The sequence below is a fragment of the Xenia sp. Carnegie-2017 genome, unplaced genomic scaffold (genome assembly GCF_021976095.1).
Source record: "Xenia sp. Carnegie-2017 unplaced genomic scaffold, XeniaSp_v1 HiC_scaffold_14, whole genome shotgun sequence".
Lineage (NCBI taxonomy): Eukaryota > Metazoa > Cnidaria > Anthozoa > Malacalcyonacea > Xeniidae > Xenia > Xenia sp. Carnegie-2017.
The window spans coordinates 6,248,509-6,387,250 of NW_025813447.1; the positions used below are offsets into that span (position 1 = coordinate 6,248,509).

Below are 138,742 nucleotides of genomic sequence, written 5' to 3' on the forward strand. Positions count from 1 at the left end.
CCAGTTGACAGTTATCAAAATGAAATGGTTGTTGCTCTTAAATTTTGCAAGTAAACTATCCCTGGCATGGTTATTATTTATGCAAAAGCTCGAAATTCCATTCGACAAACACATTTTGTCCGCTCAGTCTTTCATTTTTTTCAAACTTTTTTCCAACCGACGGTTTATGCTGCTAGTAGACATTTACCAATTTGCACTTGAAAATAGACTTTCATCTAGCAAATGATGCGTTCAGTGCCATTTCTTAGTCCATATGGCAAACTCATAACTATTGCACAGCAATGTTTCAATTACCTGATTGCTCTGCGCATTTTAATTTTGGTTGATGTTGAATACAATTGGAGAGCTTTAGCAAGGAAAATGAGTAACACTACAAGTACGAATTTCGGCCGTACAATCGTATTGCTCGGCGTAAATTTTGCTTTAGCTGTAGACAACTGCAAGCGACTTTTTCATGCAGTTACGGCTCTACGTAGTCTGTTAATAATAATGTCGATAAATCGGTTCCAACTCTTTACAGAAGGATATTCTGATTTTTTTACATTTTATAAATGAAAAAATGTTTGTAGTTGTTTACAGTTTGTTTTCACGTTGTTTAGTGTTGCATGTATACATGAAAGTTAAGCAGGTCATATTTTCCTTTTGAATGTTCATCTGGCTCAAAGCATGTATTGAAGTTAATCTTGGACGGCCTAAAATTAAATTTCAAACAGTTAAGTTGAAAAATGAAAAAAATACCGACTTTCTTTGCCTTTCATGACTTCCTAGTCGCGACTACAAGTTTTGCACACAACAAATAACGAAATATTGTACTCAGATTGATGATGGTTACAAGTTTTTGTTGTTGAAACAAAGTTTTTGCACCAAAACGACGTTTGACTGTGTAAGGGATGGCACGAGGAAGTTTTTCATCGTTATCGGTTTGTCAAAATGTTGGTTTAGTTGTAAACAACAAAACGAGCTACACGACTGTATGATGTATTTTTAGTATTTTGCAGTTTGTTTCCACTTCACTTTGCGTACACGAAATATGTGAAAGGTGTTATAGGGAGTTTTTTCGTTTTAAATGTACATCTGCGCTCAAAAGCTCATATTCATAATTGCATGGTATAATCTGTTGAGAACAATGAATTTCAAAGTAGCTTAACCATTGAGTTCTATAATAACTGGAGCGGCTATCTCAAGCGCGGCCTTAGATATCGCATGTTGTAAAAAACATGGCGGATTTCGTCCGTTGCCGCTGAGATTTACCGAAATTGACCGCTTTTCCGAAAATTTCACAATTTCCCACTCCTCCTGAGGAAAGAGTGAGGAAAATGTATGTGTGTATTTGGGATTTGGCAAGCAATTTTTGATGAAAATCAAGGTAAAAACCTTAAATTCATAACAGCGAGTCAACTGTGGTTGTCAGTTATCTGCTCCTACGAGGATGCATTTATAACTATCGACGAAAGACCTATATGTCGGCTACACATGTATGAATGCAGATGTGCGTCGTTTTCTTACCAGCGTCAAATTTGTTTGATCGATTAAACTCTTTAGTCTATACAAAAAAGTATATCATAGTTCATCTCCACGGTTCACGAGAGAGAAGTCAGCTTATTTGTTATCATTGCTATTTTGCTTCTTTTCATGCAATGGGCAATGGCTTTTTTCGCCACAATTGTAGGATTTTTACTTGTTTCTTTAAAAAAGTACATATTATATCTCTGGATATTTACGGATTTTCTGTAATTGAGTTTCATATGAAATTTCAAAAAGACTCAAGTCTGCATAGGTTTAGTAAATAAAAACAAACAATATTGTGTAGAAATTACTTTAAGTAACCTTTTTGTGATGTTCTGAAGTGCAACTGCATCAAATACTTGTGAAGTTGTAGCACATTTTGATTTTGTTGTATTGATATATGAATTGGGCAAAATGCAAATAATCATCAAAACACTTATGCTTCCAATGGTGTTTATAATTCATTTGTAGTTTTAATACTTCTACCTTTCTTTTCACTTTGTTTTGTTTTTCCTATATTTGCAATATAAGTGCACTATAATTTGAATGATTAACACAGTCTTCACCTCAATAATAAATTTCATAAGCAGTTGGTAGTGCATTTTGTTCTCTGAGTATCCACATCTGGTGTTTTGTTCATACAAGAATGATGAAGTGCAAGTAGATATGTCATAGCAAGGCAATAAAACCAAATGAATTACATTCCTATAGTGTACTTTTATGCTAGAAGCTTAAAAGCTTTTTAGAAATTAGAAAGTTATTGGATTATATTACCTCTATATCATCAATCTCATGATAAGAAATAAGAAGCAAAAAATTTGTAGAAAAGCTTTGAAAAGTGAAAAACTTTTCTTTGCCTTTCTGATGACGGTCACAAGTTTTTGTTGTCACAGCAATGTTTTCGCGCAAAAATGACGTGCATTACACTAGTGGTTGTACTCGTATTCTTGCTAAACCTCAATTGTCTTTTGTAGTTTGCTGTTCATAGTTGGTTAAATGTCCATAACTATTTTGAGATTGTATTTTCTAGACATCAAAGAGAAACATCCCAATGTTGTTTGTGCGAGGTGATGGTGTGATCTTGGTATCGCCACCTGTCAGGGTTGGCTTGTAAGGAAAAGGATATGGAAAGTGGAATCGTAACTACCGACGTTGTGTGTTTGTAACATTCCATTCGTGTTATAAATACTGTGATTGAATTATAATTGAATGTGTTGTTCTAGATTGTTGAATGCGTTTTCATTTTGTGAATGTGATGACATGAAGGTTCAAAGGTTGATTTGCGTAAGCATTTCAGATCCCTTTATAAGTCAAAACTACGTGCAAAAAATTTTTTCTTGTGTCTGACATCCATTGTATGAAATCTTATGTAGTTCAGGGAATTAATTAGAGCGCCCTCGATGATTTAAATCAGTCGTAACTTGAATAATTTCGTGTTGTGCTCTTCCACATCACGTAAAAAGTGAATTGAAGGAGATGAGCGGAAGGTCTTTGAATGAATATAGCTTTTGTTCCATGCATATGCTGCACTCATCCTGATTGATCTCGACAGAACTTGTCTCTTAACTATATTCATTCCATACTCATACGCTGGCATTTCGCCTGACAATCCACACGTCTGCTCAGTCAAAAACCCAGAAGTCGATGAATCGTAACCACTCTCTTCTATAAAAATTTTCAATTTAAGATATTAAGTAATTTTGACTTCCAGAACATACTTCGCAATTCTTGGCTATTTACTTCGTTATTTTCAATACTTCAAATGAAAAAAGCAATTTGCATTAGTATTTACTAAAAATTTAACTGCTCTAAGCCAATCAGAATTTAGAAATTTTTACATGTGTTTAATTAGTGTAGGTAATAGCATGGTTTCGAGTGCAATTTGGGAAAAGCATGCACGAGTGAGTTTTTCAAAGACTATCAATATACATGAAAAAATTTCTCAATTCTGTTGATTTTTAACTTCAGCGTGCGTACATTTCATCCGGCGAGTATAACCATCGATCGACCGGCTCGTATTTTTCAATCCGTCTGATATTTCTTTCAACACCATAGCTTCCGCACACGCAGCTAGAACAAGGTATCTACTTTTAGCAGTGTTATTATTTTCATCCAGAAACACTTTGCAAACGGTGAACTGTAAACTCCTTCGCTAAAGAAAATCTACTTAAAACTTACCAAAGCCGTTGTAATTGCTTTGTTTACAATAATTTAACTTTCCCGCTTTTGAAATGTTTTATTTTGATTGGCTCTTAGATCATTTCTTTGTTTGATAACCAATCACGAGCACATTTTTCATTGCACTGTATTTCCTTTTTTGCACTGTGTTTCCTATTTTTGCACTGGTGTTTACGATAAATTGCAATGCTCTAAACCAATCAGGATTGATAAATTTTTCATGTATATTATTAAGGTTTAAAAATGTACGTAGAAAAATTCTGCACTCTGATTGGCTTAAAGCAGGGGTCTCCAAACTTTACAGCCAGAGGGCCACATGAACTTTCATTCAGCATGTTGAGGGCCGACGAACCGTATACCGCTGATCAAAGAGCGAATATTTTAATAAAATGAAGTACATAACACAAGCTTCATTAGTTAAGAAAATATTTACTCAAAATTTAAACTTTAAAGGTTTAATTTCAACCAAGAGTAGTATCATAACAAAATCACAATTATTCTGTTCAGTTTTCTCAATGTGAGGGGTGAAATTGGTTTTTTCATGACAAAATTGTAAAAAAGTCTAGCTTTAAGTTTGAGGTTCCAAGCATTAGAAGAGCCCTGACATGTTTGTTCTATAACTGTTTTTCATATACTTCATTTAAGAAAAAGATTTTTACACAGGTATGTGGTGCCAAACATAGATAGCAGTCCTGCAGTAAAATGCCTCAATTTTGATAGTTCTCTTTCGGTTCTCTTTCTTTAAATTCTTCCTCAGCAAGTCATTTGTTTGTTGAAGTTTGGACAAAATTGACGTTGGGACAAAAAGCCACTCTTGCTAGTTGACTTGCGTGATAACGTGAACTTTCTGCACAAAGTTTGTTTTGTTTAATAACATTATTATTTTTCTTAAGTGTCTCTGCGGGCCGGATTGAGAGGCCCAACGGGCCGCATCTGGCCCGCGGGCCGTAGTTTGGAGACCCCTGGCTTAAAGCAATGGAATTTTTCGTAAATACTATTGCACTTTCTTTTTAAAAGTGCTCCTGATTGTTTAGTGAAGTAATCATAGGAGCAAATCAAATAAAACATTTCACAGGCGGGAAAGTTATTGTAAGCAAAAGCAATGACAACGGCTGGCGTAAGTTTTAAGTAGATATTCTTTTCGCGACCGAGTCTACAGTTCACTGTTTGCAAGACATTTCCCGATATGCATCTCATTTTACTTAGTTTTCTCACCATAAACTTGTTTGTTTACTAAGAATTTCTAGACTAAACTTGCCACTATATATTAGTGCAACGTTAAGATATTTATACGTAGACTATATGATTAAAATAACTAAACATGCTTTGAGCAAAAATCGTTCGCTCATTAATATAAACAATGTCAACAACAGCAAATGAACAATATCCAGGAAAACTACAGCAGCCCTTTTCTTTATGAATACTGGTATCATTCAACTATCACCTCATACCTGGAAATCTCGAGCTCGTAATCAAAATTTAAAGAGCTAAAAAATAGTCCTCATCGCCGTTTTTTGATTATTCTAACCATATTAGGTTAGTAATAATGCCTTTAACAAGTGACATTTTGATCCTCAACATGTACTCAGCTTGAAATGACCGTAAAACATAGTACGAACGTAATTCATGGTGTTTGACGTATTTGGCTGACTAAAAAAAAACTCGTTTTGAAGTAAGATGAACAAAACCATGCGAATTAATGAAGGGAATACATGGTCAATGGAGCTTAATGAAGTATTGTGATTTCTATTAGTTTTAAAAGCTTTTGAAATCCGTGTTGTTAATTGGCCGTTTTTATGATAATATAACTAGGGACGTGACACTCTGTATAGTTGGAAGAGAGAAGGCCAGTTCGTATGTCCACAGTCTGCTTTATTAATCTCTGTTGATCTGCAATGTTCCCTTCAACGGATGATGCATAACTGAACATTTGAAATACCCTCTCGACGAGCAATCGAAGGAACAAACTGGCTAAATGAAATTGCAAAAGGGTGTTCAATACTGAAGCAGCATCGTGAGCCTTAATGAACGTTTCAAAATCTTCATAATGTGATCCGGGTATTCATCAGAGTTTGAAAATCTCACTCAACTCCTTTTTTTGCTGACTAAAACATGTACATAAGGAAATAATTTCAGCAGCAGGAAACTATCTAACCGAACTATTTCATGAAGTCATTGTCAAATAATTTTCATGTCTTTAACTGCAAAGGAAAAATCATGGAAATTTCTTGCTGAGCCCGCGGTGTGTTCGAATGAAAATTCATAATTAAGCCTCACTAGACAATGCGGATACTCTTTTTACATATTTTTTAAGTTTATGTTTCAGTTGCTGGAAATCGACAGTCGCTAGTAAGACAAAACCTTGCTTCTAGCTTCAGTTTTACACTTGCAGAGAACAGACGCAAAATATTTTTGTTGAAAATTGCTTCCTAATAAGTTTTGGTAGATAATTAACTTTGACACGTCTTCCGAAATTCGATTTCAAAAGGATTCGCCTATTGTAAAACTTCTCGCAATATTTTGAGCAATTTTTGATGCGTATGGGATTATCGTGCTATTTATTTAGCAAACTCGAATTAGTTTCTTTCATTCACATCGAACTTGTGTTCAGTTGGTGTTGTCGACGATAGGGGGTCATTTAGGTCATAGTTTAAGGCCTGTGTTTATACAAAGACCACAACTGAGCACAATTCTTGCGTCGAACCTGTTTCCCGATGACATTTTCCTTATGCTTCTTCATCAACCTATCATCTACGCCGTCGTCGTAAACTAGTTTTCTATTTTGACAACATTAACGTATTCAAACAACATTCGGACACTTGCGAGGAATCAGATTCGACTGGTCACAATCATTGGCAGTACAGTTTTTCACGCGATGAATTGTCACAATTATGCATAATGTATGCGTCAAATCGTAGGAGGCATTAAGAGCATATCGCAACCCCAGGGGAAATGGTCGGATTTAGAGCTTGTGAGTGATTCGCGAAAGACCAGGTCCCTCTTTCGCCGGTCCAGTGCTGTTGTAAATTATTTGGTAACAACGTAATGAAAAAATGTTTTTCAAGATTCAAGCGTAGACTATTGTCATAGAGAACAGAAATTCTATAAAGGTAACTCAACTATAGCGTTAAACGCCAATTAAAATATTTGTCAAAACTCTCCTACAAATTTTGCTGTAATTGTAGAAGCGTATGTGTACAATATTTTCGCCTGCACGCTCCAGCACTTGACGATAATTTTTGCTTTATGAATAAAAAGTTTGAAAAGAATAATGTCAGTGGCGTCTGCTTTCAATGACTATGTGATGTAGGGCGCAGAAATTCGAACGTTTCGTAGACATTTATCCCGCTGCTTTTTAACATGTTCTGTCTGTTATTTTCTGACAGGTTTGGGGGGAGATATTTCAGTACAATTTCTATGCATGTGGATGTTTTGCTGTATTTATGAACGTGTTGTTAATTTATATTTCGGACTGTCAAAAATTTTAGAAAGAAAAGGTCGCCGCAAGCCGAATCAAACATTAAGTTGTTCGCCGCATAGATAAACTGCTTTACGCAAAATGCTATTTTGTTGTAGGAAAAGTCGCTCGTTATAATATTTGTTGCGCCAAAAATGTGAAGCGTCAAGCGAAATAGATATACAACTAGAATTTTTCACCTCTGCCATTTTAGTGAAGCAGGGGTGTTTGTTTGAATGAGAGAATTAGGCTACAAAGCGGATGTGAATTGCATGTTTGCCCATTGGGCATACCTCGCTGTGTCTACGTCAAATGAGGATATCGACTGGAAGGCTTTGATTAAACTTTTAACGCCACATAGCTCGCCTTCTGTTGAATTCTTGTGAAAGCCCAGACCTGCATAAGAGATAAAGTTGCTCTTTTTACGTCACTCTTGACGAAGGAACAAGAATTGAAACAAACATTGACAATAGATGATGCCAGATGGGAAAAAACCTAAATGAATCCGCATAACTTATTGTTTCAGCTTTCCGAAGAATGTTGACGACGTAAAATGGCGCACGCCGAGGAAAGAGCGTGGAATCGAACGGAAAGAAAGCTTAAACAAGCAGAAAAAGAAAAAAATTCCTACAATGGGAAAAGTGATGGTAATTAGCTGTCTTTTCAAATTATGATAATATTTTTTTACAATTTCACAGTTTGTTGCGTCGAAATATTATTTAGATACACATTACAAATGAGTTTTACTATAATCTGTTTTTTGGGATAAGCCCGCATACCGTATCAGCTCATACATAGTTAACAACATAGCATAGCAACAACATGTTCTGCATAAACACAATAAGATTAATTCACTGAGACAAGAAATGCACCACATGCTGAGCACAATTTTTTGTCCTTGTGAATATTTTTGATTAAACACACATAGCTAAATTAACTCATAGTCGGTGAGTGCACACGTTTTTTATGCCCGAATCGAGAAGGATTGCAAACAAACGAATGATTGTAGGGAACTAATTTATTTTCAATCCTTCTTAACGAGTGCCGATTGTAAAATCGCACAAACGAACGAACTATGGAGTGATCTTTTTACTATACGAAGTTTTGAAGTGTAGATTATACAGAAATTTGTCGCTTAAGTGATACACACATTTCAAACTTTTCAAAATAATTATATAGTTTGCATCAAAAACAATAATGGCAGCTACAAGCTTTTCCTGGATGACAAAATAATTTTTCCATCATTTTTTCTTAGCAATACGAAAGGTAACTCCTTTCTTGCGAAAGAACAAGGTTCTTATACTCCTTTTTCTTTTTACAAAAATAATAAACTTGTTCAAATACTCATCAATTTGCCTGACAGAAATATTTTCAATGCTTCGTGATTCATGTTTCGACGATAAAAATTATTGAAGAAGTAAAAAGTAGAATGTCCTGCTAGGGTTTTGGCAAATCATTTGACAATAGCTATTGATAAATGCAATCAAAAAAATTTTTTTTCCTTTAATCTTATTGCTGTCAACCATTGGCGTGAAAGGTCAACATGCAATTTTTGACCAATGACAAACACCGTATGTTCATCTTGAATGCAGTTACAATATTAATAAAGAAATTTGTACAACCAATCAAACCCCCCGGAATTTTAGGCATATGGTGTTTATTTCACTATTTTATTGTTCGCATAAAATTCAATACTTGTATGTATGATGAAATTTCATACTGATGTTATGGCAACATCTGAGTCGCTAAAGTGATTCCTTACTGCGACCACAGTTGTCAGTATTTCTCTATTTGTATGGTCATAACTGCAATTATTGCAACGAGAGCAGTAAGAGTAAGCCGGTATCTGGTTGGTTTTATACACCACATAAACCATCTGGTTTGACAGCGCTGTTGCAAAAACGTCGCTTGTGTGTGCTGATTACGGAGATAGGGTTTATCTTGAAGAGCTATAGTCACAATTTTTTCATAATCAGATGTTTCCGGTGCCCATCGTCGCCATATTATCGATGGACAGGAGCTCATGATAAACGCCAATCGATCCGAATTGAATGAAAATTGGGAAAGGTAGATATCCCGCTTTCGTAATGTATTTAATTCACGAACTGCCTTTTGCTCATATGATTCAGTTAAAATGCCTGCATTTTCGTTTTAATTGATATCTTTAAAGACCATCAAATACAGAAATTGACGAATCGAAGTCCACTCCAGGAAATGCTGGATATAAGACTCAGCCAATAAAAGACTATACAAACACAGTACATGGTGGCAAGCTCTTTGAAGGAGAGGAAGATGCCAATTTTGATCCAGAAGTAAAGACATCCAGTTGGTCATCAACTCCTCCTGCACGGAAAAATTCTTCCAGTAGTGTGAAATGTGATGAGTGGTCGCATTTAACTTTTAAAAAAACAGCGTCAGAAAAGAACGAATGCGGTGGTGACAAAGAATCAAGCTCCTTGGATCAACATAAGGTCTGCATTAATGAAGGCAGTAATGATTTGCAAGTAATAAAATTATATGTTGTTTTAGGGAACTGCTTCCTTCGTTGATTCCCACTACTGCTAAGCTTTTTTGGATGTAAACACGGTCAATATTTATTTTACGATGCTTTTTACCAAGCCAGAAGTTATTCCGAAAAAACTTGTCCCTTTGAGTGTCAAAAAAAATTTTTGAAAATTTTCTATTGAATTGCATTCTTCAGATCGCTGGGGACTGGCGTAAGACAGCTTCAAGTCGTGGGGCAAACAAACCCAAAAGCCAACTGAAGCCTTCTGATTCTTGGATACGGGAGCAACCCCAACTTCCAGAAGAACCAATTCTTAAAGAGCCTGCATGGTTGGATCTTGTTCGCAAAAGAAGATGGAGGTATGGCAGAGATCACTACCTCACGTGAAGTGTTGCATAAAGTACTGAAATGTTTGTCATTTCTCCTCATCAATTTCTAGGTCTACGGTAAAAGCAAGATTTCCCCAAACAGAAAGAGAGAGAATCCAATTTGAGCGAAGACTGGACACCAGCAAAAGAGGTCTAAAGTTCAACCCACGTGGTGAACCTACTAGCATTACTGGTCCCACCATGGATGATGAACTCTCTTTGTATCTCCTACAGCAGCGCAGGCGCATTGAGTCCGATGTAGTGGACTCTGGCGTCCCGTCTGCCAGTAGGAGCAGCATGTCCTCACCTGCTGCTAGCTCTGTGTCCTCTTTCAGTGATTCTTATTTTCTTGACGATGATTACCATGACAACGATCCTAAAAACCGCGAGCTTGCAGCAGAGCAAGGAATTCTGAATCTTTCCCGTCCTCCCATGAAAGGACCAGCAAAGGAACTTCACAAAAATCTGGCTATGGAAAGATCAAGACAATCCACAATGCAATGGCGTTTCTCAGCTGACCCCTACGAAGCACCGCTTTGGACTCACCTACCCAAACCCACCGATGTTGAAGCACTTAACGATATGGATGTCGGTTTGGAAGCCAAATTCTGGAGTTCAAAGAAGAAATTTCAAACTGGACAATTCAATCCACCCGCAGTTCTTTCAAAGCCACGCTCTCGGTCTTTCTCGAGCGGGGATGGAGACCTGGAGAAAAGATCTCATGCGAACAGTTTGACCTCTGAAGAAATAATCCCGTTCGCATCTCGCTCTAATTTTTCTGACATGAAACAGAAACTTGCATCGGGTGAGCTTCTGACATCGACACCAATTACGGGAAAACCAGTCAAATTGGATGACTGTAATTCGCCAAATTTACATACGAAATTCCCTCATTTGGAAGAAATTGAGCCAAAGGAAAACAAGAACTCAAGTTGTATCAAGAATTCAAGTTATATATCGGCAGAAGAGATGGCAATAATGGAAGAGAGCAAAAATCCATCACCGAGGATATGTTTACGGAAAAAGTTAAAACCCCACCAAGACACGTTGAGCGTCCGAAAATGACCCGAACACGCAGCGATGCTGAACTTTTTGATTTGCTGAGATCAAGAAAACAAGAGGCAGACCAGTCAATTGTGGAAGCATCAAAGGAAATCTCAGATCTTGCCACCAATATTTCGAACACGTTTGGAGTAGAGAAAAAGGATGACACGCTTTTTGCAAAAAATGACGGCATATCTCGAGGGTCTCCGAATAAAGAAACGCATGTTGAAGATAAGGCAAAGAGTAGGCAAAATCACAATAACGAGGAAAGCGATTCCACGAATAAGAATGAAAAAGAGCGTGTAAGGTAAATAAAAAATTAACTTATTGAGACTCTTATGAAATCAAATAGTAACAAATGAATAAATTTTAAAGTAAGGAAAGCTACATGGTCTGGTTTGAATAGTTTTCAGGTTGCAAAATTGTCAGGAATAGGGCAGTTTTTATGTGTGATCAAAGAGTCCTGCAATACTCTCTGAAAGAGATACTTTTAGCTTTGACATGTTTGAAGAAATTCCCATTTTATCAAATGGGAATTCTTAAAACATGCCAAAGCTAAAAGTAATTTTGCCTTGTTCACATAAAAGTATTCGAATGTCCAAAACTCAGAAACTAAATTTCCGATAAAATTTACAAAGATTTATTTTCATCTCGCTAATTATTAGTATGTATCGATGTATCTTATCCCCAAATAATCTTATCTGTGCAATTTTCTGTAACAGCAGTTGATGTGTAGTTTTTGGGACGAGGAGTTATGCAGGTTCTTGGTGCCTGGTGCCAGTAAAATGAATGGTTGCTTTTTATGTTTGATATCCAAATCTTAACCCTCAATCAAGCTTCGTCCTTTTCGAAAATGTTGTTTATTTTCAAAATGTTTTCTGATTTCAAGAATTTCTCATTTTTTTAGGAACACCTCGCCGGAATTTTTAGTCACTCTCAAGGACTATAGAGTTTCACAAGGCAAAGACGTGAGCCTAGAAGTTGTTGTCAGCGGTGAACCACGACCAAACGTACAGTGGTTTATGGAAAATCGTCTTTTGACCAGTAAGAACAATCGTCACGTGATAGTCAGTAAAGGAAGTGTTTTCAGATTGGACATCAAAAACATTCAAGTTGAAGATGAAGGACTGTACGAATGTGTTGCAGCGAATACCGCTGGCTCGACAAAATGTGATTGCGAAGTCATTGTTGATGGTTAGTCGGATTAATTTTTAAACGCTTTTATTTCTGAAATAGGATAAGTTGTGTAGTCAGACCGTTTACTAAGCATGCTACACATGCCATGCAGATTTTTTTGTTCCCTTTGTATAAACAATAGGTTTCTAAAGACGTGAATAAGGATAATGTTCTGGAATTTAAATAGCCTTGTGGCCACGCCAATGGCGACAATGTAAAGCCAACTATTGACCTGGAACCCAATGTACTAGATATCTGACTCTGCTACTAAATATCTTGAAATGTGGCAAAACTGACGATATTTTTCCCTATTATCTACGTTCCTTCAGTTCATATACAGTTGCAAAGTTGATAGTCTAGATTTCATTTTTGCCACCTTTCAAGATGGCGTTCTTGCGTACATTGACATAGTAGTTAAACATCTAGGGAATCCTTGTGTCAAGCAGACTCTCAACGTTTGCACTCGTTTGCAAACGCTAAAAATTAATTTAATTTGCCCTATTTTATCGGGAAAAACTGTTAATCTCTTTCACGCAGCATGAAAATGAAAATTTTTGATACTGTCAAACACATCGCAATGTCTACGTGAACAATCATGATAAAAAATTTCATGATGCGTTATTTCATACTATCAGGAAAATTACAGGAGTTACATTTGAGAGTAGTTAGCTAATTCAAGACGTCTTTGTCGTGGTGCTGGCATTTTTCTTACGTAGATATTTCATCTAATTCGCAAACAAGAGCAACTAGCAATAGCAATTAAAGCGTTTCTTATCAGGCTCACATTTCCTGATTGCATTTTTTTTTCAGATTGAATTAATAAAGGTATTTTTGTCAAAGAAGTTAGCAGATATGCTGGATGTTTCTCAGACAAGACGGCTCTTACCAGGACATTTTTAGGATAATTTTTATGATAATTGGCATTTGATTATTTCAGTTTTTTAAATTACATAGCTAGTAGCTAACAACGCATGGACAAATGATCCCTTGCGGGAGACTTTTTTAGCTCGCAAGTTTATATTGATAAGGTTATCAAAATAGCATTGCTTGAATTGACTTATTTTCTGTGCATTGTTCTAGCGAATACCTACTTCAAGACTTGCTTTCCAAATTGTCACTCATAGCATATTTTAATGAAGATTATGTAAAACCTGGTTACGTATAGGTGACATATCATAAGTGTGATTTTATTAGTGGGATTTTAAGTCTGATTGCTGAATTGAAAAATGAATTGTATTGAAATGACGCTGTTTCATTCTTTTATCTTGTACACTTTTTTATTTGGCCAGCTAGGACAACACATGTTCTAAAGAGTTAGCTAACAGTCAATGATTGAAGTAAATTTCATCTAGTCTTGGTTAGAAGGTTACCTTTTGACTTCTACGTTTGGTTTTAATTTTATCTTGTCTTGTTTGAATGTTCAACAATAACACTTTTCCTTTGGAGATGAAACTTGCAACCCTTCTGTTACACTGTTGCATAAGATATAAATTTCATAAATTCATGTGCTTTGTTTTGAAAAGGGTAAAAGTAACAAATTTATGTCATGTACTAACTATTGGCGATAACTATAAAATATCGATATTTTTGAGATAGTAAACCTCTGATTACAAGCTAGCCATTGGCATATATAATTTCGTGGAAAATATTCAATTGAAACATTTATTTAGAAAGGGACTATGTGTACATATAGGGTGTATATGAAGACCATGCTCATTTTTTTGTGTCAGTGACAGTCGACATTTGTCAAAACATTTTATAAATCAAATATATGATGTTTGTCTATTTTTATAGTGACGTGCTTAGTTGGAACTCTTTGAAAGCAAGATTGCTAGCTTTGTAGAAATTTATGCGGGAGATTTGACTTGTGAGTTTTATCTGTAATAACAAGATATAACATAAAGCTGATATCTATCGGGGAAACTGTATTAGTATGGAATGCATTCCCATATATTTATGACGTTATACAAATTAATTTATTCTGACTTGCTTGTCAGATTATATCTGTTTCATATTCACAGCCTTCGTAAAAACGTATACAACATATTTATTGTGCGATTTTTACATCTCCCAAACTTTCCTTCTCGGGCTACCAAATGAACGAAAGTCCGATCTTGAAAATGCGTTTTTTCTTGTCACCTTGCGAGATTGCACAAATCACACGTGACTTGCATGAGATTCTTGAACCAATCAAAATCTTTTTTGGGTCGGTGCTGAAGGCAGGTAAACTGAAACAGGATTGACATATATATTGCCACATTTCAGATTGCGTTGCCGTATGCAGCCAAACACTGTTCTCGAGTATCTCGCCTATTACGAGTAACGCCTGACAGGCGTTTTGTGTTCATAGAAAATTCACATAGTTGAGTGATCGTTGTAAGTTGTAACAGACGCAAGCTGTTAAGACTACCTTGCTGAATTCACAGGCAGTGGGTATTGATGACTTGTTGTGTCATTCACAAATTTGTTTCTCAAGTGTCATATTGAATGGATGTGTGTCTTATCGCCAATCACTAAGACTATTAATTGTGGAGTACCACCCCCAAGGTACAGTTCTTGGTCCAATCTCGGTCTAGTAATGGTGAATGATTTTTTCGTTGATTGGAAAGACAGGTGGAAGTATGGTGACGATACTAAGGCTAGTGAGACAGTAGCACTTTGACTGAATGGCATTTTAAAACTTCTAGATCATAAAATCGTTCGTTGGACGACACAAAACCATACGAAACTTTATTTGTCTAAGTGTAAAGAATTAAATTTCATTTTTCAAACAAAAGACTTTGCACCATTGCTTATAGAATCGTCCTCAGTAGCAGTGATCTTTTCAATGAAACGTTTGGTTCTTACTATCAAAATGACTTAAGCTCACGGTTACAATGTTATTTTGTTTAATCAATAGATAAAAAATAACGGTCAGCTATCGAATTATCATAACTGCAGAAAAAACAACATAACGTTTTCTTTCTTTAAGTGTTCCAACAACATCAATTCCATCATCCAACCTTCACTGCCTGACATGAATCAATCTACAAAGTATTCTGATATAGCTATATTCATACATGCAAGCTCAACTTCATTAATTTTTATTGAAGTTAGCTGATATTACCAATTATTACGTATCAATACATGAATATATGCAGTATCTTTAACACTACGAGTTTTGATCATTCCAGTCGCTTGCCTTTCAGCTTTGCGTTTGGAGTAGATAGTATTAAAAAATGGCCAAAAGATCCAATTTTCCATGCATGATTGGATTGGATCAAACAATTTTAGCCAGTTTGCATAAGACAATGAAGAATTCTCGAATCTCTTGTTTCAATGTTCACAAGTTGGGTTACATAACAGGACACCCTAAAACCTTAATATTAGAACAATTGAATAAATCACGAATCATCGAGGATGACCAAGTTTCTGAGTGAGTGTGAGTCCAGCAACTTGTTGAATCTTAACCAGTGTCTTACGCGTCGGCTTATATATCTGGGGCTCAGCTCACTCATCCCAAAAATTTAAATTACCGGTTTTGTCGAGTAAAACTCAATTAGCAACTTGTCTCGCAAGAAAGAGATTTTTAAAAGAATTTGATTTTGAAAAAGGAAATACGAAAGTTGTTACTGACAAAGCTAACACTCGATGTTTCTACGCATTTTGCATAATAATTATTGAAACCAGATTCCAAGGCACGACTCTAAACATTTGACGACATGACATTTTCGTACAGTGACGAATTCTTACTCGTTTATTTTTTCTTTGATGACAGACTTCATGTTTGACTGTATCATGCCTTAAATCGTCCTTAGTCTTTCAAAAAATATTATAAAGAAAATCGTCATGGATTAAACTTCTTGGTGTCAGAATGCCACCCTATCTAACTAGAAAAAACTGATGTCGCCCATCGCGAAACGTCTACGAAAAATGAAGAATGCTCATTGATTGACAATGAACAAAGGTAGATCCAACTACTGAAACCATATTTGTTTTCTCAACGTTCCCACTATTCTTAAATCATCATCGGGAATGAAATGTTTCGAAAATATACACGATTTCAATGTTCGGGGGTTTCGGGGTAAGGTGGCCGGTACGGGTCACCAGAAAAATAATCTAAAAAACATAACAAAGACTAAGAAAACATCACTCAATATCATACTACACATTTCAAAATACTCACTACACATTTCAAAATACTCACTACACATTTTAAAATACTCACTACACATTTCAAAATACTCACTACACATTCGTCCCAGTCTTACCCTGGTCTGGCCTGCCAACGGTCCTAATTAGTTTCCATATACGAAATTGACGTGACATCATAAAGTAAGCATTTTAACAGGGGGGGATCTAGGATTTTTAAACATCAGTCATGGAACACGGGAGGCGCTCCGCACCTGGGGTGGTCGGAGGCATTCTCCCCTGGGAAATTTTGAATTTCTGAGCCTTGGAAATGCCATTTTCAGCGTTTTAGAGCAATACAAAATGTATTTTGTGGGCATCGTTTTTACGTAAAAACAACACATTTTGCTTACGTTTTTTTCAAAAAAAAATGAAGTGAACAATACTTAAATGTTTTGCCAAATATTTAGGCTCATTATCATGCCAAATATATGTCTCATTAGCATGTCTAGGAACATAAATTTATTTTACAATAATGCTATTCCAACTAAGATATTGTCTTTAAAAATTTCTACCAAGTTGTCAGGCATAGACCCCCCTAGAGACCCCCATTCAAACCTCTATGTAATAAGCTAAGTTAGAAATTTGGTACTACAAGGGACAGTTCATAGATGCAGAAAAGCTCAGACTTCAAACCATGTAAGTTTATTGTAACCCTTTACCCATCTCCACATACAGTGCCAGCAAATTCACCTTTTTAGAAAAAAAACTCAAAATTTTTTTCTGTCAAAGATTAAGCAAAAATTAGCAGAGTGAAAATATGCAATTAAGGACAGCTTAATGTCATTAATGTTTATTAGGCATTTCACTACACTATTATCTTCTGTAAGTATATGCAAGGTGTGATATATGCAATCACTAGTAGCATTGTATTTGCCTATACAAACAGAATGTAACCATCATGTCTTTAATCATATAATTACATGAATGTTAAAATTGGTTCATGTGTCATGCTTACTGGATATGATAAATATCTTTTCATATGATCAAAGCTCGTTTAAATGTAAACCTGAAATAAGTTAGTTTAGAAATTATAATGATCATCAGAAAAATTACATAGTGATCATAAAAAAATACTTTGCTGTTTTGCCAAATTTCAAGGTTTATCTGCATACATAGGAAGACATTTTTACTTTATAGAAAATGCTTTCATACATCAATAGCCCTTTGGAATTTATGGCAAACAATCTGGTATGAGCCGTAGATGAACACACCATGACATCTCTACATGAGGTGTTCAGTTAGAAAAGGGGACAATATGTGACATGGGACAACATTTCATGTATGTGAAATACTCAGTTTAATACCATTCCAGTCAAATTGTCAAAATAAAAAGCTTCATGGATCAGAAAAGACTCAAAATCAAAGGTTATAGTAAACAGCTTCTCATGTAATCAATGTTAGTTTTCTCAAATCTTAAACAATGTGTAGTATAACTGTCCAATGATTGAATGACCAATGATCATAAACTGAAAAGCCCCAAACATTTGTTTATGATAAAGTAAATAATAGTATGGCGCCTTATGGCTACAGACTTTTTGTCCATTGAAATATATTTGCAGGAATGTCGAGATTATTCCAGATCGTCCACTGATCTGGCTATTGACCAATGGAATTGCTTGAATAAGCGTTCTTGAACTCCGTTATCGGTCGAACCAGTCGAGCCACCCCGCTTATCAGTCAGCCAGTAAATATAATTCTAGATATGTTTTTATCTACTGATCTGTTTACTAAGGTGGTATTTGTATAAGTTTTCATACATAAAACAGAATTTTGATGATGAAATCCAAACGATTACAGAACGAAAATTTTATGATAAAAAAAATTGTAATCATTAAATTTGATAAATAATTTTTGAACTATAAACATCAGTCGCGTGACTGATTTGACATACCCTAGATCCGCCCTGCATATTAAATATATAATTCCGCATTTCACAAGACAGACAAATTAAGACATTGGGATAATAGCATGAAAATATTGGCTGAACTCTAATTAGAAATTCTTCCAGGGTTTTGCTGGACTTGGTCGGGCAACAACATTGGTAGACGATCTACATATCGCGTGCAAATGTATTTGCAGTGGCTTTCGACACACGCCCGTACTTTAATAGCAAAAATTTGAGTATATGAATTTGCATTCGCTAGGTCGCGTACGTACTTGTGTGATGCGTTACAAAACTAACAAGGAAACCAAAGAAGAAATTTGCACATAGCGCTATAATTTGTTGCGCAAGAAACGCCAAAGAAAATGAAAAGTTTGGTGATTTCGAGTAAAAGCAATAAATTTAGAACTTCAATACTAATGACTGTCGAATATCACCAATACAAATACACTTACATGCAATCTGTAGATTTGCCACTCATGTTGTGTTTAACCAAGACCAAGAAATCCCTGGAAGAAATATTACTCATAGTTCATGTACGCGTATCGCATATTTTGATGCTATTGTGACGATATGTTTGTCTATGTGCCGAATTCCACATAGACAACATATCGCCACAATAGCATCAAAATATCCTTAGGCGTACTGAACTATTAGTAATATCGGAAGCGTATATTTATATTAGCTTTCTGACATCACGTCAATTTCGTATATGGAAACTAATTAGGACCGTTGGCAGGCCAGACCAGGGTAAGACTGGGACGAATGTGTAGTGAGTATTTTGAAATGTGTAGCGAGTATTTTGAAATGTGTAGTGAGTATTTTGAGATGTTTAGTGAGTATTTTGAAATGTGTAGTATGATTTTGAGTGATGTTTTCTTATTATTTGTTATGTTTTTTAAATTATTTTTCTGGTGACTCGTACCGGCCACCGTATCGGGGTTGTCTATTTTGTATTTTAATTATATCTCTATTATGTAAATGTTTCAGTGGTTGAGCCAGCACACGCGTGATATTTTCTTCTCGTGTTTCTCGCGTGGCTAAGCTATTGCGAAAGAAAACGCGAGTGGCGAAGATTTGTGTTTTACTTCTAACAACGTCGTAAGCGTTTCGTTTAATTGGGTGGTTTTTTACCGTTTTAACCGTGATCTAACTTTTTCATCTCGCTGAAATTTGACCTCATTCCTAAAAATATCTGTAAGTTGGTATCCTAGCCACATTTTTATTATGTTGCTCAAAGTCATGTAAGAATAGCAAGCGAAGTGTACTGATATATTATCAAAGCCAAGCGTCATAGCTCGGGAATATATTAAATTTTACCTCGTCTATCGGTAAGTGAAGTTTCTCTTACTGCGAGTGTTGTAGAGCAGTTTGTTGTGTAATATTCGCTTCTTGGCATATAAAAAAACAACACGGTGTTGTTTCCTAGCCCGGTAATATTGCAATTATTTTGTAAATATATGATTCACTTATTTCTATATGTTTTGACGGAATTTGTTGATTGTTATGCATCTCAAGATACTATCTCTCGTCGACTAAGTTGAATAATTTTCTGCATTTGTATCAAATTTGTTTAGGGAATCTGCTGCAATTCAAATTTTCTCCAAATGTTAGAATTAATTATGCGACATCCGAGCCTCATTAGAGCTCCGTCGGATGTAAATAATCCCACAAGAAATCTGTTCTTTTGTTGGTCAAAATGTTAGCGCATTTTTCTAGTTTTGTTAGCTCATTGATAATCGATTTTAGAGCGAGATCTGATAATTTCTACAAAATTGTTTAAGTCCAATGGAGTCTTGCGCGGATGTTTTCTCTTGGATTGTGTCACTTCCGACTGTTATTGTCACCAAAATGGTGTATTCTTAGTCGCTTATTGTGAATAAAAGTTGAATAATTTGAATTTCGCTGGGACGTCTCATCTCACTGCCTTTCTTTTGCAAAGGCGTATTGTTTAATTACCCATTTCGCCTAAATTCCTTTGTTTACCAAACAGATTTTGGATAATTTGACAAGATAGATATTAAGTTATCTGTGGCGAGATCATGGATTATAAATCGTGTTCTCGTGGATATCTTACGGGCCAGTACAACTTTAAGATAGTGTAACGGCCCTATGAAGTGCGTATATCGACATTTTGAATGTAGTCGCTGAAATACGACTGTCTTGTATTATCATTCGCGGCTTTCGTGTCAGTTTACATGTTGCGTTTTGTACTCATAAAAATTTTTCATACAATAAAAATGTTCGCTATTTTGTTGCTTTGATAATTCGTTTACTTTAACAATAACTAATGTGGCGAAGGGGAAACGCTTATTGCTCAATGCAATTTGTTTGCATTTTTGATGTGCTTTGTATCAGTAACAATGCAAACGATTTCGGACACCATTAGCATGAGCTGATGACGGCAATATGTTGTTTACCTTTCTTTTTTAAAATATTACAGAGGAAAAAACTGCTCTCCTTATGATGTTGCAGGTAGCAACCTATCCATATTTTGCCTTAATGTTACGTACAATATAAATACATCTCCTTTGAGTGCAGTCGTAATTATGTGCGTGTTCTTGTTCGAGAACCGAAAAACTGTGGGTTTCCATCTTTTATGTAAACGCTACCTGACAAACGAGCTGACAAACGAGGTAAGACTGAGGAATTCTCCAGAACGTGAAAATAAGGGTTTTTTTTGCGACGAAATGGAACATTCAAAAATGTTGAAACGCGGAATGTGGAAGTGCGGAATTCTAAAAACACAATGAAAATTTTGTCTTCAAAACAGTAATCTTGTGTTGGTAACCTTTTCCGCGAAGTAATTTATGTATAAACAAGTTGTGCTTGAGCTTGACAATCATCGTATAGAAAAAAAGAGTCTTTTATCAAATGCTCTCTCTCGTCTTTATAAAGTGATGCTAAATGTACGGGACTCATTTGCATGGCACTTAAACTATTTCATGTATTTAATTGTATATACAGTTAAAAAAAAACGTGTTTCAAAGCCTTTAATGTTAGCGAACTCACTCATTTCCGAATCATTCACTTCCTCGATTTCACATTCCGCCTTTCAATGAAAGCCAGTGTGCTTTCACTGTGGTTGCAAAGAGTGGTAGAAATGGTCGAAATTTTTTGGCAGTCTGTAGGTCCCTTTGAATAAGAAGACGTCTTGCTAAACACTTTGAAGAATGTTAGATTTTGACGTGTGGTTAATTAATGCGATAAACGTTCGTCAATTAAAGTTCTTTCTGCGGAAGAAAAGGTGTCGTCTGCTGGCCAGTTTAGTGTATTCCATGCTTTTAAAGTTAAAAATGCCACCTGAATATTGTCAAATAAGTTCGACTAAAACGACATATTAGAATGCCATGCCCTATAATAGTTTTTAAAATGGACATGAGTAATTTGTGAATTGTGATGAACTCGAATTATGTCAGCGCAAAGTATTGGAAATTCGATCCAAGAATATACTTGTATGCACGCTTTCATCATTCATTCGCAACTGCAATTCTTCTAATACGTAACGATTGATGTCGTACATGAGATGAACCTTTCTCTCAACTCGGCTTTCATGAAAGATGTAATTATCTATTAATTACAAAAATCCGAATTCTTCGTACGGAGTATGCAGAAATCATGCAAGCTCTTTCCACAACGCACCTCGGCTTCTTCAAAAATGCAATATTTTCCCAAATAAAAATCGACGATATTGCATTTGAAAGAAACATAGCCAATTGAAACCAAATTCTCTTTTGACAACCACTTGATAATAGTTCATCGATCTTTTTTCTTTTTTTGTAGCTGGAGTTATGGATGTGGAAAGGTTGCGTTTAGAAAGAGAGGAAAATAGACGACAGAGACGGGAGCGTATTCGAAAAATATTAGATGATGACACTACTGGAAGTTCACGTTGCAGAGACGAAACCAAAACTTTAACGACACTATCCACGTCAACTGTAAGATCGAGAAGAGCTCGTGAGGATCATACGGCAACGCACTCTGCGAGTTCTGAGAGAACGCGTGAGTATAGATTCTTGTCTCTAAAGCATAGTGAACTATTCTGTTTTTTCGTTCTGAAATTATTTCATTTTCCAATCACGATCAGTTCCATTTCGTTTTCCGTCTCACGGAAATTGGAGAACCGGTTTCATGCTTTATGGCTTGATGCCAAATGTTTCTAAGATCTGTAATTTCAATTCGTGCACACTGCACAGAAATGTTTTATCCGATATGCGTCAGCTTGATGTTATTGGCGTACAGTAAATTGCTTTGAGCACAACGGAAAAACACGACACTCGTTTACGAGCTCATACAGACTGATGTTATTTGAGAGCTTAATTTCAGCCTACTTATAGGGTGAACTTTCTTTACAGAAAGAAAACATGGTGAAAACATTGAACTTAATTCCACCCTATTTAATTGTTTAATCTTTTTTAAATTACAATAATTTTTGATGTATATTATACAAGAAACAAATTTTTATTTATCAAAACAAATAATAGATGCGAAGCAAAAAATGCCGCGCCAAAAAGAAACAGTTTATTTCATATATGCGATGGATTTAAAAGAAAATCTTGTGTAAAACCAAGTGGTGGTTTGACAGCAATTTCAGACAAAATATTTGTTCAAAATGACTAACCATCTATTCAATACAACAGAGCAACCTAATCGAGTCATTTCCTAAGAGCAAACAGTCCAAAACTAGACAAACTCAAAGTCAAACACCAGGACATTAATGTGTCATATACAACAAAAGGGCATTCAAAGAGAATCCAGCTCAGCTACAATTGTTCGTCTTGTAAAGTTGCTTCGTTTGTTGCCTTCTGTTTTTTCTGTATCGTGGAAAGTCAAGTATTAGAATAAACAAACTATACAGTAAATTAGTAATAACGCAGGACTTGTGTTGTTTGAGTAAGTCTTATGCCGATTTTATTGCCATAAATACAATAACATTAGGTCTAGTTATAGAGATGTTGATAAAGATATTTCTAGAAAGACTCTAGAAAAAAAGCTTTGAAAGGGGAAAAAAGGACCAAAAGTTTAGAGTTTTATTAAGGACTCTCACAAGATTCTCTTTGATTGCTCAATTATTTTTAACCTAGATGAACTTTAGGTGCGATTAATACCATTTCATATATAGCTGATAAAATCTGGCAAGAAGTATTACAAATACCGTTGGATTTGGCACGCTAAAGCGCTTTTGCTGCCGTGTCAAACTACATTTAAATAGTACAAATTTCTACACTGAATACACATATACACAACCACTGACGACACAAGCCCTTGGGATACGCTCAAAATTAATGATAATTTTAGCGGACATTGTCATTTTTTAAATTTGTTTCCTACTGTGTCCGTTAAAATTTTTACTGGACACTTCAAGGTTTACTCTATGCAATTATAAGAAATTATGAAACCATGAAATTTCATTTCACAAACACTTTAAGGTCACACCAACAGTCGTCGAGACGAGCAAACGGATGGGTCTTCTCCGCGACCCACTAGAGCTAGCCGTCTTAGAGATAACGCAATATCATCTAATACTTCCACCCGACACTTGACGAGCACTGCCGATGATGCCACCATGAGGTCTGTTACAAGAAGGCGTAGGGATGAAGACAGCACTACAACGGCTGAGAAAAACCAGTTTCGATCAGATAGAACTACTCGCACCAGGCACACTGCAACGGATAGGAGCCCTCTACGAACTGAAAGAGCTACACGCTCCTTCAACCAGGAAAGTAGCCCCGAAACTGGTAACATGTTGGACAGCGCCCGCTTAAGACGAGAAGCAAGAAGACGAAGAAATAAGGAACATAGTGATAATCAAAATTTTGGCGTCGGTGTTTTGGAAAACGCCATGAGTCTGCTAAGACCAACAAATACGAAGATAGTACGAAGGATAGCATTGATCTAGAACAAATTGATAAATCTGCAGCATCAGAAGGAAAGAGACGAAAAAATGTAACACGAGATCATGAAGAGAATTTTGTGGAGTCTGAAAGTGTTAGACAAGATTTCTTATTGGAGGATAACGAAAGTAACGCAACGAAATTTGCTCAACTCGAAGATTCAGATCAAATTTCAGCAGCCGAGGGAAGAAAAAGAAGAAGGAGGAATCGGGAATTTGATGAGAGTGATGTCGCTTCTCTTAAAGTGCAAGAGCAATCTGAAAACAAATTCAAAGAGGAGGAGAGTGTTGAAGTTGTCAGACAACCAAAGGAACTCGAATCATTACTTGTGAACGAAGTCGAAAGTGATGATCACTCTAATAAAGCTAGTGAATGCAATGGAAATTTGGAAGAAAATGGAATGGTGCTATCTAATGATCATGTAGATGGTACTGCGTTATCGAAGACAAGCCAAGTGTACGGTATTCGGGACAGAAAGATGGAAGTGTCAGATGAGGGTGCCAATGGTATTGTGGAAAGTAAGGCAATTCGTAACTATGATCTGCATTCATCTGAGAAAGTTGCACCTTTGGATGATGGAAGTGAGGAATCGGTGCAAGACATTGCTCTTCAAAGGGCATCTGAAATTCAGGTTAAGAAAACTGTTAGTGAAGATATAAGTGTTGTAGATGATGATCTTCATGGTGTCATTGGTGTAACTGAGATCAATGATACTGCAACTGCATCTGAAGTGGAAACGATCGAAACTTCTTTTATTGCAAGTGGAAACACGAAAGGAAATGATTTGAAACAAGAAATGAGTCAAGAAGTGGAAATAGATAATAGTGATGAAAGTCTTCATCATAATAAAGTAGTCGATGAGACTTCAGCTGATGCAAGTAATGTTGTGAATGCGGAAACAGCCAAAGTCGTGACGAGTACGTCAGGTAATGTTTGTGAAACAAATGATTCCGACTCTAAGGATCACAATGATGTGAACAAAAACGAAAATAAAGCTGGTGTATTTAATGATGAGGCAAACGTGAGAAAAGAGAAGTCAAAGTTAAATGAAGATGAAGAAAGGTTTTGTAAGGAAGTGGCCACCACTGATACCGTAGAAATGAAAGATCGCATCGATGGGCAAGTGCCGAGACCTGATAACGAATCAACAAAAACCGATAAAGGGTTAGAAAACACTTCTGATAACCGGAGGAGAAATGTTCGAGACGGCAAAGAAGTTGATGGTGATGAATCCTGGAAGAAAAATGTTCGAAAAACGCGAGGCGCTTTCGATATAAACAGAACCGCGGAATTGACTGCTCTAGGTAAAGTGGGGAAGATTAGGAACAAGATGAAGAACTGCGAAGCGCGTGATGTTGAGTCTGCCGAACAATGGAAAAAGCAAATTAAAACGGGGCGAAAACACAAATCGTTCGATGAAGAAACAGAGAAGGAACTACGTGAGCTGTCGCGTAGACGAGACCTGCGAAACATTGTGCAATCATGCGAGGAGAAGGACAAAGAAAGCGCTGAAGCCTGGAAACGAGTGGTATGAAATTTTTTGTTTTACATTCCTTAAAATAATACACGATCTTAGAGTTAATGCTGATGTTAATGCATTAAGCATGAATACCCGTGATTAGGTCACTAAGATTTGGGAACATAACTTAGTAAATAACTCACAAAAACGTCGGACAAATAATTTTTGCTATACCTCCATACATGAAAGTAGTTTTTCCGTTTATTTTTTGTGTTATTCTTTTAATCCATCTCCTCATCTATTCCGCCTTTCTCTTGCGATTTCATTCAGGTGAAAAAAGATTCGAGGAAACACAAGTCGCTGGATGAAGAAACTGAGAATGAATTGAAGGAAGTCTCCAAAGCAAGCTTGCTTCGAAATCGCATCAAAGAATGCGAAGAAAAGGACATCGAGAGCGCTAGTGCTTGGGCGAAAAAGGTGATGAAATGAATTGCATTATAGAAGTGATGACGATAACAAATAGCTCAACTATCTTTAATGAAAAACGTAGAGTTTTTGTGGCACTTTAGTTAAAATTTATCAGATAACAATCCTTAAAGCATGATCTTCATTTGCATTTTGAGCTTCGTACATTTTTGTCACAAGTGCTTGACGTATCTAAATTCTGCTTCTTCCATTCGTACACTAAAACATCTTACTGATATGTGCCACGAAAAAGTTATTAAGGTATGCTTGATGTTGTTTACAAGCAAACGTAGCGTCGTTTGTGTATGTTGTTCATTAAAGTGATATTAGGCTTTACCATTAATGCTAATGCGAAAGTTAATGGAAATGAAAACGAAGCATTTCCGTTATCAGGGCAGTGAAATTCAGACACACTACAAAATAAATGATTGACAAAAATTACGGATATAAAATTTGTTAGACTTCCTGAGCTGAAAACACTTTCTTTGCGGAGTTTTTGTGGGCTAGTCTTTGTGCTTATTCCTACTGTCTTATGTTTTCGTTCAGGTGAAAAAAGGCGCCAGGAAACACAAGTCGCTGGATGAAGAAACTGAGAATGAACTGAAGGAAGTCTCCAAAGCAAGCTTGCTTCGAGATCGCATCAAAGAATGCGAAGAAAAGGATAAAGAGAGCGCCAGTGCGTGGACGAAAGAGGTGAAGAAATGTTCCAAGCCCTTGGACCCCGATAACGAAACGGAAATCTCCGAAGAGTTAAAAGAAATTTCCGAGAGTAGTCGACTGAAGGATATAATATCATCGTGTGCCGAGCGTGACGAGAAGCGGAACGAGTCGTGGAAGACTGCCAAAGAAAGAGGGAAGTCTCTTGATGAAGAAAGTGAACTAGTTGAGTTGTCTGGCTTGAGTGATGTCAAGAATAAGATCATACAAGAGGTATAATTTCGCATTTTAGGGTCCGAGATCTCCCACTTTGACAATCCCTTTCTCTCAAGTTTGAACGCTACACATGCACAATAACCAAGAAACGTCATCATTTTATTTCTAGCGAGAGTAATTTTACAGGCAGAAACCCACCGGGCAATTTGTTAACACGCGCACTATTTTTGTCAACTTTTAATTTTGCTACCTTTTTGATTTGCGTTGCGTGAAATTTCGCGACAGTCGGAATTATTTTACCGTTAGTACTCACTCAGGGCATCCCTTCCCAGTACTCAGTCAGGATGCAAGGCTTTCGCTCGAGTCTCGCAAGCTATATGATTTTAGTAATTAGCTGTGAATTTTGAAAATGTGAATGCCAAGAAAACAGCTATAGTATTTGCAAAGTATTTTGGCTTTGCCGAATTAGGTCATTTCTATAATAGTATCTTTTTGAACAGTGCGAGGAGAGAGACAGGCAAAGTGCCCATGCAGCGATAAAGAAGGTTGCGTCGGATAGCAAGAAAAAAATAAACACAACTGACGAAGAGTTGAAAGAACAGGCAAAATCCTTAGATGCCAACATTCACACCACTGCGGAGAATGAGCAAGTTGAAACGAGCTCAAAAAATCTGATTAAAGGCGAAGAATCAACTAAGATCGATTTGACCTATGAAGAGGTATGTTGTGTTTTATTTCTTATTCAATAATCTTTGTCATTGGTTGATTGCAGTGCAGTTTATCTTTAATTATCGAAAGCCATCGAGTAATATTGTAAAACTCAAAGATAACGATGATATTTCTGTCTAGAAAGAAGATGCGAGTGAAAAAACCTCTTCTACACAAGATTATGGCTATAAAAGGACGTATCAACACGTGAAAGATTCTGGCAATAAAGTTGAGACTGTTTGGGTTGAAGATAGTGCATCACAATCAAAAAAAGATACTATCGCAACCAACAATGCTGAAACCAACTACGATTGTGAGAATTCGAGAAAAGAGGATTCTTCTAAAGCACGTATATGGAACAAGAATGACGGTAAATTGAAAAATGAAATAACGCCGCCAACGAAGAGGGATTCTGGAAGAATATCGCTCGATAAACGAGCTCATAGTAAGACAACATCACCTACCAAGTCATTAAAAGGTGGAACCGCTTCCATCACGGATGATAAGAATGAGGCAAATGGCGGCAGTGGTGGTCACGTATCACCTGTAAAAAACAAGAAGAAGATAAGAAGTGATGTCGGAGGAGTGTCTCCAACTAAAGGACTTTCTGGACGAATCTCTCCCGAAAAACACGAGTCGTCTTCTGGGAAGGGTCGATTGTCGCCTACCAAAGAAAAAACGGCAAAATCGAAACTCGATAATATTCGTGCGAATTTAATGGAAGGTGGAAAGAGTAAACCGAAAAACAAGCGAGAAAGTCCGAACAACATTAAGAAAGCTGGTAATATCAAAGATAAAATAGCCGCTTGTAAAGAACGAGACAAAGCCGCGCCGAGGACAATCACCTTTTCTGCGCCTTCAAAACCCAAGGTTCAGGATGAGCCCAAGAACGCCACGGAAAAGAAGCGGGCACGTTTGAGGAAAGCGGGTCTAATGCACCCGTCGATAGTATTAACGATCAATATATGCCTGCTGAGGAAGAAGCGATAAGTGTTGACATAAAGGGTGCTCTGTCTTTCTGGAATGATCCTAGTAATGAGGAAGCGCAAAAGGATAGCGAAAGTTCATCTAAAGATGCTGAGAGACCACCGCCTGTGTTTTTGATTAATGTTAGACAAGGTAAGACGTGTGCTTTCATCGCTCAGTCGGAAAGGAGTGAGCACTTTTTCGAGCATAGTTTTTAAATTACGGCATTTTGTCGTATTTCTCTACTTAGCTACTTTTTTATGGTTTGGCTTATATCAATTAAAACATATAGTACTATCTTAAATGGTCGACATTGGGTTTTGATATAAAAGCCCTCTAAATACACGTAATCTTCATTTTTGACTACAGGTTGGAAAAAGAGGAACTGCAAACTGAATGTGTCCGAGTTTATCAAGGAACTATTGAGTTCCAACTGCCAGCAACGAAAACTTGAAGAGATAAAAGATGTAAAATCGGATACGAAGAAGTATTTGACTGGTGGAATGCAAGCTCTAGACAAAGTTGCCACTGACGCACTTGATGACGTAGATGATTTAAGAACAAAGCAAGTTTCCGCTGATGTCGAGTTCAAAAACAGGAAAAACGCGCGGAAAGACGACAAAAACAAAAGTGATGGAAAGTAAGATTTTTAAGACTTTTGTTAGCTGTTTTCACCGTTCAATATTGACATCAATTACAATTAAAGTCTTCTATCATTTACAATTAAAGTAATTACAATTAAAGACATCAATTACAATTAAAGTCTTCAAACGACTGTTTGTCAAAGAATAACACCTCGTAAATAGCAAATCAAATTTTTACTATCAAGTATAATTGGAATAAATTACAGTTGAACTACATGAATTTTATTAAATTAAAATAAGTTTAGGTCTGTGATTTGAAAGGTGATAGAAAGGTGATTACGCCCATGATAGAATGAAAAGTGCCTTATCTCTTGTCATAGCTGACCGGTGACGTTTAATTTATCCAAACTAAATGCATTAAATTACCTTTTGTGTTCCTTATTTAACCAACGACAATTTAATCCAACTTTTTTCCTTCTCTAGACCATCGTCTGAGTTATCTTTTGATGATGTCGTTAACCCTGAAAACATAAAGCAGTAAGTTTTTTTACACCGTCAATTACTATACCCACGAATAAATAAGAAGCCATCATGTATGTGTTGAATGATCGTCTAGACTTGGTGGGTTTTCGAAATTCCGACGTCAAGTTCGACCTGCGAACAGGCGTGCAGCAAAATCGAATCCTGTCAAAAAACTTCAGCAACGAGACGACGTGATTACCGGAACGGAGGTAAGCTCTGAAATTCAAGTAAGCGTGAAAATAGCCAACTGAACTTTGTTCATTATTGTTCTTAGAATTTTCATGACGTAGAGGAGGAAAGTGAAGAAGAGGAGTTAAAGCCAACTGCCATTGGAAGACTTGGACGAGCTATAGAGCCTGGAGACAAACGTAAGCATTATAATTTTGACTAAACAAATAAAGCAAAAGCCGGTTTCCATTTAGTTTTGTGGTTTCAAATTTTTTCGTTCAATTTATTCATTAAGGAAACGACAATTCTCACGTTTATACGAGTTGTCTGCATTAATTTGAAAGCGGAATTGATTTAGCGAAAACTAGTGGGAAATATATATACGACTAGTATTTTCATTCAATTTTATTTATGTGTTCTCAGAGTCGAAACATATCAACAATTATGCAGACGATACTCTCGCTGGCCTAGCTGCCACAGAAGACGCATCAAAGATAACTCTTAAAAAGACGAGCAAGTCGAAGACTGGGGTGAGCAAAGAGAAGAGTGAATATGATGGTACCGCTCCTGTGATGCTGTTACAAATTAAAGGTATAGGTATTCGTCGCGCATTTTGGGAGAAAACTCTCTGATTGGCTGTGTTTCGCGTTTTTAATTTGTACCCATTTGTCTAAACGTGATTTTTCATCTGCTTTTGATGTAGGCTAGAAAAAATGAGAAGGATTGTTACAAATAGATCAACTATCTTTCTTTTTTATTGTTTATATCTGCTTAGAATTGTGCCAAAATTTGGCGTTTTTCGTGTCTTGTCTTAGGTCACCGTAACATGCAGACGCGTCTAGTTGAGCCAAGCGTTTCGTCATTGAATTCTGCGGATTCATTTGTGCTCGTTACACCGAAGTCTATTCATGTTTGGAATGGCAAAGACTCTAATGTGATGAAAAAGTCAAAGGTAATTGTTTTAATATTTGGCATGTTTTGCTTTTGATGATGTGGACTGTCAAGTAGACAGTATCTTTGATGGATCCATGCAGCCACGAGATTGATTCAATTTTTTTCAAACAGGCCTCAGAAATTTCCAACAGAATTCTTCAGTACAAGCTATTGAACTGTAACGCCACCGTTGTGACCACGATCAAAGACGGCTCGGTCAACATTGACACTGGACTCACGAGGTCATTCTGGAATACGCTCGGTGGGAGGAAAACTGTTAAAGGTATCGCAAACAAAGAAGGCATTTTACTATATGATAGACCTAAGAATATCGATGTTTTTTTTGGGGAGCTCATATTCTGATTCACCTAGATCCGCCATGCAAACAAAGGACTTTAAAGAAATTTCACACATATCATGTATATAGGAATATTTGCCCTTTAAATTATCGGTCTTTCCTACGTCCTGTACTATAGTTTATGAAAATTCGTGTTCAGCATTGGTATGCTACTTTTGACATATGCTATAGGTTGAAGTGTTTAAAGATTCAAGTCTCGGCTTCAGATAACTCACAGCGTACACTGACAGGGCTCGTGATGCTCCTTGAACTCCTTAAAAGACCATTGACTCGAAATCTTGCTGTTAAGTGGACTTGTAAACCCCTTAGAAATAGGAAACATGCCTAAGGCTCCTTGAAAAGTACTCGAATTTTCACTCTGTGTTGTATTTTCCATGCATGCGTGCATGGAATTCCTGCATGCGTCTTTTGTTCTCTCTTATAATAATTATCCGACACCCCGTACAGCGCAAGCTAAATACTACTGCAGAAATATCGTCTAATAAATTTAAATTGTAGTTCTTGAAAATCGACAATTTTGAGCTTGAAATGTCTTTGAACTGGGAAAAATATGGGAAAAGCAGTGCTGACCCTTTTAATATACCGGACTAAATTACATTTTACTCGTATTTCAGAATCTTATTATCCCTACTTTCTCTACTTTATGAATGTTAAACCTCATTCAGGTAGTAAAGAAATCCCCAAAGATAACGAGTATGAGAAGGCGGTTGTTGCATGTAACGTCGTGTATGCTGTTGATACCACAACTGAACCGGCTACTTTGAAGAAGATTTCAGAACTCTCCGGTAGATCACCGAAAATCGCCATGCTCGATTCAAATCAGGTATTTTCTCCTCCAGTGTTACCAGAGTATTTTTGTTTTCGTATTAGGTATGGCATGGTAACAATACGATTTATCATTGCGTATCTTTATAATTCATAAAATCGCCAATTCTCAGAAAAAAATTGTGCTATTTGTTTTTAGGCATTTGTTTTTGACTTTGGAACTGAAGTGTACGCTTGGTTGGGTCGTACGTGCGAGAAGACAAGTAGATCTCAGGCTGTAGAATTAGCATTAGATATTTACAAATCAACTTTCGAGGTGCAGAACTCACTTAATCCAATTACTCCAAACATGATAAAAGATGACAACAAGCCTCGATATCTGAAGAGGCCTTCTTGGGCACTGTTTGGCAGAATGACGGAGCGTGCCGAAACGATATTGTTCGAGCAAAAGTTTCACGATTGGCCTGATGTCGTTATGAAAGTGAAATTGGACAAAGAGAAAGATTTGCTAAATACAAATTTGAGCAAGGGATATGCGAAGAGGATGGCACAGATTGAGGTAAAGGGAAACCTTTTAATTAAGCGGTCATCCCGGATTTCTCATGCGCCCCCTTATGGCAGGTTGACCATTTAATACATGTCTTGTAGAAAATCATCAAATTCAATGTAACATTAAGTGTAACTATGTCTTTGAAATCAACAGCGATATATTTCAATACATACACAATGCAAATAGCCAATTAAAACCATATTTTTTTTGTATTGTTCCCTGGTGTACCAAATTGCAACAGGCTAACCGGGCTCAAGATTTTTTCTCATTCTGAAACATGCGTAAGAATATCTGGATCGAATAAACTGTACATTTCTTTTAGCAATCTGAATACGAAGCTGTTGAGCTAATTCCCTGTGATGGTCACCAAATGGCCGAAGAACCTCCTCCAGTCTCTCTAATTTTAGACGGTAAAGATGTTATATTGAAGGCATATACTTCCAGCATTTCCCTGTAGACGTGTTTTTTTCTTGTTTTAAAGGCGTCAATGTTGGACGGGGTCGTGGGAGCTATGATGAGTTAGAAAGGCGAGGGGTAAAAGTCACCACAAACTCCGTAACCGTGTATCACAGTTCAGAGAAAGAATCCAGGCAACTCGAGGAAAGAGAATGGGGGCATTTTTACTCCTCTGAGAGTAAGAAATATGTATTTCCCATCTTTCATCCATTACTTGTGTCACAACTATAAGCTATCTAAGTACATATATTCACACAAGCAGATATACATTCGCTTCAGGCTAGTGCTAAAGAGTGTCAGTGTGTTTTTTTTTGAAAAGCTCATGCGAAAAAAGAACCTTAACATAGAATTTTTGTTTGACAAAATTTTTGAATTGTGGTCTTGTCAAAGATTTCATCGGCATGTTTTATTGTGTTCTGTGAGAATAGCATTTGGAGGAATGTGGCTCTTAGTTGCATGAGAGTTTATGTATAGAATATATCTATGAATAGTATCATATGCTGGGATTCAAGGTATTCGCGCTTCCTGCTAGTGCCTGGAGCAATCTACAAACCGTGGTCAAAAGAATTTGTATGCGGCCTTCAGAAAAGTATAAATGTAAATTTCATTTATGTAATATTTTAAATTATTTACCGGCCACAATTTGGGGCAATTTGGTTTTGAATGAATAAGAATATAGAGTGAGCGTAGCTAGGTCGCACTACGACTCAAGACCGCGCAGGGCAAACTCCAATTTTTTTTCGCTATCAGAAAAAAACAATAAATACGCATCCTTTGTATAGTCATTATTGTAAAAGATGACATACGACTATAAACCGGTGCTAATGTTACAAAACTACACACGTTATTAATTGTTTATTTTATTTCTTCGTAATTACAGGTTACGTAATAAGATGGAGTTTTTCGGTCAAGGCTTCTGGCATCCGTTCGCTGAAAGGCGGTCAATCAAAACGGGATACAAAGGGACGAGATCAGATTGCGTATTTCTTTTGGCATGGTCGTGACTGTTCCACCAGCGGTAAAGGAACCTCGGCTTTGACCACCGTAGAATTGGATTCGGATAAAAGTCCGCAGGTAAGGCAAAAGGCATCTATTTTCATGACTTATTTGCTGTAGTGAAAAATCGTCAAAGTTTATTGCCTAGTCTGTGTACATGTTTTGCTGTTCACATATTTAGCTATGTACACATGTTATTAAACTTTCGCGAAACTCTTAATTGTCATGCATAAAAGTAATTTCCCAGTTGTCATGCTGCTCATAGCTGCCCATGTTTAATCATAGCTCGTTACCGTTTCGAAATATTTTTTTCGTTTTTTCAGTTAACCATTCAGTCGCCGGATGTTTTTGCCAATTAAAATACTTTTCATTTGCCGATTGTTGCTTATGTGGCTCCTGTTGTGATAGCCGGAAAGGCACATTGTTATTGAATATTGGTGAGCCTGGCATAACGCATAACCCTGAGCGTCTCATTGTGAGACTCTCTACACTATCAGAGAGTGCTCAGAATACGCTTGCGCACTGAGCGTATTATTTAACGCTTATAACAATGTGCCCTCCTTGCTATTTCCGTGGTGCAATGGTGTATTTGTAGCTCAGTGGGTGTAACGGTGTAACCCTTCAAAGTTCTTCGTCTTTCGTTAGTTCCTTTTCCTCCATCTTGTTTTATTCGTTTATAGATTATGGTCGACGAAGGTCACGAATCTGCGTGTTTTCTAAACATGTTTGATGGCCAGATGATTGTTCATCACGGAAAGTAAGAAGCAAGCGATCTTTTTCCATTTTTCTACTAATTAAGTGTGTCCAATGTGTGATTGCGCATGGACATTATCCTATTTTGTTAAACCTACTTTAAGAAAGCAACAAACAACAGAAGCGTAATCTCAAAGTAAATCTTGGTTGTAGCAAACTGTTATTTATACAGACCATCTTTAGCCGTTGAACTCATTAAACAGAGTTTTACGTTATACTTGTAATGATTCGTCAAATTAATAAAGAGGCATCTGATTGTTTTGTTTTTTAGGTGCGATGAGGCAAAAACATTTGGTAAGTGCATAATCTATCGCATTGTAGGACTTTGTAGCCAATAGCGGTTTAAATATTGTCTTCTTTTTCTTCTTCCTCTTCTTCTTCTTCTTCAGGGAACGACAATGTTTTCATGTATTGCGTACACAACGAAGATGAGCGAGAAATATGTCTGTCGCAAGTGGAAGCGAGGTACGGAGCTTGTTATTTTAAAATATAACCGATGAAGCAAACAAGTTTACTCTTGACCTTTGTGATCAGTGCTGTCCTTTCTCTGTGTATTATCTTTACGTTTTACGCGATCCTTGCCTGGACTTTTGAAAATTAGAGATTTTTTCCATATGTCATCCCAGATCTTTCTATCAGTTGCGTATCGCGCTGTTTGTACAAATGAGTTAAGGAACTTTGCTTAGAGGATGGCGATATGAAAATTTTTTAGGTCTTCCAATTTGAGATCGCGTTCGTCTTTTGTAATCGTCGTCGTTGACAAGACCATTGGAGTTTGCATTTGGCATGGCGCAAAGTCTACTGAACACAAAAAGGGAGGTGCATTAAGAGGAGCAAAAAGGCTTGTCACGTGGTATTCTGAATTGTTTCTCTAAATTAGACAACGTTTTAGTTTTAAGCGGATTGTGAAATTGATCGAGTTTTGTGGTCGTTTTAGCTATTCCTCCTAATTGAAAATATTTTGCTCTTACGAGAGTCAATTGATTCACACAAATTGTTCTATGAGAAATTTCGAACAAAAAGTGAACCACATACCAATGATCGGCAAATTCTCGTCTTTACTATCACTGCTTCTATAATCATAGGTTTCAGCACCTCTTCAACATGGAGAAAGTAGACATAGTAGAGTTGGATGAAGGTCGTGAAGGAAAGTGGTTTTGGGAAGCTTTGGATGGCGAATGTGATTACGGTTCATTAATCGACGGTATGGGTTGTTTTTTTGTTTCCAATTGCTTTTGAATCTTTTACGCTCACCTGGAGGGTATTTGAATTCATATCCTGTTGCTCTTGTATTGACATTAGTAGTCGGAAAATGAACATATTCTTTTAAATATAGAAAAATGTCAGATGTATATAACACATTACTTAAATTGTCTGGGACTATTTAACCCAAAGATATTTTACCCAACACAGAATTGAACGCACAAAGCCATTAATTTGCTAATCTATTTCTTTTCTTTTTAGTAAAAGAGAAATGTGATCAACCTATGAGACTGTTTGCCTTCTTCAGCACAGAAGGACCGTTCATCGCGCGAGAGATCCTGAACCCTACACGTGGTGATAACTTGTCAGCTTTTCCGTTCACGCAAGCCGTTCTTTACGAGGCGTCCCAACCTGGTAAGGGAAATACATCAGAATAAAAGACGTTAAATTTCGAAATTGTATGAAAGACACTTCTTTAAATTCCATCAGCAGAGTCAACTATCTTATGACGAGCTTTTCTTTGTCAAATTTTTGGGCATACAGAAAATTTTTTGTTCATGTTCAATTTACATTGTACAAATTGTGAAGTAGCGGGTATTACAAATACAGCTAAAAATACAAGTGCAAATTGCACTCAAATATTTTCTGCTTTATTGGCAAGTTTTCGCAGGCTAGACATTTTTGAGTTAAAGCTACTATGGCTTCATGGGAAAAGTTTTTTCTGAATTGATTTCAGCTTTGTTCTTCATCGACACCGTCCGTGCAATGTACCTGTGGCAAGGTTGGTGGCGTGTTGACGAGGAGGAACCCGACTTTGCGACTACAACGGGGTCAGCGGAATTTAGGTGGCATCGAGACAGAAAATTGGCCATGCAGAGTATACAGTCGTATGCTGATAGTAAGCGTGTGTTGATAGTAGATGTTAACGCTTGATTTTTTTCAACTTTTCATCCTTTAACTTTTTCATTCGCCAAAATTAAACTTCGGTAATTTGCTCATCAAAGTCTTTACGATTGAATTTCAATTTCAAATCTAACGCTTGTTGACTTGCGGGTAGATTGCGCTTTCTGAACTTTGCAAATAATGTTTAGATTTAGCAATTTTATTTGATAAAGAGTAGTCACCATAGTTTCATATGTTTTTAGGTGTTGGTCGTCAGATGTCGAAAGCTTATGCCGTGAACGCTGGCCTAGAGCCCATAGAATTTCGCATCCTCTTCCCATTCTGGGAAGACCAATGGGAGGCTATGAAAAGAAATTTGGAGGTAAATCAATTGATATGATTTGGCACGTAAGATTATCCCTTGAACATCAATTAAATATTTACTATTTGTGGTGAAGGTTACTAAGCAACTTGACACCATTTGGGGTCTTACTCAATTGTCTGACTAACGATGACGTAATTGATAACACAGTTATCAATTAGTTAAACATATTTATCAACACAGTTAAACATATTTATCAACACAGTTAAACATATTTTGCGCACGCTGCAACACGGAATAGGTCATCGAGGAAAGATTAAACTGTTTTAAAATGTGCAGTATTTGTTGTAATAGGGGTAATTAGGGGTAAAAAGTTTTCGTTTTTTTGTGTTCTAAAATTAAAAGAGATTATGCCAGAGGACGTTGAAGGCTCTGAAATTCATCATTCATATGAGTTTGTCTTGACATGATAAGATATGAAACTTAATAATTTCATAACACATAAATGGAACATGAAAGAACGTATTTTTGTTTGGTCTTTAGTCAAACAATCACATGACTTAATGTGTTTTGGATGTGTTGAAATGCTGACAGAATGTCTGTTTTTATCAACGTTACCTTTCATGTCGTTGTTACAGTCTAAAAGAAATACATATAGTTTCATTATATTATTCCTTATGGAAATGATAACATATTTCTGAGGAACTGAATAAGTTAAACATATTTTGTTTTTCAATGTATTGCCAGAAGATCTTCGGGCGAGTATGTCTCCAAGACACCGTTGATATAGTAACTAAACGCTATCTTCAGATTCCTAGTTTTGGTTGTTATAACGTGTTTCTATAAAGGAGTTATGCGTAGTGGCTCGAGTATCTCCAAACTATCATTGCAAGTTGTTCATCTTTACTTTAGTCGAAAAAAATCGATGGAAAGAAAGAATTGCTGACGGAGCTTCTGTCCAAGTTGTCAAGGTGTTCTTGCGTTTTCTAGTGTTGTGTTTTCAAAAGAAGTAATGGGTATTATTTTGATATTCACCAGGAAATGTTATTTCTTTGCGTTACTTAGAGACCGTTATAGCTTGGCGGAACTTCGCGCTCGACCTCTGCCCGAGGGTGTAGATCCATTGAAGATTGAAATGTATTTGTCAGATGAGGAATTCCAGGTTTGTGAATCACGTAACGTACGTTAACTTTGGTTGTATTGCGACTTAATCTTAAATGCATGCATCTCAGTCATCGTTTTATTGACATACTTATATTTGAGAAATAAAAGATGTTTACTCTTTTTGCTCAGCTTATGCAAACCGAGGAGACCTTTGGAAGAACTCGAGAGCAGATTAGTGCAAGCCCGAGACCGAAGGTTAAGACCGAGGTTTGCATAAGCCAATGCAAACAAGAAAAACATCTTTTATTTCTTTTATAAAATAACAATAATGCGAGACAGACAAATTTAAAACAAACGTTTTAGTTTTCCTCGAACATGTATTCCCGATTGATTTTCGAGATCTCTTTGATTGATCAATTGATTTAATTGGCTGTGCTCAAATCGGTTTTCATGCACAGGCTAATGCAAGCACTGCTTTAGACCAATCAGCGCACGCATTTTATAGTTGTTGTTTTATGAATATTTATGTAACAGGCCAGTTGGAAAATGCATAAAGCACAACTAAGAAGTAAATAAACGTTCCGTTTGAATCAACTATTTACGTGAATAATACGACATCGTAAACACTCCTATAGTGCACGCTATAAATATTTGTTATCAAAGTGAATGAAGTACAAACTTTGAACACCAACAGGATACTGATTCACAAGTTCTCAAAGCTGTTTGACATAGCTTCTTTCCCATGTAGGAGGTATTCAAAATGACTAAAGAAGAATTCAATGAACTGCCAAAGTGGAAGAAATTGGAGCAGCGAAAGATGGTTGGTTTGTTTTAAATTCCATTCAAGCGTTCAATTTTGTCGGTGTTTGCGGATTTTTACGGTTATTCATAAGCGACACGAGCCTTCAAAGGTATCTTTTCATACTGGAAAACGACATGGCGGATTAGATCAAGCAATTTGGGTAGACCAATATGACTGAACGTTTATATCAATGAAAGGTGGGGAGGGGAGAAGAACTTCCATAAAGATTTCAAAGGAACATAAGTTGTAAAATAGTGTTCGAGTTTGACCTTTTTAGTCATTTGCCTAACAGGTTTTATGGTACAAAGAACAACTGCACATGGTGCGGAATAGTTTAAGGATTGTATATACTGAGATTTCTTCGAATCTTGCATGTGAAACACACTGCAGTCTTTGTTAAAAGCAGACCTGTTGTCAAATTTAGTATCATGAAAGTCGCATAGCCAATTAAGTTGTAATCATTAATTCCTTTGAAATTCTAACCAAAGGCTGATATTGTTCAGCTAAATAATTTTAATTAAAATAAGTAAAAAGCACATTAAAATTTTATTCTTGTATCAACTTGGAGAGAACATTTCACATTGATTTGAAGCATAAGAAAGTAATAAAAACCATGATCAACACAATGGTGGATTTGGCCTGTATGGCACTTCAAAAAAGAGTATAATAAGTAATATTTCTTCACGATAACTTTTACTGATCAGGATTTTTTACTCGATTGTTATCAAAAGCGTATTTTCAAGGTGTGGTATGTGTGATAAGAACCTGGAGCCAAGCGACCTGTTTCATTAAACATTGAATCTTTCCGCATGGCAAAAGTTTTCTGCAATACAATTTTATGGTAAATTTGCTGTGCGCGAAAAGACACTTTATGTATTATGAATGGCTCATCTCAACTATTGCTCATCTCTTTACTTTGCCACGTTTCAAGTATTTTTCAACTGTCTTCTTGAAGGGGTTAGTCTCTTGCTTAAACTTGTTGTGGCAAAAACTACCCATTTCCAAGCATGTTATTTGTATTTCATGTTTTTTATTTAATTGTACTTGAGATATTTAACAAATGCAATGTATGCAGTTGACAATCATTTTTAAAACATGTGATCTGTATTACAACAAGCTATTGGCAATTACATATTACAATGAAATAATTACAATTAAAACATAATGTATTAACAGTGTTTACCTTTCGCATCCAAGTTACCCACATGTAAGCACATACCATTTTTTATGCGATAGATAGAACATATTCTGTGCGTATATGTGTGGTTTATGACAAAACATAATCTAATAAAGGTCCAAGGCGATTGATAAATTTTAGGAGTTCTTGAGGCATCAATAGATACAAGGCGTTAATAGAGAGATGTTTTTATATCATAACTATCACTTTATTACGAACAAATGAAAACAAAGCGAAGACTAAACATACGGTTATTGAGCCCAATCGACAAACGACTGAATAATGGCCCAATCGTAATGAGGGAAGGCGTTTATTAGAAATGGGGCGTTTAATAGAGATCAACGTGTAACAAATTCATCCTTCAAGAGAGGCGTTTGTTAATGTCACCATTTATATTTTGATGGCAAATTGGCCAAGAACTCCGCTTCTTCTGGAGTACTTTCGCGTTGCAATAACATATTCCGTTGCGGAAAGCGGCCAAATTTATCGATGACCTCCTTGTGAAGCTTTGCATATTTCAAAAAATTCACGGCAGCGTTCTTCTCGTCGTCCGTTTTTGCTATTAGGGATAACTGCGCGGTATATTGTACGGAGAGTTCTTGGCTGGTACTATTTTCGTCATGCTCAAACGGCATATACATAAACACCCGCTGAAAGAAAGGGAATTCCAAATGATTATGTGTCTTCCTTTCGACAAATTTCTTAGCTAATTCTAGTGCAACGTGATCGAGGCCAAACATTTTCTTCGATCCGCGATGGACGTTCCGACAGAATTGATCACATATCAAAATCAAAGCCAAACTCGCTTTCGGTTCTGATTTCCAGTCATCTAATTTACCTTGAAATGCCATCTCGATCACATCGCCATATTTCTCACGAATCAAATTATCCGTCTGCAGTCCGCCCCCGAACCACTTACAATGGCCTTCTCCAAACCAAAATTCAATAATTTCTTCCACTTTGTTCGACATATCAACAGCAAACGCTTGATGAACTGCTTTTGATACAGATCTTTGCTTCGATGGCGTCGCTTTGTAAAAACAACGAGTAACTGCAGTGAGCAGTATAAACACACTTATTCTTTGTAATATGGTAATATTTTGAACATAATATATTTTCAATTTTGCATAATTTATTTTCTTTAATATATATTGTTCGAGATCATTGGATTCCCTAGACCCTACCATATGACCATATTGAGTTCCATTGAGTTCTATAGAACTCAATGCATATGACTTAGTCGTCTATACTCTGTTGTCTATCTTGTTGGAGACAAAATTTACTGAACATCTTTCTCATGGTTTTATTCATCCAACATATTATGTGCAATAGCATAGCTAGAAATTCTTAAATCAATACCCCATTACTCAGATTCATTGTCAGGTTAGCTCAATGGGTTAGCTAAACTAATACATCTCGATATCGACATAGAATAGAGAATATATTCTCTATTCTATGATATCGAGATCAGCGATCAAGTACTTCAAATGACGTCATTCAATTTTCACGCGACAAAAACTATGGAAAGTATTTGCCGCGACGTAATTTATTTATGCAAATTGCAAAGCAACTTATAAACACGGATTAACCTGCTTCCACTCATTGGTGGTTCATTTCCACCGTGCACGTGTTTTGTGTCATTTATTACAGATTGATTCTAGCAAAATGAGTGATAGCATAAGGCTAAGTTCAAATATATTTGTGTTCAAGGATGAAGATGCTTGCAATGAAAAATTTTTGCAAGAGCTTGACAAATGTTCATATGAAAAAGTCGTGTTTGGTTTGGATTGTGAATGGGTTAATCAGGAAAAGCAAGGTAAAAAGGAAGGACTTGAGCACCCTGTAGCTTTGCTACAAATAGCTTTTCCCAATAAAACATGTTTTCTTGTGCGTTTATGTAAAATGCACGGTAAAATCCCACATAAAGTGAAGGATGTTCTGGAGGATAGTCACATTTTAAAGACTGGTGTTGGCATTTCGGATGACGTGAAGAAGTTGAACTCTTGTTATAGTTTGGTGATACAAGGATTTGTGGATTTAAGGCATGTTGCCATACGATGCCGGGCATACATTGAACATGGTGTTTCTGATCAAGGAAATAGGTGAGAATACAAAAGTCTGACTTACGAGTTAACCATTTTTACATGAGGTCTTGTTTGTGTTGTCTTTGTATCTGCATGGCTAGATTATAGATGAATTATGGTAGTTTGTCACCTGCTATTAGCAAAGTCAAATCTCCCAAAGCATATTTTACCAGCAAAAATTCCACATACAGCAGTTTATAACAGTGGCGGATCTAGACTTTGTCAAAATAAATTACTCCAGCGCATTTTGGTTTATTTACATTTCTAAACACCTTATAGGGTAATCCATTGGTAAAATTATCTTCTTTAGAAATTAAAAACCAATTGTGCTTTTCTGAAAGTAATTTGAATTAAAAATTATTTTAACATACACTGGATCCGCCACTGGTTTAAAAGGTGACAATGTTGATCTGGTCCATGCTGAATGTCAATCCCGGTAAAATTCATTTAGTTTAAATAGAGCTTTGGTGTATCTTAAATTTTATGTTAAAATAGAGTAAAAACTGGTAAATTTACGTAATCTTTTATAATCTATCAATTCAGCATTATGGATTTAGTGTCAGTCAAAGATTGTTGTGAGGACATTGTACATTAGTGATAGAGCTTAAGATTATAGGTAGGGGTAGCCAAGGGCATAGCCAGGAGGAGCAAGGGGAGAATCTCCTCCCTCCTTTTTTTCACAATTTTAATATGCTTTTTTTGACATGTCCCAATTGAAGAATTTGCCATCCTTTGATGCAATATCTTCACTTACTCCTTCATACTCCCATATGCCATTTATGATTTTGGGATTCATTTTATCTATCAGTTTTGTGCTGCATTTGACCATTGAACAACTTCCCAAGTTATTTAGTTGGTTATGGGCATAACATGTTATTCATTAGCAAGATGTGGTATTGAAAATAGACATTAAAATTAGTGAAAAATTAATTTTAGTATTTTGCTTTAATAACTCTGACTACATATGATGAAGTATTATTGATGTATAACATACCTTGAGATATTTTATGACTGTCATTTATTGATTGTAGTGCAGTTTATCTATAATTGCACTGGAAAAACGTGTAACTGCACCAGACAAAAGCTGTAGTTGCACTTTGAAAATGTGTAATTGCATTGTAAATTCTGTAACCTGATTGGCTGAAAAGCAGAGAAAGCCAAAAAGCTTCTTTTCGATTCATTGCAATTGTGTATAAATCAAAACTTGTACAAACAATGCAAAGAATAAAACACAACAGCAAGCACTGTTTTTGTGGTGTGTGTTTATAAAAGTTGGGCCACGCAACAAAGCTTGCTGAAGCGAAAGAGAGCTATGAAGCGAGACAAAAGTCGACTCGTCATTCGGACTCGCTCTATTTTGTCGCAGTCTTGCATATTCTCTGTAATTGCAGGCAGTGGCGGGGCCAGTCCGCAAGTTTTGGTCCTGCTACGTATGTAAATTTTAGATCATTAACTTTCTTCATTTCTTTAAAAATCTGTTGTTTTAACAGTGGATGAACTCAGAAAAATTAATAAAGTACGTCCAAGTACGGCTGGCGACGCCACTGATTACAGGGACCGTGAAAGGATTGATAATTGGAGGGGGGGCTCATATTCATACATGCATGTTATAATCAGTAGAAAACAATGGATTTCAAATCAACTTAATACGATTACCCCAATTCGCTGTCGCTGAATTGCACTTGATACTATACTATTATCTATGTATATTGTCTATTTTTTTTTGTGCAAACATTCTGATTATTTAGGAATAACATGAGTTTATCGGCTCTGTCGCAACAAATACTTGGGCTGACCATGGATAAGGATTGGAAGATTCGTTGCAGTAACTGGGAATCAGAATTGCTTTCCGAACGTCAGATACACTATGCTGCGAACGATGCCGTTGTGGCAGTGGAAATTTTCTTTAAATTGATGGCGTCTAAAATAAACGAACGAAAAAATAGGATCGAAGCTGTGGAAGATGATAGCAGCTCTTCAGATCTTGAAACTGCTACAACAAAGAACGCTGGTGGTGATATAAGAGATAGTAACGACGGTCAAAGTTTTTCGGCTTTTCAAATTCAAAATTCTGCGAGTGTGAAAAGTAAAGAAGTTAAAATTTCTGGAAAAACAGAAACTTGTCATGATGAAGGCGTCGATCAATTGTGTTGCAGCGATTTAAAGTCTTTAAAAAACAATCGCATTGCCTCAAGTCAAACTGAGTTTGTGACTGCTGAAGATACGTTTGAAAATCAAGTATCTACTTTTGTTGAACGGAATAATTCACCTGTGATTGTAAGTAAGGCTAATAAAAATTCTCACCAGTCTTTACCATCCACCTCGGATAGCGATGGTACATCTTCGAATACTTTGGAACATTCAAGTGCTAATGACGGAAAAATAACTACATTTGCGTCGAATATAAAATCAACATTGGGATCAATGCTTTCTACATCTAAAGTTACAGAAATGCATTCCAATGAAAAACAACCTGGAAGAAACTATGAGCAATACGATAGTTTTAAAGATTTACATGTCAATGAAGAATTGTTGAGGTCTGCGGAGTTTTGGACCTGCTTGGCCCCGCTGTGTCGCGGCATTGTCAACGTTCCGTATAAGGCGAAAGCAAAACACAACGGGAGACGTGAAGGAGAGAAAAGTGATAAAGAAAAGACTGGCGTATCGTCGCGTCGTGCAGAAAAGAAGTCGGGGTTACAGCCGCGTCGAGCTCCTCTGTATCAGAATTGTGTCATTGAAGCTCCTGATGGTGAAATGTTGAGCACGTGTGACAAAAAGAAAACCAAATGGTACATCAACAAAGGACTGGGTAAGAGTGTAAGTAGCGTAAAACAGTTTATGGTTGAAGCATAAAAGTTTTCCCTCGACAACTTTGGAAAAATAATTCCATCGCTTAATGATAAATAGATAAATAATTTTATGCGAACTTGCTAACATTGTCAACAAACACTGATTTTTACGAAACTGATTTCCATGAAATACTATTTTGGGATATGAAAATGTGTAATTAAGGTTAAGTCTTATACACGCATATATGATATAGTTCTAATTATCAACGTATGCTTTTTTGCTTGAAAAGAAGAAAGGGATTTGCTCTCTCTTACTTCCTAAGGAAGATGGTAGAATTGGGTCATCAAGCTCGAACATGCTTGAGCAGTTTTTTTCGTGTTGAAAGAGAAAGCTCAAAGGGATGACGGATTTTTCTTTAGTCAATCTATGTTCTTAAGTTTTCATTTGCATGGCGAAAAATAAAACAAGTATTGTAGTCTTTTTCAAAGAAAACGAATTGTTATGACAGAACGCTTCAATAAAATTTCTTTGGTGTATAAGAGGTCAATGAGAAAATGGGTGATTAACGAGATTTCCTGATTTTTGTCAATAATACGTATATTGCAGTGAACGTAATAAGTCATGTGTTGCATTGCGTTGTGTTTCATTGTCTTTACACTTTTTTATCTAATTTCAGCGAACGTCGTTAAAAATGAACCATACACGGTTCGACTAAAATTCGAACCATCTGGACGTCCATTTAACCCAGAACACAACTATTACCTCACGTTTAAAAAGAACGTATGTGTTGTTTGTGGCCGAGACGATTCCTACATGAGGAAAAACATCATTCCTCATGATTATAGGAAACATTTTCCCGTGTGCATGAAAGAACACCATTCTCACGACGTGCTCTTACTCTGTCCGTCGTGTCACATGATCTCCACTTATCACGACGACGTGTTACGGAAATCTTTGGCTCAGAAATATCAAGCGCCATTAGGTAACCAAGGTAGTGCGCTTTTTACTCGTGTGCACTATTAATCAGGTTTTTATGCAAAATGTTAAATGAGAATTTTATCACTGAATGCATTTGCTTTTAGTCATTGACAAAATGGTCAAATTCTAGACGAAGAATATTAGCTATTGGGCAATCTAGTGCCGATACACAATGCGCGGACTGTGCTGTTTATTGACAAATCAGTCAACCAAAAAGCTTTTTGCCTGATTGCACTAAGTATTTGCCAGCGGTATTGTTAGCAGGATGATAGTTTTGTTATCAAGACTTTCTCTTTGTTTTATATAGCATCGGCGCAAGTAGCAAGATTAGTTGAAGATCCAGAGTTGAAGAAAGTAAAATGCGCGGCGAAAGCCATTCTAAACGCAGGCGATAAAATTCCAGAAGGAAGAAGAAGAGAGCTGCTTTCAACAGTCCAGGAATACTTCAAAACTGTGAGTCCAACGCGTGAAATGATGCTTGATGCGTCTAAACTCGAAACACGACGAGAAAATTGCAATTTCGTTTCGCATGGCCGCGAGGTCGTGCGGAGAGTGAAAGAAATGGGCGAGCTGCTAGCTTTTGAAAAAATGTGGCGTGAACATTTTGTGGAGAGCATGAAGCCAAAATATTTGCCGCCATTGTGGACGGTAGACCACGAACAAGAGAAAGTTCGCAAACTACTTCAAAACGGATTAGCGTCGTTTGAGTGATTAGTCTCTTAAATTTTTACGTCAGATTTGACCACTGAATAGCTCATCGAATACGTGTACCTGGAAGAGATTTACCTGGGGGGGAGGAGTGCCAATTTCATAGTGTTGGGGAGAAGGGATGATGTAGGCTTGCCAATTTCTTCTGAAAAATATTTATATACGAAGAAATTAAGCCAAAGCAATTGTTTGTGTTCAAAACATTCTATAAAAATACTCCCCAAGTCCCAAGCATGGTAAGAAAAACTAATATAACTGTTCGGAAAGATGCACATAGTAGCCACCGAAATCCAATCCGAACTAGAATGCACCTTCCCCCACTCTAGATCCTGCCCTGATGTGGACAAGGGCTCAATGGGTTCTGTGACAACCAAACACATCCTAACCTCCAACTGTAAATAATTCAAATTTTGCAAATATGTTCTATCCAGTTATTGATTCTGATCAGTTGCTACCTAAAGTCTGCCCTAGTATTGCGAGTATCAATTCTCGAAGAAGTTCAGAGAATTATATCTCTTCGTCAGGCGAGTTCCAAATCCTCCAGGAAATTCCATGTCATTTGCATGATAAGGTATGTTTTGCTTGTAATGTCAAAATAACTTTCATATAATGGTGAAGATTGTATAATTATTGTACATTCAAACAAAAGAAATTTGTTTTCATGGCGCGTTTTACCTTTGCTGTAAATCCCTCCCCTAACTCTATATTTTGCAGCAAGCAGTTACGTTCAAGAAAACCAAATTGTTGTTGTATTAGCAAGGAAGCACTAAGTTCTTCATCCTTTCGATCATGTGTGCAAGGATAGTAGCGTTATATTTAAGAAATAAAAGATGTTTAGTGTGTTTGCACAGGCTTATGCAAACCGAGGAGACTCTTGGGAGAACTCGAGAGCAGATCAGTGCAAGCAGCTTTCACATGCTCGAGAGTTCTCACAAACGTCTCCAAGGTTTGCATAAGCCAGTGCAAACACGAAAAACATCTCTTATTTCTTTTATAAATAAACAATAATGCGAAAAACACAAGCATTTTAATTTTTCATCTAAAATGTATTCCTGATCGATTTGCAAATTCTCTTTGATTGATTGTTTAGATTGATTTGATTGGTGGAGCTCAGATGTGTTTTTCACTGGCTAATGCAAACTCAGCTCTAGACCAATCAGCGCACGCGTTTCATTGTGTATATTTTGTAAAGATAATTGAGTATACATAATTACAAATGTGAAATTCTTTTGAAGTTTTTTGCGTCAATGTTTCTTTGCTATGGTAATTTATTAATGTGTAACTTAAAAAAAGTTCCATGAAATCTAAGTTTAAGTGCATTTCGGAACATTTATGACCCACATTAGTCACGCCCTTCCCACATATTCTATTTTTAAAACATTTTCCGTCATTCGAGCTTGTATATTTAGAGTGAGCTATGTTAATGCTAAATAAGGGACACAGTTACCGGAATGCAGTAATTTGTGTAGGATGCTACAACTAGGAAACATGTGCAACAATGAAAGCATCACGTAGGTGTTTGAGGCAAATGATATTCTTAAACCATTTGATAAGAGTTATTTTTGTAATTCAACGTGATTGTCCAAAATGAATGGTAAAAATGATAGAAATAGCTCTTATCTTTGGTAAAAAAATCGCCGGAAGGTATTGCCATGTGGAGCTTCGTCCAAACACTCCACAGAATCAAGGATTTCTTCTTTGTTAACTTTTCCTCTCAAGACAACGATAGTATCTCCTCTAAGAACTGCACAGCTCCCAGATTTGTTTTCTAACATGGATGGCAAAAGTGTAATCTTACCCGACTTACAGTCATACATGATAACACTGTTCAGCACTACAGATTGATCATTACAACCTCCAAGAATGACTTGATCCCTCCAGCGAACCGTTGCCATTGCACTTAGACCACGAGGCACTGACGGTCTGCTCAAAAATTTTTTCATTTTTAGTTCAAAATCTAAAACCTCGGATAAAGCATAGGATTCATCACTTTGACCCTCAAAAATCAAAATTTTATTTTCAAAAATCTTGACACCATACTATCGTGGTTCAGGCATGTTACATACATTTTGGCATGTTACATTTCACTTGTGGTTGTTCCTTCTAAAAACTTATTCTTTACAGCTTCGCCACATTCAATCAAAATATCATCTTTTTCGGAGTTCAGCATTCCCTCAATTAGAGATGACAGTTTGAGAGCGACTTGATTTGTGTCATTCATCGTGTGAAACATTTGCCTGATTGCAACATTCATTTCGTCGACGCCTTCTCGCTAAGTTGCACAATCGTCACCTCTTTCTGAATTCGCAGAGTGCATTTTCATGGAGCGTTTTGTCTCTCCTGTTTGTCCTGACCACATCTATTTTCACACAATACTGGAGCGAAGCCACATTTCATTACACGAGCTTGGAGATTTGCGACTCTAAAGAACTCTTTACATCCACGACTTGCGTGCCATGTCCAACACCATACCACCTTCTCATATTTTGAATCACCGTATAAATTGCAAAGATGTAATTTTATATTTCTCTTTGTATCTTTGTGTTGTTTTCTAAAAACTTTGAAAGTTGTACATGAGGTATGTAATGAAGTGAGAAATCCAAAAAAAATTTGTTTTTACAACATTTGTTTTTGTTTTTAAGTCGACTACTATTTTTGTCTGTCCATTCTACACAACGATCAAACTCGTCATCATGCACTTTCATAGACTCGCGCATGCCTTAAATGCTTTCACCGAGTCTGCGATGTCATTATTGGTGTTGTACAATACGCAGAGACGTAGCGTTTGCAACTGAAAACAGTAGAGTTTGTCGTACTAGGTACAAGTTGCAAGAAGTTCGTTCCATGATTATGGTAATTCGCTTGCCCAACCAATATTTCCGTTAGTTGACATTTCTCGAAAACATGGTCATAAGATTATGCATGCGAAGATTCTTTGTCGATTGCAAATACACTGTTTGATTTTTGAACGCGGACGGAATCTTAACTCATTTATCATGCGCTTGGCTTGAATGCATTGACACCCTAACATTATGTCGTAATACTACTCTAAATGCAGCAACTTTCAATCGCAATGCACAAATGAGCAATCGAGATACCAAATTTACCAAAATACAACAAGCTTAATTACTTGAATAATAAAATTGTACTTCAATTCACTTTAGCTCGCAGATCTGGTTTGTCTCACGAAAGTTCCGTTTGCAATCAATTGAGCAAACGAAAAAAGATATCTTTAGCAAAATAACCTGCGATATTTTCCGGAGAAACCGGCGAACGCTCAAAACGGTTATTTTTCGTCATCGTTCGTACATCCGACCATTACCGAGGATTAAGAAGGATAGAGCAAGCTATTGCAACATACTCTTTCAAACGCAGTGGTTAAAGACGCTTATGAGGGGCAGCCACCGCAAACTGAAGCGATAACGCGTTAGTTGTGAAACTGATTGCATGCGCATTGCATTAACTCTTTCAATATTCTAAATAGTAGTGTTGTTCCAAATTCGTAAGTAAAATTGACAAGTCAAAGCTAAATGTCAGATGCCACTTAACATGAACTCAAAAACGAACGCAGAAAAAAGCTCTGCCATCGGCCAAAATCTGGTTCTTATCAAGTGAACACTAATTTACTAGACTATTAAATAAATTAACCTTCGGTACAAAAATGAAATATTTAAAAATTCTGCAAGAAGAATCGAGATTTGAATTTATACACATCGTTGCTAAAGTGTTCAATAAATGATACTTTCAATATTTCGATGTTTTTATTTCCGAGCTGGTTTTAAGTTTAGACAATGCAAAAGGTATCATGGACGCCGCAAGTAAAGCACAACCAATCAGAGGTCGGAATCGTAACCAACCGATAGCGATGGTGACCAATGAGAAAGACGTTGCCAAAGCAATACAAGCCAAGGTCACCCCGAGTCCAACAAGATCACGAACGATGGGAATCCAAGAAACTGGAATTTTGAAGAATTTTAAGTGATTATTCATGTACCTTTATACATATCCACCATATTAACGGAAATATTTAGGGAACACACGTGAGTATAGCCTGAACACTAACCTAATGTTGTTAAAATACTCGTCATCATCAAGAAACCTATGAAAAACATAAGCCAACCAACGCCACGGAGTGCCCACGTGAGCATCACGTTAGAAGCGTGCTCTGCTTCAAATATCGCCTAAAAAAGTATAATCTTGAGATTTGTTTAATTTTGACATTTACTCGAACGAGATATTTTCCCTTTACCTTGGCGGACAATTTCCCGTAGTATAGGAATTCCAAGGAATAGCCAGAATCCGTTTCGTATTCACCCAACATGTTTCCAGACTGCTTGGCGACGATGCTAACCTTGTTAGAAAAATAGCACATCTTTAAATGTTGAATGGAATACAATTCTGAAGGCATAGTGTGCAACATGCAGGGTTTTCATGACTGCAAGGAGAGCTTGCCTTGTTTGTAACGAGTCCAATTCAGACAGTCTAGGCATAAAGCTAAACAGTTTCGTTCTAATGATGAAATTTATGAAAATACGCATCCAAATCTAGAAAGCATATTTTATAGGACTTATCATTTATGCAGGCCTACAATTCGCTATGATCTTACCGTCAGCGGTTCACCTAAAGGAGTTTCGCGTTTGCCACAATAACCAGCATAACTGAAGCTCACACGAACATCACCGATCTGGTAAGTAGAAAAGTCAACATCAACCTTCATTCGGTAATGCGAGCGTGTTCAGAAACCGGTTCAATATTTCTTAAATTGCTCGATAAATTACTTTGGTGTTTTCTCATCGTGATGTCATGAAGAGAAGCATAACACGAACAAGTTATCCCACATCATTTGTTTTACGATGCAAAGAAACAAATAGTTTATTTTTAGGATTAAAACATGAATTGGATTAATTGCTGGTGCTAACAAGCATTATTCCAAAGCCATCGTAAGAGAATCAGTAGATGAGCATTTGTAGCACATGAGGCGATTTAATGTCAAAAAAACAGCAAGGTTTTTTCCGAAATGTTTCATGTACCTGGGGTTTAGCAAGATTACGCGTGTGGTATAGTATCCCATCATGCAATTCCGGTGGCAGAAGACTCGAATCATGCGCAGCTGGAATATCGGTCAATGAAAGGGGCTTGAAGTTGCTAACTTTGTTTTTGAGACCTAAGGAGATATGAGATACAATAAGCACTAATTGTGACAGGTTGTATGGATATAGTGAGTGCAAATATGCATAAAACCGTTCACAATGTACAATTGTACATATAAAAGATTATTCTAAAAAAAGATCTCAAAACCAGAGTGAAGTTGACTACATAAAATAGAAACATTATTTATTCTGATACGGGAAGAGTTTTGTACATGTTATCGTAAATATCAGGTATTTCACTTATTTCCTAAATTTTGTTACGTTTACAGTCACGAGTGCCGGGAAAAGATGATCATGGCAAAAGTCAACTGAACTAATTTTAAACAACAAGGTTCGGGAAGCAAACTAAAATTCGGCAAAGTTTTCCAGAGATTAATTCAATTAATTCATGATTATAATATTATGTTGTCTGACATAATATTAAAGTTATTCAGCTCTTGTTTACGATTGATTAAAATTACACAATTTTTAATTCTAAGGTTTGCAAGAATAAAATTTGATGTTATAAGTGATGAAAACAAGAAACCGGTAAAACTTTCTGTTATCGAACCCTATTCATTATCAGATGGTAGTTTTTTCAATGTTGGTAAGACCTTATTCATTGTTAGTTCAGAGAATTAGAAAACATAGAATAATCTAAATGTGATTCTAAATTTAACTATATTCTCTAAGCTAAATCTAATTGTAAAGAAAAGATTTTCTAACCCTGTTTCAATGATTGTTGACGAAAATCGAGAGACTGGGCACTGGACTCGAGAGAAATAAGTCTTTACTGTACCTTCAGAAAGTTCGTACGCTCCGATATAAACATGATCAACTTCGTAGTATTTCGATGTTATTACCATTGTGCTGTAAGAGTGAAACAATAAAGCAAACTGTATAATATATAGAATACATGAAGTACAATGTATTATAAAAGAAAAAGCAATAAAACGCGTGCGCTGCTTGGTCTATAGCTGTGTTTGCATTAGCCTGTGCAAAGCGATCTGAGCTCAACCAATCAAATCAATCATAAGACTTTTAAAAAAGCCATCACAATAATAAAATAAAGAAAGATTTATTAATAACGTTTCGTCTTTAACTTAAGACATCTTCAGATTATTTGAGATAAATTATATACATGAGGCTTCAAATACAAGCATATATTACAGGATGTTAAATTACATGTGAGGGGAGTAGGAAGTTTAGATGACGGAATTAAGTGAGAATGGCGGTATATTAAAGAAGGTGAAGGGGGATTGAGTTGCCTTGGGTGTTAAGCCCGCCGCACACTGGTGAACTTGCCGCGCGTACTTGTAATTCGTAAGTACGCGCGGCAAGTTCACCAGTGTGCGGCGGGCTTTAAAAGAGGGTTTAAGTTTGGATATAAGAAGGGTTTCATGAATCATAAGGTCGTAATTGTCGGAAGAGGAAGAGAGATTTGAGAACTAATTAAAATCGGCAGAGTGAGATTTATTTCTTATATGAGAAAGAACTGCAGATGGTGGTGGACATAAGGAAGGTTTCCCTGTTAAGGGAGAGATTCCCAAGTGTTCCGATATTCTGGTGTGTAAATGACGCGTGGTTTGACCCACATACGATGCAGAGCAGCATCGACACTTAAACGAGTATACAACACCGGATCTCAGGAGCTTGGAAACCCTATCTTTAAATAGAAAGAAAGAGGAGAGACGCCTGGAAGAACGAAAAAAGTTAAAGACGAAACGTTATTAATAAATCTTTCTCTATTTTATTATTGTGATGGCTTTTTTAAAAGTCTTATGTTGGGCTATTATGTTCATATTGAAAATTCGCTTTCCGCCTGGCAAATCTCTGGCCACGATTTCAAATCAATCAGTCAATCAAAGAGAACTTGCAAATCAATCATGAATACGCGTTAGAAGGAATGTTAAGACCTTTGCTTCAAATTTATCTGTTTCCCAATATTGTTATTTTATAAAAGAAATAAAAGATGTTTTTCGTGTTTGCATTGACTTGTGCAAACCTCGGAGACGTTTGTAAGAACTCTCAAGAAGATGCAACTTTCGACCTTTGGTCTTGGGCTTGCACTGATCAGCTCTTTTTTATTGTACTTGTAATTGTCCTCAAACTATTATGCAATCTGTAAAAGCCTGATTGATGATTATATAAATAATAGCAGGACCAAAACTTGTGGAAATCTGGCTACACTGCTGAGCACAAGTCGCATGCGTTTTGATTTATCGCTTGAGTAATAAGGCATCTCATACAGACATTTGGGGACTATACAGTATTAACAGTAAAAATAGTTTTCAATGTCACAATGACATTTAACTTGTCATTGAAATTTGCAAGAAATTGGAAGGACTTCCCCATCTATGATTTGAGCACGCTCACGTGACATGCAATCTACGCGAGGGCGTTCCGCAAATAAAAAAATGGATTGTGAAAGACCAAAGTTACTGGGTCATTAGACAGAAAAGTGAGCACAAAGCATATTTTTGAAATCTCGATTACTGCCTAACAAACCTTGGATTTTGATGCGCACCGCTCCTTTCGAATTGAGCACTGTTTATTAAGCCTGATCGCCATTCTTTACCTAAAAGCACGAACAACTTTTTCAGCAAAACCTGATTGGCTATAAAATCCTGATTAAGATGTAGTCGACCGAACGACTTCAGTAGCTGAATAGCATTAATCAAGTACATAAGTTTATCATTCGGGAAAAGGCCATCGCTGTAACGTTGATTGGTGGTGGTGGGGGGGTCATTGGTTGCATATTCATAAATGAAGTTAAGCTCGATAGATTTCCTTCAACGTTCTAGCGCCGGCCCTGTTTCGGTCAGGGGCAGGCTGCACGAAGCACGGATGTGCCAAAATGATAAAATCAGAGGTATATCGCTAAAATTTCAACCACTCAACAACAAAATTTCAATTCTACTACATATCACTAATACTACACATAAAATTTTAACAAGTTGTCCCCCTCTGTCTAAAACAGCAAAGTCCAAACTTGTTTCATGGTACGCTTTAAAAAGAGAGTAGCAGGCAAAATGTTGACAGGAAATCGAAAAATAATAAAATGAGTGAAAAACAGGCTTTAGTCTTATCTGCCCAATTGTTCTAAAACATATGAAATGAGTTTCCCAATTCACTCTCAACAGCGAACCGCTCATTTTATGAAACTAATACCTACTTTACAAAGTCACTCACTGTAAGTAAACTTGGTTTCCACTCTTGTCTTTCCACCCTCATCAAATTTTCTGCGGGAATAAAAATAATATCATATTGACTTTTACGTACATTTTTCAAGAATTTCTCAAAAACTAAAGTTATAGCTTTTTAAATTTTGAAGTACTGCTTTTACACAACCTTTCACTCTTATGTTCAACCCATTGATACATTTCCACCTGTCTCTTCAGTTTAACAGCCTTGACTGCAACCATGTACCCAGGGTCAGAGACAACCTAGGTAGGCAGAATACGTTGTCAGGGATGAATAATATTGCTTCGGTCTTTTTAAAACTTTGCAATCAAAAAGAATTGACAACTTATTTATTCAGGTGTAAGTCAGAACTTAGTTACCAAACTTAGTAAGTTTTAGTAGCAGAACAAGAAAGTGTTTTAAGAGCTTTGAATTTTTTGGAAATATAAATGTACGACATAAATACCTGTGAAATTTTCAACAAAATGGTTTGTGAAAAAAGTGTTTAGTCAGTGATAATGTACAAAAAATATAAACTACGCCTTTTTATTGAGCAAGCAAATTAAGTAGTGCAATTATTTGGTGGGCAAAATAAATGCCACACCCTATTCTCAGGTAAATTAAGCCCTCATCACCCCAATCTTGTCTTGAGACCCAAGTTGCACCCTTGCATTTAAGACAAATCACAAAAAAATTGATAAAATTTTGAACTTTAATGGATGAGCAATCAAACTCTGTGGAGGTATGCTTTCCAATCAAAACTATGACTTCGCAACTTAATTGACTAACCTCATCAGTCTGTAGCACTCCAGTTACATGAACCAACATTCCATCCTCTGATCTACTGATCTGTCTGGGATTTTTGATGTCAATTATATACTTCAAACCTTCGTCAAGAGCTGCTGCCATTTTTACAGCACGACCCTGAAACACAAAATAGTAAATAGAAACGTTTACGCCATTTCAGTGTCACTGCAACAAAATACATCTCAATAAAATCCATAAAATTATATTTCAATAAAATCATATTTAAATAAAAGTATATTTCAATAAAATCCCACAATTAAAAGAATGTTTTCAATGTTTGTGTGAAAACCATGTAAAACATACCCCAAATAACATATGTGATGAATAGTGCATTCATCACATATGGTCAGTTGTTTAGAACAAAGTCTACTTTACTTCTATTGATGACTAATTACCACAAAGATTTGATAATCATTAAAGTACAAGTTCTTAATTTGTTATTTAATGCATAGGCATATAGGACGGGAGGAGCAGCTGCCCCCCCCCTCCCTCCCCACCCAAGAAAGTTTAAAGATGAAAAAGTTGGGCAAATTTTAAACATTAGTCCAGAGAAAACACAGAGGAACCATCTTTGTAAATTGGGGAAAATATTCACTGCCTCCAGAAATGATAGCTTCCGTACGCCTGTGATTTAATATCCTTATTGTAAGTGATTTTAAGTCAATTAAGTGCTGGATAATTTTCCTACCTCATTCCAGTAAATTGTCGGAAATGCTGCAAGAACAATACAGATTCCAAATACAGCAGCCCAAATACTGCTACCTATTTTATTGATAAATGTTGGATTTTGGGTGTAGTGTACTCTTGTGTGACCATCTGAATTATGTCCATAATCCATGTCTGAATATTGACCACCCTAACATAATTATATTTTTTAATGTTGCAATGATTAAAAAGAAACTAATAAAATAAGCACGGCAGTCTAAAGAACATTATATAAGGGGAAGGTTCTTTATATATTAAATTGAGTCCAACTGCTTTCTTTTGAAAATGAAAGTGATTTTTCCTTTTTCCGAAGAAACTAGATATCTTAATAATGCTACCCCCCCCCCTTCCCCCATTAATTTTCTAGTTATAAACAGCAATTGCTGATTTTGTTCTAGAATGTCAATGTTTGTTTGCCATATTTTAGTCAATAGAACCTAGCTTGATTTATTTTTTAACATACATTAAACTAGGAATGAAAACTGTCTGTTCTTTAGTAAAGAGATTATGATTGCACATGGTGATTCCACATGACAACAAATACTTCTTAAATTCAATAAACACAAACATGTTTCGATTCAAATCAAGCAACACACAGACTGTTATTAAATTTTATTAGTAATGTCAACTCAATAGAATGTATTCCATGCACATTGGCAAAGCCGAATTTAAGTTTGTATAAAATAAGTGAAAGCTAATAACTCATGCAAAAAACTTGATTATTTGCAAAACATGTTTTATATTCAATTGGCTCAACTTGTTTAATGTCTTTACTGAGCTTTAAAAAACTTAAGGGAGAAAATTTTGTTCAGTTAAAAAGGCAACCACAGAGGAAGACAAATCACTTCAAATTGTAAGGTGGCCAGTGTGTGTGACAACAGGTTATGTGGTCATATACATAGCAAGGAAACAAGTAATTGTTTAAGAAAGCAGAGAAATGTTTGTTTTGTTTTATCTGCATAACTTGGTACGATGTAAAAGTTCAGCAAAACCATTGCAGTAATATTAGATAAAATATATATTTTATATATATGAAAACAATATTTCCATACAATTTGTATATATGTGGGAAGCTGACTTAGTTATCTAGACTTGCAGTGCTTTCTCCAGGAAGTTGTTGCATGTTTTTAAAAACTTTTCATTCTAGACGTTTAGCAACGACAATTTTATACTATATAATTCATAATTGTCACCAGTTCGTCAGATAATTGTAGCTGTCAATGGGAAAAAAATGTTAATCGATTTCTAAATCAATAACCAAACGTCTAATCTCTGTAACTTGTGGTAAATGACTACTAAATTGCGTACTACAAACAAATAAATAATCATATAACTGCATCTCAAAAATTACGTTCGATTCACCTTACCGATGTGCCAGTGCCACGATACATTTCTCGATAATGGACCTTTTCTATATCAAGATGGGTTCGAAACTTTGCACTAAATGAAATATAGCGATTCGCTGTCTATTATAACAATTAATTGTATCAATTCATTATAACTTAAATGATTCTAGTTCACAAATTAATATTAAACAGTTATCAAAACACGCGGGAATAAAGCGACAGCTAAAACGCACAAAACACGAACACGGACATGGACCAATCAGAGAATCTTCTGCCTAGGTTGTCAACATTGTCAACTCGAGAACTTCCTGAACGTTTGAACTTTCTGTTCTTGAAATTTTGAAATTATTTGTATTTAATTATGGAATGAAAACGATTTATTATGTTCATCGATTATTGAAATCATTAGAAACTCGACTCGACTGTTTTATTTGCGATGTCAAAATATCTGAATTAAGAGGTCTGCCCGTATCCCATCAGTACAGACCAACAGTGAGAAGTTCCAGTAAGAAGTTATTTGTAGGAAGTTCTTCCATTGCTCCAATACTGTTTTGCACGCTGATTTAAAGGTTCAAACGCTGTTCTAAACGTTTTTGGTTAAACGCTGAAAGTTATTGATGGATGTTGATGTGGAAGAAATTGACGAGGCTTGGAAAGAAGAGGTAGGTATAGCGTACTACACGGAGTATCACATTTACAGTACGTAGGTGTCCTGTTCTCTCTTCATTAGCAGAATTTGCCCTTTATTCACCTTTGTTGTGAAATTCCCTTCACACTGCATATCATGCACTTAGCAGTGGGGCTGGCAAAGTTTTTTTAGCAAGCAAAACTTCCTCCCCTTGAGATGGCCCTGGAATATATTCCTTAGTTTTGTTTCATTTTACATAGTCTATAGTCTTGAAAATACTGTTAAAAATGCTTTCCCTCTCTCCTTTTGATGACTCAACACAATTTTGGAGAAGGATTGTACTTACTAAATAAACTAAACATTGCACATTTCTTTTGAAAAAGGAACAGTTGGTTGTGGTTCATCTCTCAGGAATCATTGATACAGATTATTTAAAAAAGTGTGACCCATCCAATTGTAAAATTCTGGTAAGTTTATTAGAATAAAAGCATTTTCATTTCTCAAGGATGGTTTTAATAACTGGAAAAACTTTGCATATGATTCACCTAGATTGTTTCTGTATTTCATTTGTCTGCATTATGTCACTATTTGTACACTTGTTTGTTGAAAATATTGAAACTGAACAGGCTTTCTTTTCTGACCTGTAAAAGGATTACATGGGTTTTTTTGTTTATATGCAGTGCAATGGAAAAGATTGTTAAATTTTGTGCAGCCATTTTTGTCCTTGAATTGTACACATATAATAATCTACATAGTATTATAAAACAGCTTTTATAATACAGGTTTTAAAAACAGGGAATGCTGGAAAAACCCGTATTTCCATTCTGTTACTCTTTAAAAACTGAGAAAATGTTTTGTATTTCTTCATTAATAAATTCATGTGATGGCCAAAAAATGGTGGAAATATAAGGAATAAAAATTTCTTTTTTAGTATAAGCTATGTGAATTTTTGAGGTGTCAATGCAAAACATGATATGGGGGCCTATTTGTATTACATAAACTTTTATGGATTCAAGTCTTACATTAATTCTCAGGGCATTGATACGGATGAACCTGCAATGCAGATTGACCAAATGGTTTTCACTGGAAATTATAAGGGTAGGCTGTTAGCTTCAACTCATGTGCTTTTTATTAGTTAAACATCATATAGATGAAGTTGGTGTGAAATCTTGGGAAAAGAGTTTTATTGAAAGATAACATTATTACTAATGTTTGAATTAAGAATAATGGACTTGAAGAATTAAGACTAATGTCTAAATGTATTAAAGTAAATGGTTTGAACCCGGGAGTATCATTACATATTTGTAGATGTAGATCGTCCAGGTTAGTAGAGTCCAGAGAAGGACTGTTTTTTTTGTTGTTGACTGACGTTTCGACAACCTAAGTGGTAGTCATCTTCAGAGTCAAATGAGGAGTAAAATCAGGTTAGCCGTATTTGTTATCTGGTTCTTACGTCATTGTATTGTGTGTACAGGAAATATGTGGGTGTCAATTGTGTATTGTCATTGTGGATTAGCGTGAAGTGTAATGTTTTTAGTTGATTGTTTGTTTGTATTGTGAATAAGTCATTTGTAAGATGCCAGTAATTGCTGTGATCTGTTCAGGGGGGAATGTTTGAAGTTGGTATACCAACTTTCTAATGTAAGCCATTGTCTATAGTCAGTACTGTAAGTAATGCATTTTGCCAAGTCCCAGTCAATGTTGTGCTTTGTGAGTCGGTGATGTTTGCCAATGTGATTAGTTTAAATGTATTTTCATATGATTAATGTTGCTGCACAGTAAGTTGGAATTCATTGATGGATGTTTTATTAATGAGCCTGTGCTTATTAATCTGAGAAAATGCTTGTGATGAATAAGTTGTTAGGGTTTTTCAAACTTACTACTTTGCTTTCACATGCAGACATGCAGACAGACTTTCTATGTTAATTTCATATGCTTTCACATGCAGACAGACTTTCTATGTTAATTTTTTCTTCAGAATCCATTGGGTCGAACATTATTTTTGAAGAGCAAGGTATGGATCACATGTGATGTGTGAATGATAGCTTCCCTAAACAATGACTAAAATAACCAGGCAGTATCACTTTTTTGATACATAAGCATGCTATATAATAAATTATTAGCAATGTTATATGCTAAATGAATGTATTTTTTGGCATGTGATTTTTGCCCAGGTGGCTGAAGCAAGTTATCTGCCCATCATGCCAGTGCCCCCCCCCCTGGCCTAAATACGCACATTTTTCAGACAAATAGCGTCAAAAGATACAATTACAATTACTGAAACACCAAGTTCTATAACTAGTCAGATAACATGCAAAGACTTTAATTGTTGATATTGGAGAGATATACTATATTGATTTTGAAAGTAGATATGTCAGATAATCTCGAATCGTTTTGCATGTCTCCACTCGACCCTTCTCCGCTTGAGATAGCAACTTCAGAATACAGTCTCTTTCTATATTGTTTGAATAGCAAGCGTAAAACGTTACAAGATTGATAGAAGCTATGTGCTGCAAGTTGACGTCATGAACGCTTATTTGAAACAAAATGTAATATTACGTAAATCATGCATCCATAACGGCATGCATTGATATCTCACATTATTACAATGAAGTTGTGGGATGTTGCATCCTTTTAGTAAAAATATCTTGTAACGAGTAGGAACTTGAAACACGATGAAAGAGTGAGCACCAGTCACATTAATCCACCCACTAATCCAATTAGACGCTCTAAGCGTCTACAAATAAAAACAACTGTATATAACTTCCTATATCATTCCGATGAAGGCTCGAAGCACCGAGTCGAAAGCTTATCAAAATAATTTTTATAAAAATCCGGAAAAACTTTCATTTTTTTATGTATAAATGCCTGTATTACCAATTTTCAAACTTATTAATATATACTACTTAGGGAGATTCTCGCTTAACGGGTTATCTCGGTAAGCGAGCCAGCTCTGCTTTCGTGTAAACAGCCCGAAGACAGCCTACAGTGCTGCATTGCATTTCTTGGTTGTAAAATAAATGAAAAGTCAAAATAAAAAGAGTTGAAAACCAAAAGAGGGATGGATTGCTCGACGGAAAAAAGGCAAAAAAGATGTGGTTTGTTCCACAAGGAAAATTGTTTTTACCGCTTTAGACTTTGGACAAACAAATTTTTACGAAAATGTGGCAATCGCGTTTCAATTTTGTGCCAATTTGTTTTCCATGGCCAGATCTTTGCCTCGGAGCTCCAATTCGAGAAATAGGATTTGGGAAAAAATGCATATCAAATTACACTCCCGACGTGATCTGGTGCCTGATTCCGAGCTCGAATCCTTGGCTCGGCAAATACGTTTCCTTGATATTGGAATGGGGCTAACATTTGATTTTTGATATGTTAGTTTTATGTGAAAGACCTTGATTTGTAAAAACAAAATTTACACTTTGCAGAAATTTTGTTTTTGTTTATCGAGAAATCGAATTTATATTTCCAATTTAAGTCACTGGCTAAATTTTGATCGAAAAAATAAGTATTAAACTGACGTTTCAATGTGGTAAGATACGCACTCGGACAGATATACATAACTTTTGCTGATGGTATTGATCTTCAAATTAAAACAAAAAATCTTTGGCTGTTGTAAAAGCTAATTTTCTGTCATTGCTTACAGAAAGCACTGCGGCTGATGGGGAATTGCTGACAGATTTCAAATACATGTCCCATACAACGAAAACCCTTGAAATGAATCGAGTGTTTCTGAAAGGAATTCAAACAGAATCGAGGGATACTAATAGTGGTGAGTTGTTAGTTTGAATATTACACCAAAAGATCTCATTACATTTTCAAAACATTGACTTTCATATTTTATATTTGGCTGCGTTTGCCGTGGTCAGTTATCAAGAGGACAGTAGCTTAGCCAGCTTGCACGTTTTGGTCCTGTTTTGTAAATTTCAGTGCAATATCATTACTCATTTCTTTAGAATTCTATTGTTTACCATGAATGAATACAGGAAAATTTCAGCTCAACAACACCACTGACATTTTGTGCGTATAAAAATATAAGTACTATAATATTTAAGGTGAAGTATTAAACGATGTTCAAACTGGTTTCGTCGACCTAAACGAAAATGACATGAACGGAGAAAATGATGAAGAAAAACATGAAATCAATGATAACGTGATTACTTAAAGGCACTGTAAATAAACGACAAAGATGCAATGCCATTTATTATGTGAACAGCACACATACATGTAGGTACGTGCAATAACGGCCATACGCCTATCGAGATTAAGCTCATAACATTCCCAACCAGTTATAATATATTCGTAATCACCAAACGTGCTCTCGTCGTCGCTGACATCAACACTTCAATCAGCAAATTACGTAGGCGTGTTAAATCAATGTTTCGAAACACGATACATTGATAACCAATCAGACGTTCGAATGTAATACCCTCAAAAAGCCGGTAGCTTATCCAGATAAAAAACTCGTGTTAGTGATGTTGGTTTTCAATTTTTAAGAGTATTTAAAAATATCAACGAGCAAGATTGTAATCATTCTGCCCTGTGCTTAACCCTGCATCGACTTTTTTTCTTCATCTTTCTCTGGCACTGGCGTTGGTTGTTTGTTGAGAGCAGGTGTCCAAAATATTCACATGAGCCATGCTTATGACACTATAAAACATTGTGAAGATGCTCAACAAAATATTCAGGTGTAGTCCTCATTACAATAATATTTTTTATTGATATTTTGAAAGGCTTGTCAATCAAGAAGTTCATCACATTGTAAATAATCACAATAAATTTTACGTACTTTCATGATGCTTCTTTATTTTTGCCGCCATGTTTTAATTCACACGTTTTCCTTTGTCAAGTTAAACATTCATGTTAAACACCTTGATAAATCATCATGTCATGTTTTACATTTTATATCTGTACAATAGTAACAAATGACTTACAAAACAAGTTACCAAAAACTGGATTTTTGGCAGGTGACCAGTTTTAGGCTGACTTTTTCCAACCTGCATCGCAGGCTATATATATTATATAAATAGTTAGCTAATCAACGACAAAAGGCCATTGAACTAAATACATGGAACGCTACCTGTAATAGAAAAGCCTAGTAATTTTTTGAAGCCAAATTTTACACCCAGCGTCGTTGATAGGCGTGCTGAGTTTTTCTGTTCACGAAAACAAACGTAGCATCTTTTCTAAAATCATGATCTTTCAAAGCTGGAAAAATCAAACCTGCTGCCACATTTCACTTCTAACCTTTGTAACTTGTCAACTAGAACTCATTTGCTATCGAGAAAGTTCATTTCATTCTATAACCGAGGTACATCTTATATCTTTTTTAAAGCTCTTTGTAATATTGTAGATTTTGTAGAAGTTGCTGAGTCAGTGCGAGGTTTGTAACTCAATCTTATTATAGGTATCGTAACCATGAGAATCGTAAAGACCCAATCGTTTTACTAAAGATGCAAAATGCAAAAACTTAATAAAGTAAGAGCTTCCAAGCTCTTTAGTATAGAAAAGTTAGATTTATACAAAACTAGAATCGTTGGACCTACTATGAAAAAGACCATATGAAATTTTACGAGTGTAAAGTTCTATGGTTGATTTAATGGAAAGTATCGGTATCTGCGAGAGGTATCGTAAATTTTGTTTCAATATTTTACCTTCGTATTGTATTCGTGATGACGGCATTAACACAATGTTGTTGTATCTTTTCATTCGGCATTGACTTGAATTTTGTAATGGTAGATGCTGAAATGCAATAGTCGCTTGAACTCATGAAATTATGGTACTTTTATTTAGGAAGCTGGATGAGGTAAGACCTAGGATAATGAATTTCTACTTATGGAGCCATTTTTGCTGCACTGATCCGTGTTCAGGTTATAGTCTTGAAAGGATATGAATTAAAAACCAACCTTGCCATTGTGCGGGTATTGAAGCGATATCACAAAGATGTACATTTACAAGAATTGAACGAAACGCTGAGAAAGGTATTGAAAAGTTATGGACTACTTGTTCATATTGTGCTAAATATATAATAAAAAAATCCATTTCTTTTCAACTTTGGTAATTTATTTTTCAAGTGCACAATTTAAAGCTATGAATAATTAATCTAACATTAGAATGTAAGCCTTGTCTGAAGTGTTTGTCAGCTTTAAACTATATTAGCTATTTACTGACTATTGGTATGAACATTGTAACCATAGTGTATTTAATATATTTGATTCACTCTCAACGGATCTTCGTTGAACGTCATCAGCACCAGGTTGGTGTGCTCTAGTTAAGATGTTTACTTCGTTTGCTTAGGCTTATGCAAACCGAAGAGACCTTTGGGAGTTTGCCGAAATTTTTACAAAGAGTTATCATATTGCGAAGACTATAAGGTTCCAAGCCTTTGCAGTGCAAAACGATATATTTGTAGAAACATCTATATTTTCTATTGCGATCTAGCGGAAGTATCTTGCTGGAAGGCGTGTCTTCTTAGAATTTGCTTCAGAAAGTGGGGGACACGAACATCAAAGGTTTCGACACTAGTGGACCTTCTGTCAAGATATCTATTCTTTGATAATAGTAATGTATGTTAGATAACGGAGGGGTCACCAAGTTTAAACTGAAGATACGCGTGATTGCATATGCACGTTTACCTACTATAAGAGCACTGGAAGATTGACAATCGGGTTGGGTGAGCTCGTATTCTTATATTCATCTTTAATCAATAACATAATCTAATAAAGTAAAAATGTATGCATGAATATTAGCCCATATTTATCAGTCTGCTGACCTGCCTGTAGGTACAAAGTATTAAGAATTTAATCAACCAAATGTCAGACTTCACTTACTTCGGTCTCGGAGTATATTAACTTCGGTCTCTGAAAATATTAACTTTTTCTTGCATTTCCTTTGTGAGCTGATTAATTGCGTTTGGGAAAGTTATCGTTGTAAAGTTATTTTCTTGTTACAAAGTGAGAATTTAATCTTTCTTCTGTATGGCTTCTTTCTAACGTTTTTCGTCGTACTCTTCCCATGTTCCATTTGTTTGTATTGATTCATTGTCCTAACTAGACAAATCTTTTTGCCAATATGCATATAAATCCTTCGCTTTCTAAGTTTTGTTTTGTTGATAGGTTAATATACTTGTAAGAAATTATATTCACAGCATAAATATTAAAAAAACACTTTAAATTTGATGAAAATGTAGAATGTGTATTCATTAACACAATCATTAACAATAACACTCGCCAGTCTCGCCTTCCATGTTTCTTTCCATTCAAAAAGATTTCACTGTTATGATTTATGAATAATTAACATAATTATACATGTGTCACTAGCCTGCAAATCGGCCATAGCTGTCTCGCAACGCGTTATAAGATTGCGATTATAAAGTCATATTTTAGAATGATACTTTCATATCAACTAATAATTTAAAGACACGAAGAGCGAAAAACTTATTCTTAAAATCATTCCTTTTCAATTATATTTTTTCATAAGTCATGAATAGGCTTAAACAATTCTGCGCAGCATCTCGTTTGCCCTGCAAGAACCAATTTTTCCCTGCCATTCTGACCGTGGGGAGGGCTGTGACTTCCTTCCGGAAGTTACGTCCCTGATCAAAGGTGTTTCGCAGTAAGAGCTTGTTTCGTTCATTATTACTCTTGAATACGTTCGCGCTTTCTGTAAAAATTCAGTTCATTTCCCTTTGATTTCATTCAACTTCAATCAAGAGATTTTCTTATCTCTGGATACATATAACTATATATACTATTTTTATACATAACTATTTTTAGAGGCTACGTTTTACAGTCAACTTAAGTCTTATAACGGGCAGCCTATATACGAACTATGTTTAGTGTGCGTAATATTGAGAATCAATTGCGAGGAGTTCAATAGGAACATTCTAAGTTCGTTCGTCATTTTTTTCACTGGAGTGTTGAGTTTATTAATTTCGCGAAGGTTTTTTTTTGTGATTCGGGCTGAAATTGCTCCATGTAATCGGCCCCTTAGAATGTCTTCAGTCGTAGGGGCTGTTCACATGAGCCTGGTAACCGGGATTCGGCATAACGTGAAATGATTTTGAGTAATTGAAAGGAGTAAAACGTTAAGTGCAAAACTTACAACCTTTTCTTAAACGTCACGTTGTCACGTCTATGCTGGTTATATTTCGCTTCTCGATTGAGCTCTTGACAGTTTCTCTTGCGCTAAAGATCAACTTGCGCTTTGTTCCAATTTGTTTCATTTCCAACTCCACCATTTCTCATAACCCAGTCGGAGGAGCCACTTTGTGTTGGGAACGCTATAGAAGCAAAGTTGATGGCCAGCACACTCACAAGTTTGATATATTTTATTAATCACGATTTCACTTACAGATATGTGTACTCGACCAAAGAGTCGAAATTATTGCACATCCCTATCGAATATAGTCTATAAATACCCCTTGATTGTACTCACGTGATTGTACGCTACTAATGATTAACTATATGAAGACGTAATTCCCCTATTCGTTTTTCCGTTTGAAAGGAATATAAACATAAATCATTTACTAGATAACTAACTTTATAATAAAAAACATAAATTTATTAATATTAAGAAATGTTAATGTCCTAATGTATGAAAGTATTACTTCTCTTTCTTAACTCTCCAGCTCTTCTTCTTGATTTTGTATCTGACACTCTGCAACTGCTGCGGCATTTCTCCTTGGTTTGAATTCCCGGGCATCCACGTTAAATGTACGTGGAGTTTTCCTTTGTCGTCATCATCATTCATGTTTATGCCACTTAGATGTGTGTACTCTGAAATTAATTTTGCATACTTTTGATTGTCAAGCATTAAAAGTTCCTTTTTTGCTACTCGTATTACTTCTGTTTGAATTTGAAATTCCTCTTTTACGTCGGTCATTTTTATTTCATAAATTCCCACATATTTGGTGGTTGTGCCAAACATCTCAAAAGATCGGATTTCCCTCTTAATAGGTTGTTGCTTAAGAATGTCGAGGAGTGTTGAGGAGACGTAAGAGCTTCCCGCCCCCGTATCAATTAGAGCGCGACATTTATACCCAACAATAACAACAGGATGAACTACTGCTTTAGAATCATTAGACTTAATATTCAGTAATCGGTCATTTGTTGAACTGGTGGTGGGTTGGTTTTCACTGGAATTTTTGCAGATAGAAGTATGATGTCTTCGCTTACAAATAGTGCAGCAGGATTCTCTACGATACTCAGAAGCCCGATGTCCCCTCTCCAATGCAGTTAAAACAAAGATGATTAGCGCTGAGAAATTTCTTACGTTCTGCTGACGTAGGAACTTTTTACAATTGACAGATGAGTCAATTGGCGCATTTGCAATGCATTAATGCTGGGACGTCTTGCTATGTTGCTTTTAACGTCATGCTTATCATGAATTTTGATTTATATTTTTCTCCGTCCATTTCCTAAGTGCGTAAGTAAGTTGGATAAAATCCCATTTCTTCCAATCATCATCCATGCGCATTAAATCGCCCTGAATTCCCTCAAATTTATTAAGGCACATGCGAGCATACCCGTTTCCATCTTTTTGTTTTCCCATAGTCTCAAGTGATTGAATGTTAAACAAAAGTTTATCATAAAAGGTGTGGATCTTGCCACCGTGTGTTCTCTGTACGTTAGGTAAATCCATGATGTTCTGTACATAGTCGCTGTTTATTTCACTGGTATCCCCAAGCTTCGACTGTAGGATGTTTTTCGCCCGCTGATATCCTTCGATAGAAAAAGGTAACCTGTCTATGCACGATTTAATTTTGGGAGATGGTATTTCTTTCAAGTAAGAGAACTTTGTCACTGAGTAGCTTTGCGCTAGTGGACCTCGCTTTCTCTTGGTCTTTGCGCAAAGATTCCATTTTCAACACGTATTGCAACCGTTGTTCTTGCTGCAACTTGTCGTATCCCAATTGTTCCTTGAGTTTATCCTGGCGTAATTTGGTTACTCGTTTTTCTTCCAGCAATTCTTGTTCTTTTTTTCTTCTTTCTCCCAATTTCCGGTGGTCTGCTTTACATCGTCCATTTCACGATCAAATCCCTCCAACTCTAAATCCATTTCATTTAACCATTTTCCAATTTCGTCATCATTATCACCTCTCTCAATTCGAAGTTCTTGAATTCTGAGTTTCAGTTGATAAATTTTTGAAGTTAGTTTGCCAACTGTAGTTTTTTTGCGTTCTATGGCGGTATCTTTCCCTTCTGGACTGAGCGTTTTATAGTTTCTCTTGCGCTGAAGATCAACTTGCGCTTTGTTCCATTTTGTTTCAACAACTCCTCCATTTCTCACAATCTCGTCGGAGGAGCCACTTTATGTTGGGAACGCTAGAGAAGCTAAGTTGATGGTGAATACACTCACAAGTTTGATATATTTTATTAATCAAGGTTTCAAATACAAATACGTGTACTTGACTAAAGACTCAAAATTACAGCCCATCCCTATCAAAAATAGTCTCTAAATACACTTACTCACGTGATTGTACACAGCGAATGATTAACTATACTATTACGTAATTCAAATCGTCCCAGTTCCCTACACTATGTTATTTTAGTTGTAATTTTCAAATCATACTTTGTAACGAAAAAAGGGGAATTCTAAACGATCAGGAAAATTTCAAGCGTCTCTTTTTTGTGATTGTGTGGGATATGGGAGGCGATTCTCAACAATATAACACATTATTTAATGCCTATACGGAGCGAGTCAGCTCTGCAAAGCGGGTCAATTTGCCTAGACGGAACAACTCCGCGTGTGACAACCCACAGCCTCTTTGACAAGTTTGTGAAAGATAGAAATGGTGAGATTTTGTTTCTTTTCTTTCTAAGAACAGTGAGAGCGTGTTTTATCTCCTGTTTACATAAACACATGCTATACTATTCAATGATCAAAACAAACTGCTCATCAATGTTTAGAGAATTGATGCAAAGTGCACAAGAACAGTTCTAATTGCCATCACGCCACTTTGCCCGACTTTCCTGAATTATAGACTGAGTTAATGGATTGATATATTTTACTGCAGCACTTTTGCCACTAGAATGTCTCACGATGACACACTTAAGTCGTGTTCGTTCACTTGTTCGAACGTTCAGTGTCAAAATCGTCAGTACATGTGTCATCCAATCAAATTACAACTAGCAATAAAGCCCAATATAATTGTATCAAAATTTTATATGAACATCAAATTGACATTTCATCTTTGAAGCTACTTTGGTGTGAATATTTGAGAATGAAACTGAAAATAATGCGCTCAAGTAAAGTTTGTATGCACGCGAAAGTTTTATTATTTGAAATTATAAAATAAAAACAATGAAACGCGTGCGCTAATTAGTCTAGAGCTGTGTTTGCATCAGCTTGTGCAAGACACATCTGAGCTCAACCGAATAAAATCAATCATAACAATCAATCAGCCAAAGAAAATTTGCAAATCGATCATGAATACATTTTAGGAGAAAAATTAAAACGTTTACTTTAAATTTGTCTGTTTCGGATTATTGTTATTTTATAACAGAAATAAAAGATATTTTTCGTGTTTGCACTGGCTTATGCAAACCTGGTGGACGTTTGTGAGAACTCTCGAGCAGGTGTAAAGGTCTCCTCGGCTTGCATAAGCCTGTGCAAACACACTAAACATGTTTTATTTCTTAACAACAATATACTTTGAGATATTTTTCGACTGTGATTGGTTAAGTGCAGTGCAGTTTATCTGGAATTGCACTGGGAATATGTGTAATTGCACATTTGCACTGTGGGAAAACTGTAATGGCACTGAAGAAAAGTTTAATTACACTATGAAGGTATTAGTCATAAATAAAGAACCAAACAAGCAATATGATTATTTTTAATGCAAATCAAATTTCACAAGACTGGTTATATCCAAGTACAAAAAGTTTGATTAGTGAACGATTAAGTTTAAGTGATGCAGTACGTCTTTCACTTTCCATAAGGTGAAGCAATCGCTGAAAAAAATTAGAAAAACAAAAACAGTTCTATAAATGGTTAATGTTAAAATATTTGGATTGATTGTAGCCAATTGCATTAAAACCGTTCAAACAAAATGATGCAAAGACTATTCCAGGCACTAAAATGAAACGTTTTACAGGGGACACATTTCAACCACTTATCGAGTTTCAGTAGGCCAAATCGGAGGACTTTCAGCCAAACTAATGCAAATGACAAAAGCGTTACTGCCATGCGTCAATGAGAATAGAGTACATTTTAGTTCTTTCTAAAAGACAAATTTCCGATTGACAAAGACACAAATTTTGTTAATAGGTGCACTTATTAAAGAATATTTCTTACTTATTCTAGTGCCAGGATTATTTCAACTGCGTATGCTCGATAACCTTTTTTTATGCAGAAAGCTACATTACAGCACTTATTTGCATATAAATGTACTGCTTTCTACAATTGACAGCCAAAGTTAATCTGCGATCATTTTCTCCATAATTTGTAATAATCAACATATACACTGGCGAAGCCAACGTGAACTTTTCAATGTAAAACTTTGAAGAAAGTTTTTATTTATTTCTTTAAAAATCATCTCCATTCATTGTTTTGCCAGGAAATGAACTTATAAATTGCTCTAATAGAATTAGAGGCTGTCTACATGATCCCGGCTAACCGGGATTAAGTAAGGCGTGAAATGATTTCGAGGAATTGATAGAGGCAAAACTTCAAGATTAAAAATTAGAACTGCTTGTTAAATGCCGCAATTCATTCCTGTTGTAATTCTCAAATTAGGCCAAATTGGTTGTTTTAATTTTAAATGTTGTGCGTAGTTATTAAATCAGAGTATTGTCAAATTGCTCAAGAAGATTTATCTGATGATAAGTATTGAATCGTTTCCATTCGCCAAAATCATTTAACGCTTGGCTGAATCTCGGCTACCCGGGCTCATGTAATCACCCCTTGGAGAATGCCATATTTTGCTTTAAAAAGTTATTTGATAATTTATCATTGCATTACTTACCAGATGGGCAGTTAAGTGCACAGTCTTGCTGTGTTTCAAAATTGTTTCTGTTTCCTCCACAACCTCCATAGGCAAATTGTAAGCATTTGGCTTTGTTCTCATCAAAGTAGTAACGAGGAATTAGAGCTTCGCAAGGCCCAGCAACTGCTTGAAGTTTACAATCTACAAATGGTAGCAGAGAAAAACTTTCACACTGAGAAGTCTGTTGAGTATCGTACACATCCGCTCGTTACGTCAACATATTTATGTACAGCTATAGTTTTCGGAAAAATTAATATTTTGCTTCGTCATTCATTGACAATACACAACTCACCACATCTTCCACGATGGGCAATTGTGATATTTTCACATACATTTGAGCAGTTTGCCGCTTCCAATAGACAGTCATTGGAATAAGTTACCCCGTTGGACCCGCACACAGGAGCATAAATTTCTATGCAAGCAGTATTGCAATGATCTAGAAAAAGAGTTGTCACAAATCCGTTAGGCAAAATGAATGTAATTTAACGTAATGTTGTATGCTAGAAAGTAGAAATAACGAGAAAGATTTGAATCAACGAGTTGATTTTCGATTATGATTGTATTATAAACTAAAACGCTAGATCATTCTCAAAACGACTAAACAAATAAAAGCTTTTCAAATAAAAGTCATGTCTAAATCGGTAAATCCGCCATTGATAATGATAATAATAGTATATTATGTACTCACTTCCTCTCTTTACTCGCTGTCTTGAAAGTACAGGTATTACCTTAAAGAAAAGAAATATGTTATCAGCCATAGCTGAACTTATTAAAGTCAATATGTGCTTCTATGTATTGTCAAATGTTTCTAATTGTAAAATTTATTTGATCAGGAGAATAGTTTAGAAAGGTTTGCTGAGGTTAGAAACTGTCAAATTTTACTTAATTGCTTTTTGAGAACAGCAATAGCGTGTCACTTATACATGAAACATCATTCAATGACGATTGACCAACACACACTAATTTGACAACATAATTTATTACGAGCTTTGCGTCGCCGCTTTTCACTCGCCAATGGGATCAGTGTAGTAATGTTATAGTTAGACTAAATTTAAATCAAGCTAATACATACCATGAAGACGGTGAGATATGTTGACAAAACAAAAATTGCAAACTTCATAGCGTTGATGGAAGACACAGAATTACACAAAATACTTCTACGACTTCTTTAAATACTGAAGTGTAAGAAATGGCTGTTTAAAAAGATGGCGAGACATTAGCACCTTTTGATGACAGGTCATGCGGACATTTTCAAGTACAGCATAAGCAAAGGATGTCCTGCACTCACTCGTTGATGGTCAAATAGAAAAGAATATCTTATCAATGTTTTTGTAGGCAACAGCCTTCTAGGGCGAGCCGCATTGTTTGACAATTCCGTGGAGGTTGGTTACAATCCATTATCCAAGAGTACACGCACTTTATCTACTTTCTGGTGGGCTGGGTCATTAATGATAAATAGGATAATTATAGCATGTGTTCTTTCCAGTATGTCAGGAAGTGTGTGAACAAGAACAGTCCAACTTCTATTATTTCACCTTTCTAACTTTAAATTCCTGATTTTCTACAAAATGTTAAGTTAGAGATCGATCTTACGTTGTTTACAGAATTTTCATGCTTCCTTTTATCATGAGCTGAGTTGATGTTTTACTGTAGAGCTGATATTGTCTCTGCAAAATATTACAATGGTGCACTTCATTGTCAAGTTTGTGTGTCATATCTAGTCAAAACTAAAAGCAAGTGAACGAAGTGCAATATGCCTCTATGATGATTTTTGCATGTGAACTCTTAAATCAGGCTTGGACTGGCGTATGTGCCATATCGGATCAGACCAGGGTATCCAAACACAGAAACCCTAATTGCTTGATTTAAATAATGATGAGATCTGCTGTTTTTAATTTCTGAGCCAAATCAATTCTCCTTGTGCGTCGCTTGAAAGTTTAATTCCTGCGAAAAGGGATTTTCTGATTATTTTACTAGCATAATTGTTATTTTCAAACGCATAGTAAATTCAAAATTGATTTATAATCTATTTTGCGACTCTAATTCTACGAATTAAATCAACTAATAGTTAAAAAACAGTTTGAAGAAATCAAATTTTATTTAAGGAAACTTCTTCAGTAGCCTAAAAGATATGTTGAAAATTTAACTAACAACCATAAAGTTCCATACGTATTAAAGGATAAAAAGAATACCACGAAAGCGGATACCATCGGACGTATCGTGCTCTAATTGGTCAAAATAATTTTTCAACATGGTTGTAGAATCAACATTTCCATCGAAAAGCTAAACAGATAGATACAAAAAAGGCCGATAAGTGTTAAATTTTTATTCCAATCTTTACGATTTAGTCAAATGTACCTTTGTTACGCCAATCTCCTTGTATTCATACCAGTTTTGTCAATTATTGCTGGAAGACAGTGAATAGGTTTGCGTCCATCCGCTGCTGCACCCTGTGTTGATATTCCAGTGACTCTTTTCACTTTTCCAAGGTCAACCTGAATCCAAGAACTTTTTCCTTGCCAGATTGTGCATACCAGCAATTACTTTGCCCTGGTCTTATATAGTATGGTGGATAGCGTGACCATACGGATGATGCATTTATTGTGTTGTTAGGTATCGTCTTGTCCTTTATACCTAAAGGCTTTGACTTCCTGCAACCTCAAGAAATAAAAATTCAATTCTTTTGAGTATTGATTTAAAGCCGAAGTCACGATTTAAAAACATTCTTTGAACATAACATGTTTACCCTTTTACTTTAAGCCACAAGACTTTGTATTCATCCTCAAGCGAATCAACCTCGTTTTTAATATCTCTTCAACAACCAGAAGCAAGCGTGTTTCCCAGCGCACAAAGTGTTTCGAAAACATTCTTCTTCGTTTCAACCAAATTCAAGATGGTTGATCACAGCACAAAGAGTAGACACCAATTTTACATGCTATATGCATGCAAACAAACAAACCAATGATCAATTTACGCGTCAAGTTAAATTATTACCGAATGTTGTTTGCGCTCTCGTAATAAGGTACGAGTCTGAATGAGATCTTCTTTCATGTTCTCTTCTTATATATATACTGTTTTTAGCAAAAACGAGCTGTCAACGCACTTCCGTCTGCATTCAGCTGTTTGAAGAGTTCTTTCTGCAAGATTGATTTTCTGCACGTAGGGGATTAAATTGTTTGTATTCTCCAAACAACTGTATTTGAGAAAATAAACAGACTTGACATTTTACGTAATAGTAGGAAATTAACACTTACATATATCAATAAGTATAGACTTAAAGTAGAGAATATATAGAGACTTGTTGTTGTAATTCTGCATTTGTCGTAGAGAGAACGTTCTCTAGCTATATCGTGATTTTTAGTGTTTGTTGGTAATAATAAAAATTCTGTTTAAACCGAGTCTCCATATTGTGATTTGTCGAGAATAACAGCTTCGAAGGCAAGCATTCCCGACAAGCCATTCAAGACAAGAAAATTTCCCTTCAGATGAGAAACGTATTTCCAACAATGTGATACTCGCTCAGATTTTTTCAAGCCATATACAACTCCCTGTTGACACGCAGTTTAAGCCGCAACATCTTTATAAATACTCACTATTTTCTAGTTGAGACTGAGAAAACATTATTACTTTATATCGTGTTGTTATGGATATTTTGCATGTATGTTAAAGAACAATACCGTTTGCTTCGATTTTAGTTAAATTAAATATTACATGGCCATCTGGGGATTTTCTTTCCAGAAGACCTGTATTAAACGGTCAGAAAGGAAATCCCCAAAGGTGACCGCTTAAACAGGTTCTACTATAGATTGGTAAATTTACGATTTTATACATGAACAAATAACAGAAAAGTATGCTGTGTTTTATTAAAAAAACCAGGAAAATATCAGTATATAATGTATATAAACGTCTTAAAAAGTACGATCTTAAGAATTTTATGGTTCTCATGTGTATAATTGCTTTTAAATCTTCCATGAACAAACAAAACAAGCAAACATCTCACCTGTGAAAGCGAGATGCCCTTTTTTGTGGAAATTACGACATCCAAAAATTGAACAATTGAAGTATTGGCATTATAAAAGAAATGCCACAAAATGTCTTGTTTGTTTATAAAAAACTCTATATAATTAACGATAGACACCTGGGGAGGACGAGAATATTTTTTCTGCAAAGCAGTCATTTCAGCGGAAATAGGTCCATTGACCGCATTGAACTGAAATACATGGAACGCTACTTAAAGCAAATATTTGAAGCCAAGTCTTACACAGGCACGCGAGATTACACCCAGACACGCGTGTGTAGTGTTTGGAGTTCTGAAAATTGATTGACTACACACGCGTGGCTGGGTGTAATCTCGCGTGTCTGGGTGTAAAATTTGGCTTCAAGAATTTATCAGACTTTTCTATTACAGGTAGCGTTCCATGTATTTTAGTTCAATGATTGGCCACCATTTTTTGACACCCTCGCCCCAGTACACTTAGCCGCTCCAGTTATTATAGAACTCAATGATTACAACCGGAATAACGTGCGGTGCTTTGCAAACAGTTGTGATTTTCAACCTTGAAGTTTTGGCCTCTTTCAATCCTATGAAATCATTGAGCTAGCTCGCTATCCTTGCTAGCTTGCCTCCATATGATCAGGCCCTAAGTCCTGGACACAGAATAGATATCTTAAAAGAAGGTGCACTTGTGTCGGAATCTTTGATGTTCGTGCCCCCACTTTTCTGAAGCAAATAGAGACACGCCTTCCAGCATGATACTTCTGCTAGATCACAATAGAAAATATAGGTGTTTTTATAAATATATCCGTTTTGCACTACAAAAGCTTGGAGCCTTATTGCTTTCACAAGATGATAACATTTTGTAAAAATTTCGGCGAACTTTTGCTTTAAACGTGAATTATTAGTAAAATAGCATTCTCGTGCAATACAATTCCATATTGATTTTGTGAAAGTATCTTGATGGGAAGTTACGCAGGCATAGTGAAAAAATACGCCACGATTTCAGCCGAGTGGTCCGTTTGTTCGATGTCAATTTTTGCCCTAGAACGAATAAACAAGATCTACTATTAAAGCAATAAAACTATTGTTGGTGCAATCAAACACAACTCTTTCCTATTAAAAAGAATAATTGATCACCCACCAGCATTCACTTGTAAGTAGAAAAACTTTGAGATTCATGTATGATTAATAAATTTTTACTTAATTTCGACCTTACCGTGAACAAATTCAAATCATCAGAACTTTTAAGAAGATACAAAACTACAAGAAAACTGTAACAATACAATAAAAAATAGTCAGGTATTGAAGTTCATTGATGTATCATAAATTTTGATATGGATAACGTGCAAAGACAAGTTCACTAATAAAGAAATATATTAACTCATTTTAACCATGAAAATCATATACATATCCTTGACTTGCAACTGTTCTCTTGAGATTTACCAAACAGTGTCACTCGCCCACGTCGGCTGGTACCAACAATAATATTGATAAAATATTCTTTTGTATCTGACCACCAACATGGCTGAATTGCAAGTGAAGAAAGTTTGAGCCTGCTGGTGTTGTTCGGATGTGCTAGAATGGAACGACTACTAAAGCAAAAAAGGATAATTTCATTGTCAAAAAAAAAACTGGCGAAGAGGTTACTTATCACAATTAGCCATAATATCACTTATTGACTGATGTCGAGGAAAACAGTGTGTTTTATTTAACCTCGACCACCGTTTTTTCCCTCAGCTTATATACCAACTGTGAAATAGAATATACAACAACTTAAAGAAACAATACGCCTTGTTTTCACATTTTATTCTCGTCATGTAGAAATTGCTTCAGTTTGCATCTTCACTTTTGTACAGCTGAAACATTTTACGTTCTGCTGAATGAAAAAGGTTAACAGCATGATCGATGTTTTCGGCTATTCCTTTGAACCTACAATAATTTGAAGGCAAAACTTTTATCCTCTTATTTTCGTTTATTTTACGAAAACGTCAAGATGTCGCTCACTTACGCCTCTCTCGCCTAAATCTAAATTTTTCCGCTTGGTGTACTCCGATATTCAATTGCTTCAGTTTTACTTTAAATTTTTCCAACTGGAGGTCTTCTGAATGTAAGTAGCTAGTGGTATAGGTAAATTTGTTTATATACTTGTGGTATGATTGTCAAGGACTACAGTCTATCAAGGTAAGCATTGTCGACTCGAAGACTATATTCCTCGAAAAATCACAAGTGCACTCGGTTTTAAACAAACTTTAACAAGAGCAAGTAAAACATATAAGATCACAATATACTTAGAGAACGTTCTCCTTGCAACGACAAAGTTTTGTGAATAATATTATTGCGCAATCAATAATGGTACATACACTTCAGTACAGGAGAGGGAAGAGTGATGGTGATTTTTACATAGATATAACTTGCCTTATATAAGTTTTGCTGAAATGGAAGATTAGTCCCAATGAAGGTAAATTTCCATCGTGAAAAGAACTTTCTTACCATTGTAACAGATGACACTGCATTTTGGAAATCATTAGGCTTCCAATGCCGTAATCGTATAGTTATAAGCGTAGAATTAATGTTTATCATAAGAAGACATTATTGTTAGTTCCGTTGATAATGTTCACAAGTCAAGTTACACTACACACATCATCATCTCCATACCAGAGAGTCAGAGAACCTTAATAAGAAAATCGTCATCCTCCCAAGCTTCATACTTCCAACTTTAAGATGTCACGTACACAGCCTTTTTTGATGGTTTTGTTGTTGACTTCTTAATTATCACCATTTTCTTTTCCTATTTATAATTCATGAAAGCATCACTTTCACTTAAAAATTTCTTGATCGTACTATTGCCGGATTCTCTGGAGACTGGCACTCCATTATAACGATGACCTAAGCTTCTGTTCAACGTCTTGAAAAAACTTTCTTGTTGTGTTTAATCAGAAAATATGAGTTTATATTTTCACTGTGTCGCCTTTGTGCCTTCCTTTGTGTCTGGTGGAGTCGTTGCTTTGTACAAAGGAGTTTGTGCAATGCTAAATTTTATCTTTTTATAATATTTTGAGTTTTAATCAAAGTCAGGGATTTAACCAAATTTTTCAATATACTTCAACTTTTTCTGAATATTTATTTTAATTATCTTAATTTTAGAGGTCAATTTTATGTTTAAATATACTGCATCTTCACTGCCCCACGAAAATAATGATAAAAAATTAAATTTGGTAAAATTTCAAAATATGTCAAAAATATTTAGTTGTCTGACTCTTTACAATTTAAATTTGTCCAACCAATCGGCATTACTTTCATTAATTAACACCATTATAAAATTTATGTACTAAAGATGCTCTTATATGCATTTTCTACCTTAATTTACTAAATTTACATCTACTATCAAATTTATGAACCAAAGATAAATTTATAATGATAAAACAGCTCTTATATATGAACTATTTTACATTCATTTATAAAAACGTTGATCATGTATCATCTAAGATTGGAATTACCAATAAAAAAGATCTAATCTGCTAACAACTCAGCGGTTGCCCCTCCACGTCGTGACGTCACCTTTCGTTCATCCAGTTGCGCAAAAAGACCAGTCTCAATTCTCAAAAGAGCAATGTGTTTTGCCTAATTGTAATATAAAAACATGTGCATATATTTTGATGTTTGACAGCTGTAAACGTCTCAAGAATGCATTGAACACTGTCTGTAACTCCGATTACAGTTCATGGGGATGCTACAAACACTTCTTTAACAAATCATGACGTATCGCTGCAAGGCTTGTACAAATTGTCGCAAATTTCGCTACATTTGCGTTAATTGTCGTCGATTTGTGGCAGTTTCGAAACACTTCGCCGTTTAATTGTATTAATTCGGACTAAATTGCTTGCCCAAAGATCTGAAATCTGTTGGTGAAACCCGAGTCTGGGCAGAACGAAGAGACTTTTATATGTCTTCTGCAAAAACTACGAACATAGATCACTGTGAGTTGCCTTTTTTGTGTTAAAGCTCGTGTGCTGCTATATGAAAGTGCCGCTTGTTTTGTTGATTGCCGCCTCGAATTTCAACAAATCTGAATATTGTCCTTTGTTTTGTTAGATTGTCAGCATAATTACAATCTATTATTGCACTTTCGATACACATATTGACTTTTATATACGAGATTTGTTTGTTGTTTCGATATTTTTGGCAGTAGAGATTTTAAGTTTAAGTGTGTGGATTAAGAACTCCAAAGAGATTATTTCAGTAAATACGCATATGTTGTATCCCCTGCAAAGTGACTTAAACCCCAGTAGATGAAAGCTCTTACTATAATACTTTGTATTTCTATGTTTTTAACACTTGGCTTCCATTATTAAAATATTTGGAGTTCAGCTATTTTCTTTTGAATACTATGTGAGGTTTGCCTTACTTTGGCAATTTGCTTGAAGTTTAAGAAAATTAAGAAAACTTTAACCAAACATAATAGTTGCTAGCCAGAGTTCGTTAAAATGTTGACTTATGAATATATTTGTTGAATATTTTTTTTGAAGTGTGGTGATTGAACATCAGGCAGCCTATATTGTCTGCATCAACAGTTTGTGTATGTATGCAAAATTGATTTTACTGATTAAAAAGGTCAAACGCCCGTGGGATATTTTCTGTTGAAAACTTTAGTTCTATTATGCACTGATAAATTTGTATTTTTTTTTTAATGGGAGCAATGATTGTCAAAATTTGCACTCCATTTTTATGCCTAAAGCAACTTTCTAAACTCACTTTTAGTTAAGGGACGAGTTCATGGCTTACGTCAGATCTTTAAACGTATTGAGGAGGAAACATACCCACTTCCTTCCGCAATTGCTGTCACTGATTACCTGGAATATTTTCACAAGATTCTGTTGAGGTATTATCCTTTAAATATTGATAAGATTTTGTGTTGCATCGTAGACTGCCTTTTAATTTTTGATTAAAGCTTTTTTCACTTTGAGGATTGGTATACAGTATGGTTAAGTCCAGTAAGTTGTATTATCAAAAGCATATGCATAAAACAACCTGAATTTTACTTGGGATCACAGGTGGCAGAAGATGGGTTTGGTTAAGAGGCAGAATCCTTGGGTAATTTGGTTCAACTGTATGAAGAACCTCGATTGGGGGTAGTTGCTGTATTAAAGTTGAACCTTTGACAATTTTGAATTTTTTCATACTATATAGGCAGTAGGATGGTGTGAAGTATCAAAATTTGTCTAATATACCTAGTAATTTCACCAAGAAATTTCTGTATCTAAAGATATGGTTTTCTCAAATGTTTTACCCAAACAGTAACTTCAGGAATTGAAAAGAATAGGATGTTTAGAAAACAAGGAATGCTATTAACTATAAAGATTGTAAGGATAATTAATGCAGATTTGTGACCTTTGTGCTCTTTGACATAATACTTACTTATGGGGGTATGATTACATAAAAACTACATTAGTTGCTTTACATGAAGTGTGTTGTAACACTCAACCCCCACCCTCTTCAAAGACCTGGATCATTACACTGTTTTAAAACAGGTTTTGTGTTGCTTTCAAAAGTCAGAAAATGCACAAAATGACAAAATTTTCAGATCTATTAGGCAACAAGCTGACATTGTCAATTTATCATGTATGTTGTTATCTGTTAATAAATCATATTATTTTTGTCATACTATGCTTTTAACATTGACCCTTCTTGTAATACTGTAGTCAGTGAGCTTGCAGTTTTGCGCAATAGCTATACTTTAGTAGGAATGCAGCAATTAACCACAATTTTCAGTGGTCTTTTTGGCCTGTGCAAGGAATACAATGCTTTGCCTTAGTCACAAGAGTGGATTACCAGTTTGCATTGAATGGCATTGACATGAAAGCTAAACAATAATATAAACTCTCCTCTCCTCAAAAATCTACCCATGTTAAATTACATACATTTATTTTTTAATGGAGTTGAAAATTTTCTGGTGGAATATTTGTTACTCTTTATGACAGCTCTTCACTGCAATTTAGTTTGGTCAATGAAGATGCACCTGAAATTTCTGAAGATGGTAGCTCTTTTGATCACCAATCTGTTATTGAACTTGACTACACTGGCCTGTTTACAACACTGGTTGATCTATTCCGCATTCTTCAAAACATAGGTGAAGGCCATGAAGGTTGGTAATTTTTGTGATTTCATTATGCGCCAAATTATTTATTATTATTATTCACTATGTAAACAATGTCGGCTGTGATTGGTGAACTACCTGCAAATAATTCTTGATATCTTTAGGTATGACATATCTGCCAATAATAGTTTCTACATTTATTAAAGCTGGATGTGAAAAAATCAAATAATAGCAAGGTTTCTAAAAACGATATGTGAAAGCTTCTGAACAAATATTGAATTTGGACAGAAATGCCATGTTACGTATTTGGCATGTATGTTACATATAATGTCCCATCTTGAGGAAAGATTTTTTACTGTCTTACTTTTGAAATAAGGTTGGCAAAAGAACTCATGGAATTTACTAGTATAACAGGGGTTATCATGTTGTTTTGTTTTTAAAAATATAAAAGAAATTCGCAATTCTGATTTGTTAAGAGCAGGGCAATTTGTATAGGTAATAGCATGGTTTAGAGTGCAATTTGGGAAAAACATGCACGAGTGAATTTTTCAAAGACTATCAAAATTGCAATTTGAAGTCTTTGAAAAACTCACGAGTGCTTGTTTTCCAAATTGCACAATAAACCATGCTATTACTTAATAATATACATGAAAAAATTTCTCAACTCTGTTGACTTTCATTACGTCAACCTAATGCACGTACGTACATTAATTCAGCCGGCGAGTTTAACCGTCGATCGACCGGCTTGTATTTTTCAATTCCGTCAGATATTACTTTCCACAACACCATAGCTTCCGCACACGCAGCTAAAACAAGGTATCTACTTTTAGCAGTTTTGTTATTTTCGTCCAGAAACATCTTACAAACGGTGAATTGTAAACTGCTTCGCTAAAGAAAATTTACTTAAAACTTACGTCAGCCGTTGTAATTGCTTTGTTTACAATAATTTAACTTTCACGCTTTTGAAATGTTTGACTAACCAATCTTGGTTTGACTAACCAATCAGGAGCGTATTTTTCAAAAAGAAATTGCACCGTATTTCTTTTTTTTTCACTGTGTTTCACATTTTTGCACTGTTATTTACGATAAATTGCACTATTCTTAAGCAATCAGAATTGAGAAATTTTTTCATGTATATTATTATTTCGTAAATACCATTCCAAAAATACAAAATACCACTACCAGTGCAAATTTCTTTTTAAAAACGCTCCTGATTGGTTACTCAAGTAGATTGTCTTCGGCGACCGGGTCCTACAGCATTTACGAGACATTTGCAAAAATACAAACACTCTCAATAGCAATTTCTCCTAAATGAGCTATCTCGTTTTGGCTCTGTGTTTGGAAGCAATGCTGTTCCGAAAAAAATATCTGATGCAATTGACAAATACGACACGGTATTAAGTAACACTGTGTAGTTTCTCGTGCAATTTGGATAATATGGACTCGAGAGCTTTTCAAATTGCACTCGTCCGACTTGTGCAATTTTGATAGTCTTAGAAAAATGTTTTTTTAAAAATTGTACTCGAAACCATGCTTTTATCCGGTACAAAGATTTATTATAATAATTCCACCGCAGACTGCGCTCTTACAATTCTCCACATTATGGCTTCTTTGGTTCCATTCCTACCAGAAGAATGGCTCAACGATCTTCCAATAACATTAACCAACATGATGACGTCCGTAAGTTCAAGTCTCCATGGCAGCATTGTGAACGTTATTTGCGGTTATCTTCTTCCTTTGTTGCTTGGTGAGTTATCTTTTGCAGCAGTACCAATCTCTTTTTTACTCGAGCTCTTTAACCTCTGCTTTGTTCCAATCTTGTTTCTAACATCTGGGGGATTCCCATACTCAAGCCCCATGTTTTTTATCGGTTTGCGATGCTTAACTCTGTTTTAATTTTGCAAAGAATCCCAAGTAAGCTATGAATGTCGCAATTATCCCGAGATTCCTTAGAGAGCGAGTGTCATACCATCATACATTATGCATGAAATTTTTTGAAGCACGAAATTGAGTGGCAAGAGTGATTGTTATTTAATCCTTCATAATGACTCCAATCCTTGTTCAGTTATTCATTTCTAAGTAAATATAGTTCATGTATGTTATTTTGCAATTATTTTAATATTTTTTTGTAAGAGGAAATGTGAAAGTATGTATGTATCTGCGTTAGCGTGAAATACAGTGATGAGACTGGTGTGAAAATGAACAATTGCACTCAATGCACGATTGTTGGCACTCACGCTTTAAAAATCCCAATTTGTGTGCTTTCTTCACCAGGCTCCTTGAGAGAGAAGCGAGTCACTGCGTTCTGTATATATAGACCGTTATTTCATATATTTTGATTTTGGTGCCATTTGTTAGTGACGCTTCTCTGCCATGCAGTTTAGCTATCGAGCCTACCGGAATTAGTTTTTTTTCTTTATTACATGCATGTAGTATAACTCGCCAGGACAATGATGAGTTGTCCATTTTGGGTTGTATAATTTGTTGAACAATGTTATTCAAACTAAATCTGACAACGATTTGATATAGTATGCAAGTCATTAGGGTTAACTAGCTATAGAGTTTTAGTACCAGCAAACGAAGTCAAAGAATCCATCACGTTTTTCACACAATCGTTTATTGGTGAAACCATTTTCTCCAAAATAGTTATTCCTAAAACCTTAAACCCCGAGATTGGGCATCTCAAAAATTAGAAAAAAATCCCGATACTTTAAAAAATTTCGAGTTCATGGGATACATTCCCTACGTAGTAAGGCATCTCTATTCATTAGGAACAATATGATAAATATACTGAGACTTTGATTCTTGCATTCAACAGTGTTAACGCTTGATTAGTCTAATCTTCGAACACTTATAACCACAGGAAATTTTTCAAGTGGCGATAACAGTGACAGCCACTTCGCGTTGTCTTGCTCTTCTCTCATAATGTCCGTCTTGTTGTGCTGTAACGATCCCAAAGAACACGCCAAATTCCTGGAAACAATGATGCGATTCAAAAAGAACGTTTGTCTCGACCTGCTCGCGGTTATGGCGTATGGACCGACGGAGGTTCTTCAACCGTCTGTGCAACTCTTGTTCCATTACTATCCCTCCATTGATGTTGGTGAGTACGCTAAACTATGCTTAGATCGATCTAGCTTAGGTTTTAACAATTCTCAACTGCTCATACTGTAAAAAAGACTTTTTGGAGATGAAAAAATATTTCTTTTTGTAGTTAGTCAGGTTGTTCTTTTTGTGAGTTCTAGCTTTTTCCGACACAGCACTTTTTTGAATGTTTTCATTGAATCTTACTTCAAAAATTTATGTCAACTAAAAATTTTTTATGTCATGTGAAAAGGGAAGCTGATTTGCTTTGCCTTACTTGACGTATTTTCCGGTAACTTTACACGATTTGATGTAAATGCCACTCTTTTCCGATCGGCTGTGTAGTATCTAACTATTTTAGTTCTTGCATGCAAAACATGTATTTCTATTTACCTCGAAACTTTGAGGAATGAGCTTTCAGAGTGTCTCGACTCTAACTCTATGTGAGATTTCTAACTAGCCATTCAAGCGTCTGTTTTTTTAGTATTTCGGGTTCGTGTTGTTGATGAATTGGAAACTGTGAACATGTGAACCATGTCAACTTTCAATACAGTTTTCGGAAAATTTCACTGATCGCATATTGCTAGAACTGTTCAAATAGTTTGTCTTAACAGATTCAAATTGGACAGGAATTCCATAGTCAAAGTGCCGCTATGTGTTCGCCATTTATATCCTTGAATTGTAAAATGATGTTTTGTGTATTGTCGTCAAAATCAATCTTGTCTATTTCAGCTTATATATTTTTCTCGTTTGCTGGAGCGATGGACGATACCCAGTTTTATTACGATGCCTGGAATAGTTCTCAGTGTGATGTACCCAGCTGTGTTGGAACATCGACAAAACTCTGCATCGATGCTCATTTTGCTTCCAGCGTGTGTGACACCGAACCTCCTGTTTTTCTTTGTGAGAAATGCGCGAATAGGGCAAGAGATCATTTCTTATTGGATATCATTCAGCCAATAGGAGAAGTGGCCGCTTCGTGTGAGAATAAGCCTTGCAAAGGTGACGACCGGACGGCAAAATATACGTGTTTTTCTGAAAGTTGTATCAAGAAACAAAGGTGAATTTCGATTTTTAATGCAGGTGAAAAATTGAAAATTAAGGAAAAATTGATCAGTTAAGACTTTTCATCATTTCATATCTGTTTTCTTCAAACTGCGTTTCAGAAAGAATGCAACCAAAACCATGAAAATTATTTTCGTGAGAAACGCTATTTTACTATTAATTATACTCAAAACTTCTTCAAAAACAGTAGATAAACGAGTAGTTATTAAATAATTGATGAACATTGTTTTGCTTTTCATGCAATTTCAGAAATCGACCGCTGGCTCAATGTCGTGTTTGCACTCGCATCAACCATGATGAGGGCGAGGGTCAATGTCACGTCGTCCAAGGGGCACTCCCCGATCCTTGGATTACCGAGGGCATGGAACAGACGTTTCTTGTCGATGCTATTGTTCGTTTGTTACAGCAAGCCCCTCCTAATGAGACAACTAGGTTGCGAAAAATCGGGTTAGTATTTCACATACTTGTTGAATTCTTTTCGCTGCCGCTAACTAAGCAAGAGTTTACATCCCTAGAAAGATACTCCTGTCCACAAGGCAAGGTTCATGTCACTTTTAAGGTTCTGCTGTTTCTGTAAAAGCTGTAATCATTTTGGACCGTCTTGTTTTGCCTGAGTCGATACTAAGAACAAAACATTTTTTGGAGACCTTCACCAACTATCCATGGAAACAATTTTCATCGACTTTTGATTGTTTTGTTGATCTTGAATGTAGGTTGTGTCTTCATAATCCCAACTTTGTCCTTCTCTCTTTTGTCAGGCATTTGAAACTTTTCTTTCAAAGATTTTGTAACAAAAATAGTTTCACACATAATAGGCCATCTTTATAAATTAAATTGATAGGCCATCTTTATAAATTAAATCTTCTGACTCGAAGGTAGTTTCTTGCCTTTGATGAACTACATTTTTATGATGGTTTCATTCTTATTTCAGCGAGTATTCTATAAAACCAATGTATCAATCGCCGCTTGTCTTCCCCCCGAAAATAGGTATATGTTTTCGAGCGACATGATAAGTCTCTTGCTGTTACGAATCTAAAATCGTTCAGCTTTTGTTTGAAAGTATTATATTAACTCCAGCTTCTTCCTGCGGTGTTGTGCCGTTTCAATAGTTGATAGCAATTTACGAACAAGTTGAATTCTCTTTCAATAAAACACAAAACAATCGGCACTACGTAGAAGGTAATCATTTTAATTCTAAACGTTTCGACAAGTGTTACATGTCATCATGCTGAATAAAATGTTTTCTTTATACGCAGTAGTGTCAATTGTTTTGTGTTTTACCAAAATAATTTTTGGCAGTTGTAATTTTTTCTAACAAACAATCTTCTCCAACATTTCTTCATCGTCTCTTTTATCTCTCCAACAGATTTATCTTTAGCATTTCCGCGTTTTGATTCATTCTTGCAAGCTTTTGTTTAATTACTTATAGAGGTTTCCTATCGAGATTTCTTCGTACTTTTACTATTTTGCTACTAAGGCCCATATCAAACGTCAAACTTTACATGTGCCGAATGCATTTAAAACAGAAGATAATGAGGAATTTTATTACATTTTCTATTATCTTTAATTCATTCGGCTCATATAAAGTCAGATGCTATCAATACTAGCTGTGATTTTTCTAATTGATTCAGATCTTTCATTGATGATGAAAGGAATCCGAACGTTTTTTGTTTGACGATTTAAATTCATAGTTTTATAAAATAAATGCATGAAATGAGCAGAAAATCTTACGAAGTAACTTCCTATGCTCCTCATTAATTTACAAAACTTTCATTAAAAATTGTCTTAAAAAGAGTAAATACTATGGTGAGTGGTCAAATGCTAACGTAATAGCTCTTAAAGAAACTGTTTAAGCCAGAACTGTTTTTTAAGCTAAAATGACACTATGCATTTCGGCAGACTACTCATCAGGTGTTCACCATAGTATTTACTCTTTATAATACAATTTTTAAATTTGTTACCACGACAGAGTCTCTGTTTTAGTACATAAAACTTTAATTGAAATGGCGTTTCTTTTTGCGAAGGTATGATTTCAACCCTGCCCCGGATATCATTTCATTGACAGCTAAATTGCCAAGGAAGTTCAAATTGACAATTTATTCTTTATTCGTGACTTTATGCGCTCACTGTTTATTTTATAATGCCTCCCTAGATACGATATCGAGCCAGATTTTGTGGAAATGTCAAGTGCTGAGAACGGTCAACAAATCACCACGGACGATATGAACAGAGAGCTGTTGCTTAGTCGTTTTGGCGTATGGCTTTTAGCGTCTCAATGCCGCACGGTTTCGTTGTGCAAGAGCGAGGAAAGGCTTGGCTACCTGATCTCAGTCGTTTTCGATTGGATGACGGCAACTGCTGACATTGGAGATAAAGGAGTGCGGGCGAAGATCGAGACTTTAAAAAAGGAGTATATCAGTAATTGGTTGAATAACGTGAAGAAAGCAAACTTCGAGTTGTACTGTACGTGTTTGTCTCCCGATCCCCCGTCGTATGTTCAAATGCAAGAAACGACAGATATGCTGTCGGATAGTATCAGATTGTTGAAGGAGGGTTTATACAGGATTTGCTGTCTGATTCCGTACAATCTGATTCCGCAAGAGGTGAGTGAGATTTACGGGAAACTATGACCATCAAATACTCGGTTTTGGGCTGATTATCAAACGTCTTGTACAGAACGAAAAGTGAAAAGTTTTTTGACGTTTCGACGGTCTGCTCTAAAAATATGTCCCGAGAGGAACGGTTTGTGTATTTCGTTTTCGTGACGACGGTTTTTACCTCAAAACGTTAAGAAACTTTTGGAACGATTTCTTTTTTACTGACAAAACTAGAAAAGTGAAAGCCAGCCTGTACAAAACAGCAAGGACGAGAAAGAAAGCAAGCTTCGTTTCAGGTCAAATAATGCATTTTATAAACCTTTTATCAACCTCGCTTGCTTGGTCTTTACTGAGAAAGATCTGGTTTTTTTTGTATAAACCTCGCTCTACGGGCTCGGTCTGTACAAAAAAACTTCTGCCGATATTTCTCCGTAAAGACCTCGAGCTCGGTCAATAAGGGCTTAATATTACTGTTTGCAAAAGCAGTCGTACACGAGTAAAGTAAATTCAAAATGCTCAAACAAGTTGCCGATTATAATTTGTCTTGTGCGTAGGCGAAGGAAGATGGATGATTGTTTCTCGGAACTTTGCGTACACTTTGTTGTGACATTAAACTTGATAAATTTTTGCTGTTTTGATATTACTGTTTTGAACGGTTTGAAGTCTTCAGATTAGTACCAACGTGCTATTCACTGGAACTAAAAGCGCTCTGTGATTTTGCCACTCGGTATCCTCAAAGGAAATGTACGTAATCAGTCTCTGGATCAAAACAGTTTTCGACACAATTTTTGCATGCGAACTTGTTGGATGGTTTTTCCGTTATATGGTTTTGGAACGTTAGCCGCGCGAAAAAGTTTGTTACAAAAATAAATAACTTCTTTGTTATCGTAAGTTGATGTCAATAAAGGTGATCTTGCAACGAGATATAGCAACTAATCGCCATGCAACAATCGGATGTCTGAGTACCGTGTCAAAGACGCCATCTTGAAGGTTGAAAAAGTCAAAACTCTCAATCGAAAAGCATAAAGAAAGTTTGAGAAATCAATACTATCAAACATTTTAAAGACAAACCTAGACTTACAACTGTGCAACGGTATATCAATGCAAGAAAAGCAGATTTTGGTTGCAAATATCGTCAGTTTTTCGATCTTTCAAGATGGCGACTTGCCTCACTCGTAATTTAGAATTTCGGATTCAGGTATATACTGGAGTTCTTGGTCAATGCTGAAGAAGGATGCCTGTAAAGTTTGGTAATATCCATGATAGAGAGCGCAAAAACACTAAACAATATTATTATTATCATTCCAAGGTATGGGAACGAATTATGCCTGAGTGGATGAACGCGATAAGAAGTGGCGTCCCGCCTGAACGTCTTCGGGAGTTCAAGAGCCTGCTGAGGTAGAAACATTTACGGACTTTCGTGGTTGAGGGTGGTGAGGTTGCACAGGTGCTAGTACCCTCCTAAAATACAATTTGTCACCTTCCCCATTGAAATACGTAACACCACGACATGTTTCGCGCATATTGCATTTTATTTAACCTTGCATTTGAACTGGGATTTTGTTTTGCTCGTCTATGTTGATTAATATTTTAACTTATAGAATTTTGTGTAAAGTCTAGCCAAATCAGGTGTAAATAGAGTTCGAAGAATTTTTCGGTTTGTGTACTACATATGTTATCCGGTAGAATGAGAAAAAACAGCATTTAACATTCTCTTTTGTCCCTCGTGATTCTGTCGTGGGCTTGTCTTGGCAAATCGAACTTCGTACGTGTTTTTTTCTTTGATTTTTTTTATTTCCTTTCAGCGATCTGTTTGACCCGGTAGTATCGCCATTCAAAGTCTCGATGGACGTTGTCATGGCGTTTATCAAGAACGGATTTGAATCCGGTTCAGAAAGTTTGCAAAGACAGACACTCACGTGGTTGCAGGTTTGTAGGGCTCACGGAATATGCATCCAGTGTGATAATACATGCGAATTCTTTACGATAGTCGGTCGGATGAGCTTAAATACTCCCCCCGTTCTCAACTTTGCAACATATAATGTAGGAGGTAGAGATTAAGCTCATCAGACCAATAATAGGCGTTTATCTAACGTTTCTTCTTTGCTTTGACGATTTTGAAAAATCTAACACTAATAATCTCGTGATATTATCTCGTGATATTCACGTTTATCGATAGATTTTCTCCCGGAAGACATGTGTGTTAGGACACTAATTATCGCATGATATCCACGTTCATCCATAGATCTTGTCCGAACTTGATATTATCATCAAGATTCACATGTTGGTGAACATGTTTCAACTGGCGATGGATTCGTTGCAACATCCGAGCATGGAGGACAGCGAACCCGCTTCGCCTGCAACGCAAGAAGAACACATAAACTCAGGCAGATGGTCTGCCGTTCTTGAAAATGACTCGACGCTTGCCTCGTACATCATGATGCTGGACATCATAGCGAAGCAGGTATATTGCTGTTTATGTTACGCATGCGTTAAATAAGGTCACACGTTTTCACTTTGACGCCACGCTTTTGTTGCGTTCCCTAAACACACTCAATTTGCGCATTAGAAACTATTTGCAATTTAACTAAACCAAACATCCACTAAACAATCTCTCAATTAATCTCTCAACTATCTATTGTGTTTTTAATTTAGATAAAACTTCAGTACGAAGAAAGCGAACGTGTTTCGAACGCTTTGGAAAGGCAGGGCATCGTACGCCTTATGGAACGTATGTTGGATGTTCCTTGGGCGGGTTTTCACAACCACTCTGGACCATGTCGGCATTGCCAAATGACCGCTATGTGGTTTCAACTTGCGCATGCGCTGATGAATCGTGTCTTCTCCAAGAAGCTAGTAACCAATCTGGATGGCCTGGGACAAGAATTTGGCACTGTGGCGAAAAACAGCAGTAGTTTGGTACTGAACCGAAATTCACTACGAAGTGGTAAGAATAGCCTATCAAAATATCCCCCGGCTGTTTCTTACTACAATATTTGTTAGTGCACGTGACTGCCTGACTCTCGGTTTCCCAATTCATCAAATTGCTTAAATTTTTGCCTAATAAGGCATGAAGCAAGATTCAAAGACCAGAATGCTCTAATCTGATTGGCTTTTTCGACACAATCAATTGTGAATAGCATTAAAACATTCTTTTACCAACAATTAAAATTTCTTCAAAAATTGGGCAGATTTTTGGGAAATGCATTTGACGTGTTGAAAACAAGTGCAATTGCAGTCAATTTAGCAGCTGAGTGAGAAGTGAATAAAACTGAATAAGGTCTTTCAATTCTAATTACACAATTGATATTTTGATCGGTATGTCAAATAACAAGCAATGATACATTTCAATTTTACATTTAATATCTTCAAAATGCTTCAAAATGTTATCGTCAAGCTTCAGAGCTTTGGGTATGTTAATATACAGCGCATATTATTCTCAATTATTCCTTGTTCGTCAAACTGATAAGAATTCAAAAATTTATGACATTTGGCCTTCGTATGAGAGTCATTTTAACTCGCCCTCGTTACTGTTCATATAATATGGTGATTAAAAGTTTTCGCCCTTTGTGTTTCCTATTGTAATCCCTATTTACCTAGAAAAGAACAATTTTCGAGACGAAAGAAATGCCGAAGACGTCGTGTTGGAACAAAGCGATGGATCTAAATCAAACGGACCAGGTGAATGGATAAATTAAATCTTGATTCCTGTGAAGGGGTTTTTCTATTGGAAAGTTCTGACATCTTATGATCGTAAATTTTGATGTAGGTGACGACTCTAATTCACAAATGACTGACAGTGTTTTCGATACTGGTGACAGTGTGGGCAACACCAGGGGATCAGTGAGGTCATCTTGGGAAAGTTCTGGATCGGCTTTGTCTTTCGAAAGTGCTGCAGAACGGGGTCCTCATATCCGATTTTTACTTGGAGTTTTAAAAGTAGGTTTGATTTATCACGAGAAAGTTTTCGAGGTACTACGAACATAATCTTCGACATCAACTGACTCGATGAGTATACTGATAGTTATAATATCGGATCAGAATTTATTTTAGTTATTTTAGTCAAGATCAAGGTTGGCGGGAAGGTTATCACACAATAGAACGAGGATTTAGTTTAGTATTTTAGCAGTCGATAGGAAGGTTGGCAGGTGGGTTATTACACAATAAGATGAAGATTTAGTTAAGTATTTTAACATTCAATTTGACGGGTGGGTTAATACACCATAAGACCAGGATTTGATGTAGTAATATAGCAGTCGGTTTCAACATCGGATCATTTGTGATGTTGTGTGTCATAAAACATTTATTTTTAGGAATTACCCAAACAAGAAGATTTAGTTGTCATCTTGCATTTGGTAAAATGTTTAAATGTTATGTGTCTTCGTGCTGACTATTTGAGAATCGCTGCGGAGGAAGATCTAGATATTCTATCCTACTTACAAGAAGCATTCCTTGTTCCAAAGTATGTATGTGCGAAACTTGTTGTCAGGGTCCTTCTATTTTTGATTTTAGTGGCCCGGAGTTGCTATGAAAAGCACTGTATCTGCAGAAACATGTTTTTTTTTCGTTGTTTTTTCATTGACTTGTTAAGAAATCACTTTTGTTAAATGACTTATTTAGAGCTATTTAGCAAACACGGCAAACGGTCATTGAGTATGACACTAGTTAATTTGAGAGGGGCGTTTTTTCATACATTCTTTCGTGTACGACTGCTTTCTTTCTTCTTCTCCCAAATTAACGTTATATAGCGTCCAATCCGAAGAAAGCATGTGGTGTTTGCTAAATTTCTCTCTTGCATGTTGCGGAACGGGCGTCAAATTCAAACTCGATATTATCAACAGCATAAGCCTATTATGAACAAGACCTGTGTTCAAACAATTACGTTTTTGTCTTTGAGAACATTCCGTGTTGAAAGTTAACGAAGTTTGAGACGGTCATCGTAACTAATGTACACCGTGTTCGTGGAATATTGACTAAAAGATACATGTTTTCTCTTTACTCAGCCTTTGGCGTCTGTTGAAGTGTGATCGTTCAGAGTTGTGCGAGGTCTGTGTTCCGGTTCTGCTGCACTGCATTAGTCTTCCATGTGGTGCCGAGTCTCTTGTAAATGAGGTCAAGTCTACGTTTACCAACAAAGATTGGAGAGTAAGATTCGATGGTGTGTCAAAGGTACTTTTGGCAATGCGTATACCTATTTCTAATTAAGGCTAGCATGTTATAATCGAAGCGGTCATGTGGTACTGTCCCAAAAATTTCAAAAAATATAAATACTATTTAAGTGACTTTTAATGAATGGTTTCCTCTATTGGGCGATCGCCGTCACCTTTTCCAACTAGGTCCCAAACTAATATTTCATTATTTTGAAACTGTATCAAAGGTCAGCTAAAGTACAGCACACATAATAAAATATATAATTAAATCTTATATTCGGAAACTTGTCGAAGTTTTCACTGATGTTTGTGCAGTCGGCAACAAACAGCAAAAATTTATGACTAATTTCGTCATTTTAATAAAGAGTCTGACATTTTCTACTATACCTGCATTGAAGATCAACCTCTATTTATGTGGATGCAGGGGAAATCTCTTAGGGAGACAAGTTTGACTGTATATTTTCCCGACCATTTTTGTGTTTGTGCCGTTTTTTCCTTAGTCTGCTTTTGGCCTTTTGACTATATACATAGAATTAATTGACATCACGTCCATTTAAAAATTGCCACGATTTAAAAACAATCTGCTGAATATGAACTTCATCCCGAAACTTTGTTTGTAAGGCAAATGTATTGTAAAATCAATCCTGGTTTTTTGTACTTCATGTCAATATAATCAAAGACATTTCGCACGAATTTGTTTAATTCGCCATTTTAGGTTGTCGTTGTTGCGCGTTACGTACAAAAAGACATCCTCGGTAACGATCTAGCAAGATCGGCACTTGCGCTCAGTTTTGCCTATCTCGTGGGCTCACTGGAAGATCTCTCGAACTCAGTCTCCCTACACGTGGCTGTCATGCTAGAGACTATACATCCGAACTGTTTAGTGGTCGTGTACGACAGCTTAATAAGCCAGTTCGACAAATTTCCTTCGGACCGTTTGTTGATCATCCACACTTTTCGGTTGCTTCATAATGCCTTGCCGAAATGTACTCCCTTGTCTGGGCATTTTTTCTTGAAACGATTCACACAGCTGTTTGTGGAGAAGACTTCGTTAGTTGCCAGCTCAAATCCTGCTCGTTCCACCCTGTCGCGACAAGCGAACATGAGTGATAAGTCGTCTATGTCAAACACTTCATCAATGGTCGAAACTTCTCGCAAAACAGGAAAAGGTATTGTGTTGAGCACCGTCACGCGATTCGTGCAGGTGCTTAAAGTGCCCTATCGGCAAAAACATTTGCGTATATTTAAACTTGGTGCGATGTCTAAAGTATCGATGAAAAGTTTTTTATTTTGGTCAAATCGTCTTTATGGCGGCTTAAAGTTGCTTTTGAGCGGACCTTGTCCGTCATGAAGTATTGGTCAAGCCAAATTCTAATGTCATCCAAGGTAGAGTTGGCTTATATATTTTGTATTGAGGAGTCCCTTTCATGACGTCACAAAATTAAGTCGTTCCAGATTTTTCGAAGGTCCTTTAAAAGGACCGTTTTTGCCAACTTTAGTCAGCCATAAAAGTGGAATGATTTTACAAACTTAAAAACTTTTTCACCATTTTGTTGGAAATCACATCTTAATTTATTATCGCAATTAATAATTTTTGCTTAAAGGGACAGTTTAAATGCCCTTGAAGAGTCTTTGAGTTGATAAATCAATATTTACCCTTTCACATACGGTATCCACTCTAATATTTACTTATAAGTGAGTATAACATGAGCATATAGAGCATGTATTTAGAATCGTTGGTGTGCCAGGCTGCCCAACAGGTATGCTTTGTCGAGCAATATTAAGCAGATATGCTTTGTCGAGCAATAATATTCCTCGAAAAATCGGGTAAATGTGTTAGAATTTGTTAGAATCATCAAAGCAGTGGTGTTAGCCAGCCCGAAATTTTGTTCGTTCTATGTAAATTTTTCGGTGCTCACTGTAATAATAATAGATTTCTAAACAAAATGAGTGATACTAGTGATTAAAATTTACATAGCATGAACAAATTTGTGGCTGGCTTCGCCACTCCATTAAAGATCGAAAATGTGTCGACCTTTGCTCCAAAAAATATTAGCTGGTACACGCCTATGTATGGGACATGTATTGTAAACGACGTTTATACAATAACTTTTGCAAAACTCGTGCTCTGATTGGTCGATGCCCGTGTTTGGAACTTGCCTTCCACTGGGCCATCCAAACACGGAAATTCAAATAACTGTCGCGATTCTGGTCATAAGAATTTCGAACATGCCTGAAAACCATGACGATTTCATTCAAAAGTGACTTGGAGTATATTTCAGGCAATGTAATATTTAACTTAAATCAAGATTGGTGATTTTTCTAAACTTTTAAAATCAATAACCTCACTGTAAAAATATGTACGTTTTCGTGTTTTTTTTTGTTTTACTTTGTTTTTTACTACTAAATTTTATTTCGCCTGGGAGAATTTTTCTTTCATATTTTAGCTTATTTAAATGAAGCTTACAACACTTCCCTCTTGTTCTTCTTTAATAAAACAATTACTAAACTCTTTCAAGTGTTTATATGGCCTGATCCAAACACAGGGAATTTTCCTTGCGATGCAAAGCGGTGCGGTTTTCTTAACTCACGCTTAAATCCCACGTGTTTGGATCCGGCCATCCAAACACGGAAACCCCTTAAGGCCGAGACACACTATCGCTGTCGCTAGGTCGTTACCACTCAGCGACATAACGACATAGCGATGTAAAAATGATGTAAAGACACACTGTCGCTGGTCAAATTTCGATGGCATTATATGGTTTTCGCGGTTTCTCTCAAACATAGCGACTAACGAAGCATTACGCGCTACTTTGTTAGCTATAATTTTAAACGAATTGAGGAAGATGAGACTAAAAGACGTCAACGTAGGAGCTGCAATAGACGCTGGTTGTTTCGTGATATCAATATATCTGTATGATCCCATACATTTGCTTTGACTTTTTCATTCTTATAATCCTTTAAAGTCATGTCATAAAGGACAGGATACATAAGAAAACTATTTATTCAAGCTTCTTTGGAAGACACCATTTTGAATTTTGTCTCAGCGACGTAGCGATTCCGTGTGCTCCAGCGAATTCGCAGGCGATGTTGAAAAGGCACAGTGACAAGGCTTGTCGCTTTGTGGGAACGACCAAGCGACTGCGATAGTGTGTCTCGGCCTTTAGTGATTCTGAGTAGTATATAGGACACATGTTTTGTAATGCTAACCTTTGCTCGATTTTCTCACAGGTACTACTGGTGCGAATCAACGTTTGACATCTTTCTCATCGACCAGCAGTAGCATAACGATATGCCCTGATGCAGGTCGTGTAGGGCGATCCAATTCGCTACCGACCAATCGTTGCGGCTATTCTCTAAACTTTGAACGATCCTGTGTGTCGCGACAATTTTCCAGTCCGCTGGAAGGAGGTAGGATGTTGTTGACAGCGAAAGCTCTGTTGATACCTTGACATCATGGCCGTTAAACCTCTCCTTTTGTACAGTTCTGAATTGAAATTTAAAAAAGTTTACTACGTTTGACCATGAAATTAGCTAGAACTAGCGCATGCGAATTCCCATAAACGTACAACGAGGAGGAAGAGTACAAGTTACGTGGATAGTGGCCAGTAGAATATTCGTTTCCTCCGTTGAAAGTTATCCGTGGAAAATGTGAAGCTTACTGTAATGATTGTGTTGTTCAAAATGTCTCTGATTAAGCTTACTATCATGTTTTTATATGTATATCATTGTCCAGTTTTGTGGAGTCCTGAGTAAGACTGTTGCTCCTAGCGCTATTAATCGTCATAGTGAAGTGAGGTTGTCGAAATGTCTATCTCCATCAACACCAACAGTCGTTCTCCGGACCACACTAACCTGAGCGAACGTTACAAACAACTCGCTTTTAGTCAGATTTCCCCTTCGCTAAATGTGCTCAGATGAAAATGTTGCCACTTTTTCAGATACAAAACGATATAAATTCGACCTGTCCCAAATTGAATCAGTAGACCAAATGTTACAGGGCGCAAAAATGGCGGCACAAGGCTATCTATCACCTGTCGCTGAAGAAAATTTGGATGGCACAGGTAGAGAAGCGACCCAGTTAGAAAAAGATGGGAAAATGTACGAAAGGTACGGTGGCTTTGTAGTTCAGTTGGGCTGGTGCTTTTTACCGAATTTATTGTGAACCGTAGCCGTTGATTTTTATCTTTAGCTCTGGTGCGCTATAGATTGCTTGATTTGCTTCATTTTGTCTAGAAAGTTCAGTCATGACTATCTTCATAAGCTCTTTTCAAACCATTCTTATTACTCAGAAATATCTGATGGATGAAACAGGTAGACTTAAGAGTACAAAGGAGGTTGACTTCAAAATACAAGAATAGCTTTTGTAACAAAGATGAAGGAAAGTTGAAATAGAAAAGAGGTAGTCTTTCAAATAAGAAGATAGGCACACTTCATTCATTGTTAATAACATTAAACTTTAAGATAGTGTTTTCTTAGCTATTGCATTGTGAAGACAATTAAAAATGACATAACTTCTTCTATAGAATTGTGTTGTTTGATTTCTTTTTAGAATTATGAAACTTTTCTTCAATGTGCAAATGACATCGTTTTGATATCACATTGTATGATTTTTGTTGACAGTTACGTTGCGTTAAAATATCGAACTTTGGCATATTTACAAATATTCATCCACACACGTATTCTGTAAACTGTTGTATTTGCGCATAAAATGTTCTTGCTATGTAGAAAATTGATGATCTTAAATGTACTATTATTGTTTAAGAAGTATAATGACGATGTTATTTGGCTAAAGAATAAAGTCCTTAAAAGGAGTCGTGGTGTTGATGTTGACTGACGTTTAAACAACCGTAGCGGCAGTCATCTTCAGAGTCAGTCATCTTCAGTCTTGATTCTGAAGATGACTTCCGCTACGGTTGTTGAAACCTCAGTCAACATCAACACCAACAATTCTTCTCAGGACTCTACAAACATGTAACGATACTCCCGGGTTCAAACCATTAATTTTATAAAGAATGAAGTTAAATATCTTTGGCAAAAAACGAAACAAGGCAATTCTACTGAAGAGGTTTATAAAGTCATTTTTTTATATTTTCTTTACAAAACAATGAAACAAATTTGTGATAAATTTACCAGTCGTAAACACTTTAAAAGAGGTCGAAAATGAAAGTAAGGCAGATTTCATAAAGCTAGACTCACAAATGAAAGTACGGTAATTTTCAAAATAGAAGAAAGGTAGAGTGTAAAGTATTAGAAGTACTAGGTGGGTACTACTCAAAGAAAAGTGAGAGTGACGTCATGCATGAAATGAAAAAACATCAATAACAAATTTTGTAATTTCCGTTTCTAGAACATCATCTCGCACACTTGACGATGAAGTGACTCATCAATTGGTGACGTTGCTGTGTGAGTTCATGAGCAACCCAAGGAACGATAACGAATTTGGACGCACCCAAGAATACGTCATCAGTCAAATCAAACATCATGTTGGATTGCAGATGGGATACAACGTCACTGCGATTGGCGAGTTCACCGGAAGTCCACGAAAACTGAGGTATACTATCTGAGTTTATAAAATAAACACAACGCATGCACTGTATAGTTGTGTTTGCATTAACCTGTGCAAAACAGATCTATGCTAAACCAATCAAATCAATCAATCAATCAAAGAGAATTTGCACATCAATTTGTTTTAAATTTGTCATTTTTCGCGTTATTGTTATTTTATAAATGAAATAAAAGAAGTTTTTTTCTGTTTGATTCTTATGCCAACCTCAACCTGGACCTTCGGTCTCGGGCTTGCACTGATCTGCTCTCGAGTTCTCCCAACAGTCTGCTCGGTTTTCATAAGCCTGTGCAAACACAGTAAACATGTTTTATTTCTTAATTTAGACTTAACTATGAACAGAGGTAGCATTTGATCTCAATACATTTTGTCACAGTGTCGAACCTAATGTTTCATATACAAACATTTCCATGAAATGATAACCAACACGTAGGCTTTGATAGACTCGCATCATAAAGCGGAAGTAAAATGTAGCAGAAAGTAGCTAAATCATGATTTGCATATATTAAACACCAACCTGCAACTTCGATCTCACATCATGTTTGTATGCATTGAGTGAATCGTGAATACGGTTGATTGGCAAATAATTATGAAAAAATTGTTCCTCGTGAAGAATACATTCTTAGCATGTATGCTCAATGGCGCTTTACATACACAAAACATCTCCTTAACACACAACCAATGACCTCGAACCCAATCTACTAGATACCTGACTCCGCAAAAATTCTATAGTTCCGAGTGAGGCAAGCCGCCATCTTGAAAGGTGGCAACATGATGATGTTTACGACTAATATCAACTTTTTCAGAGTTGAGATACAGTTGCAAAGTTGATAGTCTAGGTTTAATTTTTAAAATTTTAGATAGGATTGGGTTTTAAACCTTCTTTTAGCTTATTTTTTATTTTGAGTTTTGCTTTATGCCACCTTTCAAGATGGCGTCCTTGCCTCACCTTGCACGGTAGTTTGAAATCTAGAGGATCGGTGTGTAAATATTGCGCACAGCGCACAAAAATGCCTTACCTCCTAAAAAACTCGATATTGGGCCATGGAAAAATAGATTGTTGTATTGCAAAGCAGTAAACCCTTCAGAAGTTCATGTAAATTTTATCATAAATATTACTACATGTTTTGTGTATGATTCAGGTCCACTCCTGTCTTCAGTGCGTTCATCTCCAGTATTCCACAAGTGTTGGATAAAAATCCAGATTGGGGAAAGGAGGTACTACCCCTTACCTTGCAATTGCTGCTGTTTTGTCCTGCTCCCGAAGTCGTCAACAAGAGTCGAAAGCCGAATTACACCTTAGGCATTTTAGACGTCAATGTCCGACACTCCTGGCTTGTGACGCTGTTAATATACTTATACAAGGTGAGAACTGCCGTAAGAAACCGCATCGTGATGTCACTGGGCCTTGTTTAACTAGCACCGCCATCGAATAAGCGTGTGCATGGAAAACACGTGAATAACATACGGGAGGTCTCGTGCACATGTTTTCGCACCGTTTCTTTTCTATTGACCATGTTTATTGCGTTGTTTATTGCTGCGCCCAGTGACATAGCCAGAACGGGGCCCGGGAGTGTAATTCTTGGCTCTCATAAAATATCATATTTTATTTACATTGCATTGCGTGAACGACAGCCCTGACCCCCCACCTTTTCCCCTTTAACTGCCCCTCCCTCTCCATGCGAAATCCTGGCATAGCCTTATAAAAACGAGATCTAATTCAGTTAATTTTTTAGTACGACATCGGTACTCACAAAGAACTGACAAAAAATCTCATTCAAATTGTCATGAACACCATTAACGTTCAAAATCACGAGTGCTCAGACGAGTATGCTCAGAAAGTCGGCCGAAGTTTATCGGGCGTCGATGACAACACCAACTCTACCTCACAACAAAGGAAGCAGCCGACAGTACGACGTGGTACATTGGCCGCAATCTTTGGAACAGGAGAAAGTGAATCTGCAGCGGCTCCCTCACCAGCAGAAAGCGAACTTGTCATTGGAGTTAGGCGAAAAGGTAAGCGCTGTTACTGGCACTTGTCGACGTAATTCCTCCAGTTTCGTAAGGTTTTGATGGCGGTCTTTGAGAAGCCTGTACGCAGGCTATCTTCTCAAGCTCGCCCGATCTTTCGAACATAAATAAGGCTATCCGTGTTAAAATTCTTAAAAAGGCGATTGTCGTATGATACGTTGATAATTTCGTACTATAATTTTGTCGAATTGAAGGAACATTGTTGACAGCGGAGCTAGCCGAATTGACTTGCTCTGGATTTGAGGCTGGATTAAGCTTGGAGATTAGTTGACTTTTAAGTTGAGTTTATTAATCTCAATCTTAACGTCCATGGCATTTCTGGACATTCTATTTTGCAAACGTTAAAGCAATGGTTATTCACAACAACTTGGAACAGGAGCGAAAAGAGGCATTGAAGAGGCAAATGAAAAAAGTTGTGGGGTTAGATTGCACCTCTGGGGAATTCCTTACAGCGCTCTCGGATTAATTTAACTTTATTCTTTCGATTGTCAATTGTAGATATCTCCTGGTTTTTACGTCAATGCCAACTTATTAATGCTATCTAATGTTTTGCTTTGTTTATAGAACTTGAGCTGCGATCATCTAGCGTCAGTTCGCTGCTGGCTCAGAGTGTCAATTCAGACTCGGCATCGTTCGGTATAGATCAGTTGATGTATAATCTAAACAAGCAGTCGATTAACGGAGAGGATGAACAGGAAACGACGGTCGGGTCTAGTATAACCAACGAGGACACATTACAGTCGACACCATCTTCCACAGATCAATTTAAAAAGTAAGTTGGGCGTCCCTTTATCTTCCCGTATCTTTGACAGTTAGTATTATACCAGAAACTTTTTAGGATTGCGTAACATTCAAATTATGTACATTTTGCACAAACCCGCGACTGCGCATGTGTTACGGTTTTGTTCATTATATAAACATGGTGGCTTGCGAGAAGATGTACAGAAATTTCAATAGCTTTATCACGCTTTAGGATTTTATCTGAACAGCAACCTGGTAAAAGTCAAGATTTTCAAAACTCAAACTAGTTAACTTTAATATAATGACAGAAAAATACAAATAATACAAATTGTTTCAAACTGTGCGACATCATTTATCATTTATACGATATGAAAGAAAACACCAATACAGTACATTGGTAATAGCTATAGTGAAATGTTTGACGATTACAATTTGTTTACAAATATCATAATATGACTGAGTATCAGTCATAAGCTTTTTTGAAAGTAGTTGAGTAGTTTGAATGTAGCCAACTGTTATTTAGGCTACTACATATAATCATTGTACATTCGTTATTAATTGTGGTCAAATACTTTATTAATTATTACCATATTAACATCGAATATTACCATATTACTATTGAACAATGGAGGGGTTCAAGGTTAAGTCGGAATACGTTACATCACCTCTTTTGAAATTCAAAATACCATTGCAATAATTCTGTGTGTTGAAAATTTCTGAAGAATATTTTGAATCAAAAAATATTGTTAATAGAATTGTTTATAAAGTATTTTGAATTTAAATTATGATTTTTTAAATGTATTCTGACTTACATTAGATCCGCCACTGCCATTGGAACGTTACCACATTATTTTTATTACCATATTACCTTTGAATCAGTCGAGGAAAGACAAGAATTTTATCATAAGTTTCTTTGCTTGCCTGATGTATGTTTTTCTTATGAAACATCGAGATCAAAAGTTGGAGAAATTTCCTGAATATTTTTAAAAAGGATGCTTCAAGAAAGCAGCTATTGTTTGGAACTTAGTATCATCCTTGACCTTGAATCCAGTTTTTATTTGTTCGTTTTCTAAAAGACCATCCTTGAATCCCATGTTGACTTGTTTGTTTTCTTAAAGAACATCCTTGAATCTCGTGTTGACTTGTTCGTTTTCTTTGGGACTATTCTTGAATACCGTGTTGTCTTGTTCGTTTTCGTTGAGAAAGTTTTTCTTTAATCTTCCTTCTCACGTTGTAGAGTAGCGTCGTTGGAAATCCAAAAAATGGCTACTGAAATTAGCAAAGAATTCGACTCACCCGACCAGGAAGAGGCTGTAGATACGCCACCACTGGTCCACACTGGGGTTACTGCACCAGAGTCGCCAAATGTATATGATCCCTTCGATTCATGTCCTGGATGTGGATTGCGTCTCGAGCAGTTCGACGAAGAGACCATAAACCTGTCCATCATTGTTCTTGCCACGTTTGTACATAGATACCCCACCGTATCAACTCCTTGGCTTTTAAGAATTTTGCTGTGCGTTGGGAGGTTTGTTGAGATTTTTGTGCGGTTTAATTTGTTTTGTTTTTAACTCGCTGCTTTTTAACTTTGCTCTACACGATTGCTCTACCCAACGAAAACAACCATCTCAAACGTGTTTTTGACAAAAACAACTATAACTCTGACTTCATCAAACGCAACAATTACAAACCCCAACGAACTCAACGAAACGAACAACTCAGTGCAACAGCAACGATACCTTACATCAAAGGTACGTCTGAGACTATCTCGCGTATCTTACGATCATACAACATACGTGTCGCACATAAACCAATCACAACGTAACGACAAGTACTAACGAACATAAAGTACAAAGAACAACCCAACGAACGACAAGGTGCAGTTTACAAAATAAACTGCTCTGAGTGCCACGCCTCCTATATCGGGGAAACTGGCAGGAACTTAAACATAAGACTTACTGAACACAGACGAGCTACTAAGAAACAAGACAAAACTAATCTCATTGCCGAACATCACCGAATCACAAAGCACAACATTGACTGAGACTCGGCAAAATGCATTACTTACAGTACTGACTATAGACAACGGCTTACATTAGAAAGTTGGTTTACCAACTTGGAACAAACCCCCCTGAACAGATCACAGCAATTACCGGCACCTTACAAACGACTTATTCACAATGCAAACGATCAACTAAAAACATTACACTTCACACTAATTCACAATGACAATACACAATTGACATCCACACATTACAACAAAAAGCATCGCACCTAAATCACACATCACAACTAAAAACATTACACTTCACACTAATTCACAATGACAATACACAATTGACACCCACATATTTCCTGTACACACAATACAATGACGTAAAAACCATATAACAAATACGGCTGACCTGACGTTTACTCCTCATTTGACTCTGAAGATGACTACCGCTAAGGTTGTCGTCGAAATGTCAGTCAACAACAACAAAAACAGTCCTTCTCAGGACTGCACCAACCTGGACGATCTACATTTACAAACATGTAACGATACTCCCGGGTTCGAACATTTATTTTATTTCAGCGTTTCACATATATTGTAAAGAATTGTCAGAAGTCCTATGAATTTTCATCTTGTATTTTCTTCTTACCGTATGCTTTTTTTTAGGAAGGTCGTAAAAACCGTTTATCATTGGCAACTGAAAAGGTTATTCACATATTTTTGTAATTGCTGGCTTTTTTCCTGAACTCATATCCTCTAAATATTCTACTTTAGCAACATCATCACGCCACTCTCAAGTGTCGAAATAGCAAAACAATTTCTGAGGTGTGTCCTTGTTCAATTCGCCCCGAACGGACTCTTTCCTGAGTTGTTTAGGACGCCAATTGAAGGTAGGTTCGTGGACTTCCAACAGAATACACCTGGTATAAGATATCTTGACCTCCATTCTTTGCTTTTCTTTTCACTTGCCGTGTTGAGATGGTTTCTGTTTTTGGCTTCAACTATTCGTTAGTTTAATTTAACTTAATTTTTTACTGTTCAAGAATTAGTATTCAAAATATGGCGACACGTCGATTTCATATTTCAATTCAACTGTTTATCGAAGGTGTTTATCGAAGTTCAACGTCTGGTAACATAGCCATTATTATTAGTCCATTAACTTTCTTTTAAAATGCGCCTTTCGCACATAATCACCACCTCTTTTGTTTCTAGAATCTGCGGACGTAGAGAAGTATACAGTAGGATAAATGAAATGATCCTATATATACATGTTATAATTTGCAGAAAGCAATTGAATCAAAGAAACTTATAATAAGGCAGAACAGGAATATATGCCCCCGGGTATATAGGAATATACACCCCCAGAATGATTTCCTCCCCCTCCCCCAATATATGAGCTGGGTATGGCACTCTACACCCTGTAAAAAATGTGAATCGATTTTATTTTAAGCCTGTTCTCCACTAACCATGTATTGTAACGTATCGTAGCATAACGTAACATGGCGCATGCGTGCTTGTTCATATTGACCATCAAATTCATAAGCACGCATGCGCCATGTTACGTTTTGCTACGATACGTTACGATACGTGGCTAGTGGTAACAATAATAATTGGCTTAATAATTGAACGTCGCACCATGTGTCCGGTGTCCCCAAATGGCCATGAATCCAATCTTGCTCTAGCGTGGCGTGACCAAGGTCCTGCTACAACGTACGACAAGATACTGACTGTCGTAAATAATAGAAAGAATGTTGCGCCTTTGTCTGGCCTTAGTTCAATGTTTGCTGTTTGACTTCACACAACGTGCATCTATAACTAAGCACCGGTTGTTGCGAAAATGTTTGTTTTGTCACTGATATTAAGAGAACACGAATTAACCATGTACGTTTAAAAAGTGGAAAAAAAGATCAACAAATGTGTCGTTGTCGCCATCTTTCGAATCCTGCTTTTTCTGAAGTAGGGTTTTGAATTGTTGTCCACGCGAATGGGAGCGGGATCTATTCCGTTCAAATTTCATTTCACCCAACCATCTAGTGCATGATGCTCGGTTGCAGCTTCATTTTTTTTTTCGTAGATCCGACGATTTTTCCAGCCATCGCTTCTGCCTTAAGTGATTTTCCTCAGTTTAATCAAATGGGGCCAATATCGTATGTCCTGCGGGTATGTGAATCTGCTAAATGTCTTATTCAATGCTTTTGTTTTATCCACTGTTTTGGTGTGATCAACGTAAATGATCTAATAAGAGGCCCGGGGCGTTTGACAAGTTTGAACGGTTCTAAGGGGAGACTGGGGCGGGGTTGACTTGTGTTTTATCTTTAATGTTGTTTGAGATACGTCATCTAAGCCCAACGGACTACACACTATTTAATTATAAATGAACTAAAATGCGACGCGTGTGCTGTTAGATACATACGTGTTGGATAAAAAATTAAAACATTTGCTTTGTTTATTGGATCATTTAAGTTGCGGTACCAATTTGTATCAATCTTTAAAAACGTTATGGTTTTAATGCTGAAAGCAGTCATTAGAAATGATATGTAACATGCCAAAATGTTATTTCACAGCAAAGCTTTTAAGTGTTCGATTTAACAAAAACAGTCAGTTAGCTTGCCCACAAATGCACGTCGCGTTTGTTTGAACTGTCGAAAAAAATTATACAAATTATACTGCTTTATTCAAAAATGATTCACTTTTAATTTGCAAATATCCAATTCGAAAAGCTATTGGCTATTGCGAAATGCGTTATTTACAGCTTGGTGGCGTACCTTTTGCCGTATATTTTGCTTGTATTTTGTGTCTTCAACTTTCTTTTATCAAAAATTACAACTTAATAAGTTAGCAAAGATGATATCAAATCAGAGTGGAAGCCGTTCCTTTGAGTTTGAATTAAGCAGTATAATTTATGCGACAACTTACACGGATGTGACTTATGCGGGAGCAACCTTTTCTTCAATAATTAATAGTACCATACGACAGTTATAGGTAGCCTAGTACGGTGGCTCACAAGGGCCACCACACAAAATAAAAATATTAATACACACACAAAATAAAAATGCACACACAAAATACATTATACACACACAAAATAAAAATACACACACAAAATAAAAATATTAATACACACACAAAATAAAAATACACACACAAAATACATTATACACACAAAATAAAATACACACGCAAAATAAAATACACACACAAAATAAAATACACACACAAATACATTATACACACACAAAATAAAAACACACACAAAATACATTATACACACAAAATAAAATCCACACGCAAAATACATTATACACACACAAATAAAAATACACACAAAATAAAAATACACACACAAAATAAAAATACACACAAATAAAATACACACACAAAATATGATTGCGGGCGCTTGCAGTGTGGCTTACTCGGAATTGCTCGTAATTGATCGTTTTTGTTTTCAAAGTTCTAATGGTTCCAACTTCCAGAGTACATAACAAAATTCACTGATTTCACTGTGATCAATTATTTCAAAGTTGCTTACGATATTGCTCCCCGTATTCTGGTTAAAATTAAGGTTAATGTGTTGTCCTTTGAAAGGACATTATTGGTCTAGCCTGTCCTGTACCAGTTATAAACAGCTTTGGGGTACTTGAAGTTGAAGTTAACGGACTAGCAGAGCTCGAAGGGCAACTGCTTGAAGAGACGCTACTCGTCATTGACGCTTCAGAACATTTTGGCAAAGAAGTTAATCTTCCCAAACGCACACCGCATTTGTGACAAAAAGAAGCTTCGTCAAGTGATTGTGCACCACAGTTGGCACAAAACATAATTATGCCAGGATTATGCAAGAGCTTGCTTTCGATTCCTTTTCAAATGTAATTTCAAATGTTTCGCAGTTGAAACAGTTAAATACGACGACAAGTCGACCACATGTTAAAATCACAATTAGTGAATTACACATATCTGATTACAAACTGATAATATGATAGTCAGACCATCCGACACTGCAAGCGCCGCAATCATATTTTGTGTGTGTATTTTTATTTTGTGTGTGTATTTTATTTTGTGTGTATTTTTATTTTGCGTGTATTTTTATTTTGTGTGTATTTTTATTTTGCGTGTATTTTTATTTGTGTGTGTATTATTTTGTGTGTATTTTATTTTGTGTGTATTTTATTTTATGTGTATTTTTATTTTGTGTGTTGATGTATTTTGCGTGTGTATTTTTATTTTGTGTGTGTATAATGTATTTTGTGTGTGTATAATATATTTTGTGTGTGTATTTTTATTTTGTGTGTGTATTAATATTTTTATTTTGTGTGGTGGCCCTTGTGAGCCACCGTAGCCTAGGATGACTTACCAAGTATAGATAGGGATAAATTGTTTACGTTTTGCTGGCAGGCTGATTAATTGAGACAGAGGTTGACCATTGTTGCTAATGTGTGACTGTTGTCTAAAGGCACTCTACCAAATCTACCCGCCAGCTAAACGTAAATAAGGCAAGTTACAGCTGCAAAAATCTTTTTTGGCGTATTGTTACGTATATAATACAATAAAATATGGCAGAATACCACCTACGGCCACAATATCATTCATCCTTCATAAATCGCACATTCAAAGAGCGATGGAAATGAAATGAGAAGCTAAAAAATTAATTTTTGAAAGAAGGGGGTAAACTATTTTTTGTCAAATTTGTAAGTACAGTGTCAGAAGATGGCGCGGGTTGTGAGGAAACGTATATAAATTTCTTTCCTCTGTTTTATCCTTTACTTACTACTCATGTAAAGTGGGATTTGATTTTTATCATGAGATTATAATTAAGATATTCGATGTTTTTAACGTATGACACGTTTGCGCATGCAGGGGCGGATCTAGGATTTTTCAAACATCAGTCATAAAACGTCGAAGGCGCTCCGCACCTGGGGGGTCTGAGGCATTCTCCCCTGAGAAATTTTGAATTTCAGAGCCTTGAAAATGCCATTTTCAGCGTTTTAGAGCAATACAAAATGTATTTGTGGGCATCATTTTTGCGTAAAAACAACACATTTTGCTTACGTTTTTTTCAAAAAAAAAAAAAATGAAGTGAACAATACTTGAATGTTTTGCCAAATATTTAGGCTCATTATCATGCCAAATATATGGCTCATTAGCATGTCTAGGAACGTAAAATTTATTTTACAATAATGCTATTCAAAAACAGATATAGTCTTCAAAAATTTCTACCAAGTTGTCAGGCATAGACCCCCATAGAGACCCTCATTCAAACCTCTATGTAACGAGTTTAGTTAAGTTAGAAATTTGGTACTACAAGTGACAGTTCATAGGTATAGAAAAGCTCAGACTTCAAACCATGCAAGTTTATTGTAACCCTTTACCCATCTCCACATCAGTGCCAGCAAATTCACCTTTTGAGAAAAAACTCAAAATTTTTTTCTGCCAAAGGTTAAGCAAAAATTATCAGAGTGAAAATTTGCAGTTAAGGACAGCTTAATGCCATAAATGTTTATTAGGTATTTCACTAGACTATTATCTCCTGTAAGTATATGCAAGGTGTGCTATATAGCACTAGTAGCATTGTATTTGCAAATACAAACAGAATATATCCAACATGTCTTTAATTATATAATTACATGAATGTAAAAATTGGTTCATGTGTCATGCTTACTGGTTATTATAAATATCTTTTCATATGATCAAAGCTTGTTTAAATGTAAATCAGAAATAATTTAGTTTATAAATTATATTGATCATCAGAAAAATTACCTAGTGATCTTGAAAAATACTTTGCTGTTTTGCCAAATTTCAAGGTTTATCTGCATACATAGAAAGACATTTTTACTTTATAGAAAATGCTTTTCATACATCAATAGCCCTTTGGAATTTATGGCAAACAATCTGGCATGAGCCGTAGATTAACACACCTTTACATCTCTACATGAGGTGTTCAGTTAGAAAAGGGGACAATATGTGACATGGGACAACATTCCATGTATGTGAAATACTCAGGTTTAATACCATTCCAGTCAAATTGTCAAAATAAAAAGCTTCATGGATCAGAAGACTCAAAATCACAGGTTATAGTAAACAGCTTCTCATGTAATCAATGTTAGTTTTCTCAAATCTTAAACAATATGTAGTATAACTGTCCAATGATTGAATGATCAATGATCATAAACTGAAAACCCCAAACATTTGTTTATGATAAAGTAAATAATAGTATGGCGCCTTATGGCTACAGATTTTTTATCCATTGAAATATATTTGCAGGAATGTAGGATTTCGCTGCCGTATAACGGCCACGATTCCCCAAGCACTAAAGAAATCATAGCTAAAAGTCCTTCGTCAACAACAATTTCAGAAGCATCAATCTGCTTACCATACGCCATATTGACATAAATCGCATCACACACTCGCATAATTGACTTTGATATATTACATTCATGCATACACTTCACTTGTCCTTTACTTACGATTTTGGATGTAAATTTCTACTGATAAAACTCAAAACAATGTTGGCTTTCTTTTGAACATCAATGACTGAAATGTCGCTCGCGAGATCGTCTTTGCCAAGCATTTAAAATTAATCCATAAATCCATAAATTTCCACCCTCTTGAAAAAATTCACATTTTGGACAGCAGCATTCATGTCAATATATGAATTTGTAAAAGATTTCCATAAATTCCATCTGATTGTAGTTTAGTTTCTATCATGCTTATAAAAATTACTATAAAACGATCAAACATTCAATTCAGACAGTGAGCTTGACTATGTTAGTTCAGTTGGCTATCAGTCGAAATTCGTCAAACCAATCACAATAAAGCAAAAATTCAAATGAACCAATTGTAAGATAGCAATTGGACTCCCTTATACGTCCGGCCACCCTTATTATCAGTCGAGACCATTCCAGACTCTCCACTGATCTGGCTATTGACCAATAAAATAAGCGTTTTTGACGTTCATAGACTCCTTTATCCGTCGAACCAGTCAAGCCACCCCGCTTATCAGTCGGTTATTCCAGGTCAATTAAAATTCAACTGATCTGGTTACCAACGAGATATTCATTGATTAGTTATTACTTTTCAATAATAAATAATGCGGGATTTTTATCACGAAGCAGTGAAATCCATATATATATATATATATATATCTGGAATGATAACGACAGTACATTTTATAGATATAAAATTGAAGCAAAAGTCCTAGTCTCTTGCGCGGTTTGTACGTCAGTTCCAGTCCTTCAAAGTCGAATATTCACGCGGTTTGTACGTCAGTTTCATTCCCCTGAGTGCCAAACATACACGGCCAATATAAATTTGAATACAAATTGCAAAAGCATAAACGTATAAACAACATCACTACAAACAACACACGAGGCCAACTCCTCGCAAAAGGTTATTTTTTACAGCTGAAACTTTACTACAGTGAGTTTGTTGTAACTTACAACTTGTAACGAGGAAAAGCCAACTGAAAATTACACTGTATGCTAAAAAGACAATACAATAAGAAAATATGACGAGAAAATATTCAAGCATAAACTTTTCTTTCGTCCGAAGGTAAATTTTCAAACGGTGTCAGACAGTGTTTGTCTTTTTTGTTATTTAAGTGGATTTAAAGATCTGTTTTTCCGAAGAAAAAAGAAACTTGAATACCCAGTTTCATAAAAAATGTTGAGTCTATAACTCGCATTTTTACTTTTTACAAAGCGATTGTCATTTTCATCGATTTTGATAGTGTTTCAAATACCAAATGGTTTTCATCTCGATATCAATAATTGAATATCCTTAAAGACTTTGATATGTTTTAAAGGAAAACCGCAGCGTAAGAGCAGGTCGACTAAGTTCACTTGACCTTGCTTCTCTCGATTTATCACTTTGATTCACTTTCCGTGAACGTTTTCATTCCAAAAAATTCGTTATTTTTACGCTCTGATCAAGATCTGAACTCTACCATTACGAAGGGACAAATGATTTAAAAAAATTAAAATGTACAGGCGAGAGACTAGAGCCTGACGTGTGATGACGAATGATGACGAAAAATATTTTTTGGCTTCAATTTTTGGCTTCGGTTATCATTCCAGTTATTCAAATGTCGAGTTCACTGTCACGAAGTAAATGCGATAAGAAAATAAGAATAATTAATGATTTTTTAATTAATATGAATAGGTAATTTTTGAATTTCAAACATCAGTCGCGCGACGGATTTGACATACTCTAGATCCGCCCCTGTGCGCATGTGCATTGCGGGAAACTCGTTTCTTAAACTAATAAAAGAAAATATTAGTGAAATATTTTAATAATGCTACTTTTAATATTAAATATGCTATTATGTGATGTTCTCTATGAATAATACGTCGTAATACTAGATGAAAGGGTCATGCGCAATCATAGTGTTTTGTCCCACAAGCGGCAGATAACGATATTGCTTTTATATGCATTATTTTGCCATTGTTGATTATCATCAGTAGGGTGATCCTTACCTGTAGTCCTTCGGGACACAGTGAGGACACATGATGAAAGGTGAGAGTAATGATGTGCACTGACTTACTTCTCTGGATTTGTTGGGATCGCAACACCCTCATTTCCCTTTCTGATCCCTGCTGGTGATGAGTTTTCCTATCGAACTAATATTACCTGATTGGCATCAACACATAAACCTTTGTTAAGGCCCAAAATTAAGGCCCACTAATTTCGACAATAGTGTACTGTCGAAATTAGTGGGCCTTAATTTACGGTTTCGAAGAAAGCGATATTAATATCACAACAACTATAATAATAGCAATATCTATTTCATTAGAGTATATCTTCGAAAACTATTCCTGATCGCTTGCAGTTGCTGTTGCCCAACATGGCTGCGTACCTCGAGAATGTAAATAAGCATCCCGTTGATATGTGGAAAGGGCAGCTAGGAAAGTTCATTCGATTTCTTCAAAAGTTGTTGCCGTTTTTACCTAAGAATGTAAGGTGTTTGTGGATGACCAAAGATTTGTTCTATTTTCATATCGCTCAAGTCATGCTTTTAAAGAATTGTGTTTGTTGTAATTGAAAGAGAGCAAAACTTTCTTATTTTTATTGTTTCACGCGTAGGACTACTTGACACATGTATAAGCCGTAATTTCTCAGAAAGATGTGAGATTAAATTTGTTTCCTTTATGTAGTATGATGCAACTCCTGTAATTTCCATAATGTTGGCTTTTATCAGTGCAGCTAATTCATCGTTCAAGGTACAAGTTCGCGGTGGTATCTATCTCATCATGGTGTAGCTACTTATATACTGCTTTTTTTTGAGTTGCCAGAGACCGTTTGTCTACCAATAATCTATCTCGTGCTTATAAAATTTCTAACTTTTAGGAACTCCTGGAACCGTATGGAAACGTTTTGCTTAAGATACTGCACGATTGCACGTTCGAATTAAAACGTCTCATGGAGCTTTGCGCTAGATGTAATGACGTTTTTACGAAGGTGTGTAAACGCGGTCAATTTTCCGCCGTCAGTTGTGTAGACGTAGTCTAAGTTATGTTTTCGTGTGTGTTAAAAAATCGACTCTATACGTTTTCCACTAATGAAATTCAATTTTCCGAGGTTAAGTCGGCTATCCGTCTTTTAACATAGTAGTTTTAGTTTTATTCTAAGAATTGTAGAATATAGCTAAATTGTTGGAATTGGTGAGGAATTCGCGTAGTTGAATGACGTAAGCTAACAAACACACGTATATTTTTTATTCGTATGGTTTAATTGATTTTCCTTGTCGTTCTCGTGCAGACCCTACTCTCCCTTTGAATGTGACATCTCCTCCAGTTTAACTGATTATTTTGTGTTTCAGGAGCGAAACAAGCTATATCTCACCAAACTGGTTTTACAAGAAATTTTACTAGTTTTGAGATTCAAATCCTCTCTCCCAGAAAGGACCATTCGATATCTTATGCAAGTACGGTTGTATATGATGTACATGTTAAAGCATTTCAAGATGTCGACTTATCACCAATGTCAGCGAAGACAATGAAAACAACAGCTGTACACGTCTGAGGGGTAGCCAGCCCGCACACAAGTTTGCCGACATAATATTTTGGTGTTTACTGACTATAAAAACATTAGAGTTGAACAACTAGATAATGGCAATGATCTAAAATTAACATCATATAACCAAACTTGCGGCAGGCTATGCAATTGTTACATATTCTAGTGTACGTTACTTGTCTTCATGAAGAACGTAGCAAGATCGATAATTGGGGTACAGGCAATATTCGTATACACTGTATTTTAAGGTCCTTTGAAATCCATTCTATACGGATTTTAACATGCCATTAGGAATATAGCCACCCTCCTCCTCCCTCCCAGTTGTCAGCTTGCTATGTTTATGCTAGTCCTAACCCTAACCAATGGTTTTTCGTTTCTTTGGATATACAATTAGTAAGAATAACCCTTTCATTAAGTTTTCCTCGTAGAACATCTTCAAATTCTGTGAAGCTTCGAAGCAACGCTTCCAGATAGTTTGGCAAATTTTCGCCGATTGTTCAACGACTACTCATCGAATATTAAAATCTACGTTTCTCTGACTTTAGTTTCTTTGTTTCGACGTTGGCACTCGTTACTTATATTCAATCGAAGGGGATGATCTCTACATTGATCTACCGGCATCGGTAAGACCAGATTACTTACTTTAATTTATCGACTTGGAAGATAAATGAATATAAGGTGCCGTATATCTTTCCAAACAAATATTTGCGTTTGACAAAAACGTTCATTTCTCATGCTGTTCAACATTCATTGTTTGTACTCGTGTGTGAGTTATTTGTACCCGTGGTTGGTACCATAAAGAAATGGTCCATGTCACTCATTTGTCTGGCTTTGTAATGCTAATTTTATGCAGAGCTGGGTAAAATGAAAACTTAAGTCATGCTCTGATTAGGGTTTGTTTCTCTTCGGTGCCTATCTGTGTATTTAACGTAAATGTCTACATAACTTCGGTTGCAATTGGTATTAACAATAGTGAGTATAATGTAGCTTGTAAGATTCACATCGGATGTGATTCATCGAAGTGTCTATTATCTCGAGTAAATTCGCAGCTCGTGTCACGAGTAGATTCGCTGGGCGATAACCACAAGTTTTTCGGTAGTTCTGTTTTGAGGAAGCAGTGACAATCGACCTGCTTCAATAGCGTGATAATAACAATAAGGTTTAGTGTCAACAACGTGTCAGTCAGTTTTAGATGCTGACGTTTGTTGTTATCACCTGACTTACTACCAGGTTTTAACAACAAAGAAACTTGACTACGATGTGTTATGGAGCATGTACTTGGACACACTATGCGTAATAAGCACCGAGGTCTTGCTATGAAATAGTTATCTCAAGTACATATTGACCTTCGTTTTGATTTTTTAAAAGAGTGAAAGGTTGATTTTTTATACAAGAAAAGCGAGTGCAACTCTTTTGACTGAACAGTATCAACAAAACGAAATGTAGCTTAGTCCATAGCATATCCGGTTTTGTGGAGAATAGGGTCAACACAAAGACTATCCGGGACTATACTTTTTGCTTTTTTGTAGGCTCATACGCACGCCATGGATAATTTTCAACATCACATCAGCGAAGCCCTGGATTTTATTAAAGACTGGAATTTTACGAGGAAAAAGAAAATGGTAGGTCAATATTTTATTCCAATTAATGAGTTTATTTTCATGTGTGTAACATTAGGTAGGTTTTTTTGAACTAAGTTCACGTTGTAATCGTGTTGCTCCATTTTATTAAAGTTTTCATCCGAAATGGATTCACTTCACGAAATCTTTTGTGTCGACCTTTCCTTATTGTTTAGGATGTCCGCAACGACTGGGAGGAACCAGAACTGGGCATGCGCTGTTTAGGTGTTCATCTCAAGGCGACTATCTCTCAGCTTTGGGCGATCGAACTCACGAAACCATGTAGACATAATAAAATGTATAATAAAACATTGTCTTGGCTTAAGACCCCTCCTACCGCCACACAGCTAAGGTAATGTAAGACTTATATACGCCCGTATTCTTTAATCTTTCTCAAACTACTGAGTGAGGCCTCAAAAGGCAAAGTCGCCACTTAACAATTCGAAGACGGTATTTTAACCTCACTGATTGCTTCATTTGAAATAATTTGGAAAAATGTTGCCATTTTGTGGTGAAATGAGTTTGTCATTATCCACATCGTGATGGCAGCACGATGTTTTACTTCTGCAATGCAAATTTTTCGACAAAATTATTGTTTTTTTCTTTGGGAAATTCATTAAATTCATTGTTTTTCTAGTGATTGAACACAAATATATTTATATGAGTAGAAAACGGGCAGGCTGTGCTACTGCTATTGATTAGAGAGAGCCCATTTTCTATGTTGTGCCCAGGGAGTGCGAGTGTCAGTGGGAGTTAGCTTTCTTCAAATGCAGGCGTTAAGCTATCTGCTGTCTCTACCAAATGCTTGGCATTGCCATTTGTCGAGCTAGATTATCATTTAGGGAGGCGCGAATTATTTTAGAAGTTAAGCGAGGCTTAATTAGTCAGTGTGAATGCATTGAAGCAATTATTATTGACTTCTTTGTTTTTAGTCGCGTTACGTTGCATGAATGCGACACAAATATTCGCCTTCTGTCGTGGCTTCTGATTGGCTCTCTCTCTCATACGATCAACTTTCCAGATGCATATGTAAAGTCGTGTCCAATCAAAATGGACGAGAGCACGCACATTGCCGAATTCGTTCTAATAATATTAGCGAATTTTGCCGATAATTCTCAGGTAATAGCTCGCACTTATTTGTAAATGACCAACTTCCACAAAGCCATTAATTCTTAGTATTTTTTTTCAGGACAATATACTTGGGATTTCAGCTTTATTAAACGCTTTCAACTTGTGTTTGGTAAGAGTTTTTTTATTGTTTGCTCGTATCTGTCTTGACAGCGTTCACACGCTTCTGTTGGATGTATCAAACGTATTAAAGAAAGAAGACCTTTAGATAGTAACCAACTTTATTATATGGCAAGCGTAATTGTCGGCAAAATGGGGTGCGCTTTAATTGGCTAAGAATACATATAATGTATTAATCCTAACACGGTTTTTTTAATATGCACATGAAAAACATGTGACTTGGACGAGATTTGAACTCGCACCTTCGGGATACTAGTCCGCCGCTCTACCTGTTGAGCTACCAAGCCCACAGGGATTGGAGACGAGTCAAATCTCTTAAAACTGCGTATGGACAAGAGATTCTCGCCACTATAGTAGTTTACTGGATGGCACCGTGTTTCGACTTTATTCCAAAGCCATCAACAGAGAATACATATAATATATTAATCGGCTAAGGAAACATTTGTCGCGTCCATTATTTTCCCGTAATGGACCACGGTCGAATACGCGTAATTTTAATGTTAAAACTAAACAAACTTTGTAAAGCAAACAGCTGAAGTTTAGAAAGCGAAAAAATAATGAAACAGAAAACCATGTACAAATAGAAGACTCACTGTTGAAACAATTTCAAACGATTTATTTTTTACTAACGAAAACTCTGAAAGTGAAAGCCTCGCAAAACTGCTAGGACAAAAAAAAGAATGCTTCGTTCCTGGTCAAATAATGCCCTATAATAAACCTTTAATCTCGCTTGCCCGGTCTTTACTGAGAGATATCGGTACGTGCTCGGTCTCCACAAATTCTTCGGTTCGGTATTTCTCTGTAAATATCTCGCGCTCGGTTAATAAGCGCTTAGTAATAATTTTAATTGTAATAATTTATTTGCAATGGAATGATAGCTTGTGTTACCATGTTTCATGCTTCTTTTTTTGCTTTTCTTCAGCTGTGGACTCTGTATTGTGAACATCAGTTTCATAACGAAGGTTGTGAAATGCTAGATAGCTCCCTTACTGTCATCATGGAGTTCTGGGCACGAGTCACACCGGGAATACTTCATCTGTTGCAGCACACAAAAGAAGTTTGTTTGTTTTCAAATAGACGTATTTAAACGATTACTGCACACTGCAAACATGAATGTGTTCCAAAGACAATAGAATTACTTACAGTAAATTTACGTTTTAGCATCAGTCTTCTTCACATGACACTGAATTGGAGTGTATGCAGTAACGAAGTCGGCCGGATTATTTACTTCTACAATCCGTTTTTTTATTATTAAGATTCATTTCTTTAGAAAAGCTATTACATTCCTTGTTTTTTCACTTAGTAAGCAAAGAAATATTTGATATCTGGGAGTAGAAAACGGGCTGGCTTCGCTACTGAGTGTATATGACGATTTTTATTTCTACATTGACCGAAATTAAAGAGACTCGTATTTCAAAACTAGATCAGTTCTATCAAAGACACTTTACTGGAGCGCATGACTTCAGCTTCTTCGTTTCAGATACCCAAGAAAATTACCTCGATATGTGATATCACAATGGCATTGCATGCTCAAGACTCCTTATGCGTCAAACGTTTCGAGTTTTTTGACATTTGCAGCCAGTTTTTAAAGACACTAGACTAGGACTTAGACTTAAACTTCAAGTGTGTGTTCATCGTGTGTCGGATAACGCATGATTTCAATTTATGTTATAGTTTCGAAACACAGTTGGTGAACAGTTCTCTCATATTTTAATTTCATTGGCCGAGTGGAATGCAGCAACGTTACCAAAGGTTTGACTTAAAAATTATTAGCATAATGATTCTAATTTTTGCCTGCAAATGCCATATTATCCGGCTGTTACGAATTTGCTCTAGATATTTGCTGTTACAAATTTTCTGCGAATCTCGCTATCGATGCTTGCGATCAAAAACTTAGAAGAAATACAAAAGTACCTTCACTTCTTCTACATTTTCTCTTGTCAACTCTCACTCATTCTCCTTATAAGATCATGCTAATTCACTAACGTATTTATAAATAAGTGACGTGAGTCTTCCGAGCTCTTCGTGGAGCGATTACTAATGATGGAAGTTGCTGTCCGTTAGAAAGTGGTGTTTTTATATCTTTAAGTCCGAGATCGTTTCCTTCAATAGCTGGCTGACGTGTTTTTCATTTTACGTACATATTTGTTTGTCAAAATGAGCGTATACCGAAGTCATAATTCTGTAGCGCTAAGGTATACGTCATCGTTCGTATTTTGTTTACATTATATATTTATCTTTAGTTGCTACCTCTGTGGTCGTCAGTTCTGAACACGTGTGGTGTTAAGGTAACCTTGGAGATATTTTGTTTTACAATGAATAAATCAGTAGTATTTTTCTGGCTTATGGAGTAAAAGATTTTTTTTCAGCTTGCGAAATTTAAGAACTTGGGGAGAGAAAGACTCACTAACTATTCTTCGAAAAGGGGCAGTGCTTCCTCACTTTGATAGCAAAATTTAGTATGAAAGAGAATGTTTGCTGTAGGTATATTTTAACTTTAAAAGGTACGTATCTACGATGCACTCGTCTAGTGGGCTTCTAAAGATTTGCGCTGGAAATATTTTCAATTCTTCTTCGCTGGTCTAATTTGTTATATTAACATTACCTACTGAGACACAGAACGATTTCAAAACAACACAATTTTATTTTCTCACATGACAGTGGTGGCATCATTTTCCTTACGTCAGATTCCCCATGTTACGTTTTCTATCAACATAAATGTATGAAAACTTATTTTAAAGAGAAACACCTTGTCTGACGTTTTCTGATTTTTATACTTTGACTGCTCGATTATATATGATTCATACAATATGAAACAGAAAACATTTTACTGAAAATTTGATACTCATAATTCCCCCGTTCCGCCACCTCCCCCCTTCCCCCCGCCCACAGACACGCAGACTTCTATTTCCCTACCGACCAGTGTGGCATATATGCAATTTTTTACAAGATATGGTCTGACGAGCTTAAACTCTCCCACCTGCTTTATGTAGATGCAAAGTTCAGAATAGGGGGGAATGTTTAAGCTCATCCGACCGCATCTGGTAATAAAATTACTTACATGATCACACTGCTTCCGACGCTCTTAGCTGCAGGGGCGGATTCAGCTGTAGGCAAAATAAATTACTTGAACACATCGATTAGTTAATTTTTACTACTCGTGCTATCGAAATCGACTTTGTTGACCCCATTCAACTAAAACACATTGAACGCTACCTGAAGCAAACCTTTTAAGCCAAATCTTAAACCCAGACACGTAAGATTACACCCAGACACGCGTGTTTAGTGTTTCGAGATTCTCTCGCGGAGTGAAAATTGATTGAACTACTAAACACACGTGTCTGAATGTAATCTGGCGAGGCCGGGTGTAATCTCGCGTTGCTGAATGTAACCTCGCGTGGCTTGGTGTAAGATTTAGCTTCAAAAAACTGTTAGGCTTTTCTATTACAGGTAGCGTTCCATGTATTTTAGTTTAATGGTTGACCCATAATGCACTGCGTTTTCATAATATGGCGACTACAATGGGAGTACCCAGTGGGCTTCGACTACACAAGTAAAGCCATCCTTTTACAAACAATACGAAAGATTCAAAATATATACTCACAGAAGACAAAGCTACGCTACAACATAATGCTTGGTGCAATATATACTTTTAAATTCCTTTATGAAAGAAAGAAATGTCATTGATATTTTAACTTTGTTGTTTACAAAATTTTACAACTTTCTTTGCTTGAGAGATTTTATCCCTGCAATTTGGCATTTGGGAGGATTTAGCTTTCATACTTTCGCTAATAATACTTGTAGCACTACCCTCATGTTGATATTTTCTCAAATTTTTGATCAATAAGATGGCCGATGGTCCTGTCCAAACACTTGGGAATGTTTCTGAAATTAAGAAACCGTAAAAATCACTCGCCCTCGGCTCATGATTTCCCTCAGTCTTTCATGTTTTGATAAGATCGTCCAAAAGGGAAATTGTTTTAACACCAGACTGACCAGAGCACGAGTGTACGCCTGAACAGGCGCCATTTTCTTTTGAATTTCATTGCCAATGACTTTGTTATCAAGGTATTTTAAATTCAAAATTAGCGGTTATGATTTATTTTGCCTAACTCTAGGTCCCTTTCTGCAGTGGCTTGATATCCACAATTACCTCAAGGCATATCGCTCAGTCTACGATTGTTGCCATGGGAAGGTTTACTTGACAACCTAAACAATTACTATGTTTTCTTCTGAACTTGGAATTGTTATTGAACTTCAATCAGTGAAGTCACGGTAACAAAATTGCAACGTTTTTCTTTTTGAATAGGTTAACGATCGCATGTTTACGCGTGTTTACGGTCCCCGTGACAGCAAGACGCTGTTTCATTGGTTGAAGCAAAATCAGCTAAGTATGGCTAGGACCGAGCAAGCGGCATCAGGAAATTTACGTGTTTAAAGAGTCGTTTAAAATGCAAAGAAATTTGGATCGTGCTTCACTTTTTCATGGAAATTTCATTTGAAACAATGAAAGAGTTCAGTTGCGGGTCGACATTGAAGTACCTCTGACTTTGGGGAATATTCGAACAGATTTCATTTTTCATAATGCTAAATGTTTGTTAACACACTGGAAGAAAAGTAAACACTGAAAACAAAAATAGCGCTTCCACATTAAGGTGTTGAGCTTAGCTAAAAGTTATAGGAAATAAATTTAAAATTAATTACAAGAAAATAATATGAATATTTATAGAAATTTGACGATTTAATAATCGCCTCGTACAATATGTGTATGTGTGTTTATGTTTTTTTGTGAGCCACTTATATATGTTATTGTAATTTATCGTGTAAACTACATTCATTTGTGGATTTGGGAAAGTAGCTTTATAAACGAATTAGTAAAAATATGATCGAGACAAAATTAATGGTTCATTACCAATGTTCGCTACCAAACCCCTCACGGCCACGATTTCAGAAACCTGTATTTATTCTTGTTTGAAGCCATACATCTCTTAAAGTTGAAAAAATGTGTATGAACCATGTAGCTATATCATTTGAAATGTCCTTTCATGGCCTATTTCTGGTGAAATGAGGGTAATTTTGTCTTAAACGCTTTACTTCTTTGAATATGAAGTTTTTTTGACGAAGATCCTTCCCTCGAACAGTCGAGAATAAAATGCTGTGCATTTCTTTATCATTATGATAATATACTTTAAGATTTCTACGACAGAAAGCCAAAAAAGCTTCTTTTCAAGTAAAAAAACATGATGGTAATTGTAAGTATAAACAAAGATTTTCAATCGCATCAATTGCATTCATGTGAAATTCAAGTAAAAATTTTGACTTTCTTAAAAAGAAGCGACTTCAAAGAGTACAGTTCAGAGTTCAGGCGACGTTTTTTCTTATTTTCAGATATTTTATTGGAAAACATAATATTCAAATAGTAAGTTGTTTCAAGAACCTTGGGAAACCGTGAATGAATTTCGCAACTTTCTAATATGTAATTGCAAAATGAACCTCAACTACGTCGTTAGTGATCTGGAAGGTTGTGCATGCATGATCTATTTGTTTTAGTGTCCCGCACCATCAGGTTTTTGAAGGTACAACCGTTTTTTCTCGAAAGCACAAATCGTGTCCTTTTTCTCTCGATCGTCAAGCTGATCTTGAACTTACATGATTGAATACGAGGGCTAAAACGATAACTTTGGCCATCGCAACTTCGAGGCAACGACTGTTCGTGCTTACACTTCATGCGAACTTAAATTGCCACGCAGGACTTCATCTACCTTGAATTGCTATGCACAATAACACAACTCAGGGAATAGAATTCCGTTTTCTGTGATGTGAGTGTGATTGTCCAGTATTCAGACCAGGCTCAAGATGGACTCACCTGTTTTCTTTACTTTTCGGGATAGAAATTTGCTTTTCGTCGTTTATAATGAACTGTAAAATCATGTGCGAGTAGCTTTGACAGATGGCGATAGGGACAGGGCAGACTTAAACCTAACCCTAACCCTCCCCCTCTCCCTTAAAAACTTGTTAAAATCGCTCGGAAAATTTGGAACGTCCCACTTTCTAGATCTATTAGTAATATATTTTGAAGACCCTGGCATAAAGTATAATACATTGGATTCGCTTGAATATCAGTGACTCGGGTTAACGTCTTTATTAGATACGTTAATGCTTGCAAATCACCAGCACTTCAATCAGGCCTATTGAGTCATGTAGTCTGAGTAACCAGGAATGTTTTTGATATTACTACAAGATAAATCCACGATGCAGTAAATATAGTATTATATCTTTCATGGCTAAAGATATCGTGCATGATTACTTCCTCGTTAATCGACAGCTGCGTTAAATGTTACCTTATTCCCATTCCCAACATTCCCAAAGAAAGCGCATGAAAATTGTTTTCTGTAGTGTAGTTTGTTGTTTCAATGCATTCATTTTCTTTATATAGTTCAGTTTGAACGAGATTTGACTAAAGTTTTTCTCTCCTTGTAGACTTCAGTCGCCGCAATTAAAAGAAAAGAACGAATGAGATAAGGAAGTTTTTTGTGAGTATGTACATTACGACAACAACCGCGTAAAAAGGTTCTTTGTAACTCGTAGACTTAACTGCAGGAAATTAAAACACTCGAAATCAATTTAAGTATGATATTCTTTGACATTGTAAAAAGTTAAGCCGTGATGACTTCGATTTTAACTGTTGCGGAGTAATAAGTTGAAAAGTCTATTGTATGGTTACATGACGTTGCTTATGTCTACGTCTTTACCATTAACATTCTCTACACTCGTAAAAATCATCATGTTGTTACAAGTTGTCATCAACGTTGTTCAACGTTGTCAATAACAAAATGCTGCAATATTGTGCTGCACCCTGAAAAGACTTCTTTATTTCACAAAGAATTTTTGTTTTGTAAATATTTTAAAAGCGGACGTTTGAATGTTGGCACCATAATGATTCAATCACTTATTTTTGTTGAAAGCCGAAGTTCGTAAATTTGGCAAGGCTCGAAAACGAGTGATTGGACTGAAGTGTATTCAGTTTTTAAAGACACACGCATTTTATCGTGGACTTCAAAACTTTTTTCCCGGAATCCATCGCCAGAAATGTTGGCGACAGCAAATATATAGCAAGTTTAGATTGAATGAAACAGAGTGTGCAAATCAACTTTAAATGGTTGCCACTACAATGTACACATAGGACTGTAATTTAAATGGAGTTAGAAGAATAACATTCGTAATGTTAGTGATTTGGATACTGCAGCAACCCCAAAACATGATTGTAGCAATATTTATCTTTTTCAACTTTTCTACGTTGTAGAATTATCTCTTCTCTTTCAAACATAACGTAGTATTACTGTTCTCAAGATTGTTGGAACATCGGATATAGTCAGGCGTCCTTTATATAAGAACTATATGATATTAGCTCCATCAGAGTGTGTTTTGTTGGAAAATTTAAGCACTTAAGTCCCGCGTACTTAAGTGCCCCGGCACACGTCATCTTAGTTAATCATATTTTTGTTATTTGTTATTATTGATATTGCAATCGTTCTCGTTTTCTGCTTCTCGTTAATTCTTAAACCTAACTATCAAATGCCTTCGGCGAGCGTTTCTGAAATAGGTGACACGCATAAGTGATAATTTATATGCCTATGTATCACTAATGCTAAGCCCAAGGTGCATAAATTATAGCACAATAGGTTAATTTTTAAAGGTCTTCCATAATTGATACACCCTGTATGCTTATCTATATTTAAAAATGATTCAGACAGGATGAACACTGTCAAAGATAGTTTGCATAAACCCTTACTGTACTTATTGTTTCATTCCAATAAACGCTTCGTTGTGCATGGATAAAGGCGTCTTTCATTATTTTTTCTGCTCCATGATGAGTGTCATTGTTTAGCAAGATAACGAGACTTCTGTTCTTTTGTTTTTGTATTTAATTTAACATTGTTGTTCTTTTTAAAAAAATTTCAACGCGCAACTTTTTGCTGACTTCTCAAAATGTAGTTTTCTTAAGCTGGTTCATTTTAAAAGAGAGTTGGTCTTCATTGCGCCTTTACATGATGTTTGAATCGCTTACATCGAATTACGTCAACCCACTTCTCTCACTGATATGTTTATTACACTGGGTAACGCACCACGTATAAAATATAGTAAGATAATTGAAGCCGGAAGTTGGCTCATCTGATTATTACCTTCTGGGGGTATCGGTCCCACTTTACTATACTTCTTTACAATACTTTAGTATTACAAAATCACAGTTGCACAAAAGTATAGTAAACTAGGACCGATATCCCCCATGAAGCCAGTAGCAAATGATCGATCTTCCGGCTTCAATTTTCGCAAGAGATGCTTTACCCAGTCTAATATACATATCAGTGACTTCTCTACTTTCCTTGTTGTTACGTAACACTTCGACATTTAACGCTTTATATTTGTGCATTTAGTATAGTTCGTGCTTCCCATATATGACTCAAGGAATGGCATTCCTCCGCTTTTTCACTTATCTAAGATCATAATTTTTTCACTCAATTTCGTCTGTCTTTGACATTCCTCAAGAAAGGGAATTTCGTCGAACAAACTAATTTTCCGCGTATATAAATCCGCTGCGTAAAATTGCAGTCTCAAATAAAACTCGGCCTGATTGGGCTCGGATCAGACAACGTCAACATAAATACCTAATGGATGATCTGGCTGTCGACGGAGGACGACAGCAGATTGCTTACAGGTCTAGATCGCCGTCTCTTGGGGAGATTGATAGCATTTTCAGCGATGAAAGCTCAAGCCCGAACAGTGTAGATTCCGAGTGCAGTTTTGAAACGACGGAAAGCTCGTTGGATGAGGAATTGCAGGCATCTGGCGAACGAACGGTCAGTCGACAATCATCTATCGTCGATGGCCTTTTGAACGAAATCTACGATCGATATCATCATGGATCAAGGTCAGGTGATAGCGACAATGTGACAGAATATTCCACGACTTCATTCTACAGCGGTTCATTCGAGCTAGACGAACGTACACAAAGGTGGTCTCGCACACAATTGAACAACAAAGGTATGGAAGTTGTTATGCTTGCCTCCTTGTTTTCGAACGATGAATTGCGAATGTTTTTTAGATGGAGGTGTAAGTTATTTATTTGTGCACGTGTTCACTCTTAGGTTTCGAGTAAAGTGTTGACCAGCGTGGGTATTAAAGACTCGCAAAATGTCACTTCAACTGTTCAACATGTTAATATTCTCTAATGTTCGAACGCTTTTATTTTGTAAAGCGTCCATGGGAGTTTGTTTGTGATTATGGAATCACGTTGTTTACAGTACAGCTTTCGTTTGTTTTGAAAAATTTTTCAATTAAAACTTCAAATTTTTAATCTCATTTGGCAACGGGTCGCGTCGCAAGATTACCAGTTTTTAATTTGTATGTTGGCACGCCGACGTTCTCATCTAAAATGTCTGGTGAAAAGAATTCATAAATACAATTAGAGATTAATTGTAAATTGGAATAATTTTGTAGAGTTCAATTTGAAAAAGTTACATAATCTTTCTTCGTATAATTTCATTCACTTCGAAGAATTATAGCGACGAACTTTTGTTTGCTTCTGCTTAGATGTGGGCGAAATCCGTCGTGTTTTGGACGAATTGAATAGCTATGTCACCCTTCTATCAGGTCGCCTTGTCCGACATCTAAAGAGACGTGACAAGAATGCGTACAGACTGCAAAGAAATTTCGATGTGCTCACGGCAATTCTTCAAGCTGTCTCACTTAAACGCCGTAAGTATGAGGATGGATTTTCAGCATACCTATAGTAAAAGTCGGCTATCTGACCTATATTTCATTGTCAAGTTTTCAACGTGTTGTGGATCATCCAACCTCCTCATGCTAGAGGATTGACAGTTTGCCAAATCTGTCACTAACTCATCGAGCATCCAGACATTTTCTCTTGACATGGAAACTTATGATAGAATTGCCAGTTTGGCACTCACATTCAGAGTAGTTTGACATGTATTCAAATTTTTTTACAAAAAGGAAATTAAGTTTTTATTAGATATCAACTGGTCTTCAATACTATGGGCTATTTAAGACAACATATTCAAACAACAGATATTGCTTTTGAAGGGAGAGGAAAATTGACTTCAAAAACTAATTTTCTTGTTTACTTGGATCTTGTTTACTTGGTTTACTTACATTGTTACCTGCATGTGCCAAATTGCGACCTGGTGATATAAATTTTGCACAAGTTGATTCTGTGTACAAGTGTAAAATTGCACTTGGTTGACTCATGTGACTAACTTTCTTTATTTTTTAGGTGTTGATACAAAAATCAAATTTTCATTCATTCCACAAAGTGGCAAAAAAGGTTTTAGGCAGGTAAGCGCTTTCATAATTCATTGCAATACAAATGGTCTTTCCTGTCCTGATTTGACAATGACCAATATTTGACTGTACCACTTCTTTGTTTTAAATATGTTTGGCAATTTTTATACTATTCGCAAAGTCTCGACATATGCCATACCATTGATATTACGTTAAGCTTGCTAGTTATAGGAGAAAAACAAAGATCAAGTATTTGTAAAGCATCCAGCCAGTTCATGTATTCCTTCCATGGAATTATTTATGTCTTTACTATCATTAGCCTTAAGAGACTTCTAATGTTCTGACATTTGATTAACCGTAGCAAAATAGTTTGTCTAGTGTCCAGTATGCAGCACATTGATTCTATGTTCTTAATGAAAATTTACTGTTATACTGATATTCAATCTGCCTGTTTGGTTTATTTTTGCAGTGGTTGGACTCATTCAAGGCAGTTTCAAGATTGCCTCGTGGGGTTCCATCATCCTGGAGAAGAAGGGTTAGAACACTATGACAATTTAATACACTTGTTGTCATGATAACTATGACGTATTGTTTCATTAACGTTCGAAGTGAACTTGTGTCAACACTCAATTACTGATTAAGACAAGTTATGTGTACTTCAGTCAATATTTTTAATCTCAAATACTTTAGTTTTTGATGTAAATTTATTATTATTAATGTATGTTTCATCTCCACAGCTGTGGTTAATCTTGGCCGAAAACAAGCTCTCTCACTTGGACTGGAAGAAAACATCGCAGTTCTGCTTCAATGAAAGAAGTAATCCAGATGACGACAACCTCGGTGCTCAAATTGTTAAGGTAAACAAGACAATTTTAGATATACATATAATTTTAGATATACATATACAATTTTGTACTCCGAAGAAATTATTATAATTCTAGGAGATTTTTCATGCGTATGTACCATATGCGTGACAAGTTTTTTGTGGATAATTTAGTGTAGGTGAAACAAGTCATCTTTCAAGCAAATTTTCAGAATTCAGGCATATGCTGGTGACAAGGCTTGTCGAGAGGAGCGTTGTGTTTTGCTCTTGAGCGTTAACCCATAATGTGGCCCATGATTTAATGAAATGCCTAAAATTAAGGCAATCGTAGTTGTTTTGACTTTCAAGATATCTTGCTCTCACTTCATGCAGTTGCAAGTTTTTAAATTCATGATGTCACAAAATTTTTCTCTTGCCACCGCAGTTTCTTTTGGTTGCTATGCTGTTGACCAACGTACCAAGAGTTTGTTCAGAATGGAGACATTTACTACTCCTTGAAATTATTTGATGAGTTACGTACAAAGCGTCAGACACTTTGTATATGCTGAAGATTTTATTGTAAACTGTCAATACATGTCGTCATCAGTAGAGTAAGGAGCCTTTTCAAAGACAATAATTATTTGAATCTTTCATTTCATTATTATATAGAATCTTCCGTGATGCAATTAAATGACGTTGGCAATTTTAACTCTTAAGTCACAATCTTATTCACAGCTAAAAAGCCTTATATTCTAATATTGATGACCTGTATGTAGGTTATATTTCTTGAGATGTTTTCATGTAGCAATGGCGAGAAATCTGAGTAAAGAGTTCTGAAGTATTCATTGTTTATGTAGCTAATCCACCATTAGTGCGCACTGCGTGTACACCACATTCTCTGACTTCGAAATGTTTCGGAAAAAACGTAGCAGACTAGCCTTTGTGACTACATATACGTAATATCTATAATAAATAATGTAGTAATATCAAATGCTGAGAAGTGTATAGTAAATATACCCTAAAATTTGATATTTACTTTCAACATCTAGGATCTTCATAGAACAGGCTGCTCTTGGTTCTGTGAGTTCGAGACTCCCGATGAGAGAGCAATTTTGAAGCGAGTTCTACTGGCGTACGCTCGGTGGAATAAAGGTGTTGGTTACTGTCAGGGTTTTAATGTTATGGCTGCATTAATATTGCAGGTGATGGACCGTTGCGAGGAAGATGCGTTGAAGGTAAGACTTTGTTCGTTTCACTCGTTTGTTCGTTTTATATTTCATTATTTTGCTGGCAACTTGCGAGCAGTTTAACCAACGAAGAAAATGAAAGTGAAGTCTCGCAGAATTAATTTGTGGCAGCTTGAATAATTAAACAACACATTTTGACATTTTGCAAAAAAAAAACAAGTTAATCTTTGTGTGTTTAGCAACTTAAGCCTTACTTTTTGCCTTTGGAAGTTTGCACGCAGATGCCGATCCAAATTAAATCACCAAATTATTTCCAATTGACATCGAGTAAACAGTTTCATATCTCGTTTTGTTTCGAGTTTCAAGTCATTTTGTCTTTTAAAAAGTGTGTTAGCGTTTATTTTTTTCGTATGTACAAGCGACTTTATGATATCATACCTATATAAGAATACTAAAAAGTGACTGGCATTGTTGAATGCGCCCATTTTCAAAGTTTTTTTCAAAAGTATTTCTTCATCCTTCTAGGTGATGGTCTATTTGATCGATTTTGTCCTGCCTGCAAATTATTTCTCGAACAATCTTCGCAGCCTTTCCATAGACATGGCGGTGTTACGGGAACTCATGACCATAAAACTCCCGGATCTTTCAGATCATCTGCATTACCTTCAGCGCCAGGCCACAGCCCAGGACAACCTGGCGTCAATCTCGTTCGAGCCACCATTGACCAACGTGTTCACCATGCAATGGTTTCTCACCATGTTTGCGACTTGCCTACCTGAGCAGCTCGTTCTTAGGGTTTGGGACTGTATCCTTCTCGAGGGGTCCGAGGTGTTATTGAGGGTTGCTTTGGCTATATGGGCGACGATTGGATTGTAAGTACGCGGTGTGTTTTGTTTTCGATGTCGAGTGCTTATGGCCAACCTTAGGTTAGTGGTTTCTGTTTACCTCATCACAGGAATTGATTTGCGTTATCAAGTCTTCAGTAAAACCAAGCATGAACTAAATATTAGTGGCGACAGTTTAATACTTTTATGAATGATTGAATTTCGATACTCGTGAAGAAATATAGCAAATGCACGTACAATAACAACAAATAATATTGAAACGCGAAGTAATCCTACCTACCTACGTAGACTTTGTGTCTTTGTGGTGTTTTTTATACATTGGGTGCGAATTTCGACTGGCATGCATTGAAAGTATCATAGCGTCATTCTTTTGTAAAGAGTTTGTGGATTGCCAGTCGACTGTATCGTCGACATAAAACAAGCAATTTCATAATCAGTTGCTTTTACTGTACTGTTCACAAGTAACTTAAACTCTGCTTTTGTGTTCCATTTGCAGCCAAACGCGTTCCATTTGCGCCGTACGAAAAAACTAGAGTCATGAAGTTGCTTTTTTAATTAAATACTTAAAAATGTTACCGATACTCAACGTACTTCAGCCTTCGCAGCATTGTCTTATTTAATTTGCATAACTAGATAAATCCATAGCCTTTCAAATGAAACTGGCTATCTATATTTAAAATGTAGGTGGCTCCGAAAGGCTACAATGTACTTTTTTCTTCTTAATGAGTATTAGTAAGCGTGATCAGAGATAAACTTTTTCTTTTGTGTGCTTAGCTGTTCTTCTAAAAATTCTAAGACAAGAGCAGCTGTGTTTAATTGCGAGTTTCAAAGATTGATTTTTTGCATGTCGAGTTTCCGTTTCAGCAACGTAAATAATCCACATCATTGCCTTCGTTTGAGTATCCGTGAGCATTGTGTTGATTAAAATGCAAAAATCAGTTCATTATATCCTAAGTGACATGCTACTTATATTCTATTGATAGTTTTGTATCATTACAACAGACAACTAGAAGATTTAGAAAGCGCTGATGAGTTTTACGGAGCAATGGGAAGAATTTTACCACAAATACAAGATGGGACAATAATCAGCGACACGTCACTTATGTCCGTAAGTTTTCTTTTATTGTTTTATTGTTTTTGAAGAAACTGGATGACTGCCTTTGTCGCAGCCATTGTGTGAATCATGCGATTTATCAGTAGTCAGCAGGAACCTGCACGTATTATCATGCAAATAACGACATTTCTTCGGAAACTGTGATCCTTGTCATTTAGTCTTCAATCAAGGAAGACACCCGTCGCGCGCACTTAGACCCTGGATGATATGTGACGAGCCAGCTTTAGCCTTGCTGGCTATAGTATGCCGGGCCAATTTGTGTTGAAACTCACATGAGCCCGGCTGTCCCGGCTAAAATGTTGTATTCGATTCCGGCGAATAGATTTTGTATTTCGCGGGAAGATTCAAATTTGTTTAGACTCGTACTATGGAGCATTTTCATGTTTTAAAAACATGATCATGTTGCTACCGGCAATTTTAGTGTCATCAAGTGGAATTTTTTAACACGCGTATTTTTCAAATGTACGTGGCTGTTTTGGATTAGTCGGCATACTGAAGTAAACACATGAAGCAAGAGCATGTGCAGTCTCATCACTTCAAGCCCAAGTTAGCCACTTTTATCCCTGCTAGCTATCTTTCATATGTATGAGACCGCGTTAAAAAGGGATCCGGCTATGTTCAAGAAAATTATTATTTATGTTTCTCAAAATATGTAGGATGTGAAGTGAAGCTTTAAACAATTGTATTAAGGTTTGCATCTCACTATACAGCTAAATCTGGCTGACGTGTATTCGACATTAACGGAAATGAAATGGTATTTTTTGAAATGATGAAAGACCCCCTCTCGCGCGCACAAATTTGGCCGACATGAATGAAAACTTCAGTTCAGATTAATATGTCATTCCGTGGATTCCGGTTGGCGTTCGTTCATTGTAATCGGAAATGAAATTGTAATTTTCCTGATTCATACCTCCTCCGCTCACAAATTAAGCCAATATTATCGATGAATACTTTAGATTTACGTACGCACGTACACAGTGCTGTTAATTCGGGTTGGCATTGGTTAAACATTCAGATGAAAAACTAGTGAATGGTTTTTTGTACCGTAATTCGTGTCACGCTCGTCATGAATCGTCGAATGGTTACTTGAATCTATCGTCAGTACAGAAAATAGTTAACTTTGACATGAGATTATTCATTCGTAGTGTTGTTAGGAAGAGCACTACTCTATGTTAAGGAATTCTTTGTGAATACAGATAGGATTGAGACAATTCAGATTGCATGACTTGGAAAGAAAATATGTAAATTAAAACCATTGAAAAGCACAGATTTATGTGCAGATATTTTAGGTGTATGTTCCGGTAGGTGTAGTATGTACTCATAATTTCCTGAAGACTCACACACTCAGTTTTTATTAATGGAGTGCTGTGAACTTTGCACGAAACATCTTGTTTCCTGTGGCAAGAAACAATAAGTATAAATACATATAAATAATCAGAGAGATTTTGAGTGAGACTTGTGAGTGTGTTCAATAAAATTGTCGAAAGATACAGTCTCCAGAGTGTTATTGAACCAGCAACTGGAAAGCGGAGAGGAGTTTTCCAATAATGTATACTTACGCCATTATTTGGTGAACGAAAATTATTGATCAAGTCATTTTTTGTGATAGTTTTCGCCTTATCTCGAAGATGATTGAACAACTTTTTTATAAAGTGAATTATGTAAAAAGTGTATTATGAAGGCTCTATTATCCATTGAGGATTGTGGTTATCTGCCTTGTGGATCTTTTTCTTATAAAACGTCTGGGCAATCGAGACTTGTATAACTAAATGTATAACTAACTTGCAAGAGCATAATTCACATTCGTGTTGCAAAATAATATAAATCTTGACTCTTAAGTTGACTACCGTTAAGGTTGACAAAACGTCCGTCAATATCAACAGCAACAGTCCTTCTCAGGGCTCTACTAACCTGTACGATGTACGTCTACAAACATAATTAGTCAAATTAATATAATTAGAGCGGCTTTGAACCTAAAGCCTTTGTAGCTTTTTACGTTGACAGGACTTTGTTGGCAAACAACAAGAGTTTTCTCAGCAGAATTCCTTCTGATCATTCATTCTTAGTATTCCGGTCGTTTTAAAAAATCTGGCAAGAAACTTTTATATTTTAACTTGGAGAAATCTTTACATGTTTGTAAATGTAGATCGTCCAGGTTGGTATAGTCCTGAGAAGGACTATTTTTGTTGTTGTTGACTGACGTTTCGACAACCTTAGCGGTAGTCTCTTCAGAGTCAAATTAGGAGTAAACGTCAGGTTCGCCGTATTTGTTATCTGGTTCTTACGTTATTGTATTGTGTGTACAGGAAATGTGTATTGTCATTGTGAATTAGTGTGAAGTGAAATATTTTTAGTTGTGATGTGTGATTTAGGTGTGATGTTTTTAGTTGTAATGTGTGGGTGTAAATTGTGTATTGTCATTGTGAATTAGTGTGAAGTGTAATGTTTTTAGTTGATCGTTTGTTTGTATTGTGAACAAGTCGTTTGTAAGGTGCCGTTAATTGCTGTGATCTGTTCAGGGGGGTTTGTTCCAAGTTGGTATACCAACTTTTTAATGTAAGCCGTTGTCTATAGTCAGTACTGTAAGTAATGCATTTTGCCGAGTCCCAGTCAATGTTGTGCTTTGTGATTCGGTGATGCTCGGCAATGTGATTAGTTTAGTCTTGTTTCTTAGTAGCTCGTTTGTAAGTCACCAGATAACGTAAGAACCAGATAACAAATACGGCGAACCTGACGTTTACTCCTCATTTGACTCTGAAGATAACTACCGCGCTAAGGTTGTCGAAACGTCAGTCAACAACAAGTTGGTTTACCAACTTGGAACAAACCCCCCTGAACAGATCACAGTAATTACCGGCACCTTACAAACGACTTATTCACAATGCAAACGATCAACTAAAAACATTACACTTCACACTAATTCACAATGACAATACACAATTGACATCCACACATTACAACAAAAAGCATCGCACCTAAATCACACATCACAACTAAAAACATTACACTTCACACTAATTCACAATGACAATACACAATTGACACCCACATATTTCCTGTACACACAATACAATGACGTAAAAACCATATAACAAATACGGCTGACCTGACGTTTACTCCTCATTTGACTCTGAAGATGACTACCGCTAAGGTTGTCGTCGAAATGTCAGTCAACAACAACAAAAACAGTCCTTCTCAAGACTATACCAACCTGGACGATCTACAGTTACAAACATGTAACGATACTCCCGGGTTCAAAACATTTACTTAATTGAAGAAATCTTGTCAAACATTATAATTTGGACGGAGCCATGATTTGTAAGAGTCCATATACACACAAAAAGACGTCACGTGAATTGACTCTGCTTTTATAGAATCTATCCTTGAATTAAAATGAAAACCTTAAAAGTACAGTTATCCCGAGCAGTGGACGAGTTTTAAAAGCAATTAACAAATTAAGGCGCTTTGTCAACGTTGGAAGTAATCAAAGATCTACAAAGCTTTATTTTCCCGTCACGATTTTTTTTTGTTTTCTGTCCTTTTTTTTAAAACAAGTAAATTGCAATTTGGATTTAGTTTTTTTATCAACGTGCAGGCTTGCATGTAAAAATTTCGACTGTTTTTGAATTCTTCGTTCGAATACTTGAATTTTAGAATGGTGTTCAGCCACTGGGCTAATTTAGGTCACGAATTGAAATCGTTCTTTTCATAACCCTATAAGCTATATATGGCGTTTTTTTTCCATCAAAGGTATTCACGGATTCATTTTATCTTCAGTATCTGCGTCTCTTTGTCAATTGCCATCAAATTGTCTTATTTGTCATCACTTGCTTTGCTATATGTCTCAAGTAGCTATATGCTTGACATGAAATGAATGTATCTGGTCATAGAGGCTGTTTGAGGCGCTAAAGCTTACGCAAAAATTTAGATTTACAAGTGGCAATTACAATCACGAGTGATTATTTTATTATGATGAACGTGGATGGATATCGCATTTTCAATGATCACCTGGTTAAGCCTGTCACGTGATCATGCCTATACATACCATTGAGTTCTGTAATAACTGGAGGGGAAACGTCAACAAAATTACTATAAATTATTAGCGCGCGGCTGCGTGGTCAAAAACATGGCGGATTTTGGTTGTCAAAGTCAGCGGAAAGACGCGGGCTCATAAAATAAAATTTTTTTCGCCCACCCGGATTTGACAACCACAATTGCGATTATATAAATTATCAATCCCAAGCAGAAAAACTTTTAGAAATTTAATCTTTAAAACATGCTGCAAACTTGTTTGGTGTACGGAGGCTAAAGTAATGCCAGAAAAGGAAACATTTCATGACCCCGGTAAGCAACGTAAGATTATTTACGTTTTAAGTCAATACTTGAAGTGTGATGGTATATATTTTGTGAATGTTTTTAATCCTAAGTTATAATTTAAGTTATGTTTATCCAGTCTTATTTTTTCTTTATTTAATCGCTTGCTAGACGAGGCAAAGCAACCAATTCTTATCGAGATATGCATATCATAAAACTCCTTGTTTCAACTGAGTTTACCTTCAAGATATGGAGGATTTTTTCATGATATTTTTATGAAAATATGAAGCAAATATTAAGATCAGAGCTGTATCGAAATCAAATGCAGTGCAGGATTAATTAATGAGCTCTTTGGTACATGTCGTACAATAAAAAATACCTGTATTAAACAGCTAGCCTGGACTATTTGACAGATTAAGGACAATCATGATGATGGTGTGTAAAGGTTTGCTTTATGCTAAAAGTTTTATAAATGCCATCGGGTGTTTCTGTTAATGAATTGTTTGTTATAGTAAACAAGTTAGTACATCAAAATCAAGATAAAAACTACTTTGTTCAATAATGTGCCAAATTATGCTCCTACCTTGAAATATTTGCTCAAGAAAAGCTTATGATGACATGAAACATTAAATATAGTACTGCATCATCTGACAAAATCCATACATTTTTCAATTCCAGGTGATTAAAAATTCACATAAGATGCATTGGTTGCAATGAAGTTGAATGTGGAACAAGCAAAAATTGATGGCAAAAAACTTTTTATGTCTTGAAGAATTACGATATCATTTAAAAGAATATGAGTAGTAATCTAGTAAAAGAAGCGACATCTGTCTTCAACATGAGACTTTTGCAATTATGTATAGTTTCTTTGTACAAAATACTATTTTAGATAAACTTTATTTTTAAGTCATTCACTGATATTTTTATCAAAAGACGGAAACAAAAATTGAAAGGCATAATGTAAAATTCAAAAGTTTGTCAAGTTGTTTGAACCTAGAAAAAATTAGTATAGGTAACTGCAATTTGTAAGGACACAAGAGAAAAGTAGTGCAAGAAGGTTAGCATTTTTGAGAATTAATAAATTCTTCTTGACATACATTACACAAGGCCATAATATTATAAATAATGACTGTACAATATCAATTATACAACATTCTAAATATCTTCACCTACATTTTAATTATTTAAATAGTTTTGCCTTAATGCAGCAATAAGAAAAGTGTTATGTCAGAGAAACCAATGCACTTTAATTTATGAAATCGTATTTTCAATGGGAAATTAATGTAGTTCTGTTCAGTAGTAGATCCATGGTTGTCAATGACAATCCAGCTTCTAATATCTTGGCTCAAAACAGAACCAGCAACATGATTATAGAATTTCTGAATTTCGTTCTTTTGCTCTCCTAGTTCAAGATATTTTCTTCATAAGTTATATCAGAAGTAGATTTATCAGAATATCATAAAACCTTATAAGACACCCAGAATCAATCCTACCAAAAAAAAAACTCAAAAAAATTACATACCTACTTATAATATAATTCCAGTCGACCTAAGTCGTAGGGGTAAGCTAACTTTTTCTAACTCCTTTTTGGACGTTTTATCTAAGATTTACCCATCTATTCAGCAAAGACAGTTGCACCAAGCTGTTAACAAACAGTCAAAAACACAAGTAATGCGCATGGGATTATGCATTAAAGCTTAACAACACATTGACAGTGTAAAAAATGCCGTTTGATATTTATTTCTCATATAGCTAAAGCATTACTTGACAAAATATACGTTATTTTACAGTAGATTTACCTCATTTAAATGTGTGTGTCTATTTCACAAAAACCTGAAGCATTATTTTCAATATTTTATGCTTACGTATCGTGGTTGTTTTCGCTGGTTGTCATTAATATAAGCAGGAATAGAGATCCGCATTCGGGAGGGAGCGAATGTTAAAAATTTTTCTCAAAGTGGAAGTTTTGACAACCAAAATCCGCCATTACCGCTATGTTTTTGACCACGGGGTCCAGGCCTCTTTTCCCCTCCAGGTCTTATAGAGCTCAATGATACATACGTAACACTGGGTGTATTGTCAGTATTGAACGAACAAGCGTTAAATAAACAACATCACAGCATCGACATGAAATTCCACTTCAATTAAGGAAGAAGGTGTTGTCAATTTGAAAACAAAGAATTTTAGTTGGACTTTGAAATTTAACAGATCCTACGTTCCTTCTATTAGGCCTGTCTCATGGCAGGCACGCTTAAAAGATATTAGGTTTTCAAAAACTTGTTGGATCATTCGTGTTTGTAAGTATTCTTACAACACTGTCTTTAAGATGGAGGTAGAGATATTTGACAAATCCGCTGTACTTATTGTCTCAGTACAACGTACAAACATCGTTGCTGAAGGTACAATATTGCCGCCAAATCGTTCTATGTTTCTTGGAAAAATCTTTGTCTGGCAAAGATATGCATGGAATTCATCGATAAAACTCTTTTAGCAAGTGACTCGAATGTTGATCAGTCAAATTTAAATTTCATCGTAAGTCTTTACAACACAACAGCATTGAATCGTAGAACACTTTAAATCAAGATATGCTTTTGCGTATACTTGATAAGAAAACGTCTGTACGCATTTTTATCTATGTAACGACATATCTTGCTCGTGAAATACGAAATCACGCATTGCAGATGTTTTGGGCCGAAAATTTTAATGGTAAATTGTATTTACTACACGACCTGCTAACTTTTCTTCTATTACTATTTCTGGGTAGTTCTGATAATCAGTTCCAAAGTCGGCTGTAGCTGTTTTTTCTGATCTACATATGTGCCGTAACTTTTCTAACAGCCCGTCCAGATAGCAACTCACCTCTTTAGTTTTTGATGTTGTAGCTGTTTTTTCTGATCTACATATGTGCCGTAACTTTTCTAACAGCCCGTCCATATAGCAACTCACCTCTTTAGTTTTTGATTAGTAATGGCACAACAAGCTGTTTCGTTGGCTTTATATTTTAAATCAATTCAATTTGGTTTCTAGAGGATGCATTTCATTTTTTCGTTCGGCAAGGCCCCTGATTTACTGGTTTGGATTGAAAACAAATTGACAAAGGTTACTCGTGTGAACAGAATTCATTACGAAATTTAAATATACGTAAATGTAAATAAGTATGCCCATTATTTAAGGAGCCTTTGCATTGAACTCCAGCAGTGTTGTGTAAAACCTCCTTAGGTCAGTATATAGAAGATATAATAAATATTTAATAAAACTTTTACAACATCGTGCCAACTAACAACTCTGAAAATTCTGGTATCATTGTAATTAGTAGCATGGAATCAGCTGCAGTCGAAACTTTCTTCCTAACACGGCTTATAGACTTTGAAAACGACGTCCTTAATCTTTTTATGCAAAGATGCACCACGATGAAATT

General features: G+C 36.1%; 10 protein-coding genes, 3 long non-coding RNA genes and 1 other non-coding gene across 22 annotated transcripts in view; 10 read left to right on the forward strand and 4 right to left on the reverse strand.

Moving 5' to 3' along the window:
- LOC124435047 (U6 snRNA-associated Sm-like protein LSm3) overlaps positions 1 to 2,728 on the forward strand; it is a 4,922-nt gene extending 2,194 nt beyond the window's left edge. Inside the window, exon 3 of the mRNA XM_046984997.1 lies at positions 2,537 to 2,728. Coding sequence (XP_046840953.1) covers positions 2,537 to 2,620 — 84 coding nt within the window. The 3' untranslated portion in view covers positions 2,621 to 2,728. The remainder of the gene's footprint in view (positions 1 to 2,536) is intronic.
- A 3,601-nt stretch (positions 2,729 to 6,329) lies between these two features.
- LOC124435455 lies at positions 6,330 to 14,351 on the forward strand. 6 transcript variants are annotated; one of them, XM_046985401.1, is made up of 8 exons: positions 6,330 to 6,794; positions 7,356 to 7,788; positions 9,118 to 9,208; positions 9,312 to 9,612; positions 9,843 to 10,006; positions 10,087 to 11,366; positions 11,967 to 12,253; positions 14,030 to 14,351. In XM_046985401.1, exons 2-6 carry the CDS (start codon positions 7,695 to 7,697, stop codon positions 11,078 to 11,080), a joined length of 1,644 nt encoding a protein of 547 aa, XP_046841357.1. In that variant the 5' UTR covers positions 6,330 to 6,794; positions 7,356 to 7,694; the 3' UTR covers positions 11,081 to 11,366; positions 11,967 to 12,253; positions 14,030 to 14,351. The 6 variants fall into 6 exon arrangements, with proteins under 6 accessions (XP_046841357.1, XP_046841352.1, XP_046841354.1 ...); XM_046985396.1 differs by lacking the exon at positions 14,030 to 14,351 and adding an exon at positions 13,046 to 13,480; XM_046985398.1 differs by lacking the exon at positions 14,030 to 14,351 and adding an exon at positions 13,046 to 13,480 and having other exon boundaries at positions 7,503 to 7,788.
- Positions 14,352 to 19,351: 5,000 nt separating this feature from the next.
- Positions 19,352 to 39,614, forward strand: LOC124435454 (supervillin-like). 2 transcript variants are annotated; one of them, XM_046985395.1, is made up of 24 exons: positions 28,397 to 28,808; positions 29,025 to 29,295; positions 29,723 to 29,776; positions 29,856 to 29,970; positions 30,036 to 30,129; positions 30,353 to 30,520; positions 30,745 to 30,881; positions 30,995 to 31,145; positions 31,886 to 32,043; positions 32,185 to 32,544; positions 32,858 to 32,945; positions 33,017 to 33,169; positions 33,872 to 34,065; positions 34,668 to 34,744; positions 35,012 to 35,034; positions 35,130 to 35,205; positions 35,453 to 35,593; positions 35,826 to 35,944; positions 36,205 to 36,357; positions 36,680 to 36,841; positions 37,089 to 37,207; positions 38,060 to 38,118; positions 38,213 to 38,309; positions 39,000 to 39,614. In XM_046985395.1, the coding sequence occupies exons 1-24, from the start codon at positions 28,655 to 28,657 to the stop codon at positions 39,084 to 39,086; spliced, it is 3,210 nt and encodes a 1,069-aa protein (XP_046841351.1). In that variant the 5' UTR covers positions 28,397 to 28,654; the 3' UTR covers positions 39,087 to 39,614. The 2 variants fall into 2 exon arrangements, 1 of the variants encoding a protein (XP_046841351.1); XR_006945037.1 differs by lacking the exons at positions 29,723 to 29,776; positions 29,856 to 29,970; positions 30,036 to 30,129; ... (17 more) ...; positions 38,213 to 38,309; positions 39,000 to 39,614 and adding exons at positions 19,352 to 19,621; positions 22,074 to 22,292; positions 23,720 to 25,712; ... (1 more) ...; positions 26,655 to 27,038; positions 27,482 to 27,700 and having other exon boundaries at positions 27,831 to 28,808; positions 29,025 to 29,104.
- Positions 39,615 to 40,066: 452 nt separating this feature from the next.
- LOC124435456 lies at positions 40,067 to 41,337 on the reverse strand. The gene has a single exon (XM_046985403.1). The coding sequence runs from the start codon at positions 41,199 to 41,201 to the stop codon at positions 40,614 to 40,616; it is 588 nt and encodes a 195-aa protein (XP_046841359.1). The 5' UTR covers positions 41,202 to 41,337; the 3' UTR covers positions 40,067 to 40,613.
- Positions 41,338 to 41,802: 465 nt separating this feature from the next.
- LOC124435347 (exonuclease 3'-5' domain-containing protein 2-like) lies at positions 41,803 to 47,224 on the forward strand. Its single transcript, XM_046985281.1, has 4 exons — positions 41,803 to 42,332; positions 44,063 to 45,123; positions 45,781 to 46,095; positions 46,390 to 47,224. Exons 1-4 carry the CDS (start codon positions 41,896 to 41,898, stop codon positions 46,791 to 46,793), a joined length of 2,217 nt encoding a protein of 738 aa, XP_046841237.1. The 5' UTR covers positions 41,803 to 41,895; the 3' UTR covers positions 46,794 to 47,224.
- A 3,220-nt stretch (positions 47,225 to 50,444) lies between these two features.
- On the reverse strand, positions 50,445 to 58,128 carry LOC124434529 (transmembrane protein 43-like). Its single transcript, XM_046984421.1, has 12 exons — positions 57,982 to 58,128; positions 56,598 to 56,765; positions 55,892 to 56,026; positions 55,271 to 55,365; positions 55,112 to 55,161; positions 54,428 to 54,497; positions 52,719 to 52,789; positions 51,821 to 51,954; positions 51,397 to 51,474; positions 51,040 to 51,141; positions 50,854 to 50,971; positions 50,445 to 50,746 (listed from the first exon to the last, which is right to left on the reverse strand). The coding sequence occupies exons 1-12, from the start codon at positions 58,003 to 58,005 to the stop codon at positions 50,535 to 50,537; spliced, it is 1,257 nt and encodes a 418-aa protein (XP_046840377.1). The 5' UTR covers positions 58,006 to 58,128; the 3' UTR covers positions 50,445 to 50,534.
- Positions 50,702 to 52,655, forward strand: LOC124434531. The gene is made up of 4 exons (XR_006944811.1): positions 50,702 to 50,830; positions 51,373 to 51,477; positions 52,210 to 52,271; positions 52,420 to 52,655. It is a non-coding gene; the product is annotated as an uncharacterized LOC124434531 (long non-coding RNA).
- A 140-nt stretch (positions 58,129 to 58,268) lies between the features above and the next one.
- Positions 58,269 to 63,382, forward strand: LOC124434530 (general transcription factor 3C polypeptide 6-like). Of its 2 annotated transcripts, none has more exons than XM_046984423.1 (6): positions 58,269 to 58,622; positions 58,972 to 59,055; positions 59,623 to 59,686; positions 60,567 to 60,602; positions 62,235 to 62,360; positions 62,545 to 62,705. In XM_046984423.1, exons 1-6 carry the CDS (start codon positions 58,578 to 58,580, stop codon positions 62,562 to 62,564), a joined length of 375 nt encoding a protein of 124 aa, XP_046840379.1. In that variant the 5' UTR covers positions 58,269 to 58,577; the 3' UTR covers positions 62,565 to 62,705. The 2 variants fall into 2 exon arrangements, with proteins under 2 accessions (XP_046840379.1, XP_046840378.1); XM_046984422.1 differs by having other exon boundaries at positions 58,298 to 58,622; positions 62,644 to 63,382.
- A 789-nt stretch (positions 63,383 to 64,171) lies between these two features.
- Positions 64,172 to 65,473, forward strand: LOC124434532. Its single transcript, XR_006944812.1, has 2 exons — positions 64,172 to 64,569; positions 64,886 to 65,473. It is a non-coding gene; the product is annotated as an uncharacterized LOC124434532 (long non-coding RNA).
- Positions 65,474 to 70,410: 4,937 nt separating this feature from the next.
- On the reverse strand, positions 70,411 to 72,852 carry LOC124434435 (four-domain proteases inhibitor-like). The gene is made up of 5 exons (XM_046984332.1): positions 72,649 to 72,852; positions 72,265 to 72,304; positions 71,869 to 72,012; positions 71,556 to 71,717; positions 70,411 to 70,542 (listed from the first exon to the last, which is right to left on the reverse strand). The coding sequence occupies exons 1-5, from the start codon at positions 72,694 to 72,696 to the stop codon at positions 70,517 to 70,519; spliced, it is 420 nt and encodes a 139-aa protein (XP_046840288.1). The 5' UTR covers positions 72,697 to 72,852; the 3' UTR covers positions 70,411 to 70,516.
- An 803-nt stretch (positions 72,853 to 73,655) lies between these two features.
- On the reverse strand, positions 73,656 to 74,877 carry LOC124434212. Its single transcript, XR_006944716.1, has 2 exons — positions 73,935 to 74,877; positions 73,656 to 73,859 (listed from the first exon to the last, which is right to left on the reverse strand). It is a non-coding gene; the product is annotated as an uncharacterized LOC124434212 (long non-coding RNA).
- A 4,313-nt stretch (positions 74,878 to 79,190) lies between these two features.
- LOC124434056 (protein unc-79 homolog) lies at positions 79,191 to 121,660 on the forward strand. 2 transcript variants are annotated; one of them, XM_046983913.1, is made up of 41 exons: positions 79,191 to 79,550; positions 80,332 to 80,452; positions 81,570 to 81,715; positions 83,244 to 83,414; positions 84,531 to 84,770; positions 85,484 to 85,811; positions 86,066 to 86,263; positions 87,969 to 88,419; positions 89,723 to 89,811; positions 90,219 to 90,342; positions 90,659 to 90,877; positions 91,069 to 91,360; positions 92,014 to 92,094; positions 92,183 to 92,352; positions 92,727 to 92,875; positions 93,417 to 93,582; positions 94,279 to 94,732; positions 96,795 to 96,974; positions 97,505 to 97,673; positions 98,914 to 99,117; positions 100,272 to 100,494; positions 100,866 to 101,145; positions 101,725 to 101,932; positions 103,139 to 103,429; positions 104,561 to 104,599; positions 104,669 to 104,784; positions 105,969 to 106,054; positions 112,677 to 112,838; positions 113,038 to 113,103; positions 113,231 to 113,341; positions 113,703 to 113,807; positions 114,442 to 114,519; positions 115,426 to 115,518; positions 115,692 to 115,867; positions 116,448 to 116,634; positions 116,705 to 116,755; positions 117,686 to 117,820; positions 118,438 to 118,515; positions 119,007 to 119,051; positions 120,882 to 120,958; positions 121,073 to 121,660. In XM_046983913.1, exons 1-41 carry the CDS (start codon positions 79,517 to 79,519, stop codon positions 121,137 to 121,139), a joined length of 6,660 nt encoding a protein of 2,219 aa, XP_046839869.1. In that variant the 5' UTR covers positions 79,191 to 79,516; the 3' UTR covers positions 121,140 to 121,660. The 2 variants fall into 2 exon arrangements, with proteins under 2 accessions (XP_046839869.1, XP_046839871.1); XM_046983915.1 differs by lacking the exon at positions 120,882 to 120,958.
- LOC124435746 lies at positions 112,338 to 112,474 on the forward strand. Its single transcript, XR_006945143.1, has one exon. It is a non-coding gene; the product is annotated as a U8 small nucleolar RNA (small nucleolar RNA).
- A 3,635-nt stretch (positions 121,661 to 125,295) lies between the features above and the next one.
- On the forward strand, positions 125,296 to 132,500 carry LOC124434736 (TBC1 domain family member 30-like). Its single transcript, XM_046984634.1, has 9 exons — positions 125,296 to 125,805; positions 126,355 to 126,519; positions 127,055 to 127,116; positions 127,532 to 127,597; positions 127,800 to 127,919; positions 128,914 to 129,099; positions 129,577 to 129,923; positions 130,899 to 131,004; positions 131,967 to 132,500. Exons 1-9 carry the CDS (start codon positions 125,433 to 125,435, stop codon positions 132,015 to 132,017), a joined length of 1,476 nt encoding a protein of 491 aa, XP_046840590.1. The 5' UTR covers positions 125,296 to 125,432; the 3' UTR covers positions 132,018 to 132,500.
- The last annotated feature ends 6,242 nt before the right edge of the window (positions 132,501 to 138,742 follow it).

Bases quoted from the DNA above. Each gene is read 5' to 3' on its own strand.
- LOC124434529 (XM_046984421.1), bottom strand. From the start codon at position 58,005: ATGTATCGTGGCACTGGCACATCG. The intron at 55,162-55,270 runs GTTGTGTAAAAG...TTATTCCCGCAG, and splicing joins GTTGAACATAAGAGTGAAAG to AAAATTTGATGAGGGTGGAA. The intron at 50,972-51,039 runs GTAAAGGGAAAA...ATACTTTTTTAG, and splicing joins ACGGGAAATTGTCCGCCAAG to GCGATATTTGAAGCAGAGCA.
- LOC124434736 (XM_046984634.1), top strand. From the start codon at position 125,433: ATGGATGATCTGGCTGTCGACGGAGGACGACAGCAGATTGCTTACAGG. The intron at 127,117-127,531 runs GTAAGCGCTTTC...TTATTTTTGCAG, and splicing joins GCAAAAAAGGTTTTAGGCAG to TGGTTGGACTCATTCAAGGC. The intron at 129,100-129,576 runs GTAAGACTTTGT...TCATCCTTCTAG, and splicing joins GCGAGGAAGATGCGTTGAAG to GTGATGGTCTATTTGATCGA.
- LOC124435454 (XM_046985395.1), top strand. From the start codon at position 28,655: ATGCCTGCTGAGGAAGAAGCGATAAGTGTTGACATAAAGGGTGCTCTG. The intron at 29,777-29,855 runs GTAAGTTTTTTT...ATGATCGTCTAG, and splicing joins AACCCTGAAAACATAAAGCA to ACTTGGTGGGTTTTCGAAAT. The intron at 38,310-38,999 runs GTTTGTGAATCA...TTTCCCATGTAG, and splicing joins TGTCAGATGAGGAATTCCAG to GAGGTATTCAAAATGACTAA.
- LOC124434056 (XM_046983913.1), top strand. From the start codon at position 79,517: ATGTCTTCTGCAAAAACTACGAACATAGATCACT. The intron at 92,353-92,726 runs GTAGGTTTGATT...ATTTATTTTTAG, and splicing joins TTTTACTTGGAGTTTTAAAA to GAATTACCCAAACAAGAAGA. The intron at 116,756-117,685 runs GTAAGAGTTTTT...GCTTTTCTTCAG, and splicing joins ACGCTTTCAACTTGTGTTTG to CTGTGGACTCTGTATTGTGA.
- LOC124435455 (XM_046985401.1), top strand. From the start codon at position 7,695: ATGGCGCACGCCGAGGAAAGAGCGTGGAATCGAACGGAAAGAAAGCTT. The intron at 7,789-9,117 runs GTAATTAGCTGT...TTTCATAATCAG, and splicing joins CTACAATGGGAAAAGTGATG to ATGTTTCCGGTGCCCATCGT. The intron at 10,007-10,086 runs GTATGGCAGAGA...ATCAATTTCTAG, and splicing joins GTTCGCAAAAGAAGATGGAG to GTCTACGGTAAAAGCAAGAT.
- LOC124435347 (XM_046985281.1), top strand. From the start codon at position 41,896: ATGAGTGATAGCATAAGGCTAAGTTCAAATATATTTGTGTTCAAGGAT. The intron at 45,124-45,780 runs GTAAGAGTGTAA...ATCTAATTTCAG, and splicing joins GTACATCAACAAAGGACTGG to CGAACGTCGTTAAAAATGAA. The intron at 46,096-46,389 runs GTAGTGCGCTTT...TGTTTTATATAG, and splicing joins AGCGCCATTAGGTAACCAAG to CATCGGCGCAAGTAGCAAGA.
- LOC124435456 (XM_046985403.1), bottom strand. From the start codon at position 41,201: ATGTCGAACAAAGTGGAAGAAATTATTGAATTTTGGTTTGGAGAAGGC.
- LOC124434530 (XM_046984422.1), top strand. From the start codon at position 58,578: ATGGATGTTGATGTGGAAGAAATTGACGAGGCTTGGAAAGAAGAG. The intron at 60,603-62,234 runs GTATGGATCACA...CATTGCTTACAG, and splicing joins CATTATTTTTGAAGAGCAAG to AAAGCACTGCGGCTGATGGG. The intron at 62,361-62,643 runs GTGAGTTGTTAG...ATAATATTTAAG, and splicing joins ATCGAGGGATACTAATAGTG to GTGAAGTATTAAACGATGTT.
- LOC124434435 (XM_046984332.1), bottom strand. From the start codon at position 72,696: ATGAAGTTTGCAATTTTTGTTTTGTCAACATATCTCACCGTCTTCATG. The intron at 72,305-72,648 runs GTATGTATTAGC...CTTTTCTTTAAG, and splicing joins CATATCTCACCGTCTTCATG to GTAATACCTGTACTTTCAAG. The intron at 71,718-71,868 runs GTGAGTTGTGTA...TACCATTTGTAG, and splicing joins TGCCCATCGTGGAAGATGTG to ATTGTAAACTTCAAGCAGTT.